The sequence below is a fragment of the Micrasema longulum genome, unplaced genomic scaffold (genome assembly GCF_059751315.1).
Source record: "Micrasema longulum isolate JH-2025_06_02 unplaced genomic scaffold, ASM5975131v1 h1tg001478l, whole genome shotgun sequence".
NCBI classification, from domain to species: Eukaryota; Metazoa; Arthropoda; class Insecta; order Trichoptera; family Brachycentridae; genus Micrasema; species Micrasema longulum.
Window position 1 is genome coordinate 312791 of NW_028278663.1, and position 121896 is coordinate 434686.

Here is a 121896-nt window from a genome sequence, read left to right on the forward strand (position 1 = left end):
AGAAGACTCGTGGTTTGGGAAATACGGGACGAGAAGAGATTAGAGGTTGTAAGATAATAAGATAATTATTTTATTTACCAGTTTGGTGTGGTATTGGTGGAAAATTTAGTTTTTATGATTGTGGCAGAGTATGGCAGTAAAGCTGGTCTTAAATGCATTACTAGCAACTACTTATTAACATTTATTGGTTAAATATTTTGTTTCTGTGTGATATTAAACGAATATTTTAAAACTGGTCGTCCTCGTTCTACGCTACCATTTATTTTCGTCATATGTATATCTTTTTTCCCATTTTTTCATCATCTTATCTTCCAAAAAACTGAGTAGTGTTCAAAGTATAAAATATCTTGGAATAATTATAGACCAGTATATGAGATGGAATGAACAAATTGAAACTATAACTGCAAAAATTAAGCGCTTAATACATTTTTTCATCCCACTTAGAAATATACTTAAAGTCCCGGACTTGAAACACCTATACCATGCACTGGCAAATTCTGTGTTGACTTACGGTCTGATTGGTTGGGGAGCTTGCACAAAAACCGCCCTTGAACCTGTAGCAATTGCACAGAAATCTTTAATCCGAGTCATCTTAAAAAAAACATTTCGCTATCCAAGTGACTTGCTCTTCAAAGAATTCAGAGTACTGAATATTATTCAACAGTATATATTGAGAACGGTAGTGGTTACACACATAAAGAGAGACATTTACCCAAGCGTCAACCACAACCATAATACAAGATACTCTAATAGGGATCTGATACTAAGTTAAGGGGTCAACACTGTTCTGGCATCGAGACAACACTATAACGTAGGCAAAAAGGTCCATAACCTTTTGCCAGAATCGTGGAAAGACTGGAGTGTTGTCAAGTTACGGAAGGTGTTGACCTCGCTCTTTCATGACATTGGTCGTAGGGAGTCAGAAAAGTTGATGCATGCCACGGATTGGAGAACCTTACTGGATGTCAAAAATAAAATATAAAAAATAAGGAATAATTTAAAAAATATATATTTATAGATGACAACCATGAAGTTTCGCATAAATAAATTGTCTATGTTTTTATGAATGTATGTATTGTGTATGCGCATGGGTGTATGTACGTGTGTGTGTATGTACATGTGTATATATGTGTATATTTATATATACATGTGTGTGTATATTTATATATACATGTGTGTATATATGTGTATGTCTGTATGTATATGAATCAAAATGTGTATCCGAATAAGTTTAAATTTTGTTTGTCTGTGCTCTATATTAATTTGTTAAGTATTATAATATATTAAAATGTAATTGCCTAGCTTGAAACGGGGTATGTACCCTTGTTAGCTGGGCAAAGTGAATATGGAATTGTATTTTGATAAAGAGTGTGAATAAATAAATAAATAAATAAAATATGACGAAATCATATTTGTGATCTACTGTTTCAGGCATTTTAGCCACTTATAGGTCTCTTGTCGCAGATTATATTTTATCTGATTTAAAAAGGTTTTATTTCGATAAGAAGTATTTTATTTTTACTGGCAATTACATGAAATAGAACATCGTTGCCAAAAAATATTTTCACATGAGCCTTCAACAAAAATGTCTATCGGTCAGTAAAATAAAACTATTGTTTTCTCAAATCCAAGACATGTTACTTGAGAACTTTTACCCAGCGAACACAGCTTTTGCTCTAAAGTTTGTTGTTATGATAATTAATCAATAATGCAATCATTCGTAAAATATTTTAAAACGTTCGTTAAAATGATAATTAATTTTACCTATGTGAGGATAGAAAGCCAAAAGTCTTGTCACTGTAATTCTTGTGTTCATTGCATTGTAGTAGACTATTTCACAAGATGCTGCCATTGTAAATATGCTGAGATAGTGAAAGATAAACCACAAACTAAATAAAACTGCTCGACTCGATGACTGTAAAAAAATACCAACAAGTCAAAGATACATTTATAAAAACAAGATAAATTTATGAACGGGCATAAACTGTAAAAAGCAATTAACTTGCTTAATTTTTGTGGTTCTAGTTACATGTCATTGTACGTTTATTTACACTGACAATTAATTTAAGAGTAACTTACAAACGAGTGAAGTACGGAAAAAGAGATAACTGAACGCATTACAAATGGGAAAGGTCCCAGAAGAATCTGAAATTAGTCAAAAGCGTATTTTTGTTAGTAAAGTAATTGCTTTGATTTCGATGTATCAAAAATATATTTCCGTTTTTTTTTACTTTAAAAAAACAAGAACTTACTGCAACATCAAATCGACTGTTAGTTATTTCCAAATTATCCATTATTTTAGAGTACATGTTTTGAATGACACGAATATCTAATTTTCCAAACATTTCAACATCAGGTATTGTTATTCTAAATAGTGCATTCTTTAATGCGTAAATCAATGCATCATTTTGATGTCGATGCTTCACGGGAATGTCAAATAATTTACAGATACTAATGTTTAGAAGGTCATTGTAACAACCTATTATGTTTACTGTACTATAAAACTGGTGTAATATTAAATTTGTGGTTAGGTTGTATAAAAACGACCATAACATAAACCAAAAAAAATCCATTGTTTGTGAATTAATTAATATTTGTAAAGCAATTCCAATATTAAATAAACAATGTAGGAAGAAAATTATCGAGTAGGGTCTAGTCAAGTGATTAGTATTGCAAACAAAGCTGTTTGTATTCGGTAACATGTTTTCCATATCTACAAAGTTTTCAAGAATTCTTCTCGCTTTTTTAGGAGAGATATTTGCTATCCAGAATAAAACACATGTCAGAACACCTGTAACGTGTAAAATTCCACTTCCTAATATATATAATGCGTTTGTGTAATTAGTAGCATTGATCATCGAAAAGAGGATATAATTTAAAACAAAAACAAGGAAAAATGAACATAAAATGCGCTGTACAGTCAATAAAACATTTAGAATCCTGTTTTTCTGAAGCATTCGAAGGACACTTAATCCTAAAATGTAATAAAGATATTTAAATGGCTCAATGATATCGATAAACAAAAGACTAATAATTTCATTTTTTAATTGCACCATTATGACTAGAACTTTTTACGTGTATGTACTGTTCTAAGAAACCTTTTCTGATAAATACGAATAAGCCCTGAAATGACATTTACGTTTAAACTTGCAGCGTCATTTTAGTGATTACTTTTTACTTAACTAAATTAAGCAATTAATTAGTACCCAGTTATCATCTCTGACTTGCGTGTTACAAATACAAAAGGTTTTTTGAAGTCGTAATTATGAACATAAATATTTAAAAGAACACTTTCTATATTTTTAATTGGGTACTATTTAAAATATTAAGTTAATTTAAGGGTCCTCCTCATTAGGGAAACCTTTTCTGAGCAGGACTATACAGTGTTAAATATATTTTTTAAATATATTTTTGTCATGTCATTGATTTTTTTTTTTTTTCTATCCTAATTAACTTTGCTTTGATTGGAGTCTCTATTGATCACTGTTTATCTAATACTGGTAAGAAAATTAGCGCAGTTTGATAATAAATGTTGATAAAGCGAAAGCAATGGTTTTCGAAAGGAATGGAAGTGTAATTAAAGGTGAGATTAGTGTGTAAGGAGGTATTCTGAATCAGATAGAATAATTTGTGTGTCTGCTAAGGTATGTTTAATAGCGATGGAAAGACTGAGCATGATATTGAAAGACGGGTAAGTGCCAAGAACGAGAAATCTACCTTGGCAAACAAATGATTGTCACATTGGGCAATTCTGGCAGTTCGAAAATGAAATTCTGGTGCCGACCCTGATTATAGGAGCGAGGTATGGAATTGGAAAAAGAATAATTATGAAGTAGGTTGAATGCTGTCAAAATGCGATCTCTCAGGTGAATGTGAGGTATGTATATAAATATTATATATATACCATTTTATGCATATATGTTTATGTAAACATATATCGACATCCCATCTCATATCAATGTATATTAGAAAACCAACCTGTTTAGAGAGTTGATATCGTACGTGATCTGGTTGTTATTTTTGATAACAAACTTACATTTGAGAATCACTCTGATGACATACTGACTCGTTCACATAGAAATCTTGGTTTTGTACTTCGTACATGTCAGGTATTTAAAGATATCGCGTGTATTAAAATGGTCTACGTTGCGTATGTTCGCAGTTTGCTCGAGTATGCCCCTTCTGTTTGGTCTCCACAATATGTCACACATAAAGAAAAGTTCGAGAAAATTCAATGGACATTTCTTAGACATCTTAACTGGAGATGCAGGAATACCGATCTCAATTATATTTCTTCCTGCAAAAAGCACCACTTGCTTAGTTTAGAAGATCTCCGTCTACTATTAGACAAGGGGGTGCTTCATGACATACTTAGTGGACGCCTTGATAGTCCGGCTCTTATGTCGGAGTTATCACTAAATGTCCCTGGCTACCGCACCCCTCACACGTCGAGCTCTCTTTTTCATGTGCCAGCAGTTCGTACGAACTATGCCCAGAACTCTCCACTTATAAGTTTTGCTCGTGAATATAATTTGAACTTTCTCATTATTGATCCCTTTGATTGTACCAAATTAACATTTAAAATGCGCGTTTTAAAACACACTTCATTATCTTATACTTAGTTTCTATAATATAATCTTATTTTATCTCTAATTCTTAATATTTTATATATTTTTTTATTTTTGACACTTGTGCAATAATATTTACCCACAAGTCTATCCTCACTTTATTATAACACCCCCTCACCCACCCTCTCACACACTTACACTCACACAAACCCTCTAACATGTATGTATTGTACGAGTATTTTATGCATTTCAGTGGATATCTGTTATTGGTTTTATTCTCTGTATATTTTATTTGTTATATTTTTGTTACATGTATTACTGTTGATATCCCTAATTAATATAATCAGTAGAGTCACAGTGAGTAACATCTTGCTGCATTCTATAAAATGCTACGAACGCCAAATTGCATTCCACCGGTAACACTACTACTACTGACTAGTCCAACTCTTTAGCGTACTCGTCACGAAATGGGATCACACTCATAACGGTGTGATCGCAGCAGATAACGAGAGGATGAAAAGCGAGTTTCTGGCGCCCCAAAACCAAAATCAAATAGCAAAGGAAAGTTAACCCCGACAGACAAATCTACCAGAGAAGGCAACGGGAAACCACTATGGCCATTTTATTCTAGAAATCACTATGACAAGCACATCCAATAAGAAAAAAACCGGAATATTTTTGTGTTTAGGAAAAAAACCACTTCCATAACACGAGGAATAAATGTCAATTAAAAATTCCATTGACGAAACAATAATTTGTTCAAAGAGGGCCCATATGTTGTCTCTGAAAGCTGAAAAAAGGGGCAATGCATCAACAGGTGAGGGGTATCTTTAGGAATATCTGGAAGAGCTCGAAACCAGTGTTCTGCGTTCTCCTAGAAGCAAAAGCATAGTAAATAGAAAGGAAAAACATTTAAGTGACACTGCGGGTAGTTTTGCTCAAATAACGATCGTTCCAGAGTTGAAGGGTCCAGCTTTTATTTTTTTTTTAGGCAAAACTGAGCGGAAAATTCGTGAAATTGTGGTCTGTCTCCTCGAGTGTAGCCTACCGAGCCTTTTCGTCGCCAAGAATTCCGCAGTGTCCCCCTATCCAGCCGACGTACACGTTCTTGACTCTGCATCGTAGCTTCTGGATATCTGATCTGATGTCCATTATAATAGAGTTACCGAACTTCGGTCTGTTATTGCATAGACATCAGATTTGCAGTCTGTCAGGATCGTTATTTGCTTCTATCTGTTCGGTGGCTTCTTTAAAACATAGGTCAGGGCGTCTCTGATCGCAGAGTTCCGCCTGAAATACGGAGCGAAAATCGCCGAGTTTTAACTTTCTCGACGGCAGCTTTCTGACGCCATCGTAAGGTACAATAGCTGCACCTACTTTGCCGTCCAAAATACTGCCACCTGTGAAGATCCTTAACTCAACGAGTTTCGGGTCCTAGCTTCAGATTCTTGGAAAATTAATAAAAGGTTGGTTTGGTTTGAAGGACATTACTTTTTAAAAATATAGTGAGAAATAAAAAAAAAAAAGCTTTCATTAAATTGTTAATTTATTTATTTCTGTATTCCAAAAAAGTAACACGTATATTTTATATGATTATATACACGGTTTTTCAGGGGCAGACGTCAAAACTTCAGAGTAACATTCCTCACGGTAAGTTTAAAAAAAATCTTAATGATTTTTTTCTAAGAAGTCATTTTTTTTTTTTACGATTTCAAAATAGAGTAAATCTTTAATCTTTTGGATAAGCATCCCTTCCGCAAACCTATTTATTACCGACAAAAACGTATTTGACCAACGAAGCGATACGCACTAGACGCGGACAAGGGAAGCAGCTGAGTAGGAGAGGGGTAGGGGTTTGTGGAGGAACTGCTTATCTGAGAAATGAAGGATTTACAAAATTTTTAGATTCCCATTTTTTAAAATATTTTAAATGACTTTTTGGAAAAAAAAAGATTTTTTTTTAAAGCTAACCATGAGAAATGTTCCTCTGAAGTTTCACGGTCTGCCCTGAAAAACCGTGTATTTATGCTTTGTTTCGTCAATTCATAACATTTTAAGAACTAATATTAACTTCTGATAACATTACATTTTATATCAACTTTTGTCAAATTGACTTGAAATATTTCAAGGCTTTAATTTTTTTCGTTTCGAGTTGTAATGAGTTTTCAAAGTGTTTTTCTCCTCATTGGTAATCTTATCTTTTTTACTATCTAGTTTTGTATATGTAGCATTGTTTAGATCTACTAATATTTGGACATACTCACAGAGAGTGAGACATTGCTGACATTGTTCATTAAATTGTATTTTTTTTATTTTAGTTATTTGTTTATTTTTCCATACATATATTATTTATATAGAAATATAATTACATAAATACAATTTAGAAAAATACAGCTTAAAATTAAGCTAAAACATAAATTGGAAAAAATGCCCACAAAAACTTCAGCGTCTGAGCGTGGGGCATTCCTTTTCTAATTATTAAAAAGTTAATAGCATATAAATATGGTATGACATGACCATGAAAAGAAAAGAAAAGAAAAAGAAAAACCAAATCAACATATGCTGATATAACGAAAACATGATTTATTTGCAGTATGCATTTATTTTAAAATAAGTTTTTTTTTAAAGAATGTGTCTTATCTGTTCCTTCCATGCTTATCCAATACCTCAAAACCTACTTTAAACTGTACCAGTGATTTAATGTTTTGTAGTTCCTTAGTTAGAAGATTGAAGAATCTTGGACTAACATGTAAGGAGTGCCTCTGTGCAAACTTAGTTCTGCATCCTGGAACAGACGGTACACTAACATATCTATTGCTAATACGATTTAAATTATTACTAAACAATTCCCTATTCAAGTAAACATATTTCAGGCACTGAAATAAATACAATTTTCTAAAACTAAGGAGTCCATTAATTAATTAATTACTAGGAAATAGTCTATGTTTTTTGTAAATTATTTTAATTACATTTTTCTGTGCAATTTCTGTTAAGCGACTATGCGCGTCCAAGACTCCTCTCCACCCTATTATACCATATGTTATTGAAGATTGAATTAATGCGTAATATACCATTTTGAATTTTTCTTTTGTCAAGATATTTTTCAGTCTTTAGAAAACATAAGATAAATATCTGAGTTTATCTGTTAGTTTATTTTATTCAGAAAACATACAGTCATACAAAATAAGTATTGAAAACAACAATTTTTTAACATAAAAATACCAAATAAGTTTTCATAAATTAAAAAGATATAAACATTAAATGTGACAAAAAAAATAAATAAATAAGAATTTTAAGTAAGAAAAGAATAATTGTTGACATTTGCGTTTTCCATGGAAGTAATAAATAAAAATAAATAAAAATACCGAATGTACACTCCGAGCCATCCACGCACACACATGAACGCACATATAAAACATACACAAACATATACATTACATGCGGCACATATACATAGCATAAACCACTCAAGATGCACATTCAGCAACTATCCCAAATAATCGACCCCATGAAGAAATTTTCTGTACAAATGCAACGTGCAGTTAAAAATGTCTACATCAATACTGAGTCCGTTATAATTTCTACAGGTACGTCTAATGAATGAATTCGAGGTATAATTGTTTTTACAAGTTGGTACATAAAAAAGGGAATTTAATCTAGTATAGCGAAGAGGACAACGGAAACCAATATTTTGTAAAAGATACGGCGAATCAACTATATTATTGAGAATTTTGAAAAGAAAAATTAAATCATATGTAAGGCGCCTTATTTGTAGTGATTCTATATTAAAATTGATCAAAGATGCGCCGTAATCATTTTCAATGTTGCCAAAACAATATTCCAGGCTCCTTATAAATTTCTTTTGAATGTTTTCAATTTGATTAATATAAACATTATATTGAGGGGACCATACTAATGAAGCGAATTCGAGTTGACTTTGCACATAAGTATAGTAAAAAAGTTTTAATGTATTTGGTGATGAGAATTTATTTTATTTAAATCTTAAAATAGGGCACACATATCATACATATTGTTATGTGTGTTCTAATAATAACATTACAAATATATTTAATTTATAAATTGTTTATCACATATGACTTGACCATTATTTTAAATTTTGATATGTTTTTTTCTTCATAAATATTTTTTTTCATTTCGTAATACTTTTTAATTGCTTTAAATAAAATTGAATTTTGTGACTTTGCCTTTTTCCTAAATGGAAGTCTAATTTTGTTCTTTTCTCTAGTATTGTGATTGTGTTCATGCTGGTTCCGATCAATTTTTTTCCAAAATTCTGTTTTTTTATTAGAGTTTATAATTTTATGAACGAATATCATTGTATTGTAAAATATTCTTTGTTTATATGTTAATAATTTCATTTCATTTACCATCGACTTTACCCTCGTATATCTATTTTTTTTCAAAATGATTCTAAAGGCTTTATTTTGTAATACAGTTAGTTTATCTATGTTTTCTTTGTTTGATAAAAATAAAATGCTACTACAGTAGTTAACGTGTGGTTCAATAATTGCTTTGTAAATAGTTTTGCAGGAGTCCTTATCAATAAATCTTCTGATCCTTCCCAAAATTGATATTTTTTTTGCAATCTTATTTATTACCATCTTAGCGTTTTGGTGAAATGTAAGTTTTGAATCCAACATTACACCTAAATATTTAATTTCAGTGACTTCATTAAGTTTTTCATTTTCTATTACAATTGATGGTGTAATTTCTATTCTTTTGTTTCCTATATTCATATATTTAGTTTTGTTGACATTTAATTTTAATTTATTAATTTTTAGCCACAGTGATACACTATTAAGATCATGATTTAGTCTGTCCATAATTGTTTTATAATTTTCTCCCGATATATATATTAAGGCATCGTCTGCAAAGAGTCTTATTTTTGAATATTTTAATGTTTCGACAATATCATTTATGTATATAATAAACAAAACCGGTCCGAGAACCGATCCTTGTGGTACTCCCAATGAAATTTTGAGGGGCTCGGAAATTTCATCATTCACCTTCGTTATTTGGTATCTATCGCCAAGGTACTCTTCAAACCATTTTATAGTTTTTCCTTTTATTCCTATTTTTTTCAATTTTTTAATAATTATTTCTCGGTCTATTGTTTCGAAGGCTCTTTTAAAATCCAAGAAAACTGCAATTACGAACATGTTCTTGGAGATTCGTAAGATAAACCCTAGAAGTCTGTACGCCTTATCTACTATTGTATTTATGTGATCTCTAAATAAAAGCTTATCATCCATCAGTACACCCAAATCTCTCGCTTTCATTGAATGATTGACAATTTTCCCAGATAGTTTGTAGTCAAATAGTATACTTTTTTTCTTTCGAGTAAATGACATGACAAGACATTTATCAGAATTCAATAATAACTGATTGTCCTTGCAATAGCAACAGATTCCATAAGCAAAAAATATATTTATCCCATTTGAGCCTATAATCTATGTGTACACCCAAATATTTATAGCTTTCCCCTGAACTTATTTTGTAGCACTTATTACAAATATCTAAATTACTTTTTTCACTTTCACTTTTTTTTTTGCACCACAACAGGCCAGGAGGCCTAATTACAGTGGTGAATTACATCACAGAGCACCCAGGCTTGAGAAAAATCACATTTTAATTTTTGTGTTCTCACCGGGAATCGAACCCGGAACCTCCCGTGCGTGAATCAAGCGTCTTGACCACTACAGGCCGGAGGCCGCCATTTAAATCAAGGATTTTAATTGACAAATTCTGTGAAGGCCACTTTTGTTTGAGATTTGAAAAGGAAAATACATATAATTTCGTTGTTGCGCCGGAAATATCCGTTAAGTCATTTTAATTTTTATTAAGTATTTTTTATTTCTCATTAAGACATGATTTGAAAATAAAAATAAAATTAAATAAAAGGAGAAAAAAAAACTTTCAATCCAAAAATTATTATATTCTGGTCTATGTATTGGATATAAATATACAACAGCTTCCTTTCTAGCCCTTTAAGCTTTCTATTTATGAACTTCCGTTTTGAAAACTTGTTTTTTATTTTGCCTAATTATACGAAGATTATTTTTGACAGCTCTTTTAATTTTTTTCTGATTGTCTAATATATTTATTTCACTATTACTATGGGAAAACTAGTATTTTAGTGTTACACGATTAGCGAAGTTAGAAAAACATCATTAATAAAAGTGGTATTCAATTATTATTCAGATGTTGCAAAAAATCAATAATTATACATCAAAATAGCGACACAGTAAGAAATGAAAGCAACTAATGTGTAGATGTACGTAAAATTAACTGAAAAGGTGTTACAGGCTGTAACGTTTGGCCGACGAATTATTATCATCTTGTAAAATTTTGAAAGCTGACGTTTCTCAGTGTCTCCTAAAAATAAATACATCAATTAGTTCTGGCAATAGATTCTTATATTAAAATAATTACTTTGATTAGCAAAAAAAAACAGTTTTTTTTGAGACATGACACCATTTTCTTATGTACAATGACTTCCTTAATCCGAATATAACCCCCGTTTTCCCTCATCACCTGGAGTTTTCGGAAGAGTTCCACCATTAATTTGATTACTTTTCCATAGTAATTTTAAAGTCATGAATTTAATTTGGTTAGGTGAAAATGATTATTTTAATTTTAATAAAAAATAAAGGTAAGGTTGTCGATGAGCTGAATTGGTTGAACACTCTTTATCACCGGTGGACGTTTCATTTGATGGCCCAGGCTGTGGCTAAAAGTCAGAGATAGAGGTGCCAAAACAGGTGGAGGGAAGTAATCTATCTTAAAACGTGGATGATGGGTGGAAACGGGGTCATATTCGGATTAAAGAGATCATTTAATGTAAGAATCAACAGAAATGATTTCAGGGGCGATTTTCATTCAGACTAGTGTTATTTGGTCTTAGGGTAAAATCTCTTAAGTCCGGTTTTGGCTAAACCACAAAACATAGTACGAATATTTTATTTATATTGTGTATTGTGAATATATATTATAAATCGGAGTTAAATGATGCCTCCAGGAAAAACAGGAAATATGGCTCATCTCAAATATTACATCTCTACAATATTTTTCTTTCGTCATTGTCATCATTTTTCTGTAGCTTCACAGATAATGAAACGCCATATGCGGCTATCCTGACATACATTACTAGGGGAGTTCCCCAAGGAGCTTGTCTACAAAAATTTAGACCAACTCAAAATATTGTTGTAACATGACCAGACTTTTCTATTTACATTAATTCATCAAACGAGATGTGGATACCATTTGATCAATTGAAAAAAAACAAAACATGTACGCCCTTCGATTACGTCAGCTTTTGGCACGAGAAGACTCGTGGTTTTGGAAATACGGGGCAAGAAGAGATTAGGGGTTATAAGATAATTATTTTGTTTTCCAGTCTGGTGTAGTATTGGTGGAAAATTTAGTTTTTATGATTGTGGCAGAGTATGACAGTACAGCCGGTCTTACTTTAAATGCATTACTCTCAACTACTTAATAACATTTATTGGTTAAATATTTCGTTTTTGTGTGATATTTAATAAAGATTTTAAAACTGGCCATCCTCGTTCTACGCTACCATTTATTTTCGTCATATGTATATCTTTTTTCCCATTTTTTCATCATCTTTATTTCCATATGACGAAATCATATTAGTGATCTCGTGTTTCAGGCATTTTTTCCACTTATAGGTCTCCTGTCGCAGATTATATTTTATCTGATTTAAAAAGGTTTTATTTCGATAAGAAGTATTTTGTTTTTACTGGCAATTACATAAAATAGAACATTGTGGCCAAAAATATTTTCACATTAGCCTTCATCAAAAATGTCTATCGGTCAGTAAAATAAAACTATTGTTTTCTCAAATCCAAGACATGTTACTTGAGAACTTTTACCCAGCGAACACAGCTTTTGCTCTAAAGTTTGTTGTTATGATAATTAATCAATAATGCAATCATTCGTAAAATATTTTAAAACGTTCGTTAAAATAATAATTAATTTTACCTATTTGAGGATAGAAAGCCAAAAGTCTTGTCACTGTAATTCTTGTGTTCATTGCATTGTAGTGGACTATTTCACAAGATGCTGCCATTGTAAATATGCTGAGATAGTGAAAGATAAACCACAAACTAAATAAAACTGCTTGACTCGATGACTGTAAAAAAATACCAACACGTCAAATATACCATTATAAAAAACAGATACATTTATGAACGGGAATAAAATTTATTAGTAACTGTTAAAAGCAAAAAGCTTGCATATTTTTTGTGGTTTGAGTTACATATAACGATACGTTTAAATACACTGTTAATAAATTGAAGAGCAACTTACATACGTGTGAAGTGCGGATAAAGTGATAACTGAACGCATCACAAATGGGAAAGGTCCCAGAAGAATCTGAAATGAGTCAAAAGCGTATTTTTGAAAGTAAAGTAATTGCTTTGATTTCGATATATTAAAATATATATTTACATGACATTGATTTTCTTTTTACTTAAAAAAACATGAACTTACTGCAACATCAAATCGACTGTTAGTTATTTCCAAATTTTCCACTATTTTAGAGTACATGTTTTGAATCACACGAATATCTAATTTTCTAAACATTTCAACATCAGGTATTGTTATTCTAAATAGTGCATTCTTTAATGCGTAAATCAATGCATCATTTTGATGTCGATGCTTCACGGGAATGTCAAATAATTTACAGATACTAATGTTCAGAAGGTCATTGTAACAACCTATTATGTTTACTGTATTATAAAACTGGTGTAGTATTAAATCTGTGGTTAGGTTGTATGAAAACGACCATAACATAAACAAAAAAAAATTCATTGAATGTAAATTAATAAATATTTGTAAAGCAATTGCAATATTAAATAAACAATGTAGGAAGAAAATTATCGAGTAGGGTCTGAACAAATGATTAGTATTGTGAACATAGCTGTTTATATTTGGTAACATGTTTTCCATATCTACAAAGTTTTTAAGAATTCTTTTCGCTTTTTTAGGAGAGATATTTCCTATCCAGAATAAAATACACGTAACTACGCCTGTAAAATGTGATAGCGCAATACCTAGTGTATATAATGCGTTTGTATAATTAATAGCTTTGCTCATAAAATAAAAGGTTAAATTTAAAACCAAAACAAAGAAAAATGAATATAAAATGCGCTGTACAGTCAATAAAACATTTAGAATCCTGTTTTTCTGAAGCATTCTAAGGACACTTAATCCTAAAATGTAATAAAGATATCTAAATGGCTCAATGATATCGATAAACAAGCGGTTATTATTTTTTATTTGTTCCATTGTGACAAGTACTTTTTTACGTGTATGTACTGTTCTAAGAAACCTTTTCTGATAAATACGAAAAAACAATGAAATGAAAAACTTGCGGCGTCATTTCGGTGATTACTATTTACTTAACCAAATTAAGTCATTAATAAGTAGTTATCTTTTCTGACATATAGTGTTACAAATACATTCGATTTTATGAAGTCGTAATAATGATAAATATTTTATTTTTAATGACTACCACTATAAAATATATTTTTTCTCCAAAAGTAATTTAAGAGTCATACTCACTAGGGAGACCGCTTCTGAGGAGGACGGTACAGTGTTATAATGTTTTTTTCGTATTTTATTTCTAATGTCATTTAAACATATTTTTAATTTCCTCTATTTTTACTAACTTTGCTTTGATTGGAGCCTCTATTGATCACTGTTTATCCAATATTGGTAAGAAAATTGGCGTGGTTTGCTAATAGATGTTGACCAATTCGCAAGTAATGGTTTTTGAAAGAGATAAGTCTTTGTGAATGTATCGGTTGTGGCAAGAAAGTAATTTTGGTTTTCACATAAATATGATTTAAATCTGGTAGTGCCTTTGACCCTTCTAATTTAAGACTAATTTTTGCCTTACCCACATTTAGTAAAATTTATAAAAAAATGATTTTAAATCAACATCGAAAACAGTATTGGCTTAATAATCTATTCGGCTTCACACAGGGATGTCGATCAACAACCGATGCCGGTGTTGCGTTAGGTAATTAAACATATCTTCGATGCCTGGGAAGAGTCACACGATGCCATTGGCATATTTTGTGACTTGTCCAAGTTCTGTGTTCGGCATGATACATTGGTCAGGAAACTTTACCACTATGGAATTAGAGGGTCTGCATTACATCTTCTTTCTTCATACTTAAGAGATTGAATCCAGAAGGTAGATGTAGCTGGTACACGATCTCAAGGATCACTACTACTTACTTATGGGTGTACCACAAGGTTCCCCATTAGAACCTTTTCTATTATTATTATTATTATTAATACACTAGCAGCTATTAAGCTGATGCGTGTATATTAAGTTTAAATTATAAATTGATATGTGCATCAAGGCGGTTTTTGAACACATTAACTGAACTAGCACCGATCACTTTCTCGTGAAGGCCATTTCATTTCTCCACAACTCGGTTTGTCAGAAAGTTCTTCCCGGGGTTGGATGAAAAGGGGGTAGTGTTGAGTTTCAATGAATGACCTCTGAGATGGCGGTTTTCATTCATAGTGAACATTGATTTCAACTTTCCTCGTCTATATTAATGACTTACCCCATCTTGTAAATAAAAACCAGGAGATTAAATTATTTGCATATGATCCATTGATTAAATTCAAAGTAAAACGACATCAACCGGCTTTTGACGACCAAAATAATGCTCTCTTCATTGTATTGAATTGGTTTAATTCCAACTATTTATTATTAAACAAAAAAATTACAAAATTGAGATTATTTGTGACATGGAATGTAAAACAAATTATGTTGAATGTAGAACTTAAAGACAAAGAACTGGATTTTGTGATACGACTGTATTTTTGGGCATAAAATTAGATACGAAGCGTTAATAGCTTTAATAGGGTCCACATACAGCTGATTTATCGAACTAACCGAGTTCTGCAGCCTACACTGTTAAAATATTTGACGTCTTACTGATGTAGAAACATCTAGGTTGGTCTATTTCAGTTACTTCCACAGCGTTATGTCTTACTTATGGTATACTGCTGCGGGGAAATGCTCCAGATATTGACTGATGTTTTTGTACTGCAGAAGAGAGCTGTTCGAGCAATTTACAATCTGAATCCCAGAGAATCGCTGAGAGATAAGTTTAAAGAAATCAATATACTGGCTAGTCAGATGTCAATATATTTATGAAAACTTGATTTATGTACGTAAGTTTAACTTTTTTATTTCCGTAAATAAAAGAAAGCTACCGAGGCTCACTATAAGTAGTATTTTTTTTCTTAACTGAACAGTATTTTAAAAACACTTATTACTTTAAAAAATACGAAAAAAAAACGTAGTTCCCTAATATCCTTTGTACAAAAAAATAGTTTATCGCACACTTCAAAACCGAAATTATTTTCTTGCCAATCGAATACTTTTGTTTGTCCGTGTCCTCAACCTTCCAATCTATTAATCGGGATATTTTTCATCAATCTCTCGATCACGCAATCGTTCAATTCTATCTTTAATACCCCAATCACAAAATTATTATACCTGTCTATTTATTATAAGAGCAAAAAATCATAAACATTTCTTGTATACCCACGAACAGGCCATGCTTTTGTGGGATTTTTGTTTACTATTTTTACTGTAAACATGTATTTAAAAAAAAAGATGTCATTTAAAGAAATACACATCATTAATAAATGACGCGTGCGTCTTGTGTGAGCGCTCGATGCGTACTGCAACCGCGCGATTATGTGGCCAAACACTCGCGCTCATATTGTCGGTCCTTTGACTCGCGCTCAAAAAACCGAAATAACAGAGAGCGGAGGCACGACGAGGAGCAAGACGTGCGGCATGACGAGTAATGTTGTCACACTACGTCTCTGCTTCCTTTCCTTGCTACTTCCCATGCCAATCGTCGAGTGTGTGGCAGGCCCATATAATATACTCATGTAAAGTTCTATTTATTTTTATTTTTGCTGAATTTGTGAGCCTAATAATGTGGACCTATGTAAGATTTACAAACCTAAAATGAATCTCTTATTTAATACTTTTCTTCTATACTTCACTGTTTTACCATAAATGTTTTATTATTTTTTACTATATATACAAATACACATAAACACACCCTTTTGTTGTATACATGATTTTTATTTATATACATACATGAAATATATATACACATGTTTTTTTATTTATTTAGTATACATGATTTTTATTTAGAAACTTTGCTGGTTTTCATATCTTTTTTATGTTATTTATTTATTTATTTTTTTAAAAATTTAATTTTGTTTATTCAGAAAAACTACAGCAATACAAAAAAATATACACCACGTTATAAAAAAAAAATGAAGCCAAATCAGTTTTTCACATAAATACAATTATAAAAATCCAGTTCAGTTAGATATTAATTCATAGAAGTGCATGTGTGCGAGTTTTTTTTGTGTGAGGATGCGTGTGAAAAAAAGTGGAGTATGGTTTTGGTGGGTATGTGAATAAGTGTGTGATTGTATATGGGTATGAGGGTAGGTTTATGGACAGGGTGAGTGTGTGTTTGATATGAGTGAATAGAAACAACTTAAATTTATAATGTAAAAATATATTTTTTTTATAAAGAAACATAACTTTTTTCAAATGAAAGTTTTTGAATTTTGGTTTTAAAAGTGAGTTTACTGCAGTAAAATATGTCTATGTTATTGAAAAATACATTATAATTACGCGTCAAGCGAATCAGAGGAGAGTTTTGTGCATAGTTTGTGCGAACTGTAGGTACATGGAAAAGAAATATTATATCATTGTCGACTGTTTGTTTCTGTAAAATAAATAAATAAATGACTTTTATTGAGTTTAACCATAACTAGATTTTCAACACATTATCTTATCATTATCATTATCCTTTATCACAGGAATATTTCTTTTTCTTGTCCAAATGAACTTATAATTAGATGCCTTTGTGGCTTTGGTGAGCCTGAACTGTTGTTTATTTGCCGGAGTTAGTGTATCATTTATGTTTATTTGCTCTTCTCAGTATTCCAAGTCTTTAGCAGTTAATATCCTTTATTTTTCTTTTTGGTCTCCTTTGGCTTAAATTTAATGGTTATATTTTTTTTATATGGACTGAAATAGTAAAAGACGATATTATTTTTTATCGTGACTCTACAATCGAATTTTATTAAATCGTTCTATTAGAACTTCGGGATGTTCATCTTTTTTAGTTAGACTCCTTCAATTTCAACAGAGGTATGTATTAAGAGTGTTTTGATCAATCTGATAAAGACGAAATTTTATATTTTAATTTTCTTTTTGTATTTTCTTTAATTTGATTTCATCATTTTATTTTCAATTTCACATTCAACAAGAATATTTCGAAGGTTTCCATATGTTATTTTAATCCGACCAATCTTTCATTTTCAATTTTATTTTTATTTTTTCGTACCCATCAGCAAATTTTTTATATTTCTCTTTGTAGCATTGTTTTCCAATTTAAAATGTCTAGGATTATAAACTCTCAAGAAACATCACGAAAAATCTTACGGTGATCGTTCTTCATTTGCACATGACACACACATTTAGAGTTTTTGTTTAAATTATTAAAACATTTTATTTTTTTAATCCATTTTATGTGTAAATGTTTCTGAGCTAAAAAAAAAATACACGCGCACGAAAAAATATTGTTGTAAAACAGAAATCGTACTGATATTTATTAAATCTCTTCCATCTAGTTGATTACGGCTTACTTTTTCTTCGTGTCAATCTATTTCATATCCAGATACGGACGTTGAGAGGAGATCCTTAAGCCCACCAGCCACCCGCAGCTGTTATAGAGTCCTGGGGGACTCTCTGTCAGCTGCGCATAGAAGAAACTTATTATACATATTCATAAGGAATACAAACTCTATGCAGATTAAGGAGGGGGGAGGAGGATGTATTGACAGAGGCCAACACGTCATCCCTCCTCAGGATCCCCTCTATGCCTCTGTTTTTTTCATTCAAAAATATGTATTTACACAAACAATTTACATGAATAAACGTATTAAAATATACAAAAACAATTTCTTAAAACTATAGTGACACAACAAACATAAGTAAAAACACGGATATTTACAATGAGAGAACGGCCTTGAATAAAGAAGGACTCTCTGGGTGGTCAGAGGATCCGAATACCACCCCGTAAGGGGAGGACAAAACAAAAGAACGTGTGCGTTGCACTCGGATGGAAGCACAGTCCCAACTGAAAGAGCATCCTACAGGAACATTTGCCTGTCCCACCATATTTTACCCACCTAGGACTGACGGAAGAGTGCAAAATTCGTACTGTTGGCCATCAGGTCCACATTCCACGCTGGTCGCATGACCAGATACGGACAGGCAACTTGCGCTGGGTGCTATACTGCTGCTTACCGGACGCGTGGGACAACTTAAAAAGTGGATTGTCTGTTGAGCTCCACAAACGCGGAGATCCGATGCACCCTGATCGAGATAACCCCTCTTTATAGGGTAGTTGAAAATAAAACGATAAAACTTCAAATTTAATTTTTATTAGTCGTAGATTGAGTCACAAAAATCACCACACAGTAAGATATAAAAGAAACCAAGGTATAAATGTAGGTAAAATTGAAGGAAAACATTTTGCAGGCTGTTATATCCGGCTGCCGCAGTATCATTGTCTTGTAAAAAATGCTCAACTGATGTTTAGTTTCATGGTCTAGAATCAAAAATATAATTTAGTTTCATTAGTAAATGTCGATTCCGCAAATGCCTGACTTTTCTATTATTCCTATATTTAAAAAAAAAAAATATATATTTATTGGGGATATCAACAGTAATGTAACAAAAATATAACAAATAAAATATACAGAGAATAAAACCAATGACAGATATCCACAGAAATAAATTAAATACACGTACAATACACACTAGTGTGTTTATGTGAGTGTAAATGTAAGTGAATGAGAGGGTGGGTGAGTGGGTGTTATATTGGAATGAGGGTGGACATGTGTGTAAATATTGCACAAGTGTCAAGTGTCAAAAATATAAATATATATAAAATATTAAGAATTAGAGATAAAATAAGATAAAATAAGACTTTATTATTGAAACTAAGTATGAGACAAAAAAGTATGTTTTAAGACGCGCATTTTAAATGTTATTTTTTTACAATTAAATGGATCAATAAGGGGAAAGTTCAAATTATATTCACGAGCAAAACGTATAAGTGGAGAGTTCTGGGCATAGTTCGTACGAACTGCTGGCACATGAAATAGAGAGCTCGACGTGTGACGGGTGCAGTAGCCGGGGACATTTAATGATAACTCTGACAAAAGAGCCGGACTATCAAGGCGTCCACTAAGTATGTCATGAAGCACCCCCTTGTCTAATAGTAGACGGCGATCTTCTAAAGTAAGCAAGTGGTGCTTTTTGCAGGAAGACATATAATTGAGATCGGTACTCCTGCATCTCCAGTTAAGATGTCTAAGAAATGTGGCCCGTCCGGCCACAGCGCTCGCCGCGTCGGACGGGCCACATTTGAACTTCGCGCCTTCAGCAGCGGCTGGCCAGAACTCCACGTGACCACGGCGCGCGGCGGGCGCCCCCCGGGCTCGATTTCGCCGCGGAAATTGCCAATCATCATGGATTCGAGGTCTTTACCTGATTCTACACGAAAAACCCAAAAAATCATAATTTAATTTTCAATACGAATCACGTAAAAAGCCCATGCATTTCAGCGAGTCGAAATGGCGAGAAAATTCAAATTTAAAGGGGAAAATTGAAAGATGCTTTTAAAAATCTGAAATAAATAACCCGTGTAACCCGGATTAAATTAATTAACTACATAAACAAAATTCGAATCGAGGTGCGTTGGACTTTCTAAAATCAATAAAAAAATTCAAATATAAAAGATTAAATTACTGAAATAATTTTCCGAAAAAGTATAGATGTAAATTGCAACCAGATTCTAATGGGATTCAAATTTCCGAATAATATATTCTAAATTGTCTATGAAAGAGATTATAAAAATTGGATCAATAAAATTTCAAATATTAAAAATTGGTGTCCGACACAATGCTTATGTCTGTTTGAAGGGCTACCGTTGAGCTGAACACCATCGCTCTTCGATCTATATATCCGAAGGAGTTTTCCGGAGCAGGATTCTCCTATTACTTTGACAAGAGTCTCTTTTATGTTTTCTTTTTAGAATATGTACGCCTTAAATTTAAGTTTTGTAATGTATATGTTATATTTTAAAATTAGTTAAATTGAAATTTAAAATTGAAATCAAAATGGATTAGAAAATTATCGATAGATATCTAGGACACCTGCAGCTCACGGCATACTCAAGCTCAAGAAAACACTTTTTGTTCAAATGGCTATTTATTTAGATTTGAATTATTTTTGAGGCGCCTATTTTTTATCAAAGAAGCTTATTGAAAATTCGGAAGAGAAATAAAGTAATTTTAATTTGACGTTAAGCGCGGAGTAAAGTTAGACAGTTAAGATAGCAGAAATGTTGCCACTATGAAAAAAAAATATTACCATTTTTTGTTTCATCTTCTTAAAAACACGTATCGAGGTGTTGTTAAATTGAGGGAGATAAATATAGTAAAACAGTTTAAGTCTCGATACATATCGACGAAGATAGCGTTTGTAATCACCCCCCTAAGAAGGGTCATTTTTCCCATGAAGAGTTAGCTATTTCAAGAGTCTGGCACCTTGAACGGAAAATGATATCAGGAAGAATTTCTTGTTTGTTTACCTGATGAAGGACGCGTTGCTAGTAAACGTCCGATAATTGTCCTGGTATCTTTCGCTTCACTTTTTACAGCTTCGCAAGATGCAGCCATGAAAACAATGTAATTGAAATGCATTGTTATCCATAATCCAAGGAATACAATGTCATATATTCCCTGAAAAAAAAACAATTTGATTCCATTTACTAGCACAGGTGTTGAAATATTCTGGTTCATAAACAAAAACATATGTTTTGCTTATGTTTATTCACAACACTATTATTATCATTCTCTGCCTGTACTTAATAGAAGATAGACCTTTAAGATAAGATTTTTGGTGTACAAGGGCAAACTTTTTGTGCTTAAGTCATTTTATTTTGTATGAAGTAATGTTTATGCATGAGGATAGGCTGAAAAGTAATTCACACATGCTTTTAAAACACGAACAAAAACAAAAAGTAAGATCGTGCAAAAAATTAATTAAAGTTAAATTTTTAAGCCTAAAAATCGTATATTTATTTTTTCAACATAGTCACTGCTAAGCCACACGAATTTCTCCAAACGTGTAACAAGTTTTTTTATTCCGTCATTGAATTTTTTTTTCGACTTTTCTCAAATATAGGACTTGATAGCTGCCTTCATCTCATCATCCGAGGTGTAATAGTTACCCTTGAGGTCTCTCTTGAGTAGAGGAAAAAAATGTGAATTGCAAAGTGCAAGATCAAGGTATAAAGAAAGTTGTGTCACGGTAGAGCTGCAAATGTTACAGAATTTACAGTATCCCAATTATTCAATAATGATAAATAAAATTGTTTAACGGATTATATAACGAATTTAATCTTAAGTTGTGGTCATTATTTATGCCTATTTATATTATACTAAATTTTTATTTTGGTCTGTTGGATAAAAACGAACTGAAGTAACGATCAGACTATCGAGTTATCCAGGTCCAGGTAAGTCCAGGGAGGTCCAGGTTAGTCCATTACAATGGGAAGTTAACAGAGTTATCTTATACTGTTTATAAAGAAAAACCGGTATTTGTGTACAAAAACGAGTATATTTGCATGAAAATTTAAAGTTTCTTCGTCGGTAACCTATAATTGAACATGTTTAATGTAAGAAACTATATGCATACTCGGTTTTTCATACGGAAAACTTAATTTTACTTTGTAGACAAAATTGAAGATAAATGTTAACTTCCCATTGTAATCCGGGACCAGATCTCTAGAAGGGGTTTTTTGCGAACATATTGTTTTTTTTATTTGAAAATTTATTTATAAACCCTTACGGATTATTACATTCATTTTACGAAAATAATATAAACATTTTTTATTCATACTCAAAATAATATTTTTTACATCTTTTGAAAAGTTTGTCTGAGTCTTTTGTTTAGTTTTGTCTGGTAGTTTATTGTATAATTTCAGTCCCTGGTTTATTAGTCTTGATTGTCCTTGTCTTGTTTTAGAAAGTTGTATATGATATTTTTCTGATATTCTCGTATTATGTCCATGTTGACTACATTTTTTACAAGTTTTAGTTCTTCGTCGGGCTAATTTATGGATAAATTTTAATTATTCTAGTTGAAAGAATTCAGTTATATTTAATTGCTTAGTTTGTTTAAAAAGTTCTCTAGTTGCAGTTAGATAGGGAAGGTCATATACTAACTCAAATATTTTATTTTGTTGTTTTTGTTGTCTGTTTATGTCATTTTGATATCCTGCTCCCCATAGTAGTTGCGAATAACATATTTTAGTTATTACATAGGCTTAATACATTAGAATTTTTTCAGTTTTTGGAACAAAGTTTTTGATTTTTAAAAAAAAGACTCGATCATGTCGCCACTTTGCTAATTAAATTATTGATATGAATTGTCCATGTCAATTGTCTGTCTATTGTTAGTCCTAAGTATTTAACATGTTCAATTTCAGTAAGTCGTTCATTATTTATGTAAGCATCTACTTTATGACATTTTTTTATAGATTCAAAATGGATAATATTGCATTTTTTTTCATTAAGTGCAAGTAAGTTTGTGTTTAATTTTTTTTCAACAGAGAGGGAAAACATTTTTGAGAAGGGAATATGGAAGTCTAGGCATTTACAGGGCTTATGACCTGTCATTGGCTGGTTTAAGTGGCCACTTTACACACTATATAACATTCACCATTCTGCCCACGTTTGAACATCCACATTTCCTCAACTCTTCCATCTGTTGACTTTTGTGAAGTAAAAGAGCTGAAACCTTTATCATGTGGGTGAGTATCATCCGGCTAAACCAAATCACCTACTAGGCAACGCCTGAAAACAATTTTCCAATTTTTATACTTCTTCTGTTACCAGGTAGTAATTCCAGCCAGTCTGCAAGCATTTGGACATAATCAAACATTGTTAGGTTTGTGTTTGTCCATTTAGTCAACATAGTTAGGTCTTCGTTTATGTCATTGTTTGTTAACACGTCTGTTTGATTTTTATAGAATAGTCCAATGTCGTTGGCATACATAAGAATTTTTCCCTTGAAATTGTACAGTGACAAATTATTAATGTATAAAATATTGGACCCAAAATAGATCCTTGTGGTACTCCAAAATTTACTGTTTGCAAAAGGCATTATTTTTCATTTACATATGTATACTGCTTCCGATTTGCTTATATATATAATAATAGTGTTTAGTGTTTAAAACGGAACGGACAGCAAGTGTCAAATCTGCCAGCGGACATTCTGTACAATAATATATAGATATGCATGTTTTGAACTTACCGGGTGAATTTATTGACTTACCATTTTCCACATCCCTGAAATGATTATTACTGACTGCATTATGAAGGGAGACGGACCAAGAAGCAGCTAAAAACATAAATAATTTAAAAGCAAACATAACCTTTTTTCAAAAATTAACGAAATATTGATTTATTTTCAATGTTAAATGCAAACATAGATATAACAATGAGAAAAAAACCAATAAAGTTTTTGGCGATGCGTTTGCTTGTTCTTGGCAGGAGGTATATGTAAAATTTTGTAACTGTCACAGCGCAAATGGATGCAAGGAAATGGAGTGAACGGACCGACCTTTTTGTTGATTTTCTTATTTTCTCCGAGCTCAGCTGAGGCGGCGATACGGCTAAGCGAGCGGTAGCTTCGCGGCAAACCTCCAAACCGAACATGCACTTCAATCGCGGTCAAATCGGACACTGACCGCAGGTGGCAAGATTATCAACTCGAAAGTTATTAGAACTATAAAGGTGCAAAAGGGACAGGATTCAAGTAGGCGAGAGAAAAGGAGACAGGTATAGGAATTTATTTACGCTGTGACACATTTTCAATCGGCCTAACCAGTTTTGAAAGATTAACAAAAAATGTAATATTAAAATTGATAAAATTCTAAAATGAAAGTGAATATAAATAAAAAGTTTGTCTAATTGAGAATGCACACTTTGTGCCATCCACATCAATATATGCACTCATGCATATGCATCTACACACGAACATAATCGTCGCGACCGTAGAACAACGATGGATGTGCCAAAAATGGGACACTGACTTGCTTTTATATTTGATCTTAAAAAGTATATAAAATCGCTTTATATTCCAGGTTTGAAAAAAATATGTATTTGTATAATTAATCCAAAAATATAAACATTTAAATACATACACACGAATTACATACTGTACGAGTACATTAATTGATATTAATGATTATATGATTATAAACTACACAATATTAACATAAATCCACCTGGTTCACAAAGAAGTATAAAAATTTAAAAAAAAACATTTTCAGGCGTTGCCTAGTATGTAGGTGAAATAATTTAATTATTTATTTGACGGACTTATGCAGTCCATTCTAACGATGGTAAATACAATTTCTTATAATTAATACAGGCACTAATAAAATAAAATACAACGAAATAAAATTAAAGTTAGGACAAAAAAAATAAAATTTACTACCTCAAGACAAGATCCGGTCTATCTTAGCGAATTTTTAAAACTAAAAAGACTTACACCAAAAACGTCCAGATCTTGTCTCGAGTTTACAATACGACATAATTAGATGAATTAGATGAATGTCACCAGCATAAATAAATATAGATGTTCAAATATGGGCAGAATGTTGAATGTTAAACAGTGTGTAAAGTGGCCACTTAAACCAGCCAATGACAGGTCATAAGCCCTGTAGATACCAAGACTTCTATATTACCTTCTCTAAAATGTTCTTTATCTCTGTTGCAATATGTTGATCACACAATATTCAGCAATTATTCAGCAATTATTCCCAATAATCAACTCCGAGAAGGATTTTTTTTCAATGCGCAGTTTAAAATGTATGCATTATAATAAATTATATAATAATATTTAAATACTGATTCAAGGAAATTTCTCTTTGTTAGTTTTTATCCACCTGTTCTATAAAACAAACTGAACATCAGAATGATAAAGGCCACAAAAATAACAAAGATAGTTAGTAGAAAAATACCAGGCACATCCAGAAAGTTAGAGTACTGTTTTGCTCTCATGCTGCGAGATTTTTTTCTCAAAAGATGGCAACACTGATTGGTAGGGGGGGGGGTCTCCTGAACACAAAGTGCATCGGCCACCCTCGTTAGTGCCAAAACTTTCCTCGTATTGTTCGTTTCTGTGAAAGATGTCAATAAGAAATCCCGCCAAGTGCGAGGTGCGCGCTGTCATAAGGTTCCTTCTCGCGGAAGGAAAAACTCCGACTGAAATTTTTGCTCGGATCAAAATTGTTTATGGCGAAGGTGCTATGAACCGAACAAACTTATTTAAGTGGTGTCGTGAGTTTAATGGAGGAATTACGAATATTCATGACGAGCAAAGGAGTGGAAGACCTTCAATTGTGAGCGATGAGTTGGTGCAAAAAATCGACGAAACTGTTCGTGAAGACCGTCGATTGACAGTAGATGAAATGTTTGCGATGTTTTTACAAACTTACAGATCTGTGTTTTACTTAAAAATTACAGAAATGCTGGAATATCGAAAATTGTACTCAAAATGGGTCCCAAAGCAACTGAGAGAGCGGCACAAACTGAATCGGGTCGCTAGTGCCCGCGAGTTCCTTGAGCTATTTGAAATTTGAATCGCAAGGTGAGTCACTGGCTTAGTATCAGGCATAGAAGAAACATTCACATTCTATCACTTCTTCACAATATTTTAAATAATCCAACTTCGCCTGTTTTTCTGAGAGAGCTCATTCAACTTCTTTTACAACACGGACTATCTCTTCGTTCTAGTAACGAGAGAACCCCTTTAATACCCTGTCATCACTCTAATTTTCTTGCCTCCTCTTTCACAGCAGTTGCCGCTCAATTATGAAATAATCTATCCACTAATGTTAGAGACGCCCCTTCTTTATTTACATTTAAGTCAAGATTAAAATGTCACTATCTAAATATTTAAATTGTTCCTTTATCCTTCTTCTTTCCTTCCCATCCCCTCTCCTCTCTTCATAGTATGGTGTTTATTTTATTTTTTGATATTTTTATTATTGTTAATCTTTGCTTTTAATTTTTGTATAAAATTGTATGATTCAATACGTCCATGTATTTATGTATAATTTTCTCAAACTGAACGGTTTGGATAGGTAGGAAGAAATTGCCTTAATGCAATATGCCCGCCCTTATATGTATATGTATATAAAGTGTCAAATAAAATGAATATACTGAGCTCCATTGTGACTGGTGATGTAACATGGGTGGCTCATTTCACCCCTGAGACAAAAAGACAGTCATCATAGAGGCGGCACACTAGTTCTCCATCTGCCTAAAAATTCGAAACCTCAATTTTGGCAAAAAAAATCATGGTATCCGTGTTTTGGGACCGAAAAGGGATAATGTTGATTGATTTTTTGCCTCAGGGGGAGACGATTACGACAACACAATACTGTGAGATCCTACAAAAGTTCAAAAGAGCCATTCAAAACAAACGGAGGGGAATGTTGACAAAGCAAACGCAACCAGGGCGCGTTTGAACTCGTTTGGATGGGACATTGTGAACTACCCTGCATACTCCCCCGACATAGCGCCTTCAGATTTTTATTTTTTTACCTTCCCGAAGACTCACATGGGTGGAAAAAAAATTCTAACCTATAAATGTGAAACAAGAGGTCTTGAATAGGACGAAGGAGGTGGCGGAAGAGTTTGATGATGAGGGCATTAAAAAGCTTGCGCCACGACTTACAACCTGCATAGAACGGGAAGCCAACTACGTGGAAAAATAAGTAATATGTATATACAAACAATGCACTGTACTTTTTTTTTATACGTATTTTTAAAAAAAACAAAAATTGAGTAAGTACTTTTACTTTCTGAATATGCTTCGTACTTTTAATATGAGATTACTCACCACAATGTCGTATTGTTTATTAGTCAATTCCACACAATCCATAATTTCTGAATAAATTGTAATCAAGTCAGTTATGTTTATTCTTTTCATACTGACAGAGTTCTGTGGTGGTTGAGTAATTCTATTTTTGAAGGAATCTATCAATGCGTCACTTTTGAAAAACGACGAAACATCGAAAAGTATACAAATTGACGCATTGAGAGCATTGAAAAAACAAGTTGTAATGTTCATGGTGTTGAAAAAATGGTGAATGGCTAACATGATTACCATTAAATAGCTTATACTCCATACAGCAGAAAAACCGCTTGAAATGTTTAACATGAACGCGACAGTTAAAGAAAACATACTTGTTGTAATAAACGTTACAAAAAATACGTGAAGAAAACTAAAGGATTCAAAATTACTGTTATTAAATAACAATTTTTCAATCGATGCTATTTTTTTATAAAGAGTTATTTGCGTTAATGAGTTAACTTTAAAAATCCAATAAAAAATAACGGTGAAGATACCTGACAAATAAAGCACGAATAAAGTCAAATTCATCAAAGTATCATTTGAAATAAAATTTAAACCGTTCATTAAAAAATAATAATAGAACCCGTAAACCAACAGGGTCGATAAAAATAACCGGTGAAATACTGAAATTATTTTAGCTGTTTTCCCGTTTACGATTCCAATTGTACTAATACCAAAGATAACAGAAACGTAACGAAAGCTTTCTACTTTCTTAGCAATGATAGTTATTTCACTAGTTAAAAAGCATTTTGAGCCTGAAGACATTTTCAAACGTTAGTATCGAGGGAGCTTATAATATTCCAAGTGTCGTGATGCGGCGCGGCGCCAACATACGAGTACTATATGTCGGGCGTCACCTTCACAACGCGTTGTTAAAACAATAAAGCAACAGCATTTATCGGTAATGGATTATCTAATTTTCTTGTAAATATTAAATGTAGTTTTATTGTTTTTCTCGTATAAACGAAAGTACAAATTAAATAATCCATTAAGGGTCGGAACTCTCGCGGCCGATTTTTTAATTTAGATATTTGACACTACACATACAGTGGTCGGCGGCGGCGGCGTACGCACACACTCATAGCTTCAGGGGTACGGCACGGCACGATATACGAACAAACACTAATACTTCAAAGAATTGGTATGTATATTATAATTAGTGTTATCTTTTTATTTTTACTCAAATTTAAATCGAAGTTTTATTTAGCAATCCAAGATGTGACTTTTTTGATAAAATGTAGTAAATCCTTCATTTATCGGACGAGCAGTTCCTCCACAAACCCCTACTCCTCTCCTACCCATCCGCTTCCCTTGTCCGCGTCTGATGCGTATCGCTTCGTTGGTAAAATACGTTTTTATCGCAATTTTTTTTACCGGGGAGGAGTAGGGGTTTGCGGAAGGAATGCTTGTCCGAGAAATGAAAGATTTACACCATTTTGAGATCATATATTTTTTTGTGGTTTTTTATGAACCACTGCCAGTCTAGTAATTAGTTCTAAGGCCAGAAAGCGTTTTTTTGTATACTGTAACACGGAAGCTGGCCTTCCCATACGCACGTAGATGCTCATGAGATCACCTGCATGGTATGGATGGCCACTGAACAAAAAATAACCATGTCAATTTTCACTTCCAAATAAGTAAAGTTAGAATACCACGGTCGTCCTAGACAATTTAAGGGTGTCTATCGAAAGGGCTATAAAATAAATACATGAATAAATAATATAATTATGAATTCTGGATGACGTTCAAATCATCCTCAAGCGGATTATACCCCAAATATATCCATTTAATAAATCCCAGAAGAAGGGGACATCATGAAATGGATAAATAAGTAAATACCAATTTGAAAGTGAGAAATAAAAAATAAAAAAATATAAATAAAATACAAGATGGCTGACTTTAATTCCATATTCACCGACTTCGCTCAGCCAAAAGCATAGACGACCCCAATTAAAAGGTAAGTTGCATCTGATTTGCGACTTCTAACAACGAATTATTCAAATTAAAATGTGAGAACAATGACGATATTTAAAATGCTCAATTATATGAAACTTCATGGACCTCGGAATCATGAAATAAAATAATATTATTTTTTATGTAAATACTGTTTATGATCATAAGGTAAATAACATTTTAATAAAACATGACTAAGATTTCAGAAAAAAACATTTCCATTCACACCATATAAATTTGAGTTACAGAATTTCGTAATCTAATATTATTAAGCTAAATGACTCCATGAGATAAGACATCGTCTCCGCATCAAACAATAATAAATTAACTTTAAACAAAGGAAGAATTTAAGTCAAATTTGTAGTCGATTGCACAATGTGATATTTTGGTTTATATTAAAAATCCTTCCTTGATATAAAATGTTACCATTTACTTGCATTATGTTCTTAAAATATAGACTATTATTAAATAATAATTTGAAAATAGTGATGCGAAGAAAGACACAAATTATTATAAATTAATGATTTAGATGTAATTAATATTTCTATATAAACCATCATGAAATTACATCTAAAACGAAATCATGAGCTCCTTAAATTGACTGTAAAAAATGTTTGAATTTGGTCTTGAATTTAGTTGCAGATAGCCAAAAAGTTTGCTGTGGAAAATTCTGTACAGTCTTGTACATTAGACGATTCCATCTTGATCATCCTGCATCCTGAGCGGATTTCAAGCTGATAATCTGCGTAAGAAACCTTAAATCATCGGATCCTTCATAGTTTTCTGGCGAGAATCAACACGCGGCAAATGTCAACTTGCGTTTTCTAACCCATAACAATGCCATTTTATCTGACAAATTTCCTCATTGTTCAAGACCATGACAATCTTGGATAATAAATACATATTGTGTGAGCAGTCTCCCAGAATTTTTTTTCCAATTTTTTTATTTATTTATTTTTTGCACCACAACAGGCCAGGAGGCCCAATTTTTGTGTTCTCACCGGGAATCGAACCCGGAACCTTCCGTGTGTGAGTCGAGCGTCTTGACCACTACACCACGGAGGCCACCAGAAATTAATAATAAAGGATTCTGTTCTAAAACTAGGGACAAAGCGCTGAAAAATATTGTTTCCTCACATTAGACGATTCTGATCTTGGGGCAAACGATTTATTGTACAAATAGATTTATGCAAACTTACGAATCAGGCGCGCTTTTGTCGAACTTTGGGATCACATGTTGAATCACATTTGACTCCGCTCCCAGTGAACTTTTCGAAAAGAAAGAAAGAAGTCGGCACGTTATGTTGCCCTGGTCTGCTTGGAAAAAACAGGTCAAAACATTGCCAGTGCGCGAGGCAAGATAAAGTGACTAATTGACACACCGTACTTACGCCACTAAATTAACTTGTTACAACATCTCCTTTCTAGTAAAAAAAGCAACAAAAAAATTATTTAAAATTCCTAGGTGGACGGGTTTTGACATTGTTTGCTCCAAGATCGACTTTCGAATATTCAATTAAAAGTAGATAAGACTATTGTTGAAAAAGATGGCAAGGAAATTAGAGCGATGAAAGGGTATTAAAAGGGTTTTCTCGTTACTAGAGCGAAGAGATAGTCCATGATGTGATAGAGGTTGGAAGAGCTCTCTCAGATAAACAGGTGAAGTGATTATTTAAAATATTGTGAAGAAGTGATAGAATGTGAATGTTTCTTTTATGCCTGATACTGAGCCAGTTTAGTTGAATACGGTATTCGGTTATGTGGTCAAATTTGTGAAGATTAAAGATATAACGTATGTAAACATTCTGCAATCGTTCTAACTTATCAAGCAGTTCAGAATTAGCATCTGGGTAAAACAGATATCTGCATAATCAAGAACTGGGAGAATTTGTGGACAAATGTTTGCTCAACCTTGATCCCGTGTAGATTTTTGCCGTGGGTGAAAAGGGCCAATCATGCGATATAACGCAGTGGGCTCGTGCTTTGCATGTGCACAGCGGTCCAGTCTCCCTGAATGTACTTTGGGTACTATTTTTTTTCTTTCTCGGCAAAGTACCTATATTTGAGTGAAACATGTCTTATTTTACCAAAGTTATTTTTGCAATAGTTATTAACGAAAGAGTTTGCAATATTTAACGAACGGATCACAAGTAAACAATAAAATAATAGTAAATAATATGGTCCAGTCAGTCAGTCCAGTCAGTCCAGTCAGTCCAGTCAGTCCAGTCAGTCCAGTCAGTCCAGTCAGTCCAGTCAGTCCAGTCAGTCCAGTCAGTCCAGTCAGTCCAGTCAGTCCAGTCAGTACAGTCAGTCCAGTCAGTCCAGTCAGTCCAGTCAGTCCAGTCAGTCCAGTCAGTCCAGTCAGTCCAGTCAGTCCAGTCAGTCCAGTCAGTCCAGTCAGTCCAGTCAGTCCAGTCACTCCAGTCAGTCCAGTCAGTCCAGTCAGTCCAGTCAGTCCAGTCAGTCCAGTCAGTCCAGTCAGCCCAGTCAGTCCAGTCAGTCCAGTCAGTCCCAGTCAATCTCTTACTGGGGTATAGCTCTACAATCTCCAGCAATTTAATCCTACAAAGATATTGTAGAATAAATAAATTCCCAAAAAACAACTACAGCTGAACATCATTATACTTACAAAAGAATATTTTCATTAATGAAATGAACAAAGATACTAAAAAGTACAGTCAGGAATATAATGTATATAAGAAAGAAGTGAAAAGATACATTTATAAATTTTCTTTATGTAACACTGATTAAAAACATCGTTTATAATTTTGTTTTGTTATTTATATATGTTATCGTAAAAATATTATTAATTAAAATAACATAAACTATTGTAAGACGTCCCTTCCCATTATTTACGCAATAATTGTTTATTTCTTTTACGTAATGGGAAACGTTAATGTAAATATATGTATTTAATTCATGTGAAAAATTGTATTAAGTTGTAATATTTTATATTTATTTGTTATCTGAATAAAAAAGAATAAAAAAATATGGTGTAGACTGAATAAACACGATTAATTTATTTTTCCACAAATACATGTATTTACGATGTAATAACTTATTTTAACATATAAGTTACTAATTAAAAATACCCGGTACACTTCCACTTATTAGTTTGACCAATTGGCGCTTTCACCCTCTAATGGCCATTATCACAATGGAATTCCATCAAGAATTGTCAATAAATAATTGTAATCTAACATCTATTTATATTTCAATGAGCTAGACAACATAGTAAAAAATAGTTACATATTATTTTAACCATTATCGTATAATAAAAAGACACGTAATTGTCTTATTATGTATCTCAGTTTTCAACAATAGTTTGAGTTTGTCTAAATTTTTGTAGACAAAGACTGGATTCACCTCCCTGGAGAACTGTTTATATTAACATATTTATATTAAAGAGCTGAAACCTTTATTTATGCGGGTGAGATTCATCTAAGTGAATTATTTCACCTATATACTAGGCAACGCCTGAAAATGTTATTTTTCAATTTCTATACTTCTTCATGGACCAGGTGGATTTATCAACAATAGTTTGAGTTAGTCCAAATTTTTGTAGACAAGGACTGGATTCAACCTCCTGGGGAGCCGTTTATATTAACATATTACAACATAGACAAAAAACATTTAAGAGAAGGTAATATAGAAGTCTAGGCATGTACAGGGCTTATGACCTGTCAATGGCTGGTTTAAGTGGCCACTTTACACACTGTGTAACTATCACCATTATTCCCATATTTCAACATCTGTATTCCTCCAATTCTTTCATCTGTTGATGTTTGTGAAGTTAAAGAGCTGAAACCTTCATTTATGCTGGTGAGATTCATCTAATTGAATTATTTCACCTACATACTAGGCAACGCCTGAAAATAGACTAGACTTTAAAAAAAATAAATATATTATTAATAAAACATATAATACAAAAATTACATATTATACTACCATGAGTTATTGGAAACTCATTTGGGACCGTACATAAGAAAAAACATTTTTTTGACAATACATAATATCTTACAATTTAATACATCCGAAATAAATAGAAAACATTATTGTATAAGAAACATAAAACACCATATTTTATAAACTACATTAATAATTATCACTATCAAAAAGATTTAAGAAATATTTTTTAATTGCGACACTTCTGGATTTTTTTTTTCAGTTTTTCGTGTCTTAGCTCATAGGGCAGTTTACTATATTCGGAATGGATAATATTTACCAAGAACTTACTGCCAAACTTTGTTGAGCGAAACTTAGACACATGAAGATTCCCTGAATAACGCGTATTGTAATTATGAATATTATGACTAAATGTGTATTTTAAATTTGAGTGAGCAGAAAAGTTGATGATATTTAAAATAGTATTGGTTATGTCATGCAGTGGCATTACTTTTTCATTTCATTTCATTTCATTTCATTTTTTTTTTTTTTTGCACCACAACAGGCCAGAAAGCCCAATTACAGTGGTGAATTACATTACAGAACAACCAGGCTTGAGAAAAATCACATTTTTAATTTTTGTGTTCTCACCGGGAATCGAACCCGGAACCTTCCGTGCGTGAGTCAAGCGTCTTGACCACTACACCACGGAGGCCGCCTTATTATATATTACCGATTACTTATATATTACCTTCTCTTAAATGTTCTTCATCTCTGTTGTAATATGTTAATATCTCAGTTTTATCTAATTCTGCTTTTAATTGTTGGAACCATTTAACAAGAGCGAGTAAGTTCTGCTGTTTTCTATTAAAAAACAGAAATGTAACCATCTTATCTAAATAATTTACTTAATTTATTGATTTTAAACATATCAAATTATAAAAAACTCATATTACAATTGACGGTTGCAGTTGGTAAATTATAAATAGGTAGTTAGTCATCACACCAAGAAGAGAAAGCAGGAACGAAATATTCAGAGGATACATGTTGCATACAGAAATATATGTCTTCCTTGTGCTTAATATTTTACTAAGAAGCTGCAGATGTTTTTTTTCCCTTTCCACTGAAAAAAAAAACAAATCAAACAATAAATATCTATCGGCTTCGAAACGTACTAGTTTCTTTATCTGGGCTCTAATCAAACTAACATGCGAATCATATGGTATGCCTTCTCCATAATAGTTTCACAAATATACAAAACCAACGCAACGTGCTGATATTTCGGTGAAATTACTAAGATTGACAATAATCTAATCTAATAACATTCTCCACTTGATTTCCTTCTCCGGGATTTATCCCTGAGAGTGGCCATCGAGTCAAACACCCGTCTCTAAATAATGTTTTTGAATTTTTGCGACTTGACTCGACAAATAATTTATATTACCTAATTTTGAGTAGGAGACTACCAATAGACGGTTGACTATTTCTTTAGTTCCTTGTGTTTCATTTTGCAGTACTTCACTTACTGCTACCATGGCAATAATATTGAATATATTATGTACAAACCAGGAACCTACTATAATTTGAGTTCGGAAATTCTGAAAAACAACGTTCAGATTTAAACATAACATATTTATTTATTTATAGAATTTATTGCATATATAAGTATAAATATTTAATTTCAGGGAATTCAGGGAGAAGGAAAACGCAAGAATGCAGAATTGCGAAATGGAATATAAGGAGATGCATGGGTGAAAAAATTAACAAATTGAGTGATGTAATGAGGAATAAATGATAAGATGTATTATGTATTACGGAAAGTTGGAAAAAGGGAAGCGGTTTGATGGAACACGGTGACGCCCTGATTCTCTGGTCGGGGGTTCCAGATACAGACAAGAGCCTGCCAAGGTGTTGCTGCGTTTCTGTGCTCAGAATGAAAGAGTGTATGAAAGAGTATGTCTTTCTAAGTTATAGACTTAAGTTTGTCAGATCAAAGATTGGATTGACAGGAATTATTTCAATAATAGAATATGCTCCTGTAAATTTTGACTGCGAATCAGAAAGGGCTAAGTTTTGAACAAGTGTAATGAATGGAATAAAAGATAGTGAGGGAATAATTGCGAGAGATTTGAATGGGTGGGTGGGAACTCAAAGAGACGGGATGGAGTCAGCCCTAGGCATGTTTGGGGAAGGAAAGCAAAATGATAATGGAATTAGACTGCTAGAGGTATGTCTGGAATATAATCTTTTTGTGTCAAATACATTCTTTGATCATAAGGAAATCCAGCAGTATACGTGAGAAAGAGGCAATAAAATATTTATTATCCATTATATAGTCATTGACTCTAGATTGAAGCCTGTGACAGTTGATACGCGGGTGTACAGAGGAGCAGAAATGCAAACAGAAAACTTTTTTGTGGTATCAAGAATAATCTTATTCCAAGGATGGCGGTCCAAGACCCGCGAAATGCAGGCGCCTTCTAGAGTCAAAGTTAAAAAACTCCGAAATGATTGCATAAAAGATAATTTTGAAATTGCCGTAAATCGTAGACTGATAGATATTCATAAAAAAATGAGTGTTGGTGTTATGTGGGATTGTTTGAAAAACGGTATGCGTGAATTAGCGATGGAAGGATGCGGTATAACGAAACAAGGAAGAAAGAAATATGGTTCTTGGCGGGTCAATGAAATAAAAACAATAGTGCAAGAATAGAAGAAAGCATGGTTAAATTTCCTGACAGTGAATAAAGCGGTTGATAGTAGGAATGCAGAATTTAAAAGCGCATATAATTGATGTAAGAAGAGAGTAAAACAAGGTGTGTGTGAACGAAAGAAATTGTTGAAAGAAAGAAAGGGAATCAAATGACCGAGAACTTCCAAGAAAATATAAAAATATTCTGTAAAGCGGTAAAAAATTCCCGAAACAGTAATGAAAGTGGATGTATGACAGCTACAAAAAGAAAAGATAGAAAAATGGTGACGAATGATAGAGGAATAAAAAAGAGATGAAAGGAATACTTCAAAGAGGTGTATGAAACAAATACAGAAAATATAAGTGTTTCAGCACCTTCTCAAGTAAATTTAAATGCAGATTGCGTACGACAGAGATAAGAATGGAAGAAATAAGAAGTTCTGCGGAATATATTATGAAGAATGGAATAGCGTAAGGGCTTATCTGTAAAATGGATTATGTACATCGTGGTTTGACATTCATATAGGAGTCTAATAGGGATGTGTGATACAAAATTTTTACCCGCAAGTAGAAATTAATAATTAAAAAAAAGAAAATTATAAATTAGCATCCAACCACTTTAACTTTACCGGGCCTGAAGGATGGAAATGGGACAATAGGTTATCATTTTTTGCAAGTCATTATTTCATATGGGAATAAAATTATAAATGCAACTTACGTATTTTCCAAATGAAGGAAGGCTTACAATCGTATGCATTATGGCAGGCATTGGTCCGAGCAATAACTGTAATAAAAAATATTTGCTGATTCGAAGGTTTTTTTTTTAAAGAATGTGAATTTTAAGTAAAAAATTTGAATTAGAAATGTCTATTATAATTATGAGAGGATATCATTTTGTTTTGTTGAGAAATGTTATTTTGACTCAGAACGGCGAAATATTTTCTTTGGAATTTTAGTATTTGATGAAAAATACTTCTGTGGGAAAAGTGGGATGGTTATGGGTTCTAAATTAAATTCTTCTTTGTAGCTCTTGACGTAGCTTTAAACTTTTTTTCCCCTTCACAATAGCACTTTACAAAAACTCTACCTAATTTAACCTTTGTATTAGTGAAATTGGTCAACAATATGGGAAACAAGTCGACAATCTTCGGAGTGGCGCCTGCCAACTGAGCCAAAACCCAAAGAACCGACCCAAAAATACTAAAAAGTCAAGGATGTTGACTATTTTCTTAAATTATCGCGGTGTTCTGCACTCGAAGTTCCTTTTGACAGACTAAACGATCAATTACGAATACCATTTAGCCGTATTGAAGCATCTGAGGGAGAAAATTCGTAGAAAAAGGCTAATGGCTTCGTTTCTGCATCACGGTAATGCGCCGTCTCACACATTTCTCTTTGTAAGCCATTATTTGGTAAAAAAAACAGCATAACGGTCGTTGCTCGAGCGCGTTATTTACCTGATTTGGCTCCGTGTGACCATTTCCTGTTCTCTAAACTCAAATTAACACATTACGGAAAGCATTTTGATTCAATTGAGGTGATAAAATAAAATTCACAGAGGGACCTAAAAGCCATTTCAAAATCGACCTACGAGAAATGCTATAAATATTGGGATAAAGCTTTGGTGTATTGCCTCTAACGGTGATTGTTTTGAAGGAGTTAAAATAAATATTGATGAATAATTTAGGAAAATTTGTTTTATTTTTACGAAGTCACGTTTTAACATACGATACATCCGTTGTAGATTGATTAATTATAATTGATAGATTGATTATAATGAAGAAAACTTCTAAATTGTAAATATTTTTTATTTATTTATTGATTTCCTATTTTCATTTCATTCTTGTATCCATTTATTTTAACGTAACTTGTTTTGTTTTTTCTTCAAACTCAGCAAAATTATTTGAAATAATGTACCCAGGTACTGTTATATTATTCATACTTAGGTGAAAAATGCCCCTTTTGCGTAAATAAATAAAGTCTGAAATTTAATTTAATGCTTTTCTTATACGACACGACATGCGACATCGGTATTTAGTAAACGAACTAAGGAAGTACCATGGGTATTTTTGTTGCGAGGGTGAATAATATTGATTTATGTTGGTTTAAACGTAAAAATATAATACTTATTTATAATGATTTGCATACCCTTCTTAATTACAACTTGGCAAAATAAAACGTAGTAGTAGGTATTATGTTTGAACGTTAGTTAAAACCGCAACTTATTACATATACCTAAATAAAAAAGAAAAAATCATACAAACAACATTAACTGAATATATAAAAGTAGCTTGAGATAGAAAAAAAAAACATGTATTATTTTATGTAATTAAATTAATTGGTGTACCAATGCAGTACTCTATATACCATTAGGTGCGGAAAGAAAATGATGATGATGATATTAATTAACAATAAAAAAATAAGACAATAATAAACCAAATCCTTAAAACGACAAAATATCTAGAAATAATTACTTACAACAATGTTGAATTTGTAATTTGTCAACTCCAAATTGTCAATCAATTTACAAAGAACTTTTTCTATTACTAACATATCTGTTTTAGGATAAACGCGCCCACACGGCACTTCATTTACAGTACGCCTATATCCCATAACACTCTTCCAAATACACATAAAAATGCTTTTATCTTTATTTAGCCCAGGTTCATTTAAATCCGAAGACAAAATAACATTCAGAAGGTTCATATAAGAAGTAATAATGTTAATAAAATTACAGTATTGTAAAATAGCTATATCCGACGTGATCACATACAAATAAAGAAATAAATTAGAATGATATGCAATAAAGTCATTTTGAATATAAAATATTGATGTTCCCACATTATAAAGTACGAACACAATGATAATTGCATGAATTAGACGATTTAAATAAGTTTTTCTTTGCAAGTAATCGTTTTGCAAAGGAATGAGTTTTTCAATCTTATTAAAATTTTTCAACATTTTTGGAACAGTTTTTGAGTTCATATTTGACAGCCAAAACAAAACCGCGGTTGCAGTTCCAGATATATGGATTAATGCACATGCAATATAGTACACGGATGCACCGTCGGCAATTTTAATACAAATGGGTTTCAACAGATAAAATGATTCCAAACTCAATACTGCAATTAGAACGGCTTGATATAATTTCAGGGTCCAATGAGAATCGGTCAAAATATTTCCAACCAATCTGTAACTTTTCAAACCTAATAAAGTATAAATTTTATTGAAGGGTTCAATTTTATTAGTGATAATAAGTTTATTTTCCATATAATATTCTTTTGCATCTAAAATACCATTTTTATAAGCCATGTTTTAATTTTATCAAAACGCAACCACCGGCAAATAGAGTTGACGAGTTCCTATGCAAAATAAAATGTATTTTTACGCATTGCGCTTTCCATCAAGAAAATTGAATTTTCGGTCCACATAAGGGCGTGTTCGGTTGTCACATAACGGAATTTCATCAGCTTAAATAGTTTGTGAATAACAAGAAAACTAAATAATGCAAACTATTATAATCAGATATCTTTCCAATAAAAATAAACGTTCGCTTGCATATAAAATAATTCATAAAAATCATAATTGAAATTCATTTGGTAAAAGACATTATTCCAAATTTATAGATTTACTAGCGGACCCGACAGACGTTGTCCTGCCCGATCGTTGGCTTGCCTGCTATCATCTTGGAAAAATACTTTTCATCTAGGTACTTGTTTGTAATTAAATTCCAAAACTGAAAATTGTTGTTATTCAAAAAATTTTGAATTGAAGTAGCTACTTGTTTATGGTTGAATTCTATAACATAAAATAAATATTTTTTAAATATGGCATTCTTTTTGCAAACGTCAAACTCCGGTCGTCTCACAAAGGGGTGTACTTATGTAGGAATACGATTTGAAAAATGTCAAAATTATTTTAGTGTTACCAAAAATCCAATAAAAAGAAATAAATGGGTAGAAATTATAACGAATTTAAGGAAAGAATCTGATTGGCATCCACAAAAAACAAATGCTGTTTGTAAACATTCAAAAACAAACTTTTTTCTACACAAAAAAACAACATCTTTCCATTTTTTGCAAATGCATTCTCCTCGAATGCAACCCTGGTAGATCGATGAAAAAACATTTATGCTCCTAACTTTTTTTTACATATTTGATTAAGGATATCTACGAACACGCACAGCGCAAAGATCTATATTTCTCTGAAAACCGCACGTAAATCGGTTAAACCGTTTAAAAGGAGTACAGTGACATCACACGTACAGAGGAATTATATTTATAAAGATGTGTCATTCCATAAAAAAAATTACCAATAATCTGCACTGACAAACTTAAATGTTTTAATTATATTGCTTTGTATAAATAAAAATATTATTATGCAATTGGTGCAAACAGTATCCTCTAATACAAATATGCTTTTCAGACGGTTAAATACATTATGTTTTAAAATGATATACGTTAAAATACATTGAATACGAAATTTAACCTGAACCTTTGTTTGAACTCGGAGTCACCACCGGAGTTCGTCAAGGTTGCATCTTTGCACCGTTCTTTTTTATAATCCCCAATTCCACTAGATCGAGGAATATCCATCTTCTCCCCCCAAAAACTCTGCGACCTCGAGTGTGCAGATGATGCGGTTATAATTGACGATTCAGTCACGGGTCTTCAGGCCACTGTAGTTAGCCTAAAAAAGTGCTCCTCATGCATGGGTTTAAAAATCAATATTACAAAAACCCATGTACTGTGTAACACTTCATGCCTTGATGCCTAAAATCCCCTGACTCAAAACCCCCTGTCAAGCCAAGTCATCGAAAGGGTCGAGATTTTCAAATACCTGGGCTGGTATTCCGAACGTATTTACAACGCGCTATAATTGTGTTGCGAATGTACTGCGAATGCCTCCTGAGAGCCTTAACCACGCATGCCTGTTTTACAAGTTATCAGGTTCTCGACGTCCTGGAAGTCCACTGCTGACTGTTCGTCGGCAGTTCATGTCAGAACTACGGGACGCGAACATGACTTGTGAGGATGCACAGCCTGGCAGTCGACAGAGATGCCTAGAGGATCTTCGTGGACACCATATGCTTCAACTAGGGAGCGGACATGGAATATAACCTTCTATAACAACTTAAACAAATACAAACTAATACCACTTTCGAACAAAGGGATTTTAAGTATTATTCAATTAAAATCTATAACCTACTTCCACTGTCTATTAAAGCAATTAGTAATGAGAAAATGTTTAAAAAGGCTTTAAAAAAATGGATAGTGGAGCTAGGTAGAAGTAAAATGGATTGTCTCATTCGCCCATACCAATGCTGAATCAACTGCTCCACAACTGTATGGCTTATGTTAGGTTTTTGTTGTTTTCATTGTGTGTTTTGTAATATAAATAATATAGATGTACATAAATACCTTGTTTTTAAAACTGAATATTTGTTAATTATGTTTGTTTTTTAAGTGAGTCTTCTTTGTTTATTCTCAAATGTAATTAAAAAAAACTAAATTGTTAAGTGTCCTCGGCACGGGAGACCCCAGTGAGGTTACATTATTTTTATTATTAATTATAGTTTGTAAGCGAAAAATATGAATAAATAAATATTCTTAGAATACTTTTATGTTTTAATACAGAATCAAATTTCGATTGACTTTTAAAAAAAATACTTTTGCGAAACATAAAAAACATAAACAGAAGAAGAAACATAAAAAAATACGAAGAATTTGCTTAATATAAATTAAATCATGTTTACTCGGTACCTATTATTTTTATTAAAAGTGGATTCAAGTCATCTAGCATTTTATATACAAAATATTTAATTATTTTTTTAAATGTTGAAAACTTTGTAAAACACAAAGCTTTATGCTTAGCGTCTTTATCAAGAGATGTCGCTATTATCAAAACCACCTAAAAAACTTTAGTTTTTCTTCAAATGGATTCTAATCCTTATTGACAATTTTCCCGAAAACATAATTTATTTATTTAAATAAGGCAATTCTGCCATTTACATGCATACATAATGAATTATTATTCAATGTGTTAATGCTAATGTGTGTAATCATTTAAGATACCCATTCAGTTCACGCGATTTTGCTTAATTTCGGTTCTAATTTTTTAAATGTTTAATGGATTTTATTTACATTTTTATTTTATTAAAAACTTCAAGTACAAAGAAAAAGTACTTTAGCGGACTAATCGTTTAAAGCAATATCTTCTAGCGAACCAAAAAACTGACTGGTCAAAAGAAGGGTGGGTCAAAAATTTGTATTAAAAAACCAAAATTAAATTAAAAATTAAGTTATTTGTATAAAAATGAAATAAGTATACATTTTATTCTGAACATGTTCAATTACAGATTGCCAATGAAGATACTTTATATTTTCATAAAAAAATACAGATTTTATTTTATACTGTCTCGATATGTACCGATGCAGATAGCGATTGTGAACGCGGCTCTGGTGTGTTTACATTTGTATCCACCGATAAACTAAATTAAAAACACTGCTTCGTGTTTGATACAATTAGTAAAAAATACAAATTGTTCATTTAAGTACTCAAAACAACTGAAATCTAAATACGGTACTTTTTAGCCATGCGCATAAAACTTTCCAATGTTGTAACTATACCGGTATAATCCTGTCAAGCATGGCAAAAACAACTCAGTATGTTCAGGACTGTGATGGTGAACGCCTGCGCATGTCAAAATAAAAAAATCTGTTAAATTTTATTAGCTTGAAATTATTTTTGGTGCCATATACTTCTTTTTAAGTATTTCCACAGCCCGAAAGACAAAATGACGTGCAACTGAATAAAATATTGCCGTCTTTTGCCCTATTTACAAAACATTAATGGAATTAAAAAAGTAAAATATATTGTCTCGAGTTTTGTCGATTGATTTAGTGATTTATTAAAAATGTGGTCGAAGTATTACGTAAAGTGGTTTTGTAGTTTGTTTATCATATCGGAATTTCTCTATGTGTCAGGTATGATATTTTTTTTAAATTATATAATATAAAACGTAGGTATATAGTTTATTGCACATGTGCTTAAATTGTATTCACTGCGTACAATACATGAATGCTTTCGCTAGTAACTGAGTTACATAAACTTTCGTTTCCTATGAATATACATAATATAAACCTTTTTATGTATTTATTTATTTATTTATTCATTCAAAATTACAAAATTAAATATTTATGAACTTATTAAGGCTTTTTAGGCTATGCCCGTGTCAAGCCACAATAAATAACAATAAAAATACATAGTAAAATTAATAAGATCAAATTATAATGACATAGAATCACAATCTAGAAAAAAAGGTAAATGTAATAAATAATTAAATTCCAAAGAATACGATGCAAAAAAGAAAATCAGAAATTTTTTTAAAATATAAATTATACAAATTAAGAATCACACATAATCAAATATACAAAATAGTGGTATAATTAAAATCAACAGAAAAATAATATATATATAAATATAAAAGCATAATTGAAATGATAATTGAGTTATGTTTTCTAGAAAGTAATTCAATTATAGTAAGAAATATAAGGAATAAGAGCAATAAATCGTTTGCCAAATAATAGTACGTACTAAATTTAATTTTACAAAAATTCATAATAAGAAAAACATAAAAATTATTAATTTTTATGTTTTTCTTATTATGTATTTTTTTTCTTATATTATTTGATATATATCTGTGTGCTATGTTTTCTCTTCCGCACAAGATAAAAAAAACATTTGAATGCTTTGATGAAGACATAAAAAAAACAATAATGTGACAAGTTGGCGAGATTTCTTTACTTGAGAAACTCAATGTTTTTATCTTTCGTTTATTTTTGACCATTTCTTTATTTTTGATTTGATTTACATGTTTGAATTTTCTTATATACATTTTTGATTTATTTTTATTTTTTATCTTGTTTTCCGAAGATTCAAAATCGAAATGTATAATAATAATAATAATCATAGTTCATTAACAAAAATAACAATAACTTTATCTACTACATACACACTTAGGTAATATATTTCTCTGGATCACGTCTAGTCTGCCTAAAGCTAGGGTTTCCTAGGACAGCGGTGCCCGTATCTTAACGGCCGTAGTGAACGGTGATGCGGTGGACAGCCGTCGTAGTGGTGACTAGAGAGTGGTTTTATTTTTTAACGGTGTTATCATCACCATTTTTATAGGAAACCACTCTCTAGTCACCGTTACGACGGCTGTCAACCGCATCAATGTTCACTACGGCCGTTAAAATACGGGCACCGCTGTCCTAGGAAACCCGAGCTTAACTAGGTACGACCTGTTTTCAGGCAGGCATTTTTATGCAAAATAAACAAAAACATTACTAACTAATAGTTTATTTATTATACAGTTATAAAGTATTAATTTCTACCATTTATTATTTAAGAATGTTTTGATTAAATTTTACCATTTTTTTGACGTAAACCCACGAATCAATTTTTTACAATTTTTAAAAATTGAATCCGGGTCATGGTTTTGCAATATTCAGGTAACATATAAAATATTTTGGGGCCCAGAAACCTGAAATTTCGTTGCCCGAATTCAGAGTTTGTGGTAGACCCCATGACCCATCCTCTAGTTTGACTTCGGGTAGTGTGGGTGTGTTCCTTTTGGGATTCGGTAGAATAATTTGCTTTCACAAACATGTTTATTCTTTTATTTAATTGCTATTTTTTCTCTCTTTTTCTACTTTAAAAAAAATATTTTAAACCGTTTTATCAGGTTTTTTGAGTAAATTTTCTTCTTTACGCTATTTTTTGTTTTCAAAGCATCAACAACAAAATAAATATATGTTCATTATTTTGTGTGTAATATTACGAATATTAATATAAATTTACGATTTGATAAAATGCCCATTTTACAAAAATAACACAGATAAGTACGAAGGTCAAAATTCGGTCGCTTAGACGAACGTGCGGAAAATCAATGTATGACAGGCATACGAATGGTGAAATCAGACAAGAATGCAAGTCTGAGATATGTGTAATGGATAAGATTGAAGAAGGGTAACTAAAATGGTTTGATCGTATAGAACGAATGAATAACTTAAGAATGGTAAAACAGAAATACATGGCTAGAATAAAAGGTCACATAGGACGTGGATGACCAAGAAAGACGTGGCATGTTCAGATGAATCAAAATCTAAAGTCTGGTCACCTCAAAAGCACACAACCGAAGCGCACGTATATCAAGGTGTATGAATGTGGAAGAATGTATGTCAGGATAGACGTGTGTGGCGGTCTATCCTCTCTGCCTACCTTTACGGGGAAACGACGTGATGGTAGTTGTAGTAGTAGTAAGTACAATCATAAATAGTAATTAACATATTACAACAGAGATGAAGAACATTTAAGAGAAGGTAATATATAAGTCTAGGCATCTACAGGGCTTATGACCTGTCAATGGCTGGTTTGAGTGGCCACTTTACACACTGTGTAACATTCACCATTCTGCCTATATTTGAACATCTATATTCCTTTAATTCTTTCATCTGTTGATGTTTGTGAAGTTATTTTGTCTACTTAAGTTGTCTACAAAAATTTGGACGAACTCAAAATATTGTTGATAAATAGTAATAATAAAAGAAAGTAACGCAATAAATTACAAAAAGATACAATATTTTTTAGTTTTTTCAAAACACTATTTAAACAGGAAAAAATATGTTTAAGTAAAAACTAAAAAGTAAACTACTAAAAAATATGATGGTATGTGCACATATTAAAAAAAACATTATTAAATATAAGTAAGAGCATAACGTATATTATATACACATTAAAAACAGAGAGAAATTAAATAAAAAATTAAGGAATAATTTACATTGACTTTAATTAGCTTTAAACAATGCTCCTTATCAGCCCGAATACAACGCGATGTTTTTAAATCAGTTCAATGAATCCATCGGTATATTTTTCTACAAAACAAACATTCATCTTATATTCGGTGTTAAAGATTAATTTTTCCTTTCATTCTTGCTCCAAATATATTGGGCGTGTTTTTTTCGGGCTAATACGGTGTTTCATCATCATTCCCTTTCCACGCCTAATGGTGCATAGGGCACTGCATTGGTACACCAATCGCAGTACATCTCAACTATTTTTGTTACATGAAGGTAAGATGAATAGTCTTACGCTTTAGGTACCAGTCCAAGCACTATGAAATATTTTAGTGTGAAATCAGCCTTTTTAAATAAATATTTCACATCAACCATGTTTTCTCGCATGGTGGGCTAATGCGTCGACCATTACACCATGAGGCTGACTTAAAACGGTATTTAAAAAGGTATAAAATTAATAAATGAATTTAAAATGTCCATCATAATATAGAAAATATCATCAAAATAACCATCTCATATCTAAATAATCATCTACGCCCGATGGTGCGTTGGGCACTACATTGAAAAACAAAACGTAGTGTCACTTGATTATCTGTTACATAAAGGTCAGGTTATAAAACCGTAAATAAGTAAAATATTATGAATGTTTAAAACCACCTTCAAATTTAATATTTCTTGTCGATCCTGCCAGAAATCGAACCCGGAATCTCAAGTCAAACATTTATTTATTTATTTATTTAACTTTTTGTACATAATGTTATTTGTACATTAGCGGGCTTATTGCCAAATGGCAATTTCTTCCAACCAACCAATAAAATAAAAGTTTTATTTTTATAATTCAAGTTACAGAACATATTCAATAGAAAAAAAAAAAAGATTAAAAAGTGAAAAATATATAAAAATAGAAATAAACGCATTTGTTTATAAATTACCTTAAATCAAAACTATTACTCAATGGGAAAAAGGAAAAAAGCGGAAAAAGGAAAGGAGGAGAGATTAAGGAAGAGAAAGGTAGGCGTATGCACTTATCATTAAACTACGAGGCGAACTTATCTCTATTTGATTTCCTTTTTAAGGATTTTTACCTGAGTCATCGCCACCAAGTGGTAAAAGTCGTCTAAGATTCTGGTTCTATTTCGCACACGGAGCTGTGGGTATTCTCCATCCACCTGAATAGTAAATAAAACCTAGCCAATCTTGAAAAATCAAACAAAAGTGCAACCATCAATGTTTCATTTAAACAATTTCGTTGCATCATAATTCCTTGCTGCACTCAATAGTGCATCAGAAATAGATTTTTGTTTTTTCTGATTATTCCAGAGAAAAATAATGCAAAGTGTTTTTGGAGTGTGGAGTGAGCGGAAATCTGACACGAGCTATTACTTCTCTGTATGAAGACATCACAGCATGTGTTAGGGTGAATGGATCATACACATTGTAGTTTGACATTCATAAAGGAGTCAAACAGGAATGTGTGATGTCACCATGGCTGTTCATCGTGTATATCGATAACTGCATGAAAGAACTGAAAGGCTTAAGAATGGGAGCAAAAATGGGTGATTTAACTGTCAATTGTCTTTTGTATGTTGATGATGTCGTGTTTCTTGCTAACAACAAAGAAGAACTCCAGTTCTTGGTAACAAAGGTCTACAATGTATGTGAGGGAAGCGATTTGCTGTTAAATGTCGATACATCAAATAAATTGAACATAGTAATAAATCTGATATTTTTCAAATCTTCTAAGACCAACTATTGTTTTTATGCCCGATGTTCAGAATGCGTAGATTTGTTAAGTCGTCAGACAACTTGGAATTCCTTGGAATAGATCTTCTGGCTTTTCGTGCATTTCTTCGCCACTAAAACAGTGTAAGATGAAGATGGATTGGCATGAGTTAGCTTGAAGTCTTATATTGATAGTGTTTTTGAATACAGTGTTTATCACTATTTTATTGATTTTATTTGTCTTTGATACTCCCTGCACGGCTTCGTAGTGCAGTGGTTGGCGCTTTTGCCAATGAGGAAGTTCAGTGTTTTTTTTTTTTTTTTTATTTGTTAATAGTTTATTAAACAAAGAAAAAAAAATTTTTTTTACATATCGTATTTTTAGCGCTATGATTTTTTTTAGTTTTGTATTTCTGAAATAACTCTGCGTGTGACGTCAGAGGTTGTTCTATGTTAGTTTTTCCCAATGGTTCGTTTACAGTTAGCCAACCGGATATCCTTCACAGCTGTCACATCATTGGTTGGTTCATATGAACTAGTGACGTCAATTAAAGTAGTGCGTTTTTATTATTTTTTTCGTACATTTTCAAGAAACTTTGCCGTACAATTTAATGCTCTAGTTTTTACCGCGCACAAGAAAACATTTTTTGTATTCAATTTCCCGTAGGGCTGAAGTTATTTATTATGTATTAGCTTAGCTAAATCATACTTGTAATAATTTTAATGTGCTTTTGGATTCGAAAATCAGATCTTTTGAACATAACGCAAAGGAAGTGAAAGGGTTAGTAGTTTTGAAAATACCAACTTAAGGTAAATATGCTCCATGACTGTATATTACATTCAGTTTAAGTGGTTTTACTTACTCAATGTATGAAAATTGGTTGCGAGTATTTCCGAAACGTTCCATAATTCGCGATATTTCTAAAACACACCTTAATTAATGGTTTGATTGGGGTCGTATTTTTGAAAGCGAACTTTAAATGATTTACAGCGCTTATTTTCTCACGTAACGAGAGAAAAGTGAATAAAATAATATATACTTACAGATAAACGCTCTGTTGAAATAAAACAGTAAATAGACAAAAACATGGTCCCCCTATGGTTGGTTTAAGAATGACGTAACAGTAAGTGACACGTTATTTAAAAAGGTATATTTTAATTTTATCGGAACAACAACAATTAAACTACATAAAGTATTTATTGTAACAAGACTATTCATTTCCGTTTTTTAAATTATTTTGATTTATTTATTATTTAATGAAAAAACCTTGCGATTTCTATTATATATCTTCAGGGGTGGTATTTTGAATCTTTTCTATCCCCTAGAGCAGAGGTTCCCAAACTGTTTTGTGTCGTAGACCCCTTGCCATGTTTTTCGGTTTTTGGTAGACCCCCTACTTACCTGATATTGATTTTTCATAAATTTCTGACTGTAGTGAAGTTTAGTGTTAAAAACTTAAAGTTAAAACAAATGTTAAGTTTTGTACATTTATTAATTGAATTTAAATTAAAACTACTCAAAATAAAATTGTGTATCCGTTATATAAAATAAACGTAACATAAAATAAACTAAGCAATAAGTAAATGTTTTTAGTGGAAAGGATGAACCTGATGCTTTAATAATAAATTATCAACATTTGGCGTCAATTTTGTCAGGTTTAATCTTAAATCTCTTCGGCCAATGATGTCCAGTCTGTTTCTTTTATTCGTTAGGAGATTGGTAACAGCCTGAACCCTCTTTCCACTTGGTATGACGATGGAAAGGAAATTAAAAATTTGCTCGCTATATTCCATAATACAGGATAAGTAACGGGTATGTTTTTTTTGCAGCCAGAAGTACAGAAGTACTATCAGTGCATGTTGATATCCCCCGATATATCGATGACGGACCCCCATTTTCATTTCATGGACCCCCAAATTTATTTTTCGTTGACGTAGACCCCTTGCAGGTTGTCATAGACCCCTGGGGGTCGATATAGACCACTTTGAGAATCACTGCCCTAGAGAATAGTTAATTTGGGGATTTGGTCGATTCAACCCGATTGAGTGTTTTAGGTAATGCATAATGTTTTAAATGAAAATCATCATCTTTGGTTTTACTTGGTCATATTTATTTGACGTTTTACTATCAGAGTGGCCAGATATGAAAAAAAGTGTAAACGCAAGCAAAAAAATAAAATCCCCAAACTTTGCATGTGGTAGTGTTGTCATAAACTAGGCATAAAGCTACACCTAAGCAGAATACGGATAAGAATACTATACCTATTATAGTAGAAGAATAAGGGTGGTATTCCTATCCTTATTCTACCGCTATGACTAGGCGTAACTTTATATCAGATTTATAAGTAAAACGTTCAGTGTTTTATATAGGAATGATATAAAACAGCGTACAATGTGTTCGAATGTTTAATAAGCTTATGTTAATAAATTAATGCTTGTCGGTGAACCAAAAGACAATATAATTTTTGCTTGTGTAAGAAAGCACATTTGAATAATTGATATATAAACAAAATGTTATCCATATGGCCTATACAGTTCAATAGGGAAAAAAAAATAAACCAAAAGTGGGATGAGAAAAAAGGGAATGAAAAGATATTGAAAAAAAAAATAAATGGAAGTGAAATAATAAAAGGGAAGAAGTGTAACCTTGTGGTTACAAATTTTGCTTGCGTAAAGTCTCTGTCGCAATACCCACATGTTTTATTTTAAATAACTTCACCAAAAGAGTCAAAAGGACCATACTTAAATTATTGTTCTAAAAGGGCATACTCGATGAATACATTCTCTTTTACCCTTATTTACGTTATAGCGAACCGTAACCGATTGAAAAAATAGCGTGTTAACGCCATAGATAAAAAATCAAAATAAAATCACTCCAAACGAGTCTTTTAAAACACCTTAAGTTTACTAAACAATGATAATCCAATTTCTGAAAAATTTGTACATAATATTGATCTACTGGACAACTAAGTCAATCGAAATTACAAGTTGATAGACTGTAATGGTTATTTTTAATGCCTTATTCAGGAGTCCAGTTCTGCAATCCATTTAAATTCCATTAGAAAATATAGCTGAAAAATCTACACACGAAATTTACTAGACATAATACAATAAGGTATTCTTCACGAACTTCAATTCAAATTGAAATAATTACCTGTCACCTCTTTTATAAAATTAATGAGCTTTTTCATATTGCAAGATGAGGTGACGAAAGTAAAATGAACGACCTAATATAGAGGTTTAGAATCAATATTAAATTCATTTCTATTGTTGTAGAATAGTCATTTGAGAACGTTATGTTGGTTGGTTATTAAAATCATAAATGTAAATAACTCTCGGTAATTATTGTTCAAAATCGTATTTTAGAAAGTACCGATCACTTTTTTTTATGCGAAATTACGCTAGAATTAATAAAGGGGCATCGCTCCCGGTATTCTTATTTTATAAACTGTAAAATTTAGCGAATAAAGCGATAATAAATTATCGATGCAGTCAACAGAAACATGCAAACTGTTGAAGTTAAATTACATGCACTATTGATAGTGCGTGCGGGTGAATAGGAGTTTTTAAAAATAAAATTGATACATTTTTTTATTATTCCCTGTAATCCTATTGAAATTTAATAAGGGAAGTCTGGACAAAACGATGTGATGTTGTTCAATAACAAAAGTAAGAACAGTAGTATTTTTTAATAAACATCTTTGGGTTTATGGATAGGTTGTAAAACACTGAAAAGAGGAATTACAAATTAAAACTATAAGATATTGGAGATCAACCAAAAACAATTTTGTCGGTACAGAATAACATACGAATTACGGACATAATATCTGTACCTCAGAGGCAGACGGATTCAAATCCAGAATTTGATTAAATGACATTTCGATTTTCGTATCGAGTTTATGATCATGTCCATTGATTTTGAAGAAATGTAAGTCTTATAATAAAAAAACCAATGAATTTAGATACTGAAAATACAAATTTATGTTCTGAATTATTAGAAATCTCTTAGAGAAAGTAGATTCTTTAGGCTATTGTTGAACATTCGACGTTTGGAGTTGCATCCGTCTGCCTCTGAAGTACAGATATAGGGGCTGATAGTTTTCCACCTCATATCACATCGCATCTGGGGACATAAGTCTTCTTGGCGATGGCGGTGCCCAGATACACTGAAAAATTGCTCGTTCCCTAACGCGAAAAGCTGCCCGAAGGAACTCTATAATCTGGTAGCTTTAGCATATTTTTGCTCAAAGAATATAATCCAGAAGTACATAATGTGTACTTCATTGGATTGAGAAAAGAGGGAAGTGAATTCTTCACTGGATTGGGATTATATTGATTGGACATAATCAATCAAAAAATATAAGATTACCAATGAGGAGAAAAACATAATCTCAAAACTCATTGTACAAAGGATTGAAGCTGTACAATGAGTTAACTGAAGAAATAAAAGAGATTGAAAATATTGAAATATTTCAAATTAATTTGAAAAAATATGTTATTGAGAAATGTTATTAAAAATTTATACTAGTTCTTAAGATGTTATGAACTAACTTAATTAAGCATAAATAAATTCACATAAATTATTTCAAAACTTTTTGGAACCTTAAAATTTTTTTTAAATGCCACCAGATCTGTATATCTGACAGGACCTATAACAGGGCCACGGATAGTAGCGAGAAACTCTATTCGGTAATCATAGAAAGGGGGAAAAGGACAAGACCAAGAGTTCAAAAAATTGATTAAGATATCCGCAGCAGCACAAAGGGGAATCAAGAATATTAAAAGTCAATAATTTTTCATTTTATTTACGATGACCTGATAAAAACTGCGTAGCCCAGTGATCAGGAACACCCAAGAAGATTTTGAAGAAGGATTGAAGGAAAAAAAATAAAAGTTACCCTCTCTGAAAGGGAAGATTTCCATTGCGATTACAAGCACCAAGAAGAGCATTTAATGGCATTTGATTGAGACATTTTTTCAGTAGACGGACGCCACCGATAACAGAAGAACGCTTTTAAAAAAAAAGAGAATATTCGCGGATTGTCGCTGGATCTCCAGATCCAAAGAAAATAAGCCCGTCACAACCGGGAAAGCATCAATTCAGCGTGTCCTTCACTCTCTAGCAAAAGCCAGGAGAGGCTGCCCTTGGCTGTTTAAAATAATTCGCCTAAGTATTGCAACTCACATCAATGTGCCCAATAGACAGCTGCATAGCACACGATGCTTAAGAAAATGGATTTAAAATAGACCGTTAAAGTTTCAAAAGACAACCCCAAGCTGACTCTGGCCAAGTCTGCAACATGAAAACCCTTCTTTTCTAAAATCACAGCTTTCTTGCATAGGAAGTATAAGACAAATTCCTTTCAAGAATTACACCAAGATTTTAAATTAAATTTGAAACTCGAATAGAAGTGCCCAGAAATTCGATAGAAGGAGAACACACAAGGTTGACTGACTTTATTTAGTGAAAATGTGTTTTTTTGAGTAGCAAAAATGAATTTCTTTTAAATACCCCAATCGGGTACTTTATTTGATGCAATAGCTACGCCACCTTCCAGAGATCCACGGCCATTGCCCTCAGTAGGAGCTGATAATTAAATGTTCACTAATAAATATTCTTGTTTCTCATTCTCATTCGGCATGTCTGCACAGGATGTATGAGCCTGACGAGATCAAGACATGCAATAATCAGCTCTCACCAGGATTGGGGCGCAAAAATCTTCATCTTTTTTCTGCGTGTCAGCTACAAGGTCATCTTTACCTGTTCTTTCATTACAGAGAGCCTTCATAACCTCCCTTTCTTCTTTTTTAAGGGAGATTTTTAGTTGCATTTTTCGCATGTACTTCTTCCAAATACATACGTATGTTGTTTCGTCCATCGTATCGGTATCTCATTTTGTGCGTGCATTTTCCACAAAAATTGAAACAAAAAACATATGTTAATAATAAAACAACGGTATTTTTATAACGGCCTAATCTATCGATTTATTTGTAAGCTGGGTTTTTGCACTGCACGTACAGTTCCAGAATTTTTCGTTATTCTTTGGTTTATTAATTGGCGGGTTCCTTGCTAAAAGGTAATTTGCTCCAACCATCACTTGACTTTGTGCTTTTTTTATATATTTATTATTGTTATATGTGCCAACCTTATCTCCTAATTAAAAAAAAACAGCTGTTATTTTAAATTAATATTTAAAAAATATATTTTTACTTTAACTTATGTATGCCTCTTTTGATATATATTTATGTTTTTTTAGTACAAAATTTTGACCAGTTGTTTTTTGGCTGGCTGGAAGATATTGCGTTTAGCAATAAGTACTTGAAATTTTAAATGAATAAGTATTTTGATATTGTCAGCTCTCAAACCACGTTATGTAGCCATGCATGAAGTCCAGGGTTCGATTTTGAATCAATTTAATAAACTACAAGACTTTTTGCATAATTTAGCACGTGACTATTACATTATAAATGTGATTGCACATGTGTTAACAATAAGTACACTATATGATTATTAAATTGATATCATATTTGGTTCAGAACGAATTGAATTACTGCCTCGCGGGCTAGAAGTGGGTACAACGTAAGTGAATCATAGTAAAAATACTTTTGTCACGTCATGGCTTGGGCGGGAAACGCCATTACAGACTGTTGTGCAACGTATCTGGGACAACCTCGAGCCTCTCGTGACGCTTTACTACTGAATCATGCGCCGGCAACCAACGTTTCTTCAAAACCTGAGTACTGTTAAAAGATGTAATTCAACAAATTGATATGAAATAATTGTGAATACTTAATTCCACTTATTGATGCTTCGCACGAAACGCGAAAACATTTCATTCGATTGATTTACTATTTTCAACTGTCGAACACGCTACGCGGATGTTCCGTTGTTCGGCTGTTCCGTCGGTGGACCTGGAGCCTTATGCTGGAAAGATGTGACATTTTGTCACCCACTCGACAATAGTCGATTGGGCATCTCGATTGCTTTGTCATAATGCTATTCTTGAAAACCCTCCCACAATTTAATTACAAAGACGAATGAGAAAGTGGCATCACTAACAGATCCGTATTTATATATGGCCTATAGCTCTCCTGCCACACGTAAACTTTTATTGTTTCTTGTCAGCTTCTTACGTTAAATATTTTGTAAATGGAATATTATGAAAACATATAAGAAAACGTTTTATTGAGACACTGCCCATTCATAATTATTATTTGCCTTTAACATAACACACATCTACATGTCATTAGAAATATTTCATGTTCATTTAATGGATTTTAAAAACATTGTATAATATACGAGTATATCTCAAATACGACGGGCGATAAAATAATTTTTTAAATCATGTTTCTAGTGAAACTTCATTTGATAATGGATTAAAAATAAGTACAGTTGTATTTGTTGCACGTCATCATTACAATATTGACCAGTGTTGTAAATTTTGAGTTAAATACAACAAAAATACATACCTACTCGTCATTCAAACATAAATGCCGAGCTTTTTATAAGAAGGAAGTTTGACAGCTGAAGTCACGATGTTGCATTCGATTGTCAATGTCGAGTGCTTTGGGGCACACATGATAAAGTCGATTGGTGTTCAATCGACTGCATTCGTATGGGTGGTTCAAGAGCTGTCACTCGTTGAATTACGGAAGTCGAATACGATTCTAAAGACGAATGATTCCAACATAAGGTCCCTGGGCGGAACGCTCGCCTTCGGCGTCTGTTCCGTCCTCCGCGCGCGATTATCCATTGAATGTTTTGCCATGATGCACCACATTTGGCGAACATTCCGCGTCAATTGTATAAGATATATAAAATCGAGAATGTAATTAATTAGTAAAAAAAGCATTCCCAGAAGTTAAGCCCGCCAAGTTAATCTTTCCCGCACTAAGTATCCAAAAATTACACATGATCCGAACGGGGGACCAAACGACCCCAGCGCCTACTTGTCAGTCAGGCGTCAGGATAATAAAACGTTGGAAGTGTTTATGACCGTGCAAAAATTTATTCATACTTTCGCGTACACATATTTTACTCATTCGTGTATTTTATTAATTTTGTTAGTTTGCCGAATGCTTATGTACATAAAGGATTGACCCTTGTATTATTGACGTCTTTTTTGTTTTCAAATAAAAAAAAAAACAACATTTTAAATTTAAAAACAAAAACAGGAAAATGCTTCTATGTATTAATTTCACTATTACAAAAAAATATACGGCAAAAAGCTATGATAAAACTTGAGTTATCGAATTAAAATCAGTCTATGGGGGCTTCAAATCCCCCCCTTCGGTCCGGCTAGGTTAAATACAAATTAATATTTCCCAGAAAAGAGATAATATTTATCTTAGGTAACTTTAATTACTAAACATAAATCAATTTTAGAAATAAATAAAAGGTTTTTCTACTCTGATTTTTAGTCGTCATGTCATTGTGATTTATCTAAAATCATTATATTTTCTAATAAAGCAAATATTTGTGCTTTGTTATATTTTAACCGTTGACTTGACATTTTCATGTTTATTTTGTTTCCTACCATACTTTAAACAGATAGTTATCCCTTATGTGTATCTGTTGGTGCATAGGGCACTGCATTAGTATAACAAATGCGTTATATCAATACCATCTGTTTCATGAAGCTAAAGTGATCAGTTTTACATTTCTAAGCCTGTGGCCAGTCCGGGGACAGTGAAATGTTGCAGGGTAAAACCACCTCACAAATGTTTAATGTGGAGTTTTCCAGAAATCAAACTTGGGACTCCAAGTGTGGTAGACGAACGCGCTAACGACTAAACAGCAGTGGGTGTATCTCCACTAGATTTTTAAAAACTCCAAAAACTCCTACACCACACATAACTACTGAGCTGTCTATGATATTACCTATTAAAATATTTCATAATATAACATTTATTTTCAATTGAATACTACTGTTATTATGCCAACTTTTATTAGTACGTTCTTGTTTTCATTTTCATCATATTTCTACCTCCGCCCATTTCAGAAGTGTTATTAATCAATGCAAAGCTTAAACATTGTACAGACGCAGAGTCACTGCCATAGGGCATAAGCGCACTGCAAAGCGAATAAATATATGCCAATTTCCTGACTTGGGGCCAGTAGGCAATTACATTCGAATTACATACGTACCTTTCCCTCTTAAATAAATAGTTACCCAACGATATAAACAGGTAACACTAAAAACATGTAGGACTTAGATTTTTATTATTACTCGTATATTTTCCGTGTCCATGCGGATAAATAATACATTTCTGCGCGTGAAATAGAACCAATGTTTTCGACTTGGTGGTTACTCCCGGGAAAAAAGTACTGTTGTATTTCTAAAGTAACACCACTCAAATGGCTAGGAGGTTAAAGGTTACACGATTGGTTAATTTTTTAATCAAAATGTAGGCATTTATATTTACGCTTCAATACAAAATTCACCCATAGTAACAATAGCATATTAGATATTTGTATTACTATAACATGCACTATTATGTTTATCATTTGTCCCAACTTAACACAGAACTTTGGTCTTATGAAATTGAGACTTATGTCCAAATAATTGTAAATTGAATTAATTACAGTAAACAAATAAATAAATAAATTAAATTGATTATTTTAAATCATAAAAAAAATGTTGAGCTATTTTAATTTGTAGCAAGAAAGCGTAAATGTACGAGTATTTTGTTAATGTGATTCGATATTTCCTAAAAACTCATTTCTATTGTTCGATATAGGAAAGGCCTTGTACATGTGACATACAATGTACGCGCTGCGTTTCAAACTAAAATATAGAACTTGAGAACTGTATTGCTTTAAAAAATAAGCAAATAGATGAATTGAAGAAATATTATTATTAGAACATGGACATAATAATTATGAATATTACATCATGTTTAAAATGCCTACTTAAACTTGTATTCCTCCGAACCGTATGGATTTTTTAAATTACAAAATCTCCCAAAAGTGGAATAAAAAGATTTATCATGAAATGTGTGTGGATGTATCACGAAACCATCCCTATGTGTTTTCAATTGCTTTCCAGACTTTTAATCGTTTTTTATTCATCCCTTCTTTCATCCTTTCCCCTGACTCTTTCCGGTCGTATATTTAAATCTTGTGTGCATGTGATGTCACGTTAGTCTACATACGATACAAGATTTGAAATACTTTTTTTCAAATGATGAAGTTGTATTTTTTACAATCTTCAAATGGACATTTTCACACCGGATTTTAATGTAAAATTTGTATAAATATGCTGGATTTTGTTGAAACTATTCTGGGCAAAATATATTTATTCTTGCTACACGCCACGAAGAATGAATGTGACGCCAACACAGCAATAAATATATATCAGAGAAAGCATGAAGATAGAACTGATAAGAAGGAAGACGGAGACGCTGTTTTGTGGCCAGTGTTTGCGTAAAAGAGATTCAGTAGGTTATTTATTTATTTATTTACTTTACACTTTATATACTTGTACAATTTATATAAGGGCGGGCATATTATTACCTTAGGGCAATTTCTTCCTACCTATCCAGACCGTTCAGTTTGAGAAAATTACAATTACATGGACATATTTAAACAAAAATTTATATTTTTATATAACAATTTAGAACAAAAATTAAAAAAGTTGCACTATACTATGAAGAAAGAAGAGGAGAGGTGATAGGGTGAAAAGAAGAATGTGAAAGGAACAACTTAAATATTTATAAAGAGAAAACAACATACTTATTGTTATTGACAGCGATGGGGGACGCACGCATGTAAGATGACCGGCGTATTTATGATTTTTAATTTATTTTGCTATAACAGGGCTAAATGATATTATTTTTATAAATTATGGAAAAGGAATTGTTAAACAATATGTATCCATGTTTTTTTTTCAAATGTCTGAACTTTGGAATATTCCGTCTTTTACTTGTGGTAACACGATGTTACATCACAGCGTGCAAAGGAATTATTTACCACAGTCTTTTAAGAGTGAATGCCCTCCTAACAACTCTTTTCCTAAACTCGTTTTCTACACACCTTCCTCCCTACACTATAGTCATGAAATTGTTTTTTTTCTCTTTCTTTTACGTGTATTGTTTCGTGATGCAACAAACCCGCTAAGTATAATACCCAATTTGAACAAAAACTTTGAATTAAGAATAGATCAACTATTTGTTAATATTAATATTATGTATAATTTCAAATAATTTTATGTTGATTTATTTATATTTTATTTCATTGCAAGAAACTGGTGGTTATGCTCTGAATAACCAAAAAAGATAAGAGATATCACGTTTAATATATAATTAACCCCTTAAGCCCGGGTGTTACATAATTTAAAAAAAACAATCTATTAATGGTATCTCTAAGTGTGTCTCCATTATTTTCGTTTGCTTACATTACCATTCAGCATTACTTAGTAAAGTTTGATTTTTAATTCGACAGTTTTTTGGTTGTTTATTGGCGAATATTTTAGGCGAGTTGTAGGTTGGGGAAAAAGTAATTTCGTACTTCACGCCCTTTTTTTCAACTAAGTATATCTCCATCATTAATTATCACATTGGATCATACAACATGGCGTTGTAAAGGTGTAAGTGTATACTAAAAACATTTTATGACAATATTGCGCTTGGTTGGTTCGATCGTGAACTATCGTGCGTCGATTATGGAGGTCTAAAAGAAAGAAATTCGCCATATTTTTTATTTTTACTTCCTGAAAAGGAAAAACGCCTCGAAAGTGACCAAAAATTTTTGCGATGTATGCGGAGCCAATACTATTCCGGTTCATGCTGCACAACAGTGGTTCGGGCGATTTCGTTCTTGTGCAGTGGAGGTGAATGATACAACACGCTCTGGCAGGCCTGTTGTCGAAAATGTCGACAAAATCATGAAAAATATAGAGATAGACAGTCATTTTAGCAGTTGCAGTATTGCCTAGGAGCTGAATATTGATCATAAAACCGTTTCGAACCATTTGCAGAAGATTGAATAAAAAAAAGTGTGTTTGGGTGCCACACGAGCTGACGCAAAAAAACCTCATGGACCGAATTTTCATCTGCAAATCGCTGCTGAATCGCAACAAAATCGACCTATTTCTGAAACAGATGGTGACTGGTGATAAAAAAGTGGGTTATCTATGATAATGTCAAGAGATAGAGGTCGTGGTTGAAAGCCAATGAAGTGGCCCAGACTGTGGCCAAGCCAGGACTGACGGCCAGGAAGATAATAGGTATGGCCAGGATTGGCAGATAATATTTTACTATGAGCTACTCCCCTATGGCTAAACGCTCAATTATGCTCTTGTCTGTGAACAACTCGACCGTTTGAAGCTGGCGATCGAACAGAAGCGGCCAGTATATGTGAATAGGAGAGGAATCGTGTTTCATCAAGATAACGCCAGGCCGCACATATTTTTGATGACGCGCCAGAAGCTCCGGGAGCTCGAATGGGAAGTTCTTATGCATCCACCCTATAGTCCGGACCTGGTACCAAGTGACTACTACCTGTTTTTGTCTATGGCCAACGCGCTTGGGGGTACAAATTTGGCCTCAATAGAGGGCTGTAAAAATTGGTTGACCAAGTTTTTTTCCAATAGGGAAAAGGGATTCTACGGAAGAGGCATTATGAAGTTAAATTTTCGTTGGCAACAAGTTATCAAGTAGAGCGGCGCATATTTGACTTAATCAAATGATTGTAACCCTTTTTGTAAAGCATTGAAATAAAGCGAAAAATGCGAATTGACTTTTTCTCCCGACCTATTATTTCATTAAAATTTAACTAATTTGATTCAATAAACATACATTAAAAGATAATAATTAATGTTTTATGAATTTCGTGGATTTATTATTATTAGTTTGAGAACTAATTTTGAAAAATGAAAATTATTAAAAATACGGAAAATTTTCCAATAATTCATTTAGTATCTACATACATTTAAAAACAAATAAACATTTGAGGTCTTATTAATTTTTACCGAAAATTTCAGTATTTGGACCATTTCCCAAATGTCGTAAATGACTAGTAAAATAGGAGTCAAGTTGTAGTAGAGTGAGATTTGAACCTCAGACCTTTGATCCGTTAATCCACCACAAGACCACGGAACAAATTTACAAACGTAAGACAATTTTTTTTACATCCACAGGAATATGGTCTAAAATGATTAAATTATAATATTATCGTCCGAATAAAATTCATAACATTGCTTTTCTAACCACCAAGCTATTTTTTTAAGTCAAGGACGCCAAATTGTCTCATAATACCTTGGAATTCATTTGTGTAGCATAATGCATTGTCACAAATGAATTGATTTACTACTTTTGTAGCACTCAATATTATTCATAATAATTAAAATACAATAGATAATTAGAAACACACGAATTAGACGAAAAGATATACTTGGATGTATTTTTTTTATTTATTACGTCTTCTTATCTTTGTACTTCTTTTTTTATTTGTTTCTTTCTATACATATTTATATATACAATGATTTTTTTACTACGTGTTTACTGGGTTTTGAAATATGTTTTTTACTTTGTCTTTTACTAAGTTTCTTACTATGTATTCTCTTTTTACTATGTATTTTACCAGGTTTTTTCAACTATGTAATTTACTATGTTTTTCACTATGTCTGATACGTTTTTTTCCATTCTATGCATTGATTACTGTTTTTTTTATATTTATATATATATATTGTTTATTTTTTGACTGGCTTAGAACGGGATAAATAACTCTAGTTAGTCAAAGCAACGTTGTATATATGTTAAATTTTATGTATATAATATGAAAATAAATAAATAAATAAATTTTGTTGGTCTAATTCAAGGTAAAATAAAACCACAGCTACCTTGTAGTGATCATATAGATACGGTGTATTTTGTGTTCTGATGCAGTCCATTATTTATCATTAAATGGGGATAAAGGTATTATCATCATCCTTATCAATCCCCCTATTCGCATCCGATGATGGATTGACACACCAAATGCAGCATAACGAAACTGTGACCAGTCTTACACTTCAAGTCCCAGTCTCGGGGCCGTGAAATACTGCAGTATTGAACCATCTTATAAAATTTTTCATTATATGTCGATGTTCCCAGGAATCGAACCCGGGACCCCAACAAGTATGATAGGCGAACGCGTCAACTGAACTGCGACTCGAATTCGAATCCCTTTTCAGATTTTTTACCGAAGAGAAGCTATCGAATCGAAAACACTTGTCCAGGATTTTTGTTCTGTTACACTTACAGAACTCCATTGTTCATTCGCCCTGGCCCCTGACCCCTGACACAGACTTATAGTTAATAAGGTAAACCAGGGGCATACCGACACATCGCTAAAGTTTTGGACCACCTTTCCTAAATCTCGCCGATAGCCAACATTTTAAAAATATTAAATCATACAAAATATACTCGCTGGAGCTATAAAAACTTCGGCGGACATCAGATGTTTGAAGATATTTTTTTGGGTATTATTCAAGACAATTGAGGCGTAGTAGGTGAGTGTTTGTAATATTTAGCGATTTAAAAAAAAAATCAATTGAAAATATTGCGTTACCAAAGTTTTGCATTTTGTGAGGTTTGTTATAATCGGATCAATGGCATGTCTGTGTCTGTGTGACTCGACATGGTACAGCTAGAAACATCTTTGTTTCACACCAAAAACCAAATTATATTACTTCCTGGGGCAAACGCACACTAACAAACAGGGGTAAACGGACACCATTTTCATAACTGTAATATAATGCCAACCAAGTTATTTTTTTTAAATCCATGATACGTAATTGATCAAAATTTTTCGCTAACGATGCTCTTGAAATTAAATTTATATAAGACTTAAGCAGTAGAAGCAATAAAAATTAATAAGATTTTTCTACTGACTGCTACTTAGGGATAAGACATGTCAATATATTTATGAAAACTAAATAAAAATAACAAAAAAGGGTTGAAAAGGTGTAATTTTTAATTCAAATGGTTTTTTTTGCGAATAATCTCTTTTTATATAATAATAATGGTTCTCCGTTTTTGTTCAAAATATTTAAGATGCTTGAATATTTGAGACATTGTTTTTACATTAGAATACTTATCTCGCCTATACGGAGAAAAACGAAATTAGCTATAGATTACAGCAATACGGGCCGTGGGTACTCAGGTTGAGAATTGCAAGTTTAAACTGAAACCGTTCGTTACTCATTTGTTGTTTATACTAAAAACCAAACTAAAATTAAACGAGAAATTTGGATCGCTTTCGTTCCAAGCAATAGAGCTTAAGGGCTTCTCTAGAGAATTATTACTCTGAGGTTTTTATGTTAGAGATTTGCAAACAATATTATACGCGTCTAAAAAGTTCTTTAACTGCATAATTCTTCACATCTACTTTTTTGTAATCAAGTTAATAGAGCAAAATAAAACTAAATAATCGATTAAAACATTTTCACGGCTGGTATGATAGCGAATGATAAAATCTCAATAATTATTTTACTTCGTTATTTTCCCTTTGTGCATTTCTAGAGTAGTATTGTTTGCTCTACTGATTTCACCACGAAACATGGAATAGGTCCGATTGTTCAAATTAAAATCGGTTCCATTTCGATAAATTCAAAGAATTAATGCTTCACGGGTTCTATCTGATTTCCCATCATTTTCTATTAATATTCCACTTCATTTTATACGTAAACATATTTTTTTATATAATTTACTTTTTGTGGATGTGGCCCATTGTCACGTTCCGGAGTGTCAAGTGTATTAATTTTTTATACAATAGTGTACTTTCTCACCAACTACAATTTTACTTTTATGTAACACAATTTTCAAAAGAAATAATATAAATTGAACATGTTTCCAATTTTCTCAAAATCCTAGTTCTATCTTTAGTCGTATTTCTGATGCGTCTATTTTCCGAGGTTTTTACAGCAGTTCTATGAGCTTTTTCAATATTTATAGCTAACCTAGTCTATAAAACGTCCACCTTTCTTATTCGGACTTAGAACCGGCAACGGCGGAGTTGAAAATTAGAAAATACACATTTAAATTATTTATTCATTTACTTACAAACTGTTCATTACATATTTTTTGAGGTATGAGTCCTACTGCATGGCACTAAAAGTCATGTGTTGAGTTTGTACGAGTAATTAGTTAACACAGATATACGAGTATAATATCACTACAAATATTATATATGTACGAAAACATATTAAAAATTAAAAAAAATATATATATAGCACATCAATATGGTAAACAAAAAATTTCAATTTTTGGTTTCCATTTATTAAAAATAAAAGAGAGAATAAAAATAAGGTTGTCGTGTATTCGGAAAATTATCAAGGAGGTACAGTAAATACAATATGTGTATACATAAAAAGAAAATACTTCTAATGTCTTTAATACGTATGAGACACGTTCCTTAAATTCCTTTTTAGTTTTTTGAGCTATCTATTTATGGAATAGAGTTTTGAAAGCATTTTTGTTTGTTTTCCTTACCGATACCTCTACAATTAATAAATTAAAAGGTTTAGGGACTAGAACACCAGTTGTGTCATTTACTGTTATTTGTTTTTGTCATTTGTAGCAGAAGTACCTACTGTTTTTTGTATTTGTTTTGTTTTAACCTGAATTTTTTTTTGTTTACGTGATTGTCTACAACTCTAAAATTCAAGACAAAAATAAACACTAAATCATGCAAAAAGAACGAATTTCACAATCTTATCCTGGTTTAAAAAACAAATCTTTTTATTTGTAATTGATCAATGTCATCCAGGATCTCACTCAAATTCCTCCTTCTCTCCTAATTCAATATATTTTTTTAATAATATATCATATTAGTTCTGCAACTTTACTCTTTCAAAGCAAAACAGAAAAAAAGTATTTTACTAAAAGCCGTTTGGTTTTAGGATTTAATTGATTTCATAGTTTAAATTGTCTGTTCAAATAGTGCAAATTTCACATGAACATCAAGAACCTTCTTTATAATTATAAGAAATTTATATGTCAATATTTATTTGATAAATTCAATGTGGGTAAATTTGACGTATTCCAAAAAATGTTCTTTATAAATTATTTGTGTGCACAAACAAACTTTGAACAGAAAATGTTGCTTCAAAAACACGTTTTCCTCTTGTGAGTCTTCTCTATAATCACAGAACATGGTTTTTTATCAACATGTACGTAGAAAATACCAATTCGGTTGATTTTAAATGAGTAAAATAGATTCGAAATCTGTACTGTAAACTAAGAACATAATTGAAGTTTTTAAAATAAACGATAAATATGTTTAACTCTCGCTTCAACTGTCCCTGAAATTGAGATCATTAGCTTTATTAGAATTTTCTCTTTTGTTTTTGCACTATACATAATAATGCCAACCGCCCGATGCTGCGGTTGCATATTATATAGGTAAATAATGTCAAGGTTTTCTTTGCAAAAAGATTCTATATTAATTTCACTTACCGCAAATCACCGAGATTTATATTTACATAATTGAATTTCTCTTCAATCCGTGCCTCCATGTCTGAGAATGGTGTTTACGCCTGACTCCAGGCATGGCTCGTCTGTGGACAGTCTCCCTTCATCCGGTACGGCTATGTGTTCTTTTGTAGGCATTCGTCAGTGATAATTCTGATAACTATTCAGTGACTACGCCGCTCCATCTTGTCGGTTGACGTATACCTTGTCCCTTCGATACTTCCCCAGACGGCCAAGTGGTCACAACGCCGAGTCCCGGGCGGCTGTTGTTAAATATCCCGTAGGCCGAAGGATGACCTGGAGAATTAAATAACTCCAATATATCCTAGGGCGATATGGCAGCAGGTATTACTCAAAACTAACTCTAGACACTTGTGGATAGGGTACTGCGGTGCAGAAGGCAACGGGACACCACTGCACTGTCCCTCCTAAGACAATTACCAATGACCACATAATTGAATGGTCAATTAATAAAAATTACTCTGCCTCTCATTTGTTCATAATGTAAAAATCGCAAAAATAATTATGTTAATTAAATAATTATACCGCTCTACAAAACCCCATTTCATATTTCATTATATTTAAAGAATCACGTGCATATAATATGTAGGTACAACCACAAACCGATTTTTCTGACACGTTTTTTTTATTTATTGACACTTTATATACATATACAATAAATATACATATAAGGGCGGGCATATTGCCTTAAGGCAATTTCTTCCTACCTACCCAAACCGTTCAGTTTGAGAAAATTATAAATACATGGACATATTGAATCTTACAATTTTACACAAAAATTAAAAGCAAAGATTAACAAAAATAAATATATGTATAAAAAAAAAAATAACACTTTACTATGAAGAGAGGAGAGGGGATGGGAAGGAAAGAAGAAGGATAAAGGAACAATTTAAATATTTAGATAGTGACATTTCAATCTCGACTTAAATGTAAATAAAGAAGGGGCGTCTCTAACATTAGTGGGTAGATTATTCCACAATCGAGCGGCTACTACTGTGAAAGAGGAGGCAAAAAAATTAGAGCGATGACAGGGTATTAAAAGGGTTCTCTCGTTACTAGAACGAAGAGATAGTCCGTGTTGTGAAAGAGGTTGGATGAGCTCTCTCAGATAAACAGGCGAAGTGGGATTATTTAAAATATTGTGAAGAAGTGATAGAATGTGAATGTTTCTTCTATGCCTGATACTGAGCCGTTCGATACGATACACGTTCACTTTCTAGTGTTTTTTTATCGTCTTTACCGATGTAAAAACCAAACGACCAAAAATGTTTTAGCTGCGTTATTACTTTTCATCACTGCACCTCTTTTTTATTTATCATTCAGCGATGAATTTTGACATTGAAGAAAAAAAAAATGGAAATTCAGAATTCACTCCACGAAGATAATTTTATCGCAAATTCGATCGGATAAAAAAACTTCCAGGGTAGAGGGTTACTATCAGAATACCAAAATGCAAATCCTTTAAAATGAAAACCAAAATAAAGTATTAAATAAATATCTTCTTTCTGCTACTAACTATTGCTGAACGAGTTATTAATTTATTTAATTCACATAAACCCCCGGAGAGCTTTTACAAGTATGATACATATACAAAATATATAAAGTAATAAATAAAATATACCGTTGAGTACATTCAAATACATATTCCTACATATAACTAGTAAAAAAACATAATTTAAAAATACACATAAATATATATATATATAAAGATGACATGATACACATATATATTGTAAACCATTGAAATAAATCAATATACCCAGCAAGAAAAAACTGTTTGTTCTTTTAGGATACGCTAGTAAAAAATAAAAATCCCAAGTGTTGCCTTAAATATACACTTGAGTAGAAAAGAAAATTATAAAAAAGTTTAAAAATTAATTTACTAATTTATTCATAAACTTATTTAAGCTTTTTAGGCTATGCCCGTGTCAAGCCACAATAATTAACTATAAAAACTACATAGTAAAATTGATTAGATTAAATTATAATGACATGTGATGCAACAGAATCCAGATGCTTGAAAGTATACATCGGTTAAAAAAAGCAAAACTTATAAATATAAGAAAAAAAATATATATGTGTAAATTTGAGTATCTATAAGAAATAATTGACAATAGCAAAATAAATTTTAACTTAAAACACATAACAAACAATAGCAAAAGATAAAACTATTGTATATAAATAAGAATATGTACTACATACTTTTGTGAAAATAAGGTTAGGGCAAAGACTTGGTGTTATAATTAAATAAAAATAAAAATATAAATGAAAATACCTACATATTAATAAACCAGTGTTTTTAATCCATAACTTAATAATTCGTAGATATTATTATATTTTTACTATTAAGAATCGCAGCGAAATTCAAAACGAACGCAGAAGCATCCTGTGTATATTGTATCACCATATCATTAGCAACTAATAAAGCAATAGTTGTCTATGTCACGCTCATGAGCGCGTCTAAGCGCGAGAGAGACAGAGATTATTTTCATAATGCGTATGCCGTGCGATGTCATACCATGGGCTTATTCACGGATACTACACAACGTGTATGTGTAAGTATAGCGCACGCGCCAGCTTTAAAAATCAACCAGTACCTTTTTGTCCACGTAAAAGAACGTACACAAAATCATTTAGGTAAAAACCGTGTACAGAAGCGATTATGCGCAGTTTACCATTATATTTGACTACCCATAATAATATTTTATGGTAACTTTATTTACAGAAAAACAAACAACATTACAACCATTTGTATTTTTCTCCAAATATAAATTAAAATATTGATAAAGCGCGCGCAGCGCCAAAAATGAGCCAAAGAACTAGCCGATTACTCCAGCTTATTTCTGCATACAAATAAGTGTACTATATTTTAAACATATTAAACCCAGTGGCGGGATTTTTCTCCTAGAGTAAACTTGCAGATTACACGAATTCTTTAAAGATTCTTGATTTGGAAAACAGTATTTCAAACGTTATTTCGTAAGGACTATTTTTCTTTGAGATGATACTTTTGACATATGACTCGCAACACACGTGGCGCTCGACTCGGCCGTTTTTGGCATTATTCATTTCCAGAACAATTTGTCCAGTTGGCATTTCAATCGTTATGATAATACTCAATAATGACTGAATTCATTGCGCTATTTTTCATTTTATTTATTTATTTTATTTTATTAGGTAATTCAACAAAGATACACACTATAAAACATACAATTTGAAAGCACTCGTCGATACAATTTTACATGCATATATATCTTCAATTATAGAATCACACAAAATAGATTTATACATCAAGTTGTAATACATATATATTATTTTTTATACAGGATACAATGCAATAAAAAATAAGTTGTTCGTGTGTACTTATTGAATAAGATTTATTCCTAAGAGATTATTCACATAAGCTGAGAGAGTAACATGAAAAATGACAATTTTATTGTTTCGGCAGTAAATATTATATTCCCGACACATGCGGGCCATAGGTGTGTGGTATGTAGCATTGTTTGAAAACAAAGGCAGTTAAAATATTTCCCGATGTCTGAGTGTTCTCAATCCCGCATTTATTTGTATTTTATTTAGGAGGTTAGTATCTACTTTGTAGTTTAATATTTTATACAGAAATTTTATATCGAAAACAACGCGGCGTTTTATCAGAGAATTAAATTGAAAAAGAGTTAGAAGTTGCTCGTAATTTGAATTTGAACGTGGGTTAGAAATTTGGAACTTATTCAAAAGGTACTTTAAGAACTCTTTTGGAACAGATTCTATTGAATTTATATGATTTTGATATTGCGGACTCCATACGTATGAGGCATACTAAATATTACTGCGAATCAAACTCATATATAGACATATGACAGTTTCCGGGTTTTTAAAGGGTTTGGTTACTCTCTTTAGGAACCTCAGTAGCTTAAGTGACTTACGAATTATGTAATTTGTAAACTTTTATTCAAGTTATGAGTTGAATTAATGGATAACATAGGTACACAATATAATATATCACGATGTTACGTCGTTTGAATTGATTTCATAGATGAGAGTTGTTGTATCACACAGAATCACAGAAAACATATCAATTTATAGTATGTATAACTTACATTATATTATGTACCTACTATGTAGGTACATAATAAATGTTTTTTTTTTTAGCTTACCTGTAAATAAAATCACCATTTGTCACTGGGCGTCATCAAGCGGAGGCTATACGGCTGGCTGGGCCATTTATTACGGAAGTCTCTAGGGAGCCTTAAACAATATTGCCTACTTAACAAGGCATCAGGTTCTCGTGGTCATGTACGTCTATGGTTGACAGTTTGTCTGCAGTTTACGTCTGAACAACAAAACGCGAGATATCGTAACCGTCGTACGCGCAGAGTAATAATTCTCTAGAGAAGCCCTTAAGCTCTATTGCATAGAACAAAAGCCAACTTTACCAAATTTTCAGTTTGGTTTTTAGTTTAACAACAAACGTGTATCGGACGATTTCGGTTAGCGCTCGCAATTCTCTACCCGAGTACCTACGGCCCGCTGTATTGCTGTAAACTGTAGCTAACGTCGAGGTAAATAATCGTAGAATGGTTTTTCTCCGTATAGGCGACTCTATTAGGTTATTACTCTCAAGTCGTAACTCATCGCGCAACGTAATATCATACATTGTATAAATAGTTAGGGCGATTGTTAAAGCAAATTAAAATAGGAAACAAAATGCCGAATCAGGTAACAATGGAGTCCTTTTCAAAATTCAACTCTGGTTCAAGTTAAATTTAAGTTAAATTGATTTGTTAGAATAAGGATGGACCACTGTGATACAATGTGGAATGGCTTCTGAAAGTTATATAGATGTACCTAATTATTTTTTTATGTATTTTTTTTTCACCACAGACCTCGGCCCCGATTATAATGGGAAGTTAACATTTATCTTTAATATTATGCATATATTTTTTTCTTTCAAAAATGTTTAATTATAGGTTTAATTTAGTAATTTGAAGTTAAACATTATTAATGACCATAATTAACGATCAAACTGAGTAAAAACCTCAGACGATTAAAGAAATATCTTTCGTTTTTTAATTATTTCTACATTATTATATATTTAAATCCAAACGTTTAGCGTTTTATAATTAATTTTCGTAGATAATTAAAATATGTATAACTTCAAAGTATGTACGTAAAAATTTATGATAGAATTTAATGTTTTTCTACTAATTTGTCGGTAAAGTTGAAATATTTACTAACATCCTCTACCTTATAAAATAATAAAAGTAGATGTAGCAGTAACTTATAAATTTAGTAAATATCTACTACATAAAATTTATTTGACTATAAATTAAATAGGTATACTATTTCAAAATACAAACATGTACCTATGTATGTTGTGTCGACAAATGCTCAGTTTTCGATCGTCAAAGATTTTATCTAGAAAGATATAAAAAATAACTAGCTAATTTCCAAGTCCGGACGGATTTAAATACTTTCTCATTTAATAATGTAGAAGCATCATTTACGTAAGTTTTAAATTAAAAAATAAATAAACAATTTTTAGTTGCTATTCACAAGAAGAGAGGCGGTTATTTGCATAACTCAAACTTTATGCAAATTCATATTATTAAAAAAAGAAAACGTAAATAATCATAAGTAAAAACACAGTATGTCAATTGTTTTAAAGCTGATTTATGCATTATTTTTATATCTGTAATTTTCTTTACTTAAGATTTTCAATATTTTTTAGTTTTTATTCTTACAGTTAGTTGCCAATTTTTTAAAAAATTATTGATTTTAATATTATTTTATTTACTTTTTTATTATATATTCTTTTAAATCTTAAATATTTTTTTTTCTTTTTCTTATCATTGTTTTATTTTTTTAAGTTGTTCATAAATGTTTTTATTGTTTTATTTTTGTTATTTTTTATTTTTATTACTATGCGATACAATAATTTTTATTATAATGTAGTATAGTGTATATATATATTATAAACGTAGCTTTAAAACAGGTATTTTTGTATCTACTGAAGCTGCTATGATTATTTTCTTGCAATTCAATTCGAACTCAAATACTTATTTTGTTTTATTTTGTATTACATGTACAGTGAAACCTCTATCTATCGTTTTTAAAGGGACTTGTTGAAATAAACTATGAATGTGGGAAAACAATGAATGCGGGAATAAGAGGTCAATACACAAGGAGATACAAGCGGCCTCCGTGGTGTAGTGGTCAAGACGCTTGACTGACACACGGAAGGTTCCGGGTTCGATTCCCGATGAGAACTCAAAAAAATAAATGTGATTTTTCTCAAGCCTGGGTGATCTGTGATGTAATTCACAACTGTAATCGGGTCTCCTGGCCTGTTGTTGTGCAAAAAAACAAAAAAAAAAAGAAAATGAAATGAGATAAGATCGGGTAAAGATACCGCCCTGGCAATCTGCATTACCATTGGCAGGTTCAAATTCTAAAAAAGATACAAGTTTCAGGTGTAAATAAATGTATTTAAATAAAATAAGAAAACAGAACAAAAACAAAAAAAAAGTTTATTGCATGGGAAATAATCTTTCATCGACGTTTGTTTTTTTACTGTTTTATTCCCGTAAGTCAACATTATATTTTCGGCTTTGCAAATAATCTTTTTTTCGGCATCAGTTATTAAATGCGAGTAGTACGAAGAATGTTTTTAATCTTTCGAAGATAGTGCATGCTTCTGAAAATGAAGGTACAGCCTCTTCATCAATATCAGATTCTTCAGCTGTCTCCTTCAACCTCGCGTCACACAAGCTTTCAATAGTTTCTATCCCACACGTTGGGATATTGTCGTCAAATGTAACAAAATTGTTGAAATTCGTCTGCGTATCAAGTCTTAGCCAATCATCTTCAGAAACCTTAACTTGTTCTAATTGTCATTATGTTTCTCTTTCTCTTTCGAACGATCTGCGCGTTAGAACATACACAAAATATTAAAATATGTCAAATATGCATCGTAATTCAAACGATAAATGCGGTAAAATGGTGGATAGAGAAACGATCGATGCGATCAATATTTGTATGTTTTATATGAAATTATTTCGGAGTTGGAAGAAATAAACGACACATCCGGGAAAACGATTATTCGAGGAACGATAGATAGAGGTTTCACTGTATTTACTTTTATTTTTTGCCAATAAACGCCGTATCTCGACAATGAACCTGAAAGCATAAAAACTGTATGTGTGTGTGACTATCTACACTGAGTTTTTGTTTATGGATCTCTAAACAGTGTGTTGTTGCTTAAAAAACTTTAAAAAACATTATTTCGTTTTTCGTACTAAAATATTTTTTTACGGCTTATTTATACATTTAACTCATTTTGTGATGTTTGTCAAAAAATTGCCTTTTGGCTTATGCAAGTATTGTCGGCCCACCACACAGAACCTACTCGTGACTTTTTTTTGATAATCGAGTATGTATGTTACCTTAAGAGAAATGCCTCAATAATAAAATAGAAAAAGTCCAGTAATGTAACAAAATACTGTAGTGTGTGTAAATTGTAATAATGTATTAGGTGATTAACGTATGTTCGTGGTATTAAAAAGCCTTGAGATTAAATATAAGATAGGGTGTGACGGCATAAAGCACACCGTTTTAGTGTTAAGCGAACTAACATAATAGGTAATTGTTTATTATAATACTTATGTGTGAGTTTATTGCATAATATTATGTTCAAAGATACTCGGAGTATAAACGTCAATATGTACATTCGGTTTGAATCCTTTACTAGGAGTAATATGAAATGTCATGTTAGATTGGATGTTGTTTAATTATGATTTATACTATAATATTTTTTTCTTAATAAATTAAAAAAACTTACTCCCCGCCATTAATAAGTATTTCTATTAAAATACACACATATTTGTATATACAGAACCATGGTAGTGTTGTGGATTTACGAATCAAAGGTCCAAGGTTCGAATTCCACTCTACCACCACTCGACTCCCATTTAAGAAACAAAATTTATTTACGACTTTTAGAAAATGAACATTGAAATATTTGGGTAAATAATTAAAACTAATATAATGTTTTTAATAAAAATATATAGGTATACATAAAATATGAAAATGAAATTAAAAACCGTAAAAGCCTTATGAGTGCGTTCAAAAATAAGTAATCAAGTATAAAAAAAGTACTTTCGGGTTTCTTTTTTAATATCTCACAGATAAAAATTAGCATAAGGTAAAATTTTAGGACAGAAAATAAAAGTTTTAAAATGAAAACTTAAATTTTGTTACCAATACCTAGATAATTTTCTAATGATAATAAGGATCGAAGCTACGTACGATTCCCTTCAGAGAGTAATTTTATTTTATTTTCCATACATGGAACTAAAAAACTACGGATATGCAGTATTCATTTATAAAAAATGGTATGACACGGGTAAGTTGGAATATAAACACAATACTCATGTAATTACAATTTAAAACAATGTTATAATTGCATGCGATCCATCAATTGAATCGTTATTACTTCATGATTCGACATAAAATATTTTCTCAGGGAAGTTGTAAAGATTATAATGAACAATGTAATTGGCAGTATCAACACAAAATGCCTGGGTTATCCGATTATATTCTATGAATGAACTTCAACTGTTCATTGTTTAAATAATTAAATAACGATCCAGATTAACAATCGGGTTTAACATAACAATTATCGCATTGTTAAATTACCGGTTATAATGCTGCATACACAATTATGACGATTTTTACCTGAGAGTAGCCATCGAGTCTAAAACACTCGTCTAGAATTCTAGTTTTTTTTATACACATAACTGTATTCTTCACCCTAGACGTGATTATATCAAATTATTCCAAATGTACAAAATTGCAAGATTGACGAGGTAAATAATTATATTTTAATAGTTTTAAAATGTTTTACAAAATTTATTATAACTATTTTATTAATACCGATCGACAGGTTATTAAATAAACCCTTGTGGACTGGTATATAAACAGTTTATTAATTAAGAAATTCAAAGTATGTCCAAAACAATCACAACAAAATATACAAGAAAAAAAATATATTTTATATAGTAAAATGAATTATCTTTGTTTTTTACGTTTCGCTTTATTTAATATAAAGAAAATTCCAACTACTTTTAGCAAAACATTACGCCTTCTTCGGGGTTAATTGAAAACGAACAAAATATAAAGGTTGTTCTTTAAACTCTGTCACATCCGAAACCACGATGGTCAGTATGAGTAAGAAGACATATTGGCACATAAAAATAAATTTTTAGAACGACTAAAATCTTTAAAAATAAGAGATAAATAAAAAACAAATGGTTGCTTACTAGTGTAGGGGAAAAACGAAGAGGGGGGAGCCTGATAGACTGTCAACCGCACGGCCGCGCCCCCTCGCTTCTCTCCTGCAAGTAAGCAACCATTTGTTTTTTTTTAAATATTTTATTTTTTAAAAATTTCTTCGTTCGAAATATTTTTTTTAATATGCTAATATGTCTTCTTGCCTATACTGATCATCTTGGTTTCGGATGTGACAGGGTTTAAAGAACACCCTGTAAATAAAATTTACAGTCAGAGTAGAATAGGTATGTCTAAAGGAGAAAAGAGGGGGTAGAAATTGAGGGTTTATGTGTTGATTTAAGGAGAGGGAACATGCTCAAAATAGGACTATTGCTTAAATTTATTTGAATATTTATAAAACTTTAATTGTTTTTTGGAGTCTTTTTAATTTTTAGTATTTCTTAGTTATTAAGTGTACTTCCGTTTTTGTTGAAGTGTAAAATTTCAATACCACCTTCAAAGTTAATTAAGTTAATTTTTATAAGAATATGTTCTGCAAACTCCGAAAATTTATAATTTTAAAGACATCTCTTACCCTAACTGTGTAAATGATATATTTATTATGCTAATTTGTAATTAACCCTGAATAAGGCATCATGTTTTACCAAAATTAGCAAAATAATAATTAACATTTTTAGATTATAGTTCTTTCTGTGTTTACTTTTGTATGGGTATTGTTGTGTACCATATTTACATGTATACTTTTTTAAATTACTTTAATTGTTATTCTCATTACTATTTATTGTTTTTTTTTTAAACATAAAATAATTTTATTGTTAACAAATTACAACAGGGATGGAGAATACCTTAAATTAGGGAATTTGGATGTCTAGGCATTTACAGGGCTTATGACCTGTCATTGGCTGGTTTAAGTGGCCACTTTACACACTGTGTAACATTCACCATTTTGTCTAAGTTTGAACATCCATATTTCTTTAATTCTTCCAGTTATTGATTTTAGTGAAGTTAAAAAGCTGACACCTTTATTGTTGCAAAGAGATTCATCTGACTGAATTATTTCACATTCTAGGCAACGCCTGAAAACAGTTTTTCAATTTTTTAACTTCTTCTTGGACCAGTTACATATTCCTTTATTTAAGGTATTCTCTATCTTCTCTATCTAATTTTTTTAAATAAATAAATATGTTCTTTATACGAAACTGCTGTTTTTATGTAAAATTATACTTTTCAATTTGATTTTTATGTTTTTCACATTATATTGAAGTATTTATATTATTTTTAATGTTTTTCTTTGCAAGGTAAAAGACACTGCGTGCCATGTATGTTAATGAATAAATAAATAAGAAAGAAAAAAAAACTCCCACGAAATCGAATTTCTTGACAAATCTATAAAAAAAATTAACAAGTAAAACACACCTAAATGTTTTAATGTATATTGCAAAATTTTAATTAATTCTCTGACGGCTTGCGTGTTTCCATATAATTTTATAGGAGTAAAAATATATTATTAAATCGTAATAAAGTTTATAATTAGTCAATAAAGTGAGGTAATCTAGTTTATTTAATATGTTCACACACCTACAGGTATAATAATATCATTCAATATAATAAAACACATTGAGAAGTAAGAACTGCTTTTTAATCTAAAAAACGCACTTACATTACTACAGACAAGGATGCATTTTTTAGGTTGGTTTCATGATTCATTAAACTGGTGTTATAATAGTGTGGGAAATATTTTTATCATAAATTATTTTTCAAATCATTAAGACGTTTAAATAACACACGAGAATGGAGTTTACTTTTGAAATACACTACTTCTGACAAAACACGTTTTGTAAAAAAAGCGCTTTTTAAAAATATTTTTGATCTGTTACATAATGGTAAGGTGATTAGTCTTACGCTTCAGGTGCTAGTCCAAGAACGATCAAATACTTTAGTTGTAAACAAACATTTCATGCCGACCTTCTCAGAAACCGACCCGGGAGGCGAATGCGCCAACCACTACACTACGAGGCGGACTTCTTTCCACTCGACCTTTCCTGGATTTTTACTCGTTGGCAGCGTCGAGTGTTTTTGACTTTTCCGGGATAGGATTTATTTTTCAGGAATATTTCTAAATATTGTGCTTATCGTCATTCTCAAGGAAAATCTGTAAAATTAACAAATAAAATGCTTTATGAGGTAGCCTTTTATTTATTTTTTATAATGGCATTTGTCAAATTGAATTATTTTATCGAATACCCGTTGATTTAGAAACCTCAGATAAAAAAAAGGAATATTTAAGAAGTTTAATATAACTTTTAAAAGACTGTGCTACAAAATTTATTTACACACGGTGATGTAACGTCGTGTTACCACAAGTAAAAGACAGAATATTCTGAATTTCAGACATTTGAAAAAAAAACATGAAGGCGTACTGTTAAATAATTCCTGTTCCATTATTTACAAACAATATAATATAATTTAGGCCTGTTACTCTTCTTCTTCTTTACGTGTCATGTTGGGTCCCTTCGACGTTGACGATCACTTGGGAGAAAGCTTCTCTTCATAGTAATATCCTGGGAATTATTGACCTAAGTGGTTTCCCGTTGCCTTCTTCGGTAGAATTTTCTGTCGGGGTTACCTACCCTTAGCTAGAGGGGTCCCGTTTTATGGCGCCGGACACTCGCCATTTATCCTCTCCCTATCTGCTATGGCACTGATGTTAATGCCAGTGGCCACATTGCCCAGGGCTCGCGGGGCCAAAGACACCACTCATGGACGCTAGGGAGTAGGACTATTGGTAGTGTTGCTGATGCAGTGCAACTGCGGCATTACACGGCATTTATCATACATATTTTCCAGCAAAAAAGGACCTAAGAATTCTGGGCATAGGGGAATGAAAACGATAGTTAGTTCTATGGTTATTAACAATGTTTGAGTATGTCCAAATGCTGGCAGACTGGCTGGATTTCCTCCCTGGGGAGTTATTCATATTTCAGCTATGCTTATCAGTAAAGAAAAGTAGGTTTTGTCTGACGTTTCTAGTTGTGATATTAAATTTTAAAAAAAATACACAGAAAAATAGATTTATTGGCATCACTTTCACTCGTATATTTATTTTTCGCATGGTAAGGATAAATATTTTTTGTATCATCTAGCAGAGTGTTTCCCAGCCTAAAGTTTGGCAAAAATATTGTTAATGAATCCACCGGGTCCATAAAGAAGTATAAAAATTGAAAAAATAACATTTTCAGGCGCTGCCAGTATGTAGGTGAAATAATATAATTGGATGAATCTCATCCGCATAAATAAAGGTTTCAGCTCTTTGACTTCACAAACATCAACAGATGAAAGAATTGAAGGAATATAGATGTTCAAATATGGGCAGAATGGTGAATGTTACACAGTGTGTAAAGTGGCCACTTAAACCAGCCATTGACAGGTCATAAGCCCCGTAGATGCCTAGACTTCTATATTACCTTCTCATGTTCTTTATCTCTGTTGTAATACGTTAATTTCCATTTCAGTATATTTTTTTAGTCTTACATTTTAGTGTTTATTTTGTGAATATTTTTGGAACTGATAAGCTTTCTAGCCTGTTTCTAAAACAAGTAAAATAGGCAAAACTGGATAGTTAATCAACCTTTATTTATTTGCATATAAATTGTAATGAATTATTTTACTGATTTATATTTTTTTTTAAATAACGTAACAATATACTTTTTAAAATATTTATACGTTTTTTTTATATCCTGAGAGTAGTCATCGTCCCTCTACAAAACTCTCGTTCTAGGTTCGGGGTCTATTTTACACACACACAACTGCATTCTTCATTCGTCCGGTCCCTGAACTATTTTTAGGCACCCCATTCTAATATTGCGTGTTATTTTTTTGTCAATCACGTTTTTTACATTAACTTTAGTTATTTAAAAAGTTATGTTTAAGTATTTTTCCCATTTATAACCTACGAGCTGAACCCGGCAATGCTTTGCTATTGCTTGATTTGAGTTCTCCCTAAATAGATTAAATGAACACAATCAAAGGTTTGATAACAATTATTGTATTTAGTCCAAATTAGATATGTACGTGTACATTATTATTTTGTATTTCGATTTAGACAAATTGTGAGGATAGAGAATTTTGATAAATAGGTGTTCGAACATTGTTTTCTTGTCACTATCTTGCAGATGCCTCCCCGATACTGTGCGAAAAAGAGGACTGCATGTCAGACCTTTTGTAAGAATAGACAAAATCGACGTTTCGCTGGACCGTTTTCCACACCTCTGAAACTGAGTATCAGAATATAATTTTCTGTTTAACTATGTTTTGCGTTTTCCAAAAATAGTTATGTTTGTATACTGGATAAAACTGTGATTTTTACGGGTTCGGATAGTTCTAGTTCCCACAGTAAACATGTTTTTAAAAACGAAACAATATAGGGACACGCTAATGGTAAATTTCTATAATGTATGAAAAAAGAGCTCTGCGCTGGTTAGGACATGTAGAGTGAATGGACAACGAAAGCACGGCTGAAAATATTTACAATGCGAATGTTCATGGATGCAGAAATAGAGGAAGACCGAGAAAAACATGGCATACAAAATTCTACAAACACTTGAAGACGGACATGGTAAAAGTCGGAATAATCGGCGCGCGTGTATGAGAAGATCTATGAATATAGAGGAAGCGAGATTTAAATGCAAAGATAGAGTCATGTGGCGTTCTATCCTCTCTGCCTACCCTTACGGGTAAGCAGCGTGATAGTTTGTTGTTGTTGTTTTTGAAAAAAAAAAGTTCTCTAGTGCCATAATTCAGAGAAAAAATACGTGAATACGTTTGTATGCAGAAAAGTCAGATCGCGTTTCCTCCTAAGATTAAACATAATTAAATATACTTACAAAAATTTACTAAAAAACCTTTGGTAAAAAGCGTTCGGATAAACGTGAAAAAGATGTTGTAATTCATTGGTAAGTAGGTGCTTGTTTATGATTGAATCCCAAATCTTAAAGTAATTCAAATACTGAATTTAAGTAGGTACCTAAGTACTTGTTTATGTCTGAATTCCAAAACATAAAATAATCAATTATTTTCAAACAAAGAATTCTTTAAGCAAATGTCAAACTCTGCTCAGAGATGCACTTTAGTCAGAATGCTATTTTCAAAAATGTATTGAATGTTAATTAATATTATTTTAGTATAACCAAAAATCCAGTCAAAAGAAATAAAAGGGTAGAAATTATAAGGAATTTCATGAAATAATCTGATTGGGATACATAAAAAAACGAATGCTGTCTGTAAACATTCAAAAACAAACTTTTTTTACAGAGAAAAAAATAACACCCATCCGTTTTTTTTGTACGTGTATTCTCGGCAAATGCAACCCTGGTGATTAATAAAAAAAATACTTGCGCTCCTAATTTTTTTGTACTTAATAAATTGAAGAATTTGTGAGCTTTAAACCTTCTCGTGGCAAATATGTACATTTATCTGAAAACCGCGCGTAAATCGGTCCGGTAGTTATCGAGTCAATCGAGGAGAACCATTCAAACATTGCCTTTTATATATATAGATACAAAGATACAAATAGATGCAAATAAATAATCAGCCCGGCGTTGACATGGCGCGGAGTTATGTTTATTCTGTAAATCCAAAGGTTTAAAAAAAAACATTTTGAGTTTATTCTCTTGACGTATTCGCGTAGACGTATTTGCATATTGTTAAGTTGCACGTAATTACATATCTATTTTGCCGTAGGGTATTTTTTATAGAGGAAGTAAGTTTTTGTGTTATGATTATAGTTATTGGGCCTAGCGGTTGTCATATAAAAAACAAGTATTTCAAAATATTTATTGACGCTGTTTAACTAGTAGGAGACCAGAGGGCACGGTGGTTAGTTTTGTTTTTGAAAGTTCCTACATTATTGATGCTAAGAATAATGTTTTTTAACATAGGACTAGAATAGCTACTTGGCTGTTTAAATTACCATAATACGCGCTTCCACAAGCTACATTTTTGGACTTGTAAGTGCTTTAAAAAAGGGAAAATCAACCACTGTGCCCCATATATGGGGCACTATGTATATTTGTATTGGCTTGGGGCACTGTGGATAGATGTGGGTCACTCTGAACAATGTGATCTAAAGATGTAATAAAACTGCACAATCCCATAAATTACATAATGTTTTTGTAATTTTTAATGTAAGAAGAAACCTTGTTTCACAAAAAATTTTGACTTAAATATGCAGTCTTAGATATTAGTATTTAATATCATCACTCTTTACGTAGATTAAAAAAGTTAAGTATATATCCGTTAGAAAAAATCAATTTTTCAATCTTCTACAATATATCGGATGAAAAAAATACATTGAAGTTTTAAATAAGTTAAATAAAATTTACTTTTGACCGCCGGATTCCGTTTCTTGAAATATAGACTAAACTTAAACCGGAATGTTATTAAAGAAAAAACGTAAATTTCAGTTTATAAAAAAAAATTACAATAGTTTTAAAGCGCAAAAATTTTCTATTGTTCCAAAATTATATACTTAATAGTACATTTGGCTCTGCGTTATTTAAAAAAAAAAGAAAAATATATTAATACAAACCCTTTTTTATATAATAATGTTTTTGACCTTTATTTAGAAGGAATATTTTTACCGCAATAAGAGAGTTTATTTTTACAGTCTATTCATAGCAAAAAATTATTGCCGTCAAATGGCCAATAGAAATGAATGTTAAAATTTTGCAAAAACGTAAGTATTGTCGAAATGAAATATTTTCAACCAAAATTTTCGTCCTAAAAAATAGACAAAAAACACAATACCAAAAAAAATATTTGATCCAAACTATTTCAACTGTTTTCTGAACGATTGTTTACTGAAAGCATAATTTAACCTAGAGTTTAAGAAAAATACTACAGGTTTTTATTTTTTTAAATTCTTGCACTTTATTAATTTACGTTTTTATTTTAATAAATTTTCTCTTCCATTTAGATAGTTTGTCTTTATGTGAGGACCAACATATTATTTAATCAAAATTTTAATAGGAGTAATCTGCCGGTCAAAAATAAATTATATTTTAGTTCTATAAAACTTTTAACTGATTTTTTTTAGAAACATCTTAAAAAAATATTGTAATTTTTTATTTTTTATTTTTTATTTAGATTACATTCTCTAAAGTGCTTTCCATTGTTTCTGTAATAAATGTCTATTTTATATGTATATTTTTAAAAAATAAAATGACTTTGCATATTAAATTTAATGCCACTAGTTTACGTAAGTATTTTTTTACGAATATCAAATTAAAACAAAATAACGTTTTTTGTTTATGATCTCTCCAACTGCCTTTGAAATAATACGCATTCAAACATAAATGCCGGGTACTTTTATTTGTATAATACCTAATGGATTTTTATCTGAATTAATAACATCAATTCAGTTCGGCAGTTCAAGTGGGAACTACGGGACGCGAACCTAATTTGGGAGCTGACAAAAATGCACGGAGGCTCTTTGTGCGCACCACATTATCCAACTTGGGAGCGGATATGAAATTATAATATATAACATTATTTGGTACAATGTTTTTAGATTACGGTAAAACTTTTTTAAAAGGAATGCTCTGTCATACAACCCCTTTTACAATTTTCGCTAATTAATTGTTCTCACAAGCTTTGATTTATATTCTTTGATATTCATACCTAGAAAATAATACAATTCTAGAACACACAAAAAAATACTTTATGTAGGTAGGTACTCACCTACTTATTTATTTTGTTTTTTCAAAAAATTAATCTTTAATTTTATAATGATCTGAAGTTTTTACTCAAAGTAAATAAACAAAATGACACAAGCAACAGCAAATATTTTTATACGCCTTGAGAACAGAAGTTGACAGATGATGAGTTAACAATATAACAGTGGGATGCGCGCGCAGACCTTGGTTCAAATTTTTGTTAAAAAATAGGACGCGTTCCATGTTTTTTTAAATTTGACCACACGTTTTATCCAATTTGCGTATTTACGACACAATATTTATTGGACCAAATTCTGCACAAGATTTTGCTTCATTTACTGATCAATGTAACACGGGCTTTAGGAAAAAAATATACTAAACATTTTTTAACAAATGCAATTATCTGTTGTGACTACCTAAGAAACAATATTATAAATTAAATTTAGCAACATGATATATTACATTTTAATGGCACACGTTGTTAAAAATCATTTGTAAAATATCAAGCGGACAATAACTGTCCATATTTGGAAAGGAAGTAAAAAAGTCACGACTTCCTTTCAAACCTTGAACTATTTCTCTCGGTCAGCCAAATCATTTGCTTTGTATCAATAATCCGATCGTTCTAATAAACATAATGACTCATAGAATTAATATGAACTCATTTGCGGATTAATCTGGTTCCGGATATCGAGAAGAGATAAAATATAATATCACGATTTTTAGGTATAATCTAAGAAATTCGTTCTGATACTTTGATTTTTGTTGTCAAATAACAATTCAGAATAATAAGTCTAGAATGTAATAGTTTTGTTCGTTTTACCATAGTACCTACCATTTTTTTCTTGATGGGGCTTTTTTACATTCGAGGTTATTAGCGTCATCATGGGAATTTGAATTTTGTTCGCAGCGGCTCTGAATTGTCATAAATCTTATGAACTTATCACGTGCGGTTATAGCACGCATGGTAAAAATAATAAAGGCAATGATTATAACTAAATAATATTAAATATTCGTACATAATATAACGGTTCATCGACATTTCGATATTTACCGATTTCAAGACGCGATCCCCCTTCTTGAAAATGAAAAAATGTGAAATTGTTTCGTATACGACAGTTTTTGGGATTGTGGCGCGTCACAAATAGCAGTTTAATTATTTTTTGTGAAACTGTTCCAGCTGATAACAAATCTATCGAAAGAAACCGATTTATTTTTCTGAAGTCATCGATTTTAGCTTGATGGAGGTTGGCAACGCTGGCCACACCCGATTATCCCACTAGATCCTTACATAATATTAAGAAGGAACATACCTTTTGCAGTAAATAAAAACTTTGTACATAACAAAAAAAGTAATTTTAATCTAAAAAAAATATAAAAAAATAAGTATTTTCTTGATTTTTCAATACAGGTTACATGCAACTTTTCTTTGCAATTTGCATTCCATCTATTTTGTACTAAACTTCCTCCCACAAAAAAATAACCAAAGTACTTTGGCTTCCTTTCGTAATTGTTTTAAGTATAGTAGCCGGCAGTAAGAGAAGTAGGCTTAAGAAAGAGACTGTCGGTCATAATTGGCTAACTTTGTCTTTGAAGAGCGTCGTCTCTGTCGCACAAGTCGACAAGGATGAAAGAGAAAGACGACTATCTACAAAGCCGAATTCAGCCGTTTATGGTCGACAGTTTTTTTCTTAAACCCGATGTCTGTTATTTACCGTCGACAACTGGACTTCTCTTCCCATTCAAACTTATGTACTCGTATTCCTAATGATAATTTTTAAAAATATTTTTATGACACTCATGTACATTAAACATGAATGAAACCGGTGTAAAACACCAATGTTGAGTTTCAACAATAATTTTCAAAATAAATCTGTATAAATGAAATCAATATTTTATTAATACATTAATTTTAAAGTCATACCCTTACAAATATTTTTAAATTACAGAACGTTTTTTCCCAATATAATAAAAATATTCCTCTAATTTACTCAGTATACCCTAATTGCATTTTAATTACTTTACTTATTTTGGCTTGTATAGAAATCCACAAACATAAAATAGCAATTATTTTTAGTGTACAAGGAAACTTTGTAAATATTTAAGTTAGTTTGTTTGAAAATGTCCTAACAAGACGAAACGCGACACAATATACCCTTTGTATATTTTATAAAAAATAAAGTAGAATTGTAATCCAATAAAATTGTTTTATTTTGGTACATTAACAAATTACACTCATAAACGTTTCAAATGATCAGTGATACGATATGATTGGAGTATCATGCAGTACCCTTTGCACCATTAGGTACGAATAAGAGAATAGTTATAATTATGATGATAAACAAAATGCATTTTGCCTATACGAGCATCCAGATACTGCAATGATTTGTTCGTAAAAGATCGATAAAAAAAAGAAAATAAATTTTATGCGAATTTGTCTTCCCGAATCCGTGATACTCCATTTACAAAACCAATCGCCACCAACTAGGCTACAATGCTAGAACATAAGAGGTTCAAATAGGCTCAAATCTTAGTAAATCAATCATAGAAATAAACTTAAAAGAAAAAATATTTAAAATAAATACACCGATGGTCCTTACAGCATATGAATTTAATTACAGGAAACATTATTTATTTATTTATTTATATACGGCATTTCTGCCATTTACATATATGTGGTATAAAGAGTGCTTAGAAATAAAAATATTAAAAAAAAAAAAAATCGAGTATGAAATATTAATATACTCGTACTGTACACATTATTAATTACTTGAAATACATACATATTTTAAAGAAATTATACAATAACAAAATACATTAATCAATCAAATTATAACTATTCCAACCCAATCTTCTGAAGATGATTTGCTCTTTTTGATAAAAATATGTTGGTCACTTTATTTTTTAAGTTAGGCAGAGATAAACTAAATATATCAAAATGTGATGCATATTCATTCCCGATATTCTGTAATCTAACAATAGGTGAGTTATATTGAGCTACCGTTCGAGAATTTTGACAATAAAATATTGTAGATGTTCTGCTTAATCTAGGTGGTACATAGAATGAAATCAATTTTATCAAAGTTAAATTTACTCCCTGATTCTAGAATCCATTTCAAATACTATTTTGACTATTCCTAGTTGAAAGTATTGATTTAATTATTAATATGAAACATAATCTTGCATAAATAAAAAATGGCGACACGTTAAATTCGGAGTTTTGGAAAATATTATCTTGGCCAGTTGCTTCAGTAATCTGGAGTGTTCCATCTAAAGTCATGGGTTATCTGGTTCGATTTATCGTCAGGTTCGGTTGATCCATGCTTCCATTAATAGCATAACTTCGTAGCCCGGAAAAGACTTCGAAATAATACTGCATTATATGACGAAGATGACAATATCTTAATTCGTTATCTTCCAAGTTACACTAAATACATTTTAGTTCCTTTTAATATAGTTTAATGATTAATTTATAGATTACATCACCATCATAATCCTTAATTTATTAATATTGAATAAATTTAAATATACAACCATAGAATTAAGAATAGTCCAGAAGGAGCGTAGAATCATATTTGAATACATCGGACTGTATCCAATAATTCCTCCACTATGCCTCACTTTCGCTGCGCGCTTTCGCAATGCCGCCGAGTAATGTTGCACGATGGGAAAAAATATAATTTATTTATTTATTATTTATTTTATTTATTTATTTATTCACACTTATTATCAAAATACAATTCCATATTCACTTTGCCCAGCTAACAAGGGTACATACCCCGTTCCAAGCTAGGCAATTACATTTTAATATATTATAATACTTAACAAATTAATATAGAGCACAGACAAACAAAATATACACTTATTCGGATACACATTTTGATTCATATACATACAGACATACACACATATACACATATACACACATGTATATATAAATATACACATATATACACATGTACATACACACGCACATACATACACCCATGCGCATACACATACATACATTCATAAAAACATAGACAATTTATTTATGCGAAACTTCATGGTTGTCATCTATAAATATATATTTTTTAAATTATTCTTTATTTTTTATATTTTATTTTTGACATCCAGTAAGGTTCTCCAATCCGTGGCATGCATCAACTTTTCTGACTCCCTACGACCAATGTCATGAAAGAGCGAGGTCAACACCTTCCGTAACTTGACAACACTCCCGTCTTTCCACGATTCTGGCAAAAGGTTATGGACCTTTTTGCCTACGTTATAGTGTTGTCTCGATGCCAGAACAGTGTTGACCCCTTCACTTAGTATCAGATCCCTATTAGAGTATCTTGTGTTATGGTTGTGGTTGACGCTTGGGTAAATGTCTCTCTTTATGTGTGTAACCACTACCGTTCTCAATATATACTGTTGAATAATATTCAGTACTCTGAATTCTTTGAAGAGCAAGTCACTTGGATAGCGAAATGTTTTTTTTAAGATGACTCGGATTAAAGATTTCTGTGCAATTGCTACAGGTTCAAGGGCGGTTTTTGTGCAAGCTCCCCAACCAATTAGACCGTAAGTCAACACAGAATTTGCCAGTGCATGGTATAGGTGTTTCAAGTCCGGGACTTTAAGTATATTTCTAAGTGGGATGAAAAAATGTATTAAGCGCCTAATTTTTGCAGTTATAGTTTCAATTTGTTCATTCCATCTCAAATACTGGTCTATAATTATTCCAAGATATTTTATACTTTGAACACTACTTAGTTTTTTGCAGTTGCAATTTACCATCACTGAATAATTATGTAGTTGAAGTTCGTGAATTTCATTAGGTTGCCCGGCGGAAGTTGCACTAAAACGTATGAACTTTGTTTTATCCGAATTTAAAGTCAACAAGTTTTCGTCTAGCCATTTTTTAATATAACTTAAGTCATTACTTGCTTTTTTATGAGTTTCTGACCAAGTTGATGCGCTATAAATTATAGCTGTATCATCTGCAAATGAAATGATTTGTCCAAGTGATGGCTTGTTACAAAGTTCGTTAATATATATCAAGAACAGCAGTGGTCCCAAAGTGCTCCCTTGTGGAACACCAAATGAGAGCTGAGCAGGTTCGCTCAAGTCACTACCCACTTTCACCTTCTGAAATCTTCCACTTACATAGCTGTTTAACCATTTATATAACTGCCCTTGGATTCCTATAAAAGCTTTAGCCAGGTCCAGAAAAATAGCCAAGCATTTTTCCCTATTGTCTAGATGTTTAGCTATTGTTTCAGTCAATTTAGCTATTGCGTTTTCAGTACCCATGCCTGTCCGAAATCCATATTGGTTTTCTGAGAGTAAATTATTTTTTTCTAAATAGTTATTAAGTTTTAGTTTGACAATTTTTTCAATAATTTTAGAAACAGTATTGAGCAAGGAGATTGGTCTGTAGTTTTTAATATGTTTACTGTCACCATTTTTATAAATTGGTATTACAGTCGATTCTTTCAAATGTTTCGGAAAAATTCCTATATTAAAACTAAGATTAAATATGAATGCTAATGGTTTTGCTATATATGTTTTAATTGATTTTATAACAATTGAATTTATTTTATCTGGACCCGTAGCTGTGCTCAGTTTCAAGGAGTCTATAGTTTTTATTATTTCAATAGGTGTTGTTGTAATTTCTTCAATTTTATGTGCTGAAGCAAGAGATGGTATATTATAAGCCAGGGTGTCTTCGTTAGATTTTAATTCACTAAGAATATTTTGGGCTAAAGTGTTTCCAACAGAAGTAAAATAGTTATTCGCATGGTTTGCTATCGATTTAGTGTCTGATGTTGAAGTTGTGTTATTTATGTCAATACTGTCTATTTGGGTAGTTTTCGATTTTGAAGTTCTTGTAATTTCCCTCACTATTTTCCACATCCGTGCAGGGTCGCAGTTACTATTTTCGTAAATCAGTTTTTTGTAGTAGTTTTGTTTCGCTAATCTTATATTCTTTTTACACAAATTTCTATATTTCTTATACTCGTATTGAATAATTATATCGCTAGGATTTTTACTGGCTTTTACATGTAATTTATTCCGTTTGTGAATATTTTGTACTAAAGTATTGGTTATCCATGGAGTGAATTTTAGTTTTTTGTGAGAGACATTTTTTGTGGTCGTGTGTTTGTTTATGTATTGAGTCAATGTTGTAATGAATGCGTCCATTGCCATATCCACGTCATTCTCCATAAAAACTTTTTCCCACATTTCGTTTTCTAGATCATTTGTCAAATCAGAGTATATTATTTTTGTAACGCGAGATTTTTTTTCTTTTGTAATGTGAGATTCAGATTTGGTACATATGGCAATGGTGTGATGGTCTGTTATATTAGAATGAAAAGTAAAGGCATCGAAACCATATATTCCTTTTGTTATAATATGATCGATACATGTATTACTTTGCTCTCTAGTAATCGCATCAGAAATCAAATGTAGACCCTGTTCGCCGAGAAAACAGGTATATTCATTTGCTTGATGGTGTTTATTGTTAATCGTGTTTATGTTGATATCTCCAATAACGATCTGTTTCCTGTGATCTCTCATGTCGTTGAGTATAGACTGAAGGGAGTCGAGAAATGGGTGAATATTAAGAAACGATGGCGACCGATAAATAGCCAGGATTGTCAAATCATTACACGTTAGTTTTAGGCAATTAGCTTGAGAAAGTAACATTTCATCCACATTGACAATAAGTCCTTCCTTAACATATACAATTATACCACTACTTCTATTTATACATTTGATAGAATGATGCTCAATATAGTTATTAATCGTTTTAGATTGATAGCACTCATTTATCCAACACTCGGTGAGGATAATTATATCGAATTCATCATTAAAATTATCCAAGAAAGTTAAAAAGTTATCTAAGTTTACCGTACTCCTTATATTTTGGTGAATTATTTTTAAATTGTACCCATACCAGTCATATATCTTTATTTCTTCAAGGTTATCTATTATTATATTATTGTACATTTTCTCTAAATAATTAATTAATCTAATAATTATAACACAAATGTAAGGTAAAAAAAAGTAATCTGTTAATTTCTCTAAAATTTTATTGTGAACGCTGAAATATTGATTGACACAACAGAGTAGATAAGTAAAGGTCATTTAATAAGAGTAATTGAATTAATGAACTTTAAACTTAAAATATAAAACAAATTTTATTTTACATAAAAGGGATATTTTTATATCATGTTAAATAATATTTGATGTTCTAAAGATAATGTCGGTTAAATGTCCACGACAGAGTTGTTTAATCCGAGATTCATTGTTTTTAGTTCTCTCATTAGATGAGCAAAGTAGGGTAAAAAAAAATTCGACCCTGGTAACACTAACAAAATGTTCATTTTGTTTCTTCGATAATCTGACAGATGGAGAAATAATTCTATTTTTAAGTAATGCATTTGTTATGTACACATTCATTTGCTAATTACACATGAAATGTGATTGCATCCTGATTCTTTAAGATCCCAGAAGTATTTCTACACTTTAACAGTACACAACACGGCAAAGTTAAATTCAAATCAGGAGTTGCGAACTGAGCGACGTCTACAAAGCAACTAATGGGTTATGAGTTGTTTAGTTGCCTTCTGTTTGATGTGCGTATGCAGTTTCTGGACTATTCTTAATTCTATGTATACAACGTTGCATTGGCCATTTAAGACAGAATTGTCACCCAATAAATAAATATATTATGTTGAAAGGGACTCCGTGGATTTCAATCGAAGTATAATGTGATGTCCGGAGACATTAGATGAACATGAATTAAATTAATCTAAATAACTCACACTGTTTGCAGCCTCTTGTGTTTCAGCTAAGTAATTACTTCCATTTTTGACGCCCAGTTTACCCCAGAGATAATGCACAATCAGAGATAATGTAGAACTATCACTAGCGTTCACGCGGAATGAAATGCTTAGAAATTGGACGTTACTAGAAGTGTCTAACGTCATAGAAAAAGGTAATAGAATGGTGACAATTTTTTTTACCGAAGTGAGCATCGTTCTGTTGACTAACGTCACTCGTTACAATACATTGTTTTATCATAAGACTGATCATCTTTGGGTTACAAAAATATCGTAAAATGCTGTGATTGGCATACCAATTCAGTGTCCTAGGCACCATTAGGCACGGATAAAGAAAAAAGTATGTCTATTTTCTTAAACTGAATTAAAAACAGGATTTAAAAAAATCTTTACAACTTTTTTGGTACGTATTCATACAATTTTGATTAGCAATTTTATTTTTATAAAAGTAAATATTGTATTAGTGTTATGAAATTTTCACAATAAATTATGAATGTTTCCGCTTATTTTACAATATGAATAACGAATCAGAAAGTAGCCTAAAGTAGAAGGAAGTATTTATTTATTTATTTAACTTTTTGTACATAATGTTATTTGTACATTGGCGGGCTTATTGCCAAATGGCAATTTCTTCCAACCAACCAATAAAATAAAAGTTTTATTTTTATAATTCAAGTTACAGAACATATTCAATAGAAAAAAAGATTAAAAAGCTAAAGATATATAAAAATGGGAATTAACGTATTTGTTTATAAATTACATTAAATCAAAACTATTACTTAATGAGAAAAAAAAGAGGAAAAAGAAAAGAGGAGAGATTAAGGAAGAGAAAAGAGATGCTTCTTCAGACGTGATTGAAACAGAGATAATGTAGTAACATCTTTGATGGTGGATGGGAGATGATTCCACAGTCGAGCCGCATGGACACTTTATGAGTTAGAGAAGAAAGATGAATTGTGGATAGGTATTAAGAGAGTGCCTTGAGAATTAGAACGAAGAGGTAAACCATGAACTTATATGCGTTGAAGTTTTTCACGCAGGTATATGGGAGCGTTAGGATTATGAATTACATTGAACAGAAGTTAGATGGAGTGATAGTCTCTCCGCTGTCTAGGCATAAAAACTAGGCATTAAATACGGGAATCTAGGCATAAAAACCAGCTGATCAGGTCATAAACCCTGTAAATGCCTAACTTCCATATTCTTTTCTCAAAACAGTTTTCCTCTCTGCTGCAGTAAATTAAGAAAAAAAAAAGCTTTTCATGAATTAATTTCGCAAATTGTAATGTGTAAATTTCGGCAAAATTTAACTGTAAAAACTCGAAAAATTTCATTAAAATTTTTGTAAAAAAATTAATCTGAATAGTTTCAATTAATCATGTAAAAAGAAAGTACTCATACCTTACGAAAGAAACTTGAAACTTTATAATAAACATTATTACGTTTATTAACAAAAAAAACAATTTCTTTATCTACTACATACGCACGCTGGGGTAATAGATTTCTCTGGATCACGTCTAGTCTGCCTAACTAGGAAAAACGTGTTTTTAGGCAGAAATTTTTATGCACAATAAACAATTAACAATAAACAATTTCTGCATAAAATTTTCCTATTCTTTATGATTAAGGGACTGATGGTTTTTGAATATGAAAATTAATTTTTCGTACTTTTATCAACCAACTTCCTACTTTTATTAACCTAGAGAAACAATTGTCACGAAAATTACACTAGTTCTGAGCGGGTTTATTTTAATGCCATAATTTATTTCCGACACGAAACTTAATCCAAAACCATTAGCTTGCATAGTTATGCAATAACAATAAATGATCACAATTTATTTTTAATAAGCTTCATTAGTGCTTATTTTATTTGTGATTACTTTAATGTGTGAAAACAATAGTCAATTTACCATTTTTATATTTTACAGCAGCATTTCTGGTTTAGTTGAACGAAAAAGTCTGCTCGCAAGACCTTTTAAAAACAACTTTGTCAACCATATCAAAAGAGATCTTTAATTGAACCAAGCGAGAAGTGAATGCGACGATAATTTGATTAAATGAATGTGGAAATTTCATGTTTCATAATCAATTATATTTTCGTATGACAAAACTATCAGCTCGTATTTAAAAATTTATTTTTAATTAAAAATATTTTTTAATTAAAAAAACAGTATTTTTAAAAGAAAAAAACTGTGATTTTATTATTATTCCCTTTCCGCACCTAATAATGCATAGGGCACTGCATTGGAACACCAATCGCAGTACATCTTTATCATTTTTGTTATATGAAGGTAAGATGATCAGTCTTGCACTTCTGGTAACAGTCCAGGGACTAAGAAATATTCTAGTGTAAAATCACCTTTTCAAATAAATGTTTCATGTAAACAATGTCGGGGATCGAATCCGAGACCTCTTGCGTGGTAAGCAAAAGCGCTGACTACTACACCACAAGGCAGACTGTAATTTCTGAGATTAAAATGAATTTTATTATTTTTATACTAAAAAACTAATTCCCATTTAATTTTATGTTTCCTGTGCAGTTAGGTATATTTTTATCTTTCCGCGTACACACAGTTTGAGTTTTTTATAAATTTACGGATTAGTGTTAAAAATATAAAATAAACTACATTCATTCCTTGTTATAAATATTATTCGCTTTAAAGTAATCACCATTGGATATAATACACAATATACATATGCGAGAATTTTTTTCTTTGACCTTCAGTTCCGTCAGCGATTTGATATTTATCTCCTTTATGATTGCGAAACTTTACCTTTTCATAGTCCGCCTCATCTTCGGGAACAGAAAATATTCGCAAAGAGCCAAGTCCGTAAGCCGCGACACGTCTGTCATTTTTGCTCGAATAATTTTGGAAATTCGCTGACAACGCTAAAACGCGTCTTTTTAGTTTGTCTGTCAAAATAAAAAAACTACCCATTGTGAAAAATTGACAGATTAGGTAAAAGCATTTGTATCAATTTAGAAAAAAGGGCTCTTACAATTACTTACTTAAATTAGAAATTTAAATATTCCGAGATTTTTTTTGGCAAACCTCGTATTTTTACCGATTTATATGATTTTATATTATTTTTTTATTTTTGCCTGCCACGCCTGATAAAAATGAAAATTCAAACAATTATGTTCATAATTAAACTATGAAAGCCATTGGCGTGCAAATTGAAAACAAATTGTCTTCATCTAAATTTCGCCACCTTTCTTACATTAATTTCTCCCTTTAAATCTTAAACTGCCTTTAAAAATGGAAGATTTTGGTTCCTTATTTTTTTGCTATTTGTCTATTAAATTATAGTAACTTTCATTGGTTAGTTTTTTCTATTTTTTTTATCTGTTTTCTGCATATTATGTCTATTTGTTTACATGTATAGTTATTTTAAATACCTGCCAATATTAATTTCATCATCATCCCCCTAACGCACCCAATGGTACATAGGCACTGCATTGGTAAACAAAGTGCCGCGTAGTTTGATTACTTTTTACAGGAAGGTAAGGTGATCAGTCTTATGCTTCAGGTGCCAGTCCAGTAACAATGAAAATTTGCAGCGAAACATTTCAAATTAATATTTCACATCCACCCGGCTAGAAATCGAATCCGAAACCTTGAAAATGGTAAACAAACGCTCCACTCCAACCATCACTCAACGAGACGGGCTTATCTCCAAACGATTTCTTTATCCAGAGTTTTTATCTGAGAGCAGCCGAAAACACTAGTCCAGGGTTCTAGTTTCATTTCACACACAGAACTGCATTCTTCATCCGTCTGGACCTAGGCTTTTCCGTGAATAATAAAAATAAATAAATAAAATTGTGAATTATTGGCGCTTAATTTCTTGACAATGCTTCACATACCCTGGATTGGTGTAATTGATTGAAATTATAAATCAATTTGAACGGACCATTCTCTGACAAAAACACTAATGTATTGGCTTTATCTGATTGTAACGCTATTGGATTCGGTGATTGGAGGTTTTGTAAAAGAATTTAACTTGTTTTGAGAACAGCAATTGAAAAAATACATATTTTTAGAAATTTAATGTTTTGGATGTACATTTCATACGCCATAAAAATTATTAAAAAAAAATAGTTTCTACACATTCATTACGAAATATGAGTTCACATTCTTGATTTAGAAGTAAAACAAAACACTTTCATAAAATGTGCGGAAAAGCCTTTTTTATTTTTTCATTCTTAATTCGGATTACCAACATCTACATTTATGATATGTAAAAAAACAAATAAAAAATAAGCCAATCACAGATTTTTACAAGTAGCACCACAGTTACCCCAAAATTAAATAAACAATAATCTAAATCCAAAAGAAAAAGCCTGCCCCAAAGACTCTAAGTAAGTTAGAACCAGCACACATAATAGTGTAAATTCCCAAAAAAAAAATTTAAATTAATTGTATTAAAACATTTGCAAGTGGGTTTAAAGTGTTTTTAAAAAATGTATCTTTGAGTATATGTCAATGAATTTTCGGAAAAAGCAATTGAATAAATTAATATGTATTAAATGTTAATCATATAAGCAATAGACACCATAACGAATGTAATGTTTTTACTGTTCATGTTTTCGTTAAATCGCGCTATTTAGCAAAAACATAATGAACCTAATTTTTTCCGGGTCTCCAGGACCTGTAGCTCAATCACAAATAACTATCGACGTGCTAATAAGCGACGTGATAACAATTTTTCACCATGGTTGTTGATCGTACTCGCGATCACAATGAAACATCCGGGAGCACTTTATATTATAAGCCAAAATATTTACGTTTCGCGACGTATGATCCTGCTGCGCAATTACATATTTGAATTTCATCGGTGTAAATATGGAAAATATTCCAAAACTGCTATTTTTATTTGTTTATTTATTATTTATCATGCAATTCATTGCATTTAGCCGGCAGTTGGCAAGTCAAGAAAAGCAGTCGCCATAGTAATTATTATTTCATTTTCACTTTTTTGTATAAGATACTACTTACTATTTTGCAAAATTTAAACGATGATTTTTCGCCAATGAACTGTATTTATTTACGAGGAAAACAAAAAACAAACCGAAACGAGCGTTGACTTAGAAATTACACACGCGTTGACTTATGAATTGGACAACTCAAGCATGTTCATTATTGTTCATTGTGATCGCTCAAATGCTTAGCATGTTTTTAATCACGTCGATAGTTATTTGTGATTGAGCTACTGAAAGTCTTAAACGCCCACAAGGAGGCGTTATCGCCCGCGTTGAGAACTTATGGTGTATAGTTTTGTTTTGTTTTTTTTGTTTGTATTGTATTTAATTAGAATGTCTCTTTCCAGATGGTGCTGAGGAAGGGGTGAGTCGGAAGCGTCCCCGCGCCCCCGCCGCTCCCCTGCCCCCGAGGGACCCACCGCAGAGGCTGGACTACGGGGCCAGGGAGGGTGTGAGACACGACAACGATGAGGAAGGGAAAGGGGCAGGGGAAGGAGATGATTTTTCTCCTGTAGAACAAGCGCCTCCTTCCTTTTTGAGCCCCTCAGTTCTGGAATATCTGGAGCTGGGAAAATCTATTCCGGGTAAGTACTTACGGAATATTACACATGAAAAAAATATGTCAATTATTATATAAATTTAATAACGTATATTTCAAAATAAGTTATAAATGGGCATCTTCAGATTGGTAAGTATTATACAGTATAAAGATCACTTAAACAAAACTAAATAATAATCTTAAGTATAGGTGTATTCTCACTGTTGGATTCATAGTCTTTGTATTACAAATATTTATTTCCAAACCAATCCTTTTTGAGGCCATTTTCATTAACAATAATAAAATCGAAGTGGTTGATGAATACATATATGGGACACTTAGTCAAAATTTGTAAAGATAACCAGTCAGCGAAAAAACCAAGAAGAATAGGGCTAAGTGGGCTGTTTTCGGCAAACTAGAATATATTTTGGAAAATAAAGAAGTCCCTTTATGCTTAAAAAGACAAGCATATGAATCGTGCATATTGCCGGTGACAACATACGAACTAGGAACCATGTCTGTAACACAAAAAAGTAGCCAGAAATTAAAATGCACGCAACGATCCATGGAACGATAGTTAGGCAGATGCTCGGTGTATATCTAAGAGACAGAGTAAGAAATGGAGAAATAAGGCGCCAAACCGTAGTCGTGAATATAATGAATCGTGCAGCAAAATTGAAATGGCAGTTGGCAGGACACTTGGCGAGGCAAAATGATGGCAAATGGACACCCAGAATAATAAAAGTGGAGACCGTGGGCAAAAATAAGAAGTGTTGGAGGGCCACAGAAAAGATGGGCGACGACATCGCCTCTTTTGCCGGTAAACCATAAATGATGAAAGCGGGTGATAGGAAGAAATAGAGACGTTTGAAAGAGAGGCCTTCATCCAGCAGTGGAGAGAATATGGCTGAAGAAGTAGAAGAAGAAGATAGGTGCATTTTAAAAAACAAGTCGAAAGAGATACAATAATATTTCGGTGCAACAGAAAAGGACAAAGTTATAGGATATTATTTGTGTTGGCGGTGTACAGTATGGGAAGATTTTATTATATAAAAAGAAGGGTTAAAAAGGACGAATATTAAATATGAGTCTGTTGATTTTTTTAATTGTATTTATTTCTAAAATGTGTAATCTATATAATTTTCTCTTCTGTATATTTTTCTTTTATTTAAACGGATAATTTATTTGAGCACTTGTTTGATGTATTTGTGCTGTTTGTGTATGGGCGACGTTTTTACGAGCTCCATCGCCACTCCAACTGTGAAACAATGCCTGTGACTGTGGCATAATAAGTCGCAAGGCAATGGTTAACCCACGTTTTTACTCTTCACCAGAACAATGCCGCCCCTTTTATATTGTGAGCATATACCGTTTTTGTTCCAAGTCGTGATTAATTTCAGAAAAAAGTGAAAACCTATTTGCATATTGTTACCAACGCAGCTCATTACATAATGATAACTTCTGGTTATGTTTATACTGACGACTGGTGATGAAAAAATAATCAATGAAATAACTTGTATTTTCATAAAATTGAACTTATTTTTGTACATTACAATTTGTTAAATCTAATTCCCTTATAATATTGTTGGGGAAAATTTGAAGTAATACATTTTTATAAAAAGCGTATTTCTTGTTTTTGCCTAGAACAGAACTGATGCCTTATATTATAAATCTTATAAGCAATTAAATGTAATTACCATCAGTTTGAAAATTTAATAACTAGGCAAAACAGCTGTCATAAAATAAAAAAAATATGTAAATGTGTAACCCACACAGTTATGGTTTTATTTCACTTAAATTTTTTTACCGCTAGAAAATGTTTCATTTCACATTGAATTAAATTATCATATTACTTCAGCTATTTCCTCTAATCCGACATGCAGGAGACCCTCGTGGCTCATAATGTGGCCGATTCATTGGGCTCGCCTTCCTTCTTCGATACTTCTGAGAACATCGTCATTAATGATGTGGAAATGCAGAAATCCCCAATATTCTTCTGTGACACCATATTTCAAAGGCCTCTAGTATTTTTTTTATTTCTTTCAGCAAGGTTCCATGTCTTTACTACTGAATTTATTAAATAAAAAAGTTATGTTATATCTTTGGTGTTGTGTTTAGATAAGCTACAATAAAGTAAACGACATTGGAAAATAAAATCTTCACTTTTTAAAAACTGACCGAATATATCTCACTTTCCGTTTTTATAAATTTTAAGTAATTATTTTTATTTATTAAATTCATCCAAAGAATTCAGAGTTCTTACGAGGACTAGTAAGTCTTGGGTTCTTAATGATAGATGATGACATTAAAAAAATTGAGCTCATTATTTGACGTAGTAAGACAAGAGGAGGAAGAATTAGAAGTTTAAAATTAAAATTTTGCTCCAGTAAAGAGTTCATTACATCTCTACTTCAACATAACAACGCAAAAACCAGTATGCTAATTTCATACTTGTTTTTTTATAAAGAAGTTTCTAGAATGATCCAAAAAGACTTGGCATAGACTAAAATAGCTTGTAAATCACAGAGGGCATTGAAGATTCCTATGAAATGAGACATTTGACCTTTGAATTAATTTTATATAAAAATACTAAGGTATTTTTAAAGAACTGTGAGGTAAATTTTAATACGACAATGTTCGAATATGTCCAAAAGCTTGCAGACTGGCCGGATTTTCTCCCTAGGGAGTTATTCAGATTAATATTTAACGCTGTATTTGTGAAAACGGTTAAATCTAATTAGGATACCGGTTAAACTAAATGTAATAAAATAACTAGGTATTTGCATTTTTAAAATTTGACCAAACATTTTGAGTTTAGAGCTTTGTTTGAATAGTCCTAAAAAGCAGTGCTAGACAATAGGAATTATGTTAAAGTTAGATGAAAAACCAAAAATTTGTAGTTTTTTTTTAATCAGATTATTTGGGTTTGTTAATTTGAAATATTTTGTAGAATTTACCTCTTTGTTTCTTATAAATTTGGCTGTATTTTAATCTGATATTTAGATGGTTCATCCAATCCCCTCATTCTAACTTACTCGTATAATTACGATTTGTTCATCCAATATATTTATTTAAGATATTTTGTTGTATTTATTTCGGGTATTTGAGATTATTTATTATTACTATTTACGTATCTTAAACTTGTTTTTTCAGATATTTAGGTTTATTTTTCTCTTATTATTGGGTATAAAAATAATTAAGCCTTACTTTTTTTTAATATGTAAAATTCTTTTTCACTTGGTGGTATGACATTTTATTATTTTATTAAATTTATTTTTAGTATACAGATAATAAAGAACATATTTGACATTCGTATAATAACCAAAATTTGTTGTTATTATACGAATGGAAGTTCATTGTAATTTATAAAATAAATACAAGACGAGTGATACTTCAATCACAAAGATACAAATTTGAAAAATCCAGTGACCGGTTTTATCGCTTTCGCGTCATCTTCGAGACTGGTATCTTTATCAAAGAGTTCAATTTATTTAAACAAAACATTTATACAATTGTTCATTAATTATATGTGAACACAACATGCACAAATTAGAAAAAAGGGTGTTTTTTAAAAATATTTTTTAATTGAGCTTTATTTAAAGTATGTGAAAATTTCTGATATATGATATGTATGTATTTGGATCTATTTATCCCAATAATGTGTGTGTTTTATGTTAGATATTTGGATTTATTTATCTGAAATCTTGCACCAGACGAGACACGACCTTAGACCCCGGATAACTTGGCCACTAAATTAATCTGAGCATCATATGCGCATAATTATACATCTCTCATTCAAACCATAAACATAAACCTACACGAACTTGCATGTGGACGGCGTTACTCAATACCCAACCAACTATATAAATTTATATAAAGGAAGAAAAAATATTAATTTTCATGATATCTTTATTGATAGATATTATTTAATTTAATTTAATTTAATTTAATTGAATTATATTTTATTTTATTTTATTTTATTTTATTTTATTAAATTTTATTTTATTTAATTTAATTTTATTTTATTTTATTTTATTTTATTTTATTTAATTTTATTTAATTTTATTTAATTTAATTTAATTTAATTTTATTTTATTTTATTTTATTTTATTTTATTTTATTTTATTTTATTTTATTTTATTTTATTTTATTTTATTTTATTTTATTTTATTTTATTTTATTTTATTTTATTTTATTTTATTTTATTTTATTTTATTTTATTTTATTTTATTTTATTTTATTTTATTTTATTTTATTTTATTTTATTTTATTTTATTTTATTTTATTTTATTTTATTTTATTTTATTTTATTTTATTTTATTTTATTTTATTTTATTTTATTTTATTTTATTTTATTTTATTTTATTTTATTTTATTTTATTTTATTTTATTTTATTTTATTTTATTTTATTTTATTTTATTTTATTTTATTCAGAAAACATAGAGTCATTTACATTGGTTGGAGTTTGTCCAAATGTTTGTAGACAAAATAGGACAAACTCAAATATTGTAATGAAACCAACCGGTCCAAGAAGAAGTTTAAAAATTGGAAAATTGTTTTCAGGCGTTGCCTAGTATGTGAAATAATTCAGTCAGATGAATCTCTTCACAACAATAAAGGTTTCAGCTCTTTAACTTTACTAAAATCAACAAATGGAAGAATTGAAAAAAAATTGATGTTCAAACATAGGCAAAATGGTGAATGTTACACAGTGTGTAAAGTGGCCATTTAAACCAGCCAATGACAGGTCCTGTTATGCCTATAATTCCATAATCCCTTATTTTAAGTATTCTCCATCCCTGTTGTAATTTGTTATTTAAAACAGATTAAAAAAATTGAAAAAAAAAAATACACAATAAATATGTATCTAATAAAAAAAAAATTAGAAAAAAAGGTGATGTAAAAGTAACTTATGTAATATTACAATTTAGAAATAGCTTTCTTAAGACAGAGGCAATACAATTAAATAACAAGATTGCTCTTCCATTGACAGCTGGTTAGTTCTGCATCGTGGTAGGCTGGTAGGTAGAATAACTTTTATTTACTTTGTCGAAGATAATCATCAGGGTTAAATAGACCCAATTTATGTAAAAAAATATTTTATATGCAACTACTCTTGAGAACAGGGAATAAATATGACATGAACAGACCACAAAGACAGCAAAATAAAATATTTATGTTGGTGTGAGTGTAAATAATAAATAAAAAAATAAAATGACTTTTCTTACCTAACAGCAACTAAAGAACTATTTAAACTATTCGTAAACGATTAAATGTAACTGAACTTCAACCAGAATCCTTAAAAAATATTTATAAATTAGCCACGACGTTGCTAATTATTGACGAAGAACTAAAACTTGAAAAAAATTGTAGTAAACATGGACATAATACAAGATTATCAGAATAATACCATAGACAACTTTCTAAAATGAGACAAGGACAGTTGAGACCAATAAACCAGGGATAGAAAAATTACAATAAACTACAAGACAAAACGAAACAAAAGACTCAGAAAACCTTTACAATAAATGATAAAAATATTATCATTAACAGTCGAATATAAATTTAAAAAAAAAGTATTTTGTTAAATGTATGTCATTTGTAAGGCGCGTTGGCTTACCATGCAAGAGGTATCGGGTTCGATTCTCGGCAAAGTAGACATGAAATATTTATTTAAAAAGGTATTTTAACGCCAGAATATTTCGTAGTTCCTGGACTTGCACCTGAAGCGTAAAACTGATCATCTTACCTTCGTGTAACAAAAAATATCAAGCTACGCTGCAGTTCGTGTACCAATATATATAAATAGTTGGAAAATTTATATAGCGCCATTTTTGTGATAATCACCTCAAGGGCGCTGTACAATCAATAAATATCCCAGTACGTCTTGCAGCTACAGAGCGCATAGACCGTTAGAAATTTAGCCCCCATTTACATATTTTTAAAATTGTCAAATAAACTTAGTGTGTTAATGATATTTGGAAAAATAAATAATATGAATAATAAAAAGGAGTAAGATTACAACACGTCTTGCAGCTACTAAGCGTATAGGCGGTTGGAATTCTAGACCTAGAATTACAAAATTTAGGTATTTTAAAGTTGATGTATAAAAGCTAGATAACCAATCATCGTGCAGCTACAAAGCGCATGGACGAGTGGAATTCTAGCAAAGTTAAAATGATATGCAGTGCCCTATGCGCCATTCGATGCGGAAAAGGGAATGGTGGTGATGATGAATCGGAATCTGAATGAACATCTGAATTATGTATGCAATCACCAATCAGAGGGAAAAATTAACTAAACTTCTAAATGAATAACCATTCTCTTTTGGTAGCTCAGCATTTCTAGTAAGATCTTGTGGGTTGACGCACTATTGCATAACAGCATCGGTATATTACCTCGATACAAACACACCGCCTTATTGTGTGTTTTCAAGGACTTGCGCTGTCAAAATCTCGGGTCGGTCACGCGAGGTTACAGTAGAGACGCTAAAGCCTAGTGAGTATTGAAAACTCCATTCTTTTCGTCAATTATACGAGTATTTAGTACATTCGACGACCGCATACGTTAATACGCGTATTTTGGCTGACTAAGGGCCTTACTTATAAACCTGATATCAAGTTACGCCTTGGCATAGTGGTAGAATAGGAATGGGAATACCAGCCTTATTTTATCACTGTAGCACCATCCTTATTAAACCAATATGCGAATGCATAACTTTATACCGGGTTTATAAGTAAGGCCATAAAAGAAAAGAACTGGCTCAAATCTTGTTGATCGTGGCTACAAATGTATGTGTTATATATTCATGCGTGTGTATTATAAACCACTTATTTTTTATTAAGTTTTTTTTTTGGTTTTTCCGCTTACCCTTTAAACATATAAACCAATATATATATATTCATATATATTTAGATTTATATATTTAGATTGTCATATATATTTAGATTTGTTTATTTAGATAGTCATATATATTTAGATTTGTTTTCAAAAACGCAATAACACTTTTTTTAAGATTTCACGATTGCTATAAAAAGAATGTTCAAATAAGTCACTATTTGAAAACAACGGCGCTCAAAAAATTGTTAAGCTAGATTTTTCAATTTTTTTTAACATCAGAGACTTTATTTAAATAATTAATTATGTACAGTTTTCAGTTTTTTAGTTTTTATTTTGTCTTCAATGTGGGTATAATTTTTATGCTTATAGAAAGTCAAAATATATATAAATAAACAAAACAACACAAAGAGATAGTCAGTTTTCAATAATTAATTACACATTCCAAAAATAATCAAATAAACTAACACAAAAAAATAATACTATTAGTTCCATATACTGCTATCTTCCATGTACTCATTAAGTCCATAATATGCCTTTTTTGAAGTACGCTTTTAATGCAAATTTTGAATTTATTGTCCGTCATAATAAGGGCATTGTCGGGTATTCTATTGTAGAAGCGTACGCAGTGCCCCACAAACGATGTGCTTACCGTATTTAGCTTCAATTTCGGGATTACCAATTTACCTTTATTTCTAGTATTATGATGATAATTGTCGCTATTTTTTTGAAAAAGAGATATATTTTACACACATAAATAATATTATCATAAATGTACTGACTATAAACAGTCATAATTTTTATATCTTTAATATACTTAACTGGAGATCTTTTTTTTATATTATGACTCTATTTAATCAGATGTGCGATATATTGACGCTAAAAGTGCACTGCAGCGTCGTTGCATTTTTTTTTACGTTACTAGTTTTATATAAATAATTCAAACTTTACAAGACTGTTTTCTTCTTCAATCAGACATTAACTCTTCTAACCAATGGTGTAAAGTCAATAAATTAGAACTAAATATTGAAAAATGCAAAAAAATGACATTTTATAGAACAAAACAACCGATTTTCTTCGAGTACCGATTAGAAAACTCCAAAATGGATGTATTTAAGTCCATCAAAGATTTAAGAGTTGTTTTGGACTATAAACTGACACGCATTTCATAGATACATATTTTTTTTTTTTTTTTTCGTGATCATACATGCTTGCTTGCTTATGAATTTAACTTAGAAATGTCTTTCTCGCTTACCGTAACACTTTATTTATTGTTTGCTTTACAGAATTTATTTCATAAGCTTATATCTTTGCATTTTTTGTTTATATGCTTACTGTTTTTTCTTGCATACCTTTGTTATTAATGTTTTTTTTTTTTACTTTGTAAAACTTTTTATCATATCCTTTTTAACTAATTTCACAAGTTTTTTCTGTATATTCTGTGTTTATTATTTAGTATGTTAGCATGTATTTCATTTTTATTTTTTGTAAATGCCTTTTGGGCGTTAATGAACAAAATAAAAAAATAAATATAGTTAATACAGTAAATAAATCACTGAAATTACTTGGCTTTATTAACAGAATATCCTCTGATTTTACTTATGTCCGTACAATCAAAACTCTTTATTGCTCAACTGTTCGCCCTCTTCTAGAATATGCCTCCGTTGTCTGGTCTCCATTCTATGTCAATCGCATAAATCACATTGAATCAGTCCAACATCGCATGCTTTGAAAAGTAGCGTGGATGTTTGGACTAGAAAGAGGCAATTATTCTTATGCTGATATAGAGTCAATGTTAAATATTTCTAGTTTACAAAAACGTAGAACTAATATTGACTTCATATATATGTTCGGCATACTAAATGGTATAATCGATGTTCCATCATTACTGGGACACGTAAAATTCAATATTCCGACTCGTAGGTTGAGAAACAATGAAGTACTGTTCATCGATCAGCATAGAACAAACTATGGCCTTAATTCTCCAATGACCCGTCTTTGTCGTATTGTTAACTCAAGACAAGATCTGGACTTTTTTGGTTTAAGTTTACAACGATTTAAATAAGCACTAAATAAATAGTCCAGATCTTGTCACGATGTCCCTTATGTTGGTCAATGCTGCTTTTCTTCTTTTTTTAACGTTTTAAACTATTCTTTTATTGTAATATTTAAACCTTATAAATTGTTTACATGGACAATGTCCGTTAATAAATAAATAAATATTAATAAAGATTTATTTATTTGTTCTTTTACAATTAATTATGAGTTTTTTTATATGAAGATAATGTTTCCTAACTGGGGTGTCTCGTGCTAAAGGAGACATTTTATATGATTTTGAAACATGCCTTATTAAACATCTTGTATGGAGTGCCGTGCAGCAGCTGTAGTGTGATCTGTTTAATTCAAAACAGTGAAAATAATATTACGTGTTGTCGTCACGCGTCACGCAGTACCATTCTAGCGCAGTTTGACCTTAAAAAGGCTAAAAGACTGAAGATTGAAGAGCCAATCAAAGACTTACGAGATATTTTTATTCTGTATCAATTCCAAAACAATATAAGTAAGACTGGTTTTATCTGAAACTATTAGGACGATGTAGGATAAATGCCAAACACAGATCCATCTTAATGTAAATTTGAACGACGACTCGTTAATATTAATAAAGTTTTGTGTACTATAAAAGCTCAATAAACACATTTGCTTTTAACCTTTAATTTGTCATTTTATTCGTTTGTTTTTTTTTTCATAATTTAAAGCACAGGTTTTCAAACTTATTTTGCCCACAGCCCACTTTGACAATGAAAAAAATTCTAGAGTCCCCCATTTTTTTTAAATCTACCATCTTCTGCAGCACATTTTGAAAACAGCTATAACATTTTTTTTCACGTGTTTTATATTACATATCATAAAAGCCTTTTTTAATATGAGCACTCAATCACATTAATCACATTAAGAAGTGTTTTTATTAAAACGAAAACAAAGCATTCTAAAATGTATCTAATGCACTCCAACAAGTGTTAATATTATTATGTTTAGCAAAAACGTGTTAAAACTTGATCGCTACAAACACAGCTTATAGGCTAAATAAGCCATGATAAATCAAACAATTATTCAAACAATTTCCTTTTTAATTATTTTTTATTAAATAATTTTAGGAAAACGCATTATTTCGCTTTTTTTAAATCAGCGATTTCACCCTAGACTGCCTTAACTCGGCGTTTTCTCTGGACTTACCACCCCCCTAAAGGCCTTCAGCGCCCACAAGGGGGCGTTATCACACTTTTTGAGAAATATTGATATAAAGCAATGCCGATGTGTCATGTGAATTTCGATTTTCTTTAAAAAATGTTAAATGCTTTATCATTTTCTAAGGAAAATCTCAATTGTCTTAAAGAAAATTGTTCAAATATGACACTGAACGGCACGGCGGCGTTTAAATAAGTGTGTTTAATATTCTATAGTCATCAAGTGGGTAAATCGTAAATCGTTCATCTAGAATTTATTATGTATTTTTTCTAGCATTTTTTTTTTACATACAATACAATAAAGTATACAATAAAGTATACACATGACTACAATATTTATACATTATAAAGAAAACAAAGTACTAAAATATATTTTGTCCCGATAAACTATTCAATGATAGTTTGTCATCGGGTGCTCGGACATTAGTTTTAATTAATTTTTAAATAAAAAGAGTACAGACATAATACTGTATACGTATAAAATAATAAACATAAAAAATAGTTAAAAGAAATTTATATATTTTTTTTAAAGTAAGAAAATAGAGTAAAATAATACAATCAAAAGTAAAGAATAGCAATTAACTTGAATATATTTTAAAAATAAGAAAAAAATTAAACACATATATAAAAAGTGTGTGCTCATAAATATAATTAAAACAAGATAAAATATAAAAATTACATAAATGTTTTTATAAATTTACTATGATCACATGGAGAAGATACCTATAGTAAAATATAAATAATAGAAGTCTCAAAGTTAATAATTTTTATTATTTATTTTCTTCCTAACTTATACATATAAAGTATTTAAATGTAGTTTAAAACAGAAATAAAATAATAATAAAAAAACTAAAAGCTTTAAACTTTACTAAAAACCGTTTTTTTATTAATCTATTTTTTTTTCGAAGATTTTTTAACCATATAATTTAATATACATTTATTTATACATCAACGGTTTAAAAAACCTTTTACAAAAAAATAACAATTTACAGAAAAAATCAAAGCAGTTCACAATAATAATGAAGTACATACTATGAAATAAAAGAATAATTAAAACAAAAAAAATTGTGAACATATTATACAAAAACAAAAAAGGAAAAACTAAACATAACATCTCTAAATAAAAGATAACACAGGCCAACACACATTTTGGTGCCTGCGATTTTTTAACTGTTCCTGAGTAATTTTTGGATGCAGAATGTAAACAAGTTCTCAGATTTTGTCTATCAGATCTAGTTTTTGAGATTTTTAAAAAAAAATTGTATATAATTTACGTTATAACTGTTATAATACATAATATTACTATTGACAGTTAAAAACAACAAAGACACATGGATTTAAGTATTTATTGCAAAAACTTAATTTACATAATTACATTAGTCACTAATCACATAAAAATTTTCTTTTATACGATTTTCTAGAGTGGAGTTTACTAGGGCAGTCTCGCTGAAGGCTCCAGCAGTAGTCCGCCATCATGTGGCTATCCCATCGTCCTTGATAACGATCTTCCATAGTTTTAATATCCTGGTGGAATCTTTCCCCCTGTTCTTCACTACAATCACCTAAGTTTTCTGGAAAACGATCTAGGTGGCTGTTGAGGTAGTGAACTTTTATACTCATGTTACAGCCGAGAATATTAAAATTTGAAAGCATAGTTTCCACTAATTCTACGTAATTCTCTGCTTTATGATTGCCAAGAAAATTTTGTACTACTTGAACAAATGAACTCCAAGCGTTAGATTCAGTCTCGTTCATTGATGTGGTGAATTGTGGATCTTTAACAAGTTGCCTTATTTGAGGACCATCAAATATACCAGCATTTAGTTTTTCCGTGCTAATGCTAGGAAATTTACGTGACAAATACCCAAAACAATTTCCATCTCGATTTAAGGCCTTCACAAATTGCTTCATTAGGCCTAGCTTGATATGCAAGGGCGGAAGTAAATTTTTTTCTCTTGAAACCAAAGGTTCGTTGATCACGTTTTGTATTCCTTGAATCATGACATCTCTTGAAGGCCAATTTTTGTTAACCCAGTGCTCATTTTTAGCTCTGCTGTCCCAAAGGCACAAAAAACAAGGATATTTTGTGTAACCACTCTGCTGTCCAAGGAGGAAGTTAATCATTTTTAAATCAACACAAATTGACCACTGATGTTCTTCGTATTTAATTTTTCTCAAAACTAATGCTATTGTTTCATATTCTTCCTTCATGGTAGTAGAATGACCAATAGGAATTGAGCCATATTTGTTACCGTTATGTAAAAGAACACATTTTAAACTACGTTTTGAACTGTCAATAAAAAGGCGCCAATCATCTGGAGTGTATTCAGGCAAACCCATTTTTTCTAAGAGCCCTTTTATATTGTTACAGAATACCAAGTCATTTTCCTGAGTGAAAAAAGGCAGCAGACCCTTATTTTTTTTACGATAAAATGTAATATTAGTACCTCGACAACGTAGATTTTTTTCTTTTAATCTGGATGCAAGTAATTCAGCGGATTCCTTTGAGAGATTCAGGTCTCTTATAAGATCGTTTAGTTCTTCTTGATTGAAACACTGCGGAGTTGCTAAATCTGCTTCAAAATCGCTGTCGTTTTCTGATTGAATTCTTTTAACTTCGTCAGACGTCGATGTTTCTGTATCATCTTCTGTCAGTTCGGGTAGACTGCTGAATGATGGAACGGGTATTTCTTCCGAATGCACTACAGGCCTTCTTGCAGAATCTAGATCAGGATATGTCCATTTGTGTCTATTGTTTCTATTTATGCCTTTAATATTAACGAGACAAAAATAGCAGTCGTCATAATGGTTCCGCGGTTCTCTCCAAACCATTGGTACACCAAACTTTAGGCACTTCCTCTTTCCAGTTGTCCACTGTCGCAAATGTTCAACACATGTTTTACATATGAAATGTGGGGCCCAAGATTTATCTTGATCTCCTAAATGAACGCCAAAATAGGCAAGATAAGCTCTTTTCACAAAGTCAGAAATCGTTTTTCTGCTCTCTTTCAAAGTGTATTCACCACACACATAACAAAAAACATCGGGATGATTTACACAGGTACGTCTGCTTGTGGATGCCATTGTTTCAGTTTAGTGTCTTGATACTACAAAACGACCAAAATTTACAGAAAATGATAGCACAACTTTACTTGGGAAAACTCAGTAATATACTAAATCAAGTACAGCCAAGCAGGTATAGAAGGATCGGGTCATAGGCAATTACAGGTATAAAAGTAATTAAGAGCATTGTATTGAGTAGTTCCTAGTATAGGAACATTGGGTCAGGGACAATTCCAGGTATCCATTTGGCTAATTAGATTCTGGGAAATTTCTATTTTGACGATTAAGTACATATTTATCTCTTTATTTGTTGTCCTTTATCAGAAAAAACTAAATCATTTAACCTGTAACGTGTATCTCAAAAACTAGAGCTGATAGAAAAAATCTGGTGGCATTTTTGGAATCAGCACATTAAAAACATCTAAAATCAGATGTTAGATTTCTGGCACCAATTTTTTTTTTTCATTTTGTTGGCCTGTGTAATAATAACCATGAGAACATCCTATGTTCTAAGTATAAAAAGAACACAGTAGAGTTGAGAATAACTTGATAATAATAATAAAAAAATAATACAACATTTGTACTTTAAACATTATGAGTTTTTAAGAGCAATAAAAAAATCTTAAATTAACTAAGAAATCCTTTATTTGGTGAAATCTTCATCATCGGTTGGTTGGAAGAAGTTTCCATTTGGCAATAAATCCACCAATGAACAATTAAAATTATGTCCAACATGTTAAAATAAAGAAATAAAAAATCACGTATTCCAGGAAATAAAGTTGAATTTAATAATATATTTTAAAATAAATCCATTACTTTACTAAAAATAATGAGTGAAAATACGTTTTAATTCATGAACAGAATTTGAATTAAAAATATCGAATATTTGTTCTAATTCATTTCCATACCCATGAATCCTGGCTATAGGTGAGTGCATTTCGAAGTTGGTTCGTGAATTGTTGCAAAAAAATATTTCATTACTTCTAGTGCACCTACCAGGTATTCGAATTTGAATTAGTTCAAGCAGAGCAGGGCTGTCAATTATCGATTTTATTATTTTATATAAGAATAACAAATCAGCTATAACTCTTAGATCAGACAATTTAAGTAATCTCATTTCATTTCTAAGGAAATCATAATTTAATGATTCTAAAGGTATATTCAATTTGTAATTTATAAAACGCAAGAATTTATTTTGTACCCTTTCGATAGTATGAGAATGACTTTCATAGTAGGCAGACCAAACCGAAGAGGTGTATTCAAGTCAACTCCTTACTAATGAGCACTACAATTGTTTCACAGTAAACACATTTTTGAAATTTGACGCTACTCTCAAAATAAATCAAAGCATCTTCATTCCATCATTATCTATCTGATTGATATGAAAAGTGAACTGTAGTTTCTCAAATCAAATTTTCGTATGTGCGATTATACCAACTATAACATACGCAATGGAATATTTCGAACTCCATTAAAATATAATATGTATGTAACTTAAATAAATTAATAAAATCTTGCGGTTCAGTATTGATCTTGCTTCACAAAGATTTTTTCTTATTTGATTACTCTTATTGTTGAATGTTAGATGCAAAAAAATGTAACAGAAAAGATATTAAGTCATTAAAAAAATATTTTTCCAGTCTGGTTTTATGAAACGGTTTTTAACAAAAAAAATTATTAAATATGGCATTACAAAATATTTTCTCAATCCTGATTTTAGAAATCATATTTCACAACGGAGAATTAAAAAGTCATAAACTAAAAACACTGAGATAATAAACTTTGATAAGTGTGTAAAACCCATTTAATTTCGAAAGTATCGTGTTTAAGATTAATTAAACTTTTGATGAATTTGAATAATTCATCATATCAAATTAACAATTAATTATGCCAACAGAACACGTTTATATAAGAAAATGGCAGTAATAATTATTAATCATACTCCACTAGGCACGATTTTGTCTAATATTTGGATTGCGTGAATTTATTCCAATCAAGATGTCTACAATCTGCGAAGAGATTTCATCGGCTTTTTAGAAATTATTTGCTATGATATCAATAAACGATTTATGAATTTATTGACCCATGTAAATTGATGATTCTGTTCTTATTTTATCTTATTTTTTGTTTTGTACACCATTTTGTAAAAATGACCTGAATTATATTGTTATGGTATTCGTTACAATTAACGTAAAGTTTTTGCAAACCAAGTTTCGTAAAATTTCTAGTGAAAATAAACGTAAAAATGGCACTTTAAAAAATTAATTATAAAAGCGTCATCTATGAATAATTACTTTCATATTTTCATTTAGAATCACCTTAATGAAGTTTCTATCCTGTTTTCAAATATGTATTCGAAATTCCTCCAAAAAGTCGACAATCCTCCCGGTTTTATGTACCTCAAAAAGAAATTAGTGATGCAAAAATGAACGAGGGAATATTTGTGGGCCCACAAATATGATCACTAATACATGATTAAAAAATTGTGAAACTTGTACTTTCAGGAAGACCGGGAACAGACTATCCTATTTTAGGAGAGGTACCGTACACCAACTTTTACTGTGATGAGCAGCCTTATCCTGGCTTCTTTGCAGATCCTGAGACTAGATGTCAAGGTACATTTAATTTACTATTATTTGTTATTAATATGTTCCCTTGTTGCGATTACTATTTTTTACAATGCATTTAATATTTTTTTTATTAATCAATATATTTCGTAAAAGGTATTTTTTTTTACTCTATGCAAATCTACTTTTATGCATCTAGTAAATGTTATAACTGTAACTCTCTAAAAAAGAGACTAACTCTTGTGCTTGGAGGGTGTTATTTAGAATATATATATTTAGAATATACGAGTACTTGAGAAAAAAAAACTTATAATATATAAAAAGAAAAGCAGAAAATAATAATACATTCATACTAATTAAAATTGAATGAAATTTTTACACTTGTTCAAAAAATTATTTAAATTTACTTTGAATTTATTTATTGATATAGATACCCATTAGTTTTAATAGTTAGTTCATTGGAGAGATTATTGTAATTTTGGACACCTTTTAAGACAAAGCTATTTTGTCCGTGACTTGAGTAGGAATTTAGGAATTTTAATATTATTTTGGTATCTGAGTGACTTATTTATCTCAAATTCTTTTTTTTTCTTCATTATAAATTTGTATAGTGGAATTTATTTTATAAAGAGTGTTTAAATAATTAATATACAACTTCCGTATTAAATATGGAGGGTTTCTTTAAAATTACTTTAATAATTAATCTTTGTACTATTTTAAGAGGGTTTGACAATACCATATTGTAACAAAGATTGTTAAGTTGAGTAATAAGCTATATTTAAATGATTGATTTTTTTTTAATATTCCTTAATCGAATAAGTGTGTGTATAAATAAAAGGGCCCCGATTACATAACGAAGTTAACAGAGTTATCTTTGACTGTCTATGAAGAAAAACCGATATTTGTGTACGAAAATGAGTATATTTACATAAACATTTAAAGTTTCTTCGTCGGTAACCTATAATTAAACATGTTTAGAAGAAAAAATTGTATTCATATTCTGCCTTTCACACAGAAAAATTAAATTTACTTTGTAGATAAAATTAAAGATAAATGTTAACTTCTCATTGTAATCGGGGCCCAGGTTCCTACATGGAGACGAAAAATTGTCGTGATAAGAGAGGGACTTACATTATACTATGAATCAAGAAATGCATGAACAATAATAATACATGGTATTTATTATACGGGCAAAAAAACGTCCGTCTCATAGTGTAGTGAATGGCGCGTTCAAGTCCCGGGTTTGATTCCCGGAAAGAATAACATAAAATATTTGTTTTCCCCGTTTTCATTTTACATTAATTGGTTTTATATAGATTCCCTGTTATTAAGTATGTATATTATTTTATTGCATTAAATTTATAAATAAAATAAATAATTAAATAAAAATAGTTTTCAACGGAAGTATTTAATTGTTTCCGCACTAGCATATATAACAGATTATCGAGATACACTGCATTTAATTCAATAATGCATTTCTCTATGCACCATATGGCGCGGATAAGTGTTTGATGATGGCGAATTATCTCTGAATCAAATAGGTTTTTTTACGACTAAAAAAATTATAACCGTTTCATCAGCATACTCTAGGTTGCAGAGTTTTCGGGAGGAGGAGATAGACATTTCTCGATCTAGTGGAATAGATTTCTTAAAGATGAATTCCATGAGGATTATAAAAAGGAACAGTGCAAGGACGCAACCTTGACGAACTCCGGTGGTGACCTCAAACCAATCTGTGACAACATCGTTGATTCTGATTCGGCATTTGCTATTTCAATGAAGGGCTTTGATAAGTTCGACTAGTTTTATATGGTCCTAGTATTTTCCAGAGTGTGGGTTTAAAGTTTATTATAGTAAAACGATGGTCCCTACTCTAATACAAAAGAAAAAATTTACACGTCATACTATTATCAATGTCAGTTATTTAATGCAGGTACCACTTTCGTTTGATACATAGAACAATAATTAATGGACATAACAGCTATCTAGATGAAAAGTTTCAACAGTAAATGTTAAAATAATTAGGAGGTCTTATAGACTTAAATAAACATGACGCGTGTCTGAACTTGTCTGAATAAGATTAATGTGTCAATCACTTTTTATGCTAAAAAATTTACACGCATGCTTAAATGTTAAAACTATTGTTCATTCCAAATGTAGGTATATTTCCCATAACAGACTGTTTCATTACGTATATTTACATCCGCCACCAAAATAAATAATGCGGATAAAAAATGCAGTTCGATTCATGAAATCGAATCAGAACCCGAACCAGGGGTGATAATTCAAACGCTCTCGCGGCCGTAGAAAACACTTTTATATTTAAATACGAAAGGTTTTTTCTATGGCCGCGAGAGCGGTTCAGAATAGCACCGCGGAACGAGTAATTTCTAAAATAACAAAAGTTGAATGATACTGGTGTAATAAATCAATCAGAATACAAATCAAGATACGCTGCGGTTGGTGTCCCAATGCTGTGCCCTATGCAACATTAGCTGCGGTAAAATAAACAGAATTGTTTATTATATAGAGATACTTTTAAGCACTGTGTAACATTCACCGTTCAGCCTATTTCCAATCTCTAATCTTTGTTCTCTATGTGCACCGTTTACAATCGCGTTTTTGAAGCCATCCTTATAAAATTTCTTTTAAGTTTTTTTTTTTTAATATCTAAAAGTTTTCTGTTTCAAACACATTTACTTATACACATATTTATTTTGAACACACTTTCCGTAAAAAAAATGTTGTTAAAGAAACTTATAATAATAACATTATATGCAGTAGAACCCCAACTATCCGAATTAATTGTGACCGGAGCTTATTCGGATAGTAAAAAATTCTAATAATTGGATTTTTTCCGAAAAACGTTCTATTTAAATTAAATACAGTATGCATCTTGAAAATGAAAAATGAGCTTTTAATTAATTAAATAAAAAGGCAACACTTTTACATGCTAAGCGTAGTTACAAGTTCTGTACAGTATGTACGTACCGTACTGTAAATGAAAGTCATTGCTAGCTAAACATTTCGGTCAAAGTAAGCTGCTTGACGATCATCAACCGTTTTTGGGCAGCCAATTCGTTATTTTGCAAATCGCAGTACGTTTCCGTCTTAATTTTTTTTATCTGAAATTCTAAAAGCGATTCAAATAATCAGCGATTTGGATAGTCGGAGCTCGGATAATTAGAGTTCTACTATACAACTGAAATAACTCCTTTACATTAAAATAATATTGTGTATGTATGGTCAATTGCACTAAAATATATCTTTAAATTGAGTTTAAACGTTGAAGTATCGTAATGTTTTCATAAATGTGGGCAAAATGTGTTGCATGCAGTAAATAACGTATGGTAAAATAAACCAAAGTAGGGAACAAAATGCCGAACACTCCTCTAGTGGAACGGAAGGCCTGTTGACTACTGCCAACAGGCCGGCTTCTCCTGAAGAGTTTTAAGTGGTTTCCTCTCCACGTGAGCAAATGCTGAGAAGTTCCTGATTAGCCCACATTAATATATCCCTCCTGATCCCAATAGTTTAGACAAATTTTAAGATATTTAATAGCAGAAAAATCCACTTTTTGAAATATAAACCTTGTATATTATAAGCAAGGTAAATAATAAAGCAACTCCCATATAAAAAATAAAAAAAAAAGTAAATAACGTAGAACAATTCATTTTGCCATTTTGATGGAAACTCAAAAATTACAACTTAATACACAACTTTTTTAAACTTAACATTGTGTGGTGCAACTGGCTCTTAAACTTAGAAATAAAAACTTTGATTAAAACCTGACACATTTTTATTGACTATCAACTTGATTTGTTATGGAAATGTTACTTCAAGGATTTTAGAAAAATAATAAATATGTTTTATCGTATTTTATATGCAACAATATTTTGTTTAGTATAAATAAATAATGTATTATAGTTACAAATCTGTTTTGATTGCGGCAAATGTAGGTAAAGGTTGGTCGTGTGAATACGCCTAGGTCATATTGGTATTATGTTAGGAGAGTTTCTTAACAACTAAATGAATGGCGTAAAAGTCCATATACTCGTGTTATTCATTACGGATATATTATTTCAATAAATTTGATGCCATTTTTGTTAAATAACATTGAACACTAGACAATAATCATTATCTTGTTTTAGATAATAATAAATTTAAAAAAAAAATCATGATTCATTTTCCCGACACTATATAATATTACGAACTTGTTATATTAATAATAATATAATATCGAGGCTTTACTGACAATGCATTAGGTCAGTAAAACAAGTTCCGAGATAATCGAGTAAAGGTTTTTTATTCTTTCAACACATTAAGCTTTGAAAAAGTAATCTTTATTCTAGACATAGTACAAAATTTAAAATCAACATCTTGCACTTATATTTAAAAATGTTTGAAATATGTAAACACACTTGCATAATTCCCTTTCCTCAACTAATGGTGCATAGGGCACTGAATTAGTACACCAATCGCAGCGTATCTAGATCCATTTTGTTACATGCAGGTAAGATAATCAGTCTCACGCAAAAGGTTGCGAGACGAAATAAAACATGGAAATGGGTTTTCTTAGTCCGCTCGTTAAGTTTTGTATTCTGCTTGCAATACTTTTTTACATTTAAATTTATTTTAATTATCGAATATTTTAATTATTGAAAATATGATAATTTATGTTAATTATTTTAATTTCAAAATAATCTGTAAATCCCGACTAAACACGGATTTAATTTCTTTAAGCGGAGACATGAATATAAATAATCATTTGTTTATTTGTTAACAACTGTAACAAACAAAATAAAATATTTTTTAATCGCTTTAACAACATATGGCTTCAAAACGATGGAGTTATTTTTTTTTTCAAAAACGTATTTTTGTTATAAACGCAGAAAAAAAGTTTTAATAGAAAAAATAGGTTTTAACTGTTATTAATCAACACGAATTGGTTGTCTTAAACAGGAAATGAAAAAAAAATCATGTTTTTTCATTTTATGTCGAGAGCAATAATAATTGGTTGTTAGTAAGGTGTGGCATATTTAAAATTCGTTATAAATTCAACGCCATTGCTTCGTTAACCGTAGGTATTTAACAAATTGGAAAATGAACAGTAAAATTAATGATTGTAATAAATTTCGATGTAGCGGTGTTTTTCCCGTATTTAATTTTGAAGATTTTCTTGAACTGAACCTACTTTAAAATAATCAAAATACTTATGTCTACCGTCCGACGAAACTAAAATATTGCTAAAACATTCTACAATAAATACTCACAACAAAAATGTTTTTTTAATTCGTTGCAACATAGAGGTAGAGAATTGTTGAGATGAGAATACGGAAGTTTAGGCATTTACAGGGCTTATGACTTGTGATTGACTGGTTTAAGTGGCCAATTTACAGACCGTGTAACATTCACCATTCTTCCTATGTTTCAACATCCAAATTTCCTTAACTCTTCCACCTATTGACTTTTATCAAGTAAAAGAGCTGAAAACTTTGATACGATTATTCAAGCAAGTGCAGTGGTATGCTATATAATATGTTGGCTTAATGCTTAGAATTCCCCATTCCCCGAAAAATCCTCCGTCTTTGTTGAGATATTGGTCTCTATATGAAATTCTTAGAGAGTAAAATTCTAACATTGGTGTACAAAACAAACATTTGGACATTAAAAAAAAAAATTACAGTACTTTAACATATCACCCAATTTGGAAACGTATCTAAAATAAAATACTCTTATTAGCAATGTTAGATTATTTCCAAATGCTTGCAGACTGGCTGGATTTCCTCCGTAGGGAGTTGTTCATATTTAAATTTATTTCAACAGAGAGAGAAAATATTTTTGAGAAGGGAATATGGAAGTTTAGGCATTTACAGGGCTTATGACCTGTCATTGGCTGGTTTAAGTAGTCACTTTACACACTGTGTAACATTCACCACTCTGCTCATGTTTGAACATCCATATTTCCAGCATTTGGGCATAATCAAATATTGTTGAATTACTACCTGGTAAAAGAAGAAGTATAAAAAATGGAAAATTGTTTTCAGGCGTTGCCTAGTAGGTGATTTGGTTCAGCCGGATGAATCTCACCCACGTGATAAAGGTTTCAGCTCATTTACTTCACATAAGGCAACAGATGGAAATGTGGATGTTCAAACATGGGCAGAATGGTGAATGTTACACAGTGTGTAAAGTGGCCACTTAAACCAGCCAATGACAGGTCATAAGCCCTGTTAATGCCTAAACTTCCATATTCCCTTCTTAAAAATGTTTTCCCTCTCTGTTGAAACAAATTGAAATACTCTTATTAGATTTAATTTTACCTTTATTTTTAAATATACAAGAGTGTGATGTGACGTGTTTTGTCTTGTTAGATAGAGTTGTAAAAACACCGTAGTCTACCAAATCGCTCAGTAGTATACCGGTAGTCTACCGTTTCCTACCGTAGTTTTAGTAGTTTATTTTTAGGTAAAAATATGAAATATTTTAATGAATAATACTTTTATACTATGATTTTATTATTCTTGTTTTATTTTAAGCCCTTGCCGCTTCTTAAGAAGTTTATTAATAAATAATTTTATGTTTCGTGACAGTACGGCTTCTTTACTAAAAATTTGCGTGAGAAGGGCGATTTTTTTTATATTAAACAGTGCCCTATGGACTGAAATTAAGCAGTGCACTATGGACGAAAATAATGAAATATTATTTATAAAGTGATTAAACAGCCCTTTAAAAAAATAAAATGTTTTCTATGAAAACTACAGAAAAATACCGTATTCTAACGTATTATACGATTTCCTACACAGATATAGTTTTTTACTATAAAATTTCAATGGTATAATACAGGCCTAATAATAAAATATTACTAATTAAGTGATTATACAGCCATTTTATTAAGAAACACGTTTTCTACCAAAACTACCGATTAATAATGGTATATTCTACAGTATTCTACCGAAATATACGGTAGAATACGTTTCTTACAATAAATTGCCAAAGGTATACTACCGGCCTTACATCTCTATTGTTAGGACATTATCAAACCAACTTAAATATTTACAAAGTTTCCTTACATGCTAACAATAATTGTGTTTTAATATTTTGATACTTTGCCAAATTTTCATATGGAATTCTACCAATTATCTGAATACACAATAAATATCAGCCAATAATCTGTAATCGGCAATGGCCTCTCAAATCTGAGATTCATACGTTTAAAAACATGCACATTATGTTGTGAAGAAACGACTATTGCGTCAACAATATTGTCATCCGCGACTACCATCTTTGAATAAACAATTTGCCGACAATCCAAAACATGTTTGGCGAGTGTATTCAGAACTTGACCCGGGCAGTTTGTAAATAAGTTTTCAAGAACGTTTTTATGTCTGGCATCAGATTAACTTAAGCTTATCTTTTTGAGTTCCCTGGATGCAATATAAATAATGTGATTAAATTAATTACATCCTTAGCTTTAAACCACAACTATATTAATTCGTATTTCATTTGTTTGTTTTTTATTATTAGGACAAACAACAAATTTTATATGATATTTAAAAAATATTGAAACGTAAAAAAAATACATACATCAAGTTAAAAAATTTCACAAATATATTAAAATGATGAAATTATGCAAAAATTGCATTTATATTTTATTATACAATAGGGTTTTATCACTTGGGAGGAATATCGGATTTAACCTACTCTACAAATAAAAGATTTTTAAAAGATTCTCCTAGTGTTTATATATAAACCGTTATAATGAATATTTTTTTTCATTATTTTCTTTTCGAAAATAAGGTATTTCTAAAACGATCGTTTCTCAAGTTGGTATTAAATTTTGTCACAGAAATTCACGAGTAATGCATTCATTTTAATGTTGATAATGCCACAGGCCACATATAGAAATATAAGGAGAGTTGTCTATGCATATTATATTAAGCCCTCCCCCTCCCTTACCCACTCCACACTCCAATTCCAGGCACTGACAGATGAAAGTGAAAACGGATTACATCTTACATCTCGAATTTCTTTTATTATTTTATGGTTTTCAACCTCTTATAAATATTAGTTTATTGTGATAATTTTTATAATAAATTAAATTATCAATTTATCATAAAAATTATAAATTACAACTCGTAGCTTTTGATAAGTAACAGGCCGCCGAAAATGTAAACAAACGACACATAGAACAAGGAAGCTATCTAGAATACTCTATAAAATCCATAGACATTGATGAAAACAATCCGATGACATCACAATACATCCGAAGACGTCATACTTGATGACGTCACGAATCGTTTGTTTTTGGCACCATTCAAATTACTAGAATTTAATCCTTTATATCTCCCTTATTTCTTAACAGATTTTAATAAGAATAGTACCGATTGGCTTGTGATTTTTCAGATAAATTTATTAGCTAACAAAAAAAAACATGATAATTGCCCATTATAAAAAATACCTAAAAGCGCCTCTACACATTGACCAATACGTTAGCCAATATGGAGAGGGGACTATTTGTGACTTGCAAAGCTGGTACACGCGCTGGCACAAATGTTGGCGCGCGATCCGTCTGCTATAGGTTTTTTCAACGCAGATATGACATGTTTGAAGAAAGGGCGCTGGCCGAGCTTCGGTTACGCATCAACACGTTGGCCCAGAGATAGCGCCCGTGACTTTTTGATCGGTTTTGGTGCTCGCACATTGGCCCGCATTGAGAGATACTAAACAACTCGCCAACGTGCGGGCAAATGAACGATTTCGTTGCCAATACCCGCGCCAGAGTTTTGGCCATTGTGTAGAGCCACCTTAAACTAAAAACGTTAAATTAAATACTTGTATTTTTTTATTAGAGTAGGTAATTACGTTAGCGTCATTTTTCCTATTTGAATACAATTTGTCTTCACCTTTGGAGTAACTTTTTTTAAAATTTTGGAGAGTTACTTCATTTTTCTTCTCATTATTTATATGTATATATACAAGGCTTTCATATCAATTTACTACAATAGAGAAATATCACTTTTTTTAATATAATAGAAGTCTATGAAATACTGTCCAGTAAAAAAAAATTTTTTTGTTACTTATTAGTAGCATAAAAAATATTTTTTAATGAATAATTTTGAATTCTCGCAAAAACGGCCATTCCATTGGCCACGCCCCTAATACATCACGATTCATATTTATTTGTTCCTGACCATTCAAATTTCTTTAGAAAATGATCACAAATTTTAACGTCACAACTATCAAAGCCGAACATGTCGTGTTTTTCTAGTGACATATAAAACAATATTTCTTAAATTTATCCATGAAAACATTTCTCCACAATATCCATATTGATTTTGAAAATACAATTAATAATTCAAAATCCGTTTCATATATTTAAATCGGCAGTTTTAGTATGTGATATTATATACTAATATCTATATTAATTATGACTTATCCAATTTTTCTGAATAAATTTGGTGAGATTGTCTGCTGCGGCTTTATTTAAAGGACTATTTAATATGTAGTTTATTTCACTAATTAATTTGACTTACTTTTTTTCAGGCTGGCATTACTGTGATATAGACGGAAGACAAGCGACCTTCTTGTGCCCTAACGGCACACAATTCTCGCAGTCCGTGTTTGTCTGTGATTGGTGGTTCAACGTCAGGTGTGAGCTATCAGAAAAGCTTTACTTTCTCAACGATCGGCTGTACAGACGACCAGCTGTGGAGCCCACCAAACCACATCGGTACATTACCAAGGATCTACTGGAAAATATCTTCTCTAGAAAATAAATAATAAAAAACAGACATTTTTCTAGTGGTTCCATCAAGCAAAAAATAATATAAAATTTAACAAATGTCAGCCGTGCAATTATAATAATCAACGTGAAATTTAGTTTTTTTTTAAATAGCCACATTATCTTTTTTAAAGGGACATTTCCATTTATTAAAAAAAATCTGTAGTTGGTTTCATTTATTCGTTTTACATAAATCTATGAAACTAAAAGCATTCTTTCAGTCCGAATATTATTGCATGAAATCGTATAATTTAATAGATAATATGTAGTTCTAGATGTCATTAATCAATCTAATATTAAATGAAATGGTAAAACGTTCGTTAGTAGTATTATACTTTTGGTAAATGAGGAAGTTCAATGGATTTTTTTATATTTTTATTTGTTAATAGACTATAAAACTAAACCAAAAATATTTTTTCATATTTTGACGTATCTTATTGAAAAATTGGCTTTCCGGTAACTGAAAGTCTTTCACAACACTATCATTGGTTAATTTTGGAGAACCAGTGATGTCGTTCAAAGTAGTTCATTTTTATTTAAATCATATTTATTATTTTTTCAGGCATCTTCGTGAAACTTTTCAGTACAATGTACAATTAATTAATAGCTTGATAAAAATATTTTTTATTTTCAATTACCCATAGCACTGAACTTTCTTATTCTCACAAGCTGTGTTTATACGAAATTTTATACGAACATTCAAGATCATAGATAGGTAAACTTTCTAGCTCATCGTGTCGAAACACTGAAACAACCTTACATATTATTTAT

General features: G+C 31.3%; 2 protein-coding genes across 5 annotated transcripts; one reads left to right on the forward strand and one right to left on the reverse strand.

Annotated features, from left to right (window-relative positions):
• Positions 1-19115: 19115 nt before the first annotated feature.
• Positions 19116-34631, reverse strand: LOC148275254 (uncharacterized). 4 transcript variants are annotated; one of them, XM_088235948.1, is made up of 4 exons: positions 34482-34631; positions 24094-24159; positions 21344-21494; positions 19116-19294 (listed from the first exon to the last, which is right to left on the reverse strand). In XM_088235948.1, the coding sequence occupies exons 1-4, from the start codon at positions 34569-34571 to the stop codon at positions 19119-19121; spliced, it is 483 nt and encodes a 160-aa protein (XP_088092074.1). In that variant the 5' UTR covers positions 34572-34631; the 3' UTR covers positions 19116-19118. The 4 variants fall into 4 exon arrangements, with proteins under 4 accessions (XP_088092074.1, XP_088092076.1, XP_088092075.1 ...); XM_088235950.1 differs by lacking the exon at positions 34482-34631 and adding an exon at positions 30840-30904; XM_088235949.1 differs by lacking the exon at positions 34482-34631 and adding an exon at positions 27673-27737.
• Positions 34632-42881: 8250 nt separating this feature from the next.
• Positions 42882-121176, forward strand: LOC148275255 (uncharacterized). Its single transcript, XM_088235959.1, has 4 exons — positions 42882-43203; positions 95438-95674; positions 111279-111389; positions 120888-121176. The coding sequence occupies exons 1-4, from the start codon at positions 43134-43136 to the stop codon at positions 121118-121120; spliced, it is 651 nt and encodes a 216-aa protein (XP_088092085.1). The 5' UTR covers positions 42882-43133; the 3' UTR covers positions 121121-121176.
• The last annotated feature ends 720 nt before the right edge of the window (positions 121177-121896 follow it).

Bases quoted from the DNA above. Each gene is read 5' to 3' on its own strand.
- LOC148275254 (XM_088235948.1), bottom strand. From the start codon at position 34,571: ATGTATCCTCTGAATATTTCGTTCCTGCTTTCTCTTCTTGGTGTGATG. The intron at 24,160-34,481 runs GTAATATGAGTT...TTATGTTTTTAG, and splicing joins ACCAACTGCAACCGTCAATT to CTGCTTCTTGGTCCGTCTCC. The intron at 21,495-24,093 runs GTAAGTCAATAA...TTTTTTTTTCAG, and splicing joins TTTCAGGGATGTGGAAAATG to GGAATATATGACATTGTATT.
- LOC148275255 (XM_088235959.1), top strand. From the start codon at position 43,134: ATGTGGTCGAAGTATTACGTAAAGTGGTTTTGTAGTTTGTTTATCATA. The intron at 43,204-95,437 runs GTATGATATTTT...GTCTCTTTCCAG, and splicing joins GGAATTTCTCTATGTGTCAG to ATGGTGCTGAGGAAGGGGTG. The intron at 95,675-111,278 runs GTAAGTACTTAC...TTGTACTTTCAG, and splicing joins GCTGGGAAAATCTATTCCGG to GAAGACCGGGAACAGACTAT.